The following is a 144,179-nucleotide window of genomic DNA, read 5'->3' on the forward strand; positions in this document are numbered from 1 at the left end:
TTGCTAATGCTCATTTTCATCCAAACACTAAAAGAAAATTTCAAGACAAACAAAATGCACTTTCATTCACAAAAAGGAAACTAAATCAAAACAAGGCCAAAGAAAGCAAAAGCCAAGTTTTCAAGAAGTTTTCTTCAAAAGCAAAAGCAAAAACAACCTTTCAAAAGTGCTCTAAATAAGACTGGAACTTTATGATCGAAGAATAGGCAACAAAACATTTTGCAAGTTAACAACACAAAATGGGTGAAAACTCAACAAAAGTGTGTTTCAAGATGCTCTTAACAATCAAAAAATAGCAAAAGAGCTTGGTGACAATGATCGCAAGATCAAGAAAGACAATTCTCAAAATCGTCACACAACAACTTTCAGAAAGCAGGAAAAGTAAATGGCCACAAAGATGCAGTTTTGACACGCAAACAAAAAGATCACCAAAACAAGGTTTGCCACAAATATTGAGACCAATATTTCTACCATGGAAGACCAGAACAACCAAGATTCCCAGAAAGAAATCTTGTGTGCTTAAACAAAAATGATGACTCTTGCAACAAAACAAAATAAGACCAACACTTTCCACAACCGAAGAGAGTTTGAAATCATGAACTTGCTGTAAAAATAAAGACTGACACAGAAAATTAATTATTCAGGAAAGACTCAGACTAGCAGACAGATCTCTAGAAACAAAAATATTTGAAAAATCTTGAAAAATTTAGGGTATACACAACTGTGTCAATACACAATTGCGTGTATATGGTATTCAATCCACAAAAACCTGCGTATACGTTAGTTCATATGGTGAAACTTGTGTACATATGCGACTGTAATCTAACCAAGATGCATATATAAAAGATCACAAGAAAAAATAAAAAAAAATGGTCTGAAGAAACTAATCAAACTTACAGTTCAAGTTCCTACAGGAACAGACTACTCAATCACAGCAAGTAAATAAACAGATGAGCCCTGATTGGCTTGAATAAACCCAAACTAGGAACAACAATACTGTTGTCCCCAGTGGAGTTGCCAATTCTGTTTAGGGACAAAGGTCCCCTAGGGTCTTGGGTCAATACCCTAGCAGAGTGGGGGTTATCTATAAATAAAAGCAAGCATTCCATACAGCCATGATACTAATATAAACAGACTACATGAAGAGAGGTGCACCTGGGGGTCCTTCGTTTGGGTAGATCCAGCTAGTGTCCAAACCCTCTCGGAGTTCCTTTCGATCCTTCAACCTGCAAGGCAATCAATTCAAGGAAGCATAGCAGTACATGGACCAAGCATCATAAGAAAATCAACTTCATAGCATATTAAAAGGTAGTTAGTTATACAATTGAAACAACCATTCATATGTGAATCATAACATTAATCTCATAAGCATGAAGAAGATTAATATCAGGAATAAGGCAAGTGTTTCTTTTATTATAGATAACTAAAATGCAATAATGAATGATTTCACCTGAGTCTTCCTTTCGCAGGCTTCAAGCGGAACCATCCTCTGGATTCGTCCAATCTCAAGCCTTCAACAAACTCCTTCCATGGCTCACTCAAGGATATCTCAAACAATGGAGAGACATCATAACTCAAGGAAACAAGGGTTTCCTGTAATGGGGGAAGTGCTGGAAGCACAAGGATCTTTAGACCTAATCAGGGATAATCTTAGCAGAGTGATTTTTCTCTCTATTCTCTCCTTCCTTAGGCCTGCGCATTGAAGCCTTTTTATACTTCTCCCAAAGTAGTTTTTTAGTTGGGAATTCATTGGGAACAGTTGGGCCACGGGCACTAATAGGTAATCAATAGGTAAAACCTATGATCTCTACCTGAAATTAAGGAGATTTAATTTTTTTAAGTGTTTTAAAACATATAAAGGGGTTGGGTATACACAAACCCACGTGCACACGCATTTAGCTCAAGGCAATGTCGTGTATAGGGAGTAAAACATTGTCTTTTAAGTATTTGGACCAAGTCTAGAAGGAGGGGTTGCCCTAGGCCATGAGTGTGGCATCACAAACATCAAAAGTGAGATTTGGAGCTATAACACGTACTCAATTTTCTTCCAAGATGAATATCAATAGAAACTACAATCACCAGGTCAGTAAATTCGATAATTGCAGGAACTTATTTAATGGTCAATGTTTCTCATGTTATAATTTTGGACACAAAGCTACTCAATGTTTTGCTTACAACACCATTATGATTAGAGAAGCACAAAATCAAAGGAATCTGAAAAGGTTCAAGAAAAGTTCCTATAATAACTTTTCTCTGCTTGAAAATGAAATAGAATGATCAATCTGTAACAACTTTGGCCATGAAGAATCTAGGAGAAAATTTTGGCAAATATCTCAAAAGGAGAAAACTCCATTGAATCCCAAAATATGGATAAAGAAAGAACCACAAACATAAAGATGTGGTATAGCCTTGTACGCAGAAGGACAAGAAAACTAGTGGTACATCGACAGTGGATGCTCAAAACACATGACAAGTGACAGAGAAAATCTACACTCATATAATGCCTTAGAAAAGGAAAAGAGTGTCTCATTTGGGAATGACACTCCTGCTGTCATAAAAGGTAAAGGCTTTGTTTTCTTGAAAGAAAAAGTTAAAAATGGAAATGTTATTTATGTTGATGGCTTAAAACATAACCTGTTGAGTGTGATTCAAATGTGTGATCAAGGAAATGAAGTAGTGTTTAGATCAAATGGATGTGTTGTTCGTGAGCTTGATATAGGAGAAACCATGATTAAAGGTACAAGAACTCCAAACAACCTATACATACTCAAGGGAGGACAAAAACAATGTTATCTAAGCAAAAATGATGAAAACTAGCTATGCAACAGAATATTGGGACATATAAGATTTTCTCAAAAAATAAAAGCATGCAAATTCCAAGCTGTTCAAGATCTTCCAGATATCAACATTCCTGAAAATACTATATGCAAATCATGTCAATTTAGTAAGAAAACCAGATCTCAATTCATCAAAAAGGAAGGATCAGCTAGTAAGCCCCTTGAACTTGTTCATACTAATTTATGTGGATCTTCAAGGAAAAAATCACCTCATGGAGAAGAATACTTTATATTGTTCATTGATGATTTTTCCAGAATGTGTTGGATAGGTCTTCTAAAGCATAAAGATAAAGCATTTGAAAAGTTCAAAGCCTTCAAAGATTTGGTTGAAAATGAATCATATCGCAAAATCAAATGCCTCAGATCTGATCAAGGAGGGGAATTTACCTCGGATGAATTCTTTGACTTCTGTGAACAACATGGAATAAAAAGGTAGTTCTCCACCACAAGGACTCCTCAGCAAAATGGAGTGGTACAAAGGATGAACAGAATTATTCAACAAATGGCTTGTGCTATGATAGATGAATCTGTAACTCCTGCAATCTTTTGAGGTGAAGCTGCATTCATTGCCGTCACTTTTCTCAACCAAGCAAATGTTTGGGTAAACAACACTCAAACTCCACATGAACTTTGGTATGGTAAAACTCCTACAGTAAAGTACTTCAAAGTTTTTGGAAGCAAATGTTACATCAAAAGGGCTGATGAAAAACTTGGTAAGTTTGAACCTAGAGTAGATGAAGGCATTCTTCTTAGCTACTCTTCCCGAAGTAAAGGGTATAAATGTTATAACAAAAGACTTGGGGAAATTATTGAAAGTATTGATGTTGTAGTTGATGAAACATGCAAAAATCCAAAACAGATAAAAACCAAAGATCATGACAATGAAGAAGACGAGGATCATTTTTCCCACATCAAATCACACTGATTCTGAAGAAGAAACCAATGAAGCACCAGAAGAAGAGATAACGATAGAAGAAAAGACCCCATCTAGATATGTTCAAAAAAATCATCCAGAAACTCAAATTTTGGGGGAAAAAGGGGCAGGTGTGCAGACAAGAAGAACTATTGCCGAAACCTCAAGCTATCTAGCATTAATATCTTACATTGAACCTCAAAATGCAAATGAAGCATGCAAAGATGAATGTTGGGTCAAGGCCATGAATGAAGAACTTGAGAAAATTGAAAAGAATAATACTTGGGAATTAGTTCCTAGACCTCATGATAAGAATATCACAGGAACTAAATGGATATTCAAAAACAAACTGAACAAAAATGGAGAAGTTATTAGAAATAAGGCCAGACTTGTTTGCAAAGGATATGCTCAACAAGAAGGTATAGATTTTGAAGAAACCTTTGCACCTGTTGCTAGACTTGAAGCCATAAGGATGTTTCTTGCTCTTTCTAGTTTTCAAAAATTCAAAGTATACCAAATGGATGTAAAATCTGCCTTTCTTAATGGAGACTTAGAAGAAGAAGTCTATATTGAACAACCAGAAGTATTCATTCTTGGAAATGATGTAAAACTTGTATGTAAACTCAGAAAAGCTCTCTATGGTCTAAAACAAGCTCCAAGAGCATGGTATTACCGTCTTGACAAATATCTCCACCAACAAGGTTTTTCAAAGGGGTCAGCAAATAGTAATCTATATACAAAGATAGACAGTGATAAATTGCTAATACAAGTGTCCATTCTATGTGATAATACAAGTGCCATCAGTATTTCAAAGAATCCAGTAATGCACTCCAAGACCAAGCACATACCCATTAAATATCATTTTCTACATGAACAAGTTCTTGAACAAAAGGTCAAATTGGAGTATGTTCCCTCCAAAGAACAAGTTGCTGATATATTCACTAAACCATTGCCCAGAGAGACATTTGAATATCTCAAAAAAAAGTTGGGAGTAGTTGTTGCATCGTCTTCTTGTTAAATCCTATCTTCTTCAGAGAAAGGTGATTATACGCGAGTTTCATGAAGCATAGTTGTGTATATACACTAGTTTTTGTGGGTACAGTCGCACATATGCTGGTTTGAGGAAAAGTAGTGGGCCAGTCTTAGGAGAAAGGGGTCTGATATGGTTCAGTGAATTATCTACTCTACTTGATGATGGTTACAGTCTGTTGATGACATGTGGAAATATTTTGGCTCTCATAAGTTGTTGATATATATCTAATTGATGATGATGCCTTGATATATGAAATAATCAGATCTGACAGTGAACATCTAACATAGGTTCAGGGGGAGCATATTCTTCTAATAATGCATATTGTTGGCATTATCTTAGAAGATCTCAGTGCAGATTTTGTTTCAAGTGGAACAGGTTCACGGGGAGAACATGGTTGCTGGTTTGGATGTTGATTAATAGATGCTGCTGATGATAGTTGCCGATGACTATCATGGTCTTGTTTAAGATATTTGGTCTTTGTTACATATGTCATGTATATTTTTTAATGTAACGGCCATGAAAAAGACCTAATTTGTAACCCCACTATGCATGGGATGGATGATGTAATGTTTCTTGTTTTTGACATGTATAAACAATTGATATATCCCCACCTGGTTGGGTGGATGAGTCAAATTTGGTATATCCCCACTTGGTTGGGAGATGGATGTATGTATGAGTCATTACTGATAGGAAGGTCATTTGTGATGCATGTATAGAGTCGTGTTCTTCTTTTAGAACATCCTTTTGCAGACTTTGTGTATGCTCAGGGGGAGCATGGACTTGAACAAGGGAGCTCAATCAGCACACTTCAGCATATCAAAAAATTCAACATACACTTAGGGGGAGCATGACCCTTTGCCCTTGATGTCAAAGGGGGAGAATGACTTGGTGTGGTTGTTGTTGCCATCAAGTCCAAAGGGGGAGGTTGTTGGCATTACGATGTATGTGTTGTACTTGATGGCAACCCACTTGTAGCAAAATAACTCACTTGTATATGGTAACTAGATGAATCTACAAAAGAGATATCAGATGTGATAGAATGCATGACAAGTAGTGTTTACAGATGTGATGAAACGCAGGGTAGCTTCAAGGAATTAGTTCAAAAGGCAACTCACTCGGATGAAATATCACAGTATACCAGGAAAACAACAAAGAATGATAGATCAGTCTTCACAGAATGAAGAAAGACAGGCATACGCAGGTTCACCATTGACCAAGCCGCGTATACATGCAGGTTGACAGAACAAAAGGAGAGTATAACGTACACATGCACTTTCATAGAAAGGAAAGCATGTATACCTTAGAAAACTAAGTTTTGGTCCGAAGTATTTGGTCCATGGTATTTTGATCCATGGTATTGGTCCATGGTATTTGATCTGAGGTATTGACCCCAGGTATTTGATCCAAGGTATTGGTCCTAAGTGGTTTTGATCCATGGTATTGAGAAAGGCCTAAAACTATAAAAGGAGGAGAAGGTCATTAGGCCATGGCACTCGAGCATTGAATATCTGATGAAGAGTGAGATCTAGTATGCAAGTTATTAGGTTATGGTGCATTGCTGGATCTGAACCAAGGAGGAACCTTAGCAGTTGACAAAAGATAAGATCTAATGATGGATCGAGATCTTAAGGTGTAAAGTGAACTATCATCATGTGTTTTTTCTCATGAATATCCTAGATCTGAATACTGACACATATATTATTCTGTAAATGATATGATCTGGGTATAACTGAAGTCTGGTATAGTTGCAGAATTATGAATTAATATTTACAAATGTATACGCTGGTTGGCTTTAAGGAAAGCGCGTATACACGCAGGTTCGGCACAAGAAAGTAGCGTATACCTTATATTCTATGTTTTAGTTTTTTTTGTTTGTTGTTGCAGTATTCTGGGTTCTGGCTTGGATTCTGGTTACTGTATTCTAGTGACAGCATTCTCAAAGATTAGATTGATGGGTTGTCAAAGTGATTGATTGACTTGGTTGTGGTTGGTTAATTAGGAGATTGGTTGATGCATATATATTTGATGATTGAATGATGTTGTTGATGGATCCAGTCTGAAAATTTATGAAACATGGTCCCTGGAAGAAAGGAGAACGTTGTAGCCTTCTGTAGGCTGGCACCTACGTACTAGTAAACAATCAGCTATACAAGAGCTAGGGGGTTGTAGCTCCCTTCTAGTAGAAGCTGGAGAACGAGAGAAGATTGTAGCCTTCTGCAGGTAGAAGACTGCATACTGGTATAAGGTTGCAGCAGTACAAAAATTGTAAACAAAATTTTCTTATTATTAAAAGAAGACAAAGACGGTTGTAGCAGGTGGTTTTCACCCACATTGGGTTTCCACCTTATATCTTGGTGTTTATGTGTGTTGCTTATGTGTGATGCTTTATTCTGCTTTTACTACAATGTCTAATGAATTTCTGATATACTAATTAAAGTTCACTACATGATAATTTGGGTAAATCAAAAGATCTCTGCATATACGCTAGTTTCATTAATTATAGTTGCGTATACATGCTAGTTCACTGAGCTAAAGTAGCGTATACAAATCAGTTTTGAAAATTAAATTATTGATATGATAATACTAATTGACCCCCCCTCTCAGTATTATTTCCAATAGTGTTGGGGGCCTGTTGGGCATGGAATTCCCCAAAGACATGTTTTCGGGCTCAAAGCCCAAGTTTTGACCTAATCTTGTTGTAAATATCCATGAATTGCGAGCATGGGCACGAAAGTATAATAGAGTCATAGGTTTTTCCACCCTAGTTTTGTAAGGTAATGTCGGTTTAATAGACCTACCCATGGTCTGCGGACCATGGGATTGTATAAATAGAGCGAGGATCTAAGTAGATAGAAGGGAGAGTGGAGAAGGGAGAGTCTAAGTAACTAAGTGAAGTGTCTCTTTGGGTCGTAGAGTAGGAGAAGGCTTTGTAGTTGACTGTGCAGAGGCCTAGTAGTCCGCAGCTAAGTGCGCGGACCCCTGTAGCTGAGTGTGTAGGGAGGAGTTGAGTCTGTAACCAAGGAAGGAATTAATAAAGAGAATTTTTATCATTATTCTGTGTATCTGTTCTTGGGTTAATGCATGTTTGATATAATTTCAAAATACATTGTTTATTTACTGTGTGCACCTGCATGAATGGTTTATGTTGTTAAGTATAACTTAAAGCACAAAATAATCAACTAACATTGGAATACTAGTAAGGTCTTGGGTAATAACATGGAAGCGCAGTATTTAGCCCCTATGTAGGGCTGCGTGAAGGCAATATATCAGGGTGCGAGGCAAGGGAAAGTGCGAAGCAACCTGTGCGCAGGGTCAAACCGTGGACCACTTGAACTCATAATACATCTCCATGGTGTAGAAACCTGGTTCTAGCACCCTCCCATACTATCTCGGGTGAGACCTCAGTCCACGCACAATGGACTGTTGCTGAAAGGGCCAGTAGTATCAGGATTAGTTTGGCTAACTTAACTCTGAACCTCGGTCAAGCCCCAATAAGCCAACATTTTCCAAGGTTTCTTTTACACCTAATCTAATGCATATTTAAGCAATTAACCATGTTTAGACACTTTGGTTAATATTCCTCTAATGTACCTATTTATTTCAACCAAGATTAATCTTAATGGTTGATTTATTATCTAACATATGCAACCTTTTTAACTTAGTTTAATCGTGATTAAGCAGTATGATTAAAATATACAATTTATTTCTATGTGGCATTTAAACAATTCGCGGACTTTTATTTGAAAAACTTATAAATTAACTTTAATGCATTTTATTCTTTTTTCTTTTTTTGGGTGGCATTTCAACTTGCTCACTTGCATACATTTTTCGTGGGGTTTTTTCATTCTATTTTTTCTTTTCTAATATACATTTTTTCTAATACCCTCTTTTCATCATTATATACATACATACATACATACATACATACATACATACATACATACATACATACATACATACATACATACATACATACATATATATATATATATATATATATATATATATATATACTATATATATATATACTATAAATCATTCGTAAAATACAATATTATTTAAGATTTCATCAACTAAAAGGAAATAGCCAATCATCAATTGAAACTATGAATCATAGCACCCTAACAGTGTCCACAAATCTTTCCCATCTATGTTTTATTTCTTAGAGTTAATCAAGATGATCATGGTATAGGTTGTCAAACCCTTTGCAATTGATTTTTGCGAAGCCCTACAAATATACACAATGCAAGTTGTCCAAGATTAAAACTGCATTGAAAATGATGGCTAGATCCAAGATTTATTTCTACTATCTTAGTCAATGTCAAAGGATCATTAGGTTCTTTGTAGTTGGCCTCATTTAGAACAAAAAGGACCCTCTTTTGAAGAGCCAATACTTCTCTACAAATGAATGCTTGCATATCTGAGTGGTTTGCGAGTGAATCATACTATGATTGGAGTATGAATCTAAGGGTATAGGCTACATACAGAATGTGTAATATGAGTGTTCAAAGCCCGCAACTGAAATTTTGAGTCACAATTTCAGTCTATAATCTAAGGTCACATGCCAAAGGAGGAAATTCTTTTGGATTTATTCTATAGGTGGTTGTGATTTGATTATGGAAGAGAGTATGAGATGCATGTGAGTTGTTGTGAGAACTATTGACCATTGAAGCAGTGAAGTGTCGATGCTCCATGTTTAGATATTAATCTCAATGTCTGCTAGGTGTTATGATATTTAATTCCATTTTCTGCTATATTTCATAGTCGGTTTTGATTCTCTTGAGTTTAGCTGAGTTTTGTTGATTTGTAGTTCAGTCTCACTACAATCATTTATTTTTTATGTCTCCAATGTAATTCTATATAATTGATTTTGAATATTGAGAAGAGTTGCTTTCTCCATTCTAGTTCTTTATTTCATTATCTTTCTATTTCCTCCTTTGCATTCTTTGTCATGGTATAAGAGCATGATGAGCATCAGTATTGCAGCAAGAATGCTACAACTCTTGGGGCTACCAAATTTACTTCATCAACTCGGGGTTCAAACAAACTTGGAGGTGACAGTGTTGTATACATAGAAAGATGGAATGGATCCACTCTTTGTGACCACTGAGCTGGTGACCACTAGGGTTTATCAAACCAACCTTCTATTTATTTAAAAGAAATTTGATTGCCAATTTAGAATGGAGAATTTTACCCTAATTGAGAGAATTGGAATACTATCTACTGTAATAATGAAACACTAAAATAGATGCCTAACACACTCAACTCATCCATCTATTTGTTAAGATACATTCTTTTAGAATAATTCTAATTTAACACATGTGAAATCCTAACTATCCTAAGCATGCAATCTGATATAATCAAACACTTAACTCCTATGCACAAGGATAAGCATAACAACCTTTTTCTTTTTGTCTTTTTTATGAAAACATGAATGCTAATCCTTATTGATTATATGGCAGGTGGGATAGGTGTAGAGAGAGATGGTTGTGATGGGTCAAGTGGCTTGGGAGACAAGAAGGGGTTTTCTCCTAGCTTTTGTGATGAATTTCTCACAAATCGGGCTCAAAACAGGCCACTATAGGTCGTCTTACAGGATGTCTATAGGATGTCCTAATTCACTTACAAGATCCCATGTTGTCCTACAAGAACAAGCCGAAAGCATAAGGAGAAATTTGGACAGTGGTATGGGGTTTAGGAAAGGTGAGTGATGAAAGGAATAAGGCAAGGAAGTGGTTAGGATTAACTTAGAACTCAAGCCAAAGTTGTCTGATGGTTGGATTTTCTCAACAAGCATGACAAGTTGTCCTTGTGAAATGATACCTTGGATTTTGAACTTAGTGGCCTTTAGCGATCATGGGTTGATATGGCTTGGCTGAAGCTGATATGAGGTCTTCTTGCACTATTGAAACTCCTACAATATACACATCATTGTGGCATTTATCCATAAATCATGTCAAAACAAGAAAGGTTTCCAACAACATAGGAAAGCAGAGTTTCATCATTTATTTACATAGTTAATACATGGAAATGCTTGAGGCATATTGTGAAAGAACCACGAAATATATTACAGAGCTTAAGATATCAGAAATGACACTTGCAACCTATCTTCTAAAACTAAAAGATGTTGGCCTAATTAGCAGAAAACCCTAAATTTCATAAGAAATCAGAATTTTGTCTTTTTGGGATGAATGGGAGTTTTCCCTCAAACCATGGTCCTTGAAGGGAGGAATGATGTAAGATTCCCCTGTTGTCAGCCTTTTTTTACATTTCTTTATCTCTGTAATGCTACTGCTAAAGCTATGCACAAATGGAAGCAAACTAATCAAATTCACCAATACTTGCAATGTAACAATGCCAAAATCAATTCAACAAGTAATCTATGAAATAACCTAGTCATACAAGTACAGTAAGAGGATCCTCTGCTACTAGGGTTAGGCCCTAACCCAAGAGCTTCAGCCCTCTGAGTCAACTCAGTTTTGGATCAAGGGAATGCTCATTTCATTTAACATATAAAAAAAATACATAACACTGCTTTGTCACAATCCTTTAACTCAAAAGTGTTTAGCTATCTTCCATAAAAAATGTGAATCCTAATGAGGCTCTAGGTCTCCTTATTTATATAATTGAAGTTTCCAACAACTTCCTTAAATCTAGGGAGGCTTGGCTCTCGATCTCAAGATAAACTGGTTCTTAACTATCACTGGCTAGGTTGCCAATGATACTCATGACTCGTCTGCCTGCAACTCCGAGCTGGTGTGATTAAGGGATCTTCGAATGAGTGAGGATTTAATGAGGAAGATTTGTCTCCTATAATTGCTCCTTCTTGTCTCATTTGAGTTCCTACACCTTAATTAGCCATGATTTTCCATAATTTTCTCCCAAAAACCTACAATCAATTCACATTAGACCACTAGACATAACATCTTACTTTTACTCATCTCATTAAGCAAAATATAATTAAAACATGTAAGGAATTATGAGAAGAGTTGATTTTAGTAAGCTTGGAGGTGTATTAAGGTCTATATATTTTACCCAATGATGAGCCTCATTATCACCCCCTACTAAAAGTGTTTCTTATCCTTTGAGCAACTCAATCTATGTCCATGCCCTTCATTTATCTGGTGGCTTCCCTCACATCCCATGCTTCTGTTGTCGTCTCTTCCTCCTGTGAATAAAATCCTTCCTTCTTCTTTATCTTTTCCCACTACTTTTTGTCTTCTTATTCTTTTCTTCCTTCCAACATTCCCAAAAGAAATGGTGGACTGGGAATCAAGCCAATCCAATTGAATTTGAGTCTTTGTAGCAACTTCTTATGCATTGGGGTTCTATTTAGTGCCTCGCTCATTCTATCAAGAGAATGATATTCTTTGATTTTTAGGCTGTAAGGAAAGGTGTTAGATATCCTTTGGCAGGTTTGTTGGCAGTCATGTCCTAGCAATTTGAACAAGTCTTCAAATTGTGTGACTGCATGTTCTCGTACAACAAGGTATCTTGGTGCAAGCTTGGGATCATTTGCAATGAGGTTGTGGATGCTGATGACAGCCATTGGCTTAGATTTTCTCTCTCTAATCATAAAGGGGTTTTGTCTCTTCTTTTTCCATTACCTTTTTCATATATGTAGTTCTTACCTCCTCATGATTCATCCATGATGCTAAGGCCATCAATTTCAAGTACCCTAGATTTGGATTTGGGTCCCACACATTTAAATTTGTCAAGGCCAAATTGTGTATGTAAAACTCATATATTTTTTCTCTATCTTCCAAGGTGCTTTGATCATAGAGATCAATGAATTATCTATAGCCTTGGAAGGGCATAGTTCATGTTTGTGCTAGGGTGTTTATATGGAATTGTAGCCATTTTTCCTTAAGATACAAGGCATAAGACTTTGCTAGCATCCTGCACAGGATTGCCTCCATAAACAAACTTGCCATAGTTTCCAATTGGTTTTACCTTTCTTGTAGTTGTCTCCTTATCCATGTGTTCTCAGCCTCTAACTGAGATTTCATCATTGCTTCTTTGTCCCCTATGATGCTCAGTTCTCTGCCCATATCCTATAATTTCTCCTCCATGTGGCCTACATCCTCTACTCCTTTCGATTTAGCAATCTGCATCCACCTGTGTGTCTTTTACCTTTCTTTTTCAAGTTAAAAGAATAGGGAAATGGAAAAATTATGTGGTATAACACTTCCTCCTTCAATGAACCTATAGTAGGAGCTGAGGTTTCGCTGTGGTCTAGGTTATTCCAGTTCTTGGCCTTCTTCCTTTGTTTCTTGTTTATTCATTCCTTCCTAGTCTATTTTTTGTGTTTCCTGTAGGTTTGACAGAGTTTCTTGTAGGGTAGCCTCTACTTCCTGTAGGTCTGACTGTGTCTAGGTAATGCTTCAGGAAGGCTAAGAGAAACCTATTCCTTTTATGAATTCTTGATGTTTTTTTTGCTCTCTTTGTATGGGAATCATTGTTTTATTTCCATATATGGATGATCATGTGGGGTGGTGTGTTGGTTGTCTAAGTACAAGCACCTCATTTTGGATCATTGGTCCCACTATTAGTCCATCATTCCACCTTACCTCGTAATCATCTCCCACTCCTTTCCTCCATAACTTAAGCATTTTTTGCTTTATTCCCTTTTTCTCTTGATTTGACTTTTGCCATGTGTGGAGTGGTCTAACTGTTTTCTTCTCGTCAACTAGCTGAAGGTGGCCAAGTTAATTGGCCACCTTTACTTATAAAATCAACTCTCACATAATACTATAATTTGATCATATTGTACTAATGAGAGAGCATGAGTAAGATGGCATACTGATAGGTAAGGTGCTTCGTTGATGAGGCATGCTAGAGAGTGGTGCCTTATTGTTGTGCTTTTCAATATGCATATATTTTTGTGCATTTTCCTATTTTGATGCTTGTTCCTTTTGATGTGCAGGTGCTGGACCTTGTTGCTGGTGATCTTCTTGTTGTTGTTGATCTCTAGAGGAGTTTCTTCATCCTTTGAGTCCTAGTTCTGAAAATGGATGAAAACTGTGTGGTTTTCTTTGTGGGATAGGCTGCTACAGGATTTCCTAGAGGATGTCTATAGGATGTCATGTAGCTACTTCTCCCTTAAACTTTCATAATTTTTTCAACTCTGAAGCATAAAAAATGCTAAAATGAGTGGAGAAGGGGTGGTATGGACTGGTAGGTGAGGGATGTTGCCTTTGCGTGTGGTTCCTCTTTTCCTCTTTTCTCTCTTTTCTATTTTTTATTTTTTTGTACTCTCTATATTTTTTTTAATTGATTTCTTTGATGGATGCAGGGGTGAAATGGTGATGAAAGGAATGGCTATGGTGTGGTGGATTAAATGGTTTTTTCATCCAGACATAGGCTTGTGTCATCACCTTGCTCTCAGACTTCCTTTCTTGTGATTTTCAAGGTCATTGTAATTCCTACAAAAAACTCCTATAGGCTTACAGGGAATCCTGTAGAAAAAACAGAGTTTGTGTGACATGAGATGGAGGGGTTTATAAATGGAAGACTAGGTGAATAGTGGAAGATATGAGATGGCTGGATTAAAACATTGCTCTTGGAGGTCCTTCTATCCTTCTCATGTTGTTCTTATCCTCCTCTTGCTGACCTGCAAAACAGAATTTCCATATTTTGTATATTTTTTCTCTTCTTATATATATATATATATATATATATATATATATATATATATATATATATCTATTAAACAAATAGTCTGCCTCCAAGGAGGTTTTCATCTTAGTTGCCTTCCCTGGGTGCCTGAAATAGGTTTACACCCAGATATATTTTTATTCTTTCCCTTTTTTTTAAAACACCCTTGGGCCACCTCAAGAGGTTTTCATCCCAACAATGGGAATCAAGTGCCTCATGGAGGTTTTCACCTAAGTCTCTTTATTTATTTATTTTTTTTCTTTAGGGACTTGGTGGGGTGGAAGCTGAGACTTTCTCTACCACCATCACTGTCTTACTGATTCTATTAATGAATTATTGCTTTGACAAGGGCTTCTTGTAGATCTTTAATCTATACCCATTGACAAGCAAAGGGACAGCCTCTTCATAAATGTTTCTTATCTGCACAACACCATTATCATGAAACTTTTCTATTATATAAGGTCCTAACCATCTAGTCCTTAACTTGCCTTTAAAATACTTGTACCAAGAATCATACAAAAAAGCCCAATCACCTTCTTAAAAGTATTTTTCTTTTATATTCTTGTCATGCCAGATTTTCCTCTAAAATTGAGTCACCTCTGTGTGCAGGAGGGCTTGCATCCTAAATTCATCTAACCCATTCAGTCAGAGTAATCTTTCTTTTTGTGCCCTGGTGATATCTAGATCTAGTTGTGCTGCCATTCTTAAGGTGTTTTATTCAAATTCAATGGACAACAGGGATTTCTTCCCATAGACCAGCTCATAAGGAGTGAACCCAATTGTGGTCTTCCATGTGGTATTATAGGCCCAAGTGACCTCAATGAATCTATCTGCCCAAGCCTTTCTGTTGCTGCTAATCACCTTGGTTAGAATGCCTTCCAATGCTCTATTGGTTACCTCCACTTGCCCATTAGTCTCTGGGTGGTAAGGAGTGGATTTTCTGTGCTGAATTAACATATTTTCAATCTTGTGAGATGTAAATTGACTGCCTTGATCAGTGACCAATTCTCTAGGGTACCCAAACTTATAAAACACATTTTCCATTAAGAATTCAGCCACTTTTTATTTTGTTGCTATTTTGATGGCTTTGGCTTCAGCTCATTTGGTTAAGTAGCCAGTGCACACAATGATGTACTACTTCTATTTGGATGGAGGGTCAATGGGCCCGATGAAATCCATGCCCCACTTGTCAAATGGATCAAAATTCACTTGAGGTTGAGGAGGCATCTCGTCCCCTGGGATATGTTTCCCCATCCTTTGGCATCGATCACACTAACTAGTATACCTCCTCACATCTTGGTGAAGAGTGCGCCAGTAATAACCAGCTTGTAGTACCTTGAACAATGTTCTTTTGGCTAAAAATTGACCTCCACAAGGCCCACCATGACAGGCCAGAAGGATGTCGAAGACTTCCTCCTCCCTGACACATCTTCTTAGAATTTGATCTGGACCTAGCTTGAAGAGATTTCTCCCAATCCAAGTGAATGGAGCACTCTTCCTTATGATCATGCTCTTTTCCCTAGAGGAAAAGTTTGGTGGAAATTGTGCAGACACGAAGTAATTTTCTATGTCACCAAACCATGGTGATAGAACTAAAATGGAAAATAAATGTTCATCTAGTAACTAATCATAAACAATTCCTTCCTCCCCTACAGGTAAAGTCAATCTTGATAAAAAATCTACAACAATATTCTCCTTGCTAGGCTTATCAATAATAGTTAAATCAAATTGTTGAAATAAAGGTAACCATCTAATAATCCGGCCATTTATAGCCGGTTTATTCATCAAGTATTTAATTGTAGTATGGTTAGTATGTACAAATGTTTGGTAACTAGTAATGTAATTCCTAGATTTATTCAGTGCATGCACAATAGCTAGGAGCTCTTGTTTAGTCATTGTGTAGTTCAGCTCGGGTTTTGATAGATTCTTACTGATGAAGTAAATGGCATAAGGTAGCTTGTCATCTATCTAGCCTAGAGCTGCTCCTATAGCTTTGTGAGAGGAATCAACATGTATATGAAAAGGAAGAGCCCAATTTGGGCCTTGGAGAATAGGTGCAACAATCAACTTATCCTTTAGGGTGTCCAAGGCTTCTTGACAACTTTCTAACCATAAAAATTCAGAGTCTTTGGCCAATAACCCAAATAAAGGAGAAGCTAACTTGTTGAAATATTTTATAAATCTCCTATATTATCCAACTAAACCTAAAACAAATTGGACATCCCTCTGTTTTTGCAGAGTCATAACCCTTTTGATGATGGCTATCTTATTTGGGTCTACCTCCAGTCCTTCCTGGGATATTGAGTGACCTACAATAGTCCCTACAGTCATTAGGAACTCACATTTTTCAGGACAAAGCGATAAGTTCATTTCAATGAATTTATTCAACACCTTACCCAAGTTAGAGAGAGCCTCCTGAAAATCACATCCATAAGGTGTAAAGTTATCCATATAAATTTCTACTACATCATGGGCTAGCTCGGCAAAGATACTCAGGATTTCCCTCTGGAAAGTGGTAGTGGCATTGCATAGACCAAAAGAAAGCACCCTATAAGAGAAATTACCCCAAGGACAGGTGAAGGTGGTTTTATCCTAGTCCTCTGGGATAATCTGGATTTGATTGTACCTATTGAACCCATCTAAGAAAGAGAAAAACTTTTTCCCTACCAGGCCATCTAACACTTGGTCAATTAAAGGTAGAAGGAAATGGTCATTCTTTGTTGCTTTGTTTAACTCTTTCTAATCAACACAAATCCTCCACTTTCCATTTTTCTTTGGAACTAGCACCAAAGGAGACACCCACTCACTGTCTGAGATAGGGTAAATGAATCCTACATCAAGCACCTTTTGCAATTCTTCTTTGACTATATCCTTGAGAGTTAGATTCATTCTCCTTTGGGGTTGTGGGACTAGTTTGAAACCTTATTTGATGTAAATTTGGTGAGTACACACCAAGGGGTGCAATCCCTTCGTTTCTTTGTAATTCCAAGCAAAGGCATCCAAATTCTCTCTTAGCATATTACATAACTCTTATTCTTGGTGTACAGAGAGAAGGGTTGATTTTCAGAGTTTTTGCAGGGCCAAATTCTATTTTCTTGACACGAGTATGATTTGAGTCAGCTAAGAATAGATCAATGTGATGGTTGTTCTTGGTTTCGTTCACTACTTCCTCTAGATGCATGGTGTTAGGAGTTGGATTTTGGAGGATGTGTTGAATTAAATCATCTTCATCAAGTTGTCCTCCTCCTATGGTAGTTTCTAGGGTGTAGAGTTGGGTGGAGTAGACTTCATATTCTTCCTCCTCTTCTAGCCATAAAGGTAAATCATGTTCTAAATATGGCTGAGCAGGATGGTACATGACCAACTTCTTGGATAGATGCCCATTTTTGATAGTCATGTTTCTAGCCCTGCAGCTGATGTAGGCATCGGCAGTGGCTAACCAAGGCCTCCCGGGTATGAGAGGATAACCATTAAAATTGGTCTTAGGATGGAGAGCTAAAAAGTCTGCAGGGTACTCCCAAGAGTCGGTGGAGACCATCACATCCTCAACAATCCCCTTAAGGGCTACTGTGGATCGGTCTGCAAGCTGCAAGACTGTCATGGTCTTTCTTAATCAACCTTGGAGATTCAGTTTGAGCATGATGTCCTTATTCATTACATTAATGGCAGCCCCAAGATCAATCAAGGTATGTGGGATAATGGTGTCATTGATGTGTACATCCACTACAGGGCTTCTAGGGTGTAAATACTTTGAGCAAATTACCTACCCCAATATTAAGTCAGAAAGTTGTCCAATGACATTAATAGTCGGGGTGTCTCCTTTTGCCTCCTTGGATGTTTGAAATAATTCTCTTTAATTAGTTTGTTGTAAATAGGTACATCCTTAATAGCTTGAAGAAGTGGGATTTTGACACATAGATTTTTCAATTCACCCAGAAGTTCATTCTCTTCTGGGGTATGCTGGATTGGATGAGTTAATCTTTCAGGAAAGGGTGGTGGATTCACTCTAGGCATACTTCCTCTCTTTCCTCCTCACTCTCCATAGGTGGAGATGGAGGTTGGTTATCCGAGAGAACTCTCCTAGACCTCAGGTTGATTTCCTGAATTTCCATAGCATAAGCAGGGTAGGATGTCTCTCCACTATAGACCTATTATGCCTATTTGTTGTTCGGGTTCAAATTTAGTTGCGTAGGCATCTAAGGTTGTTTAGGCGGAGAAGGGTGTAAGAGTTGTGGTTTAGTAGGAGATGAAGAGGCAATAAAGCTAGAGAATTGTTGTATAGGGGCCTCCACCCCTGGGGTGGTGCATTCCACTAAGGTTGTGGAGGAGTATATGCCTGAAATTGTTGGTTGGTCAGCTGGGAATGGTACTAAGGTGAAAATGACCAGGGAGAAGGTGTAGACCAGAAGGGATGAGCAGGGGGGGCCAAGAGGGAATGTATGTGTTTTGGTTAGGGTTGTAATATGCATAGGATGACCCTTGCATGCCCTTCTGGTATGGTCGAGGCCCATGAGGCCTCCTTTGATTTATGTAGCAAAGCTATTCAATCTCCCCTTCAGTTCCCCGATACACACCTTTTAGTCCAAGTAGAGAAGGCCACTTATATATGGAGTGGTTTTCTTCATAGACCGAGCAGATTTCTATAAGGTTTAATGGGCATTCATTCCTAGCGTACCTCCTTATGCATCTAGAATATGGCTAATGCTCTCTCTACTTCCTCCTACTTCCTCTTGATTTTCATTGTGTCCATCTGTATGGTAAGGGTTTGCAGAATTTCACTCTTAAAATCTTCCAACATGTTCCCAATTTCACTTTTTATGGCAGTGTTGGAAGAGGATGAGCTAGCCACTGTTTGACTAACCCTACCTTTTTTTCTAGCTACCCTAGAATGGTTCTTAAAGACAATCTTGATATCCTCATAGGGTAGTTCATAGATCTCCCCTCCTGATAGCAGGTTTAGGGTATCCAGGAGATCTTCCTTGATAACCATGAGTAGGACTAGATTAAGTGACTCCGGATCAAGTGTGCAACTAGCCCTTTTGTAGCAAAGATGGAATCTTTCCTCACAATCCTCGAAGGACTCATCATGCCCGGAGGCCATTCTAAAAAAAATCCTCTTTAGTGTCTTTGGACCTGCAGTAGCCCCTATACTTGTTGTTGAAATCTTGCTGCATTTGAGCCCAGGTAGTGATACTATCCCCAGGTAAACCCATGAACCAGCACAGAGCTGCATCCTTGAGAGTGGATGGGAATAGTTTCAACTTTTAATCATCAGTGGTGTAATCATAAGTTTCCTTATGAGAGAAAATTCAAACAAGAAATTATTTCAATCTTCTGAGGTCAGGCCATGGAAGTGATGAAGAGCAGAGGAGCTTATATTTTCATCTTGGCATCCCCATTGGTTTCTCTGATGGGAAAAGCACCCTGAATTCTTTCTTTATCTCCCCTTTCATTTCTATTTTCAGCCATTAGGTCAGTTGGAATGGGTTCTTCTTCTTCTTCCCCTGTAGTCTCTTCACAAATCTCTAGTTGTTCGCCTAAGGGGTCCTCTAATTCATAACCACCAAAGAAGAAGGAAGGTTTGTTGTTTGAAGTGGTGGGGGTATTTGTTAGAAATTTTCCTAAGTTATCCCTATTCCTACGATCCATGAAAGAAGCTTTTTTGTTTTGTTTTTTTTTCAATCTTTAAGACTAATTGCAGAATTGAAAAGAGAAACTGAATTGAAGCTAACAGTTGAATGAACTCACTTGTAGGGAAAGGAAAGAAAACCAAATTACAAGTACCTTTGCCAAAATGAAACTAATAGCAGAATGAAAGAGATAAGAAATGGAGGAAAGAAATAAAAAATCACATCTACTAAGACACCTCCCTGTCAATGGCGCCAAAAAGTGATGAGCACCAGTATTGTAGCAAGAATGATGCAACTCCTGGGGCTACCAAATTTACTTCATCAACTAGGGGTTTGTACAAACTTGGAGGTGACAGTGATGTATACACAAATAGATGGAATGGTTCCACTCTTTGTCACTGTTGAGCTAGTGATATACCACTAGGGTTTCTCAAACCAGCCTTCTATTGATTTAGAAGAAGTTCTATTACCAATTGAGAAAGGATAATTTTACCCTAATTGAGAGAATTGGAATACTATCTACTGCAGTAATGAAAGACTGGAATAGATGCCTAACGCACTCAAATCATCTAGCTATTTGTTAAGATACCTTGTTTCAGAAGAATTCTACTTTAACACATGTGAAATCCTAACTATCCTAAGCATGCAATCTGATCTAATCAATAACTTAACTGATGTGCACAAGAATAAGCATACCAACCTTTCTTCTTTGTCTTTTTTTTATGAAAACATGAATGCTAATCATTCTTGATTGTATGGCAGGTGGGATAGGTGTAGAGAGATATGACTGTGTTGGGTCAAATGGCTTGGGAGACAAGCAGGTGTCTTCTCCTATATTTTTTGATGCATTTCTCACAAATTGGGCGAAAAACAGGTCACTACAGGTCATCCTACAGGATGTCCTAATTCACCTACAGGATCCCCTGTTTTCCTATAAGAACAAGACCAAAGAATAAGGAGCAATTTGGACAGTGGTATGGGGCATAGGGAAGGTGAGTGATGGAAGGGATAAGGCAAGGAAATGGTTAGGATTCACTTTGAACTCAAACCAAAGTTGTTTGATGGTTGGATTTGCTCAACAAGCATGGCAAGTTGACCTTGTGAAATGATAACTCGAATTGTAAACTTAGTGACCTTTGGCGATCATGGGTTGGAATGGCTTGGCTAAAGATGATATGAGGTCTTCTTGCACTATTGAAACTCCTATAATATACACATCATTGTGGCATTTATCCATAAATCATATCAAAACAAGAAAGGTTTCCAACAACATAGGAAAGAAGAATTTCATCATTTATTTGCCTAGTTCATGCATGGAAATGCTTGAGGCCTATTATGAAAGCACCACGAAATCTATTACAGAGATTAAGATATCAAAAATGAAACTTGCAACCTATCTTCTAAAACTGAAAGATGCTGACCTAATTAGCAAAAAACCCTAAATTTCATAAGAAAAAAGAATTGTCTTTTTGGGCTGAATGAGAGTTTTTCCTCAAACCATGGTCCCTGAAGGGAGGAATGAGGTAAGATTCACGTGTTATCATCATTTTTTGATATTTCTTTATCTCTTTAATGCTATCGCTAAATCTATGCACAAATGGAAGAAAACTAATCAAATTCACCAATACTTGCAATGTAACAATGCCAAAATCAATTCAACAAGTAATCTATGAAATAACCTAGGCATACAAGTACAGTAAGAGGAACCTATGCTACTAGGGTTGGGCCCTAACCCAATAGCTTCAGCTCTCTGAGTCAACTCAATGTTGGATCAAGGGAATGCTCATTTTATTAACATATAAAAATAATACATAACAGTGTTTTGTCACAATCCTTTAACTCGAAATTGTTTAGCTATCTTCCATAAAAAGTATGAATCCTAATGAGGCTCTAGGCATCGTTATTTATACAATTGAAGTTGGCAACAAATTCCTTAAATCTAGGGAGGCTTGGCTTCCAATCTCAAGAAAAACTGGCTCTTAAATATCACTGGCTTGACTGCTAATGACCCTCATGACTCGACTTCCTGCAACTCCAAGCTGGTGTGATTTGAATGAGTGATTTTCGAATGAGTGAGAATTTAATGAGGAAGATCCATCTCCTATAATCTCTCCTTCTTGTCTCATTCAAGTTCTTGCAGCTTAATTATCCATGATTTGCCATTATTTTCTCCCAAAAAACTACAATAAATGCACATTAGACCACTAGACATAACATCTTACTTTTACTCATCTCATTAAGCAAAATATAATTAAAACATGTAAGGAATTAAGAGAAGAGTTGATTTTAATAAGCTTAGAGGTGTATTAAGGTCCATATATTTTACCCAATGATGAGCCTCATCAGAGCATGAAGTTGCATAAGACTCCAAGGAGAGTAGCATTTGAATCCTGTTGAAGCACTGTGGTGAAGTAAAATTGTAAGTGTGGAAACAAACAAATTACTCTAGCCCAATAATGGGTCTAGCCACAATAGATACATTCTATGGAAGATTTCCTCAAGTTAGAATCAATCAAGAGGGCCTACCTCTTGGTTGTTTATCTTAATTGATGATGTCCTTGCTTGCTTGCTCCAGCAATCTTTCGCTTCCTTCTTCAAGCTCTTGAAACAAGTAAACAACAACAACACAGAAACATAATAATAGACAAATTGAAATTCAACCTACTTAACAAGTCAAGAAACATTAAGCCATGAATAGTAATATTACAAAACATGTAGGAAATCAAGACATATTTGCATATATTAATGTCAAAGAGAGATTACAACCATTCGTCTTGATGTCGCAATCTTCGTCTGGCAAGACCAGGTTCCCACACACTTCTGCTAGCATTCCATGATGGCTTCAAACAACAATAGTTTAAAGGCTCTTCCCTATACACTTCACTCCAAGCCAAACACACTTCTCCCTCACACTACTAGATGGCTACAACTAGTAATAGCTTGCTTGTCAAATCAAAATAGTATACTCACACTCAGCAAACAATTTAATTATTACTAGCTTGTTCTTGGGAACAAGGGCGATTTATATAAGAAACATGGATGGGAGAGGGATCCTCTTCTCATGGGAGTAGGACTTACCCTTGAGGTAATTCCATAATTATAGGGGAAAGGAGCCCAAATTGTCATCATCAACCCCATCCGACCAAACCATTTACCAGGCTTCCGTTATGGAGCTTCTAGAGCTGGAAGTTCGGCTCTAATTTAAAAAAATTTCCACAACAGGACTTGTGCAACTGGAACATAGATCAGTTTCACCAATCAGCACGGGGAATAGTGCTTACCTCTACACATCAACATGGGGGAGACAAAGGTCATTAGCGTCGTCCTTGTAAACTGGGAAAAACAAAAGTTTCAAGGGAAATGGTGCAAGAGGGAAATGATCTACTCATGAAGAGGGACATAATGGGAGTTTCTTCATGAAGGAAAATCATGCGAGGTTCACTGTAGAGGTCCTCTAGGATCAAGGAATAGGGAGTACAGGGACAATGACAAAATTCTATGTAACATATGCCCCCTAAAGTGTGAAGGCTGAACCGTAGTGAGGGATGAAATGCTTTATAAATCAGTGCGGGGCACTACTCTATCATTGGAAACCCTGCAAACAAGTACATATACATATACATAAACTAAGATCTTTGTCAAATGATACATGAATCGTGGCATGGACACAGCCAACCAGAGAATGATCATGGAAATGAATCTAGGTATGGGCACAACCATCCGTCAAAGAGGATCATAATGAAACCAAGCTATGGTCGTAGCCATCCGATAATGAGAAGGATCACATATGATAACTCATGGTCTGATCACAGCCAGCCATCTGATAGAGACATGCATATCATCATAACCATGTCACATCACTTCACAACCTGGACTTTTTGTGATCTATCCATGGTCTTGAGGTCCAACACGACCCAATCAAAGTACAGATCCTAGCATGTGAATAGATGTGTTGACGTCGAACATGCCAGAAAGTCGCTTGATTACTAGTCAATGATGTAAACTATTATCGAGCGTAAGAGAAACCACCAATAATGATAATGGTCCTCAAGGTACTATCAACACAATTCATGGAATGTGAATACAGGAACTGAAGTCAAACACCCATGAAATCATTTGATCGAAAACCAATGATGCGAACTTGTCGTCGAGTGCAAAGAACTTGCCATTAGGGCATGCAAGCTCTAAGGTACTGGAAGGGAGTCTCTCAGTCAAATTCCTAGATAATGACTTGAAGTCGACTGAAAGCAACCATGTTGAAGGAGGGCCATAACGAATCCCACATCATTGACACGAGATGAGAGGATGCAAAATAATTTTGGATGATACAAAGAATCAAAGGTAAGTGTAATCACAGAAGGACAACTCTTGAACATATTGGTGACACAAATGGGAGTTTGGCAGCTTTTGGATCCATAGGATTGGTGGTCATGATGACGTGGCAAAGATCAAATGGAAGGCAAAAATGAACGGCCCAAACCCAGGAAGGTCAATGATACAAAGGAGGATATCCCAACTCGACACGAAGCAAAGAGTGTCATGTTCAAGAGTAAGCTGCCGAAACGACTCGATAGATTTCCAAATTTCCCCCCACCATTTCTGGCAAGTACCCCAATTATTTCTTAATCACAAACTTGAAGGGGATATCATATGCTTGCACTGTAAGTTCATCCTTCAGAAGAATCCAACCTAGCAAGTTTAACGAGACCTAGGAAGGAGAAGCTCATGTTCGTCATGATGATGAATCTGATGTTGTTTAATAGTTTAATGAGTCCAAAAAAGCTGTAACTCAGTATCTTTTTCATGTTTAGAGAGTTTGAAAAAGACACATAAAAGAAAACTCCACATGGTCCCTTTTCGTACATTTGCATCTATCAAGCCCAAAAAGGTAGAAAATGATACCTAAGAGAACCGCTTGACCATTTCAGTCAAGGAGTACCTTTTTCGTAAATGGTGCCTCCCAGCCCAAAAAAGGGGTAAAATTATACTGGGCACATGATGTTTCACATCCGTTAACGTGTTTGAAATGACAAGGGCTTGACCATCTTTTCATTTTTAAAGGATTGGAGAAGAGCTGAAAGTGGACCCCCCGTTTTTATTCTTTAACGAGTCAAAGAGGGAAAAAAAATACACAGCAATATTTTCATTTTTTACGAGTCAAAAAAGAGCTTAAAGGTGACTCGACCTAGAGGAATGAGTGGTATAAAGGGTAGCAACTAGTTTTGGCAATGGTGGAACTGCTCAAAACATGTAATGGTCAAGAGGCTAGCTAACAAAACCACTTATCACTGTAGTCCCTCAAGAAAGGAATAACAACCAAGTGAAAGCATATGATCGGCCAAAGAGATGGCAATGATGGAATGAAACAACCAAGGCTCATCTAGCAAGAATTAGCTAATAAAAATGACAATCACGAGATGTAAATCGGTTATGGGTTCAGTTTTACACAAGCTTGAACCATGGAGAACTCTGCTTGGATTCGGTTTCATGTTCACACAAGCTTGAAATGAAAACTATGCTTTCTATAAGTTTGCATGCCTCCAGCATAATGAATCAAACGAGGTACATTCCCCCCAAGCTTTAATTCAGTCAACTAGGTGGATGGAATGAAGGTTCACTTTCGAGATCTTGGAAAGACTCGACTGAGATTTTACAAGATCTTAATCAAATACTCGATTTTGGAAAAAGAAGGTGTTTCATTTTTTAACAAGGTTGACACATTAAAAGAACTATCCTTGAGACCCTTGTTTCATTTGTTAATGAGCTTGACACAAGACAAAGAACTATGCTCACACCCTTTGTTTCATTTCTTAACAAGGTTGACACAAGATGAGGAACTATCCTCACCTCTTATTTCATTCTTTAATGAGGTTGACACAAGCCCAAGAACTATCCTCATACATCTATTTCATTTTTTAACGAGGTTGATATAGGAAGAAACTGTCCTCAGGACCCTTGATTCATTTTTTAATGAGCTTGAAACAAAGACAAAGAACTATGCTCACACCCTTGCTTCATTTTTTAACGAGGTTAACACAAGAGAAAGAACTATCCTCATGCCTTGATTCATTTTTTAATGAGGTTGTCACAAGACAAGGAACCATCCTCACCTCTTGTTTCATTTTTTAATGAGGTTGACACAAGACCAGGAAATATCCTCATACATCTATTTCATTTTTAACGATGTTGATATAGGAAGAAATTGTCCTCAGAAGCTAATCATGGACCATATGAGAACATGGCCCCCAAGAGGTCCTCACTGGATGGGAGAAATATACTCTGGGAGGAATACATGTCAACTGGTACCATAGATATATTGGGTTCCAATTCCACCAGTACATAACGTACTATACAATCTATGTTATCATCAGCAGATGTGGAGACAGAACAAGTAGCCACATAATTCACCTGTGGCGGGGAAGTTAATTCTTGCAAAAAATATCCTATAGGGGATGATGGTTGTAAAGGAGGCACCTAGTGACCAATGAATGATAATTGATCAATAATAGTAATTCTCCCTTCGTGTGGAAAAAAAACTACACGGAAAAGTGAAGAAACAAGAGCTCCCATGACATAAACATGGTCGCATCCAAGGAGAAGATTGAAATCTAATGGACCTTGGACTACCATCATGTCTATATAGACAGTCTTTCCTCACAAAGTAATAGGAAACTTCGAAAGGATCCCTAAAGGTTGACTGGTTCCTCCGTTGAAAGCCAATAGACTCTGGGTGACAGGCACAAGCTGTGGGGAACCCAAAACTTTCCAAGTAGTAGAAGACATGATGCTAACATACGTGCCTTCATCTAATATAGTGCCAAGTACTACCATGTTATAGGCTTGTACTGTAATCTAGAAAGTCACATAAGATGGGAGGTGGAAATTAGTCAAGTGACTCCAATCAAAAGAGACAACAAAACTACTAGGTGGGGGTATCATATGATTTCCCTCATGCTATACAGGAATAGGAGAAGGACTCTCCTGAACAACCGAGACGAGAGGGTCACTCTTCAATTCATGAGAATCTGAGGAGACAAGAAGAACATGAGTAGTATGATCACCACTCTCTTTGGAAACAGTGTAAACAACTGAAGGTGGAGCCAAGTCGACACTCTTTTCAACTAATGGTTGGTCGAGAATAGACATAAGAGATTCATGCTCAGGAAGAGAAGGATGGGCAAGAGATGAATCCAAGTCAATCTCTTTATCAACTGGGCAAGGGTTAGAAGAAAGCCTCTGATAAACAATAGGACGTTGAGGTTGAGGAGCTGCAAGGTTTTCCAAAACTTTGGAAGCTTTATCCATAAGAGGAAAAAGGTGAAGAAGATCCTCTGCTTCACATAACCTACAAGGGAATCTAATATTTCCCTTCTTCTTATCATCATTAGTTGAAGGTGTATCATCAACATGATCTCCAGAGGTCAATGGGGATGGTTGATACAGATTTTGAGACCATACCTCTAAGACTCTAGGAATGCTAGGACAATCCTAAAGGAGATGGTCACCCTTACATAGCTTACAAGGGGATTTTACCTTCCGTGAAGGATCAAAAGGTTTGTCGACGGGGGGTGCATTTGGAGTAATAGCTGCATGGTTGGCCTCTCGCTTATTTGAATTCTTCTTCTTAGCCTCCTGGTTACTGGATTTCAAAATTTCACCAAGCGAAGTAGAAGAAGAGGCTGAAGAAATGGGGGAAGAAGGCGAGGGGTTAACCTTAGAATCATCGTGATGTGATTCGAATGAAGGATACGACGGGGAAGGAGTTGGGGTCACTTGAGACCACTGAAGTCGAAAATAACCAGACAGGTAAACCAATGGTTAACCTACGGAGGGACAACATTTCCATATAAGGAGCACCAGCATTTCCAAAACAAGGAAAAGGACCAGGATTCCCATCTGAGGGGAACCCTTGACTGGTAGACTCTAGAAATGTTGCCATTGGAAATGACCCTAGAGAACCACAAAGGAAGATAACTTTAACCAGGAATATTTCGTGGGTAGTTAATTTTAAGACACTGAAACAAAACTTTTCCTTTTCACATTTTAAGAGTCAAGAAAAGGATGAAAGGTGACTCTATCACTTTCGATTTGAAATGAGCTCGAAAGGAAAAGTACTCGGGTGATATTTTAAGTTTAATGAGTGAAAAATATCGAATTACTTCTCTGGATGATCTAGGTAAATAGGATTACCAGGCAATCGTGAACTGCAAAATACCTCCCGGTGAACCAAGAAGTACGAGCAGGAAATCTCCTCGAATGTTGTGTTCGGTGTATCACATTTGCAAGGCGGCTGACTTGGCTTCCTAAGGATAAAAGGATTGCAGCCTAGAAGGGTCTCCCGTTATATGCTTGATGGTATGGGGAGCACAAATCCATACGAGCACTGTCTAATGTCAAAGTGAACGACAACTACTACGTTTTAAGACATCAGAACACATCTCTAGCCTAGACCTCTAAATGTGAGTGTTAAGTTTCAATGCTTCCTTAGGTTAATTCAATAAATTTTAATGGTTGATCTTGAATTAGGTTTTAGTTAGAAGGCCCTACCATTGTCATCTAAAAACTCCTATATGCAACTATATGAGAAAAGAGATCTTTTCCTTCGATGAAAGTTAACACTAATTCAGAGATAGGGAACACAAAATCAATGCAACAATCAAAGAATGAAATATTTCTCTAATAATTCTCCTAAATGCACCTAATCTTCCTATAACAACATAAGAAGTTTCATTTCATTTCCATGCTTATGATGATGTGATTCTAGCTTCTTAATGACACTACTAATGCAATATTTTCACTCAAGTAAACTAGAATGATGTTCTTCTTTTCATAAAATGCAAAATGAATCTTTCAAATAAAGCAATTTAATGCAAATTTCACAATTCATCAATAAAATCCAAAGCATGATGAATGAAGCCAAAAATAACTTCTTCCCTAAATCGAACAAACCAAACACATAAATGCTCCAAACGAGAAACCAAGCAATGTAATCTATGCTTGGAAAGATAAAAGAGACACTCAAAATAAGAGAACAAATGAGACTTTCACTCATTCAATTGAAAAAAATCATCTTAGTCACTTCTGGGTGGAAGAAGAGAGTCTGAAGGTCAAGACACACTAGCACTGGAATGGGAGAAATTCTGATTTTTTCTTGCCCCTGAGACCAGAGCGACTTTTGGGCCAAAAGTAGCGTCGATCGACACGACTCACTAGTACTACAACTAGCATTGATGGCTGATCAATGTGACTTTTTGGCCAAAAATAGCACTGATCGAGGGATTCAAGAAAAAACAAAAAACAACTTCACACAGGGCCAGACTTAACACATTAGAGGGTGGGCTAAACCTAGCAAGCACACGAAGCAAGCTAAATGAAGCTTTCTAGTAAGGGAGAAGACGGTCCAAAAGGCTTACGGGGCCAAAACTAGAAGAGCAGAACACACTGGCCAAGATTGGGGTCAAGCCCTAATCTTCACTTACAGGCATCAGCACGACTGCCTAGTTGACAACAAGTGCCAGAGGCTGGTCGGCGCAACTGTTTCTCAACAACTCATGCTGGTTAGTGTGCTGGCCGAGGTAGCTAAGGAAAAATAAAAAAAATTCAACACAGGGAGCATATCTGCTACTATGAATTTTAGACTTAGGCCAGTAAGCAAAAGAAAAGAAACAAAACCAAAGGGAAAATGTGAAACTAGAAAAGTTCTCATGAAATCATGAAATCCAAGACAAACAAAAGGATGGGATCTCCCTAGTGGATTTGCCAATTGGTGGTGGTGGAATGGGTAAGTGTGAACACGAACGAATTCCTCTAGCCCGATAATGGGTCTAGCCACAATAGATACATTCTATGGAAGATTTCCTTAGGTTAGAATCGATCAAGAGGGTTTACCTCTTGGTCACTTATCTTGCTTGATGATGTCCTCGCTTGCTCACTCCAACAATGTTTCACTTCCTTCTTCAAGCTCTTGAAACAAGTAAACAACAACATCACACAAACATAATAATAGAAAACTGCAATTCAACCTACTTAACAAGTCAGGAAACATTAAGCCATGAATATGTAATATTACAAAACATGTAGGAAATCAATTGATAGTTGCATATATTAATATGAAAGAGAGATTACAACCATTCGTCTTGATGTCACAGTCTTCCTCTAACAAGACCAGGTTCCCACACACTTCTGCTAGCATTCCATGATGGCTTCAAACAACAATAGTTTAAAGGCTCTTCCATTTAGACTTCACTCCAAACCAAACACACTTCTCCCTCACACAACTAGATGGCTACAACTAGTAATAGCTTGCTTGTAAAATCAAAATAGTATACTCACACTTAACCAACACTCTAACTATGACTAGCTTGTGCTTGGGAAAAAGGGAGGTTTATATAGGAAACATGGATGGGAGAGGGATCCTCTTCTCATGGGAGAAGGACTTATTCCTTGAGGTAGTTCCATAATTATAGTGGAAAGGATCCCAAACTATCATCCTCGACACCATCCAGCCAAACCATTTACTGGGCTTCTGTACGTGATTTTCTAGAGCTAGAAGCTTCGAATTTAATTTAAAAAACTTTCCATAACAAGACCGGAATGACTGGAACACAGCTCAGTCGCATCGACAGCACATGGAATAGTGCTAACCTCTCCACATCGGTGCAGGGGAGACAAAGGTCATTAGCATCAGCCTTGTAAACTATGCAAAACAAAGTTTAAGGGGAAATGGTGCGAAAGGGAAATGATCTTCTCATAAAGAGGGACATAATGGGAGTTTCTTCATGAAGGCAAAGCATGCGAGGTTTAATGTAGAGGTCCTCCAGGATCAAGGAACGGGAGGTACAAGGACAGTGACAAAATGTTGTGTAACAAGCACAAAGATCGAGTCTGGCAAAAATTACGAGTTTTGGTATTTACGAATGAAGACCTTTTTGCAAGCCCAAGAATGTTGGGATTCCCTACCAAACGGTTATGTAGAGTCGACCCAAGAGCAATTAGCAAGAGAATGTCATTGAAAAACTAAGAAAGAAGAGCACAGAGCCAAGTGTTGAATACTAAACTCAGTCGATGACTCTATCTTCGACAAGAAAACTGACGCATCAATAACAAAAGAACTTTGGAATATTTTGAAAGTTGGACATTAGGGTAATGATACAGTGAAGACTATTAAATTATAGACATTGAGAGCTCAATTTGAAACCCTCAAAATGACTGACACTGAGAATATGGACCAGTTCATTACTAGAGCCATGGGAATAGTCAATCATATCAAACGCATTGGTGAAACCATTACAAATCATAAGATTGTTGAAAAAATCCTTCGCAGTCTGCCCAAGAAATATGACATGATTGTAACATCCATTTAGGAATCCAAAAATTTTACAACTTTCTTAGTAGAACACTTGACTGGATCATTGTTGGCACATGAAACAAGACTCAACTTGGCAGAAGATTCCATGGAACAAGCTTTCAAGGAACAACTCTTCCTTGGCAAAGGAAAAGGGAGAGGATATAGAGGGAGCAACAAGTGAGGTAGAGGTAGATCAGAACATCATCATGCAGGAGATTAGTCGAGACCTTCACAAAACCAAACACAGTGGAGAAAAACATGGAGAAAATCTAATGTCCAATGCTATTACTGCGAGAAATTTGGGCATTATGAAATGGCTGCATAACATCAAAAAATTTAATGGATTATATTTGCATATGGGATAATTTTCCATGACTTTTCAAAAACATGATTTGTCAATTTCCATTTTTTCTAAAAATGGTTCGCCCAAATTTTATAGCATAAAATTATTTTAGCTTAAAAAAAATACTATATACTATATAAAATCATTATAAATTTGAATATTTTTACAAAATATCATGAAATTTTTTACATTTTGCATATTAGGGATTAGTAAGATTCACCAAGGTTCCTAAAATTTAAGATAAATTTCTATACTTAAAATTTTCCATGATGCAGAAAGAAACAATCAGATCAACAAAGAGGCAATGTCTATCACTCCAACAATGAAGGAGAATCATTTGAAACAATGTTTCTTTCCTTCCACCTTTCTGAAGATAGTCACAGTGAGGAACTTTGATTGCTGGACAGTGGCTGCAACAATCATATGACAGGTAACAAAAATCTACTTTCTTGCATTGATTCTTCCATAGCATCTGAAATTACTCTTGGAGATTGTTCTCGTATTAAAGCTGAAGGGAAATGCATTATCCATATTCTTACTAAACGGAATCAATAGAAACGCATACCTCATGTTTATTATGTTCCACATCTAAAGCATAACCTCATTAGTGTAGGTCAATTTATGGAACATGGTTATGATGTAATATTTAAAGGGAACACATGTTATAACTACGACAACCTCCCAATAGAAGATTGATAGAAAAAGTTGAAAAAACCAAGAATAGGATGTTTCCATTGACTCTAAGAAGTCGAAAACTCTCACAATATTTTTCCCACAATGTGTCAAGAATAGATGAGTCTCAGCTATGGAATTCTAGGTATGGACATATCCCATTAAAGAGTCTAAGTCTTCCTTAGAAAAATTCAATAGTAATTGGTCTCCCTGTTATGAATGAAAAAGATTGTAATTGTGAAATTTTTGTTCTATCCAAGCATAAAAGAGATAGCTTTCCCACATCTTCCTCTAGAGAAAAAGAGCCTTTAGAGCTAGTCCATACAGATATATGTGGCTTAATGCAGACACATTCCATTGGTGATAATCTTAGTTTTTTTACCTTCACTGATGATTATAGCAAGAAGATGTGGGTTTATTTTCTCAAAAATAAATCTCATACTTTCTCAAGATTGAAGGAGTTCAAAGCAGAAGCTGGAAAACAGAGTGGAAAGCCTTAAAAAGTCCTCGGGTTAGATAGAGGAGGAGAATACACCTCCAATGATTTCAATTCTTTTTTTCAACAATAAGGAACCATCATGGAGAACACAACAAGATATACTCCACAAAATAATGGAGTAGAAAAAATGAAAAACTAGACAATCATGAATATTTCCATATTTATGTTGCATGAGAAGAAGTTATCTAATGATTATTAGGTTGAAGCACTTTTGATAGTAGTATACGTTCTCAAAAAATATCCAACAGCTAGTCTCCAAGATGTAGTACCTCAATAAGTATGGGATGGTAAGAAGGTGAATGTATACCACTTTAGAATTTTTGGATTAGTAGCCTTTGCACATGTTCCTGAGTAGCTAAGAATGAAGCTCAGTGATAGGAGTGAAAGATGTATTTTCGTAGGCTATAGTGAGAAGTCAAAGTCCTATAGACTTTACAATCCAGTTACCAAGAAGATTTTTTTAAGAAGAGATGTTAATTGTTTTGAAATTAAATCATGGTCTGATCATATTGATGAAGCTCTAAATCAACCTATTTATCCACCATAGCTACTAAGATTGTAGGTTCAAGAAGAGTCATGCCACTCTGAAAATGGTACCTCTTCGAGCAATGAATCCACCAGTTATTCAACATCATCAAAAGACAACTAGAAAACAAAAAGCATTAGAGAAATATATGAGCAAGAGAATGAGTTTCAAACTTTCATCAGTAGAATGTGTTTGCCTTTCTTTCATCTCAAACAACCCATTTTGAAGAAGCAATTAAAGAAAAACATTGGTTTAATGAAATGAACTAAGAAATTATTGCCATAGAGAAGAACCAGACTTGGGAGTTAGTTGATCTCCCAAGAGACAAAACCAAAATTGGTGTAAAATGAGTATATAATTCCAAGCTACATGAAAAAGGAGATATTGAGAAACATAAGACAATGATGGTTGCCAAAGGATTCTCACAACAATTTTGTGTTGACTATGGTGAAACCTCTGCTCTAGTAGCAAGGTTAATCACTTTCAGAACCATTTTATCCACAACAACTCAACATAAATGGAAATTCTATCAAATTGATATAAATTTTTCTTTCTTAAATGGTATACTGCAAGAATAAGTTTATATAGAGAAGCCTCCTAGTTTTTAAGTTCCAGTACAAGAGCGTAAGGTATACAGATTGAAGAAATATTTGTATGGTTTGAACAAGCTCCAAGAGCTTGGTAAAATGACATCAAAACCTATCTCATCAAAATTGGTTTTGCAGAAGCATCCATGAGCCAACGTTGTATACCAAAACTCATGAAGGTAAAATTATCGTTATATGTCTTTACATTGATGATCTTCTTTATACAATAAATCTGACGTTAGAAGACATCAAAGAAGAAATGAAAATAGAGTTTGATATGACTGGTCTAGGGGTCATGAAATACTTCTTAGGCATTCAAATTCAACAATATTCTAATGGAATTTTTGTTGGTGAACAAAAATATGCCACTAACATCCTCCAAAATTTCAGAATGACCTTTTGCAAACTAGCTAATACACCAATTACTCAAGGCACTAACTTGAGAATACAAGATGTAGCACCACCAATTGATTCCACATTTTATAAAAGTCTAGTTAGTAGTTTGTTATATGTCACTGCAACTAGACCTCATCCTATTTGCAACTAGTTTTGTCTCCAAGTTTATGCATTCACCCAAGATTTCTCATTGGAAGGTTGCAAAAAGGATCTTAAGATATATTGCAGGGACCCTAGACTATGGTTTTCTCTACACACATTCTGAAGATAATTCACTTCCAAGTTATAGAGACAACAATTATGTAGGAAGTTTAGATTATCAAAATATCACCTCAAGGTATGTTTTTCATCCTGGAACTAATATAATTTCATGGGAATCCAAGAAACAACCAATCGTTTCAATATATTTAGCATAGGGAGAATATGTAACTTCCACTTCGACAGCTTGTCAAGCAATGTGGCTCGAAAAACTATTGGTATATATTTCAAATGTTCAGAAGGATCAAACTACGATTTAATGTGATACCACTTTTCCAATTTATTTATCAAAATATTGTGTTTTTCACAAAAAAAGCAAGCAAATTGACACACTTTTTCATTTCATTTATGATCTTGTCAATAATGGAGACATATTACTTACTTTTTGTGGTTCAAAAGATCAACTTGCAGATATTTTCACAAAAGTAGAGATTAGGAGGGGTTATTGAGATATTAATCTCATGGTCTTCTAGGTGTCATGATATTTAATTCCATTGTTTGATAGGTGTCATAGTCATTTATGATTCTCTTGAGTTTAATTGAGTTTAGTTGAGTTGTAGTTTAGTTTCACTGAAGTCATTTGTTGTTGATGTCTCCAATGAGATTCTATTTAACTGATTTTGAATATTGAGCAGAGTTGTTCACTCCATTCTAGTTTTGAAGTTCATTCTCTATCTATTTTTGCCTTTGCATTCTTTGTCACTCCAAGATTAGATTTGTAACAATTGTGAAGCCACAGTGCAAAGGATAAGAATTCCAATTCACTAATATTTGTTGAGTTTGATTATGGAGATGACATGCAGCCTCAATTGTGCACCATGCAAATGAAAACTAGTCAAAATGCTCACATACCACCACTAGTCGAAGAAACATGTGTTGGTTCAAGCTTTGGGATTCAATATTGGAAAGAATGTCTTTCTTCTTTGGCCCACACTAGCAATCCTTCAGTGTCGAAAACAGAAAACTATTCATATACTAATCTTACACACTTTATGCTAATCTATTTATTTGCAGAGAGGGATTAGCAATCATGGCACTATATCTTCCTAGCCCTCCCTAGAGGGAGTTAAGAGAGAGAAAGCTCTGAAACCAAAAATGAAATTTGATGAACACACATATTGCACAAGATACACACAAAAAAATCTTATATTTCATTTTGAAAGAAAAATACATCCACATATATAGTGCTTATGAGATCCAACAAATTCCGAACTAGAATATTGTTTAGAGAATATCTCAACAACCTAATCTAACTAACAAACCCAATCTACCAAATTGAATTCTAAGTCTCTATTATTGTCGTATCTTTAAATTAATTTAAATTAAATTTAGATCTTTGATCCAATTCTATACATGTTTATCAGGTTTTCTTATTGTTGTATCTTTTATTTAATTTATTTTAGATTTATCTTTGGCATTTTCTAGTAATTGAGTTTGCACTCCCACATTGTACTAGTATTGGATGTATCCTTCAGTCTATTGTTATTCATTGGATATTAATAAAATTATCATAGAAAATAAAATGTTATGTGAGTTGTCTTTTTTTGGTTAATGAATAAAAAATACTTGTTTATTCTGTCGGCATATGTATTGGATTGAGGAGTATTTAGTTGGACATTAATAAAATTATTTGGTATTAGCTATACTGAAGCTAAACATCAACAACTGTGTGAGTTGTCTTTCTTTTGGTTTATGATTAAATAACATTTATTTAATTTCTTAGCACATGCATTACATTTAACACTTGTTTAATTTATTCGCACATGTATTGGATTGAGGAGTATTTGGTTGAACATTAATAAAATTATCTTATCTTATTAGCGAAAGGCTTTTCTATATCGACCCTAGGTGGAAGTACCGACAAAGACTTTAAATTTAAAATGTATTTTTTCATTTATAAATGGCATATATTAAATTTTCAACAACATCAGTGGAGGGGAGCACGGAGCATTCCATTAGTAAATTGAAAGTGAGAAAATTTGTGAGCTGTTGGGTGTTAAGGTCAATGCCAAAGATATTTTAGTGAGCTCTCACATCTCCACCGATCAGTCATTTAGACTTCCTCTTCATTTCAATAGCCTCACATGTGTGTCCTACCATTTGAAACAAATTACAATCATCAAGTTTTTCCATGGAGCCCACGAATCGATCCAGACCGCACACTACCTTCAAGCACGAGAGGGCTTATGGGAAAATAACCCTTGATTTTTCCCTTTGTAGGTAATAAATGTAGGTTTCTTCCAATTTGTGACAACTATTGTTAAAAATAGCACTGCATCTATTAAATTCTATCAAGAATCGATCTGCAAACCTTGGGCATCCAGAGGATTGATTTTATAAGTCCATAACACCTCTCGTGCTTCATGGTGTCGATAATGCATGGAAGGGCTCTTCCCATAGGTCCACAACTTCTATGAGAAGATATATCTTCTTATTATATATATCTTAGGTGGACTCTGTACTAGGTGGGAGACCCTCCATGGTGTGTAAGGGAAACTCTACTAGATCTATTCAGTCATCTAAGTGAAGGAGCAGTTTGATTTTCTCAACATTGTGCTCAGAGGAAAATGACAAGATTTCAAAGCCACACCAGACATCATTAAGATAGTGTAAGAGGTAGATTATGAAAATCAATGTAGATATTTTTTATGCCGCACCAACTTGTCTGTCGTTTCATGCTTGTGGATTCAATTCATGGTCCTTCGGTGTATTAATCTCAAGAAACGATGTATCAATTGAAGAAACAGTGGTCCTTTGGTGTATAAACTGAAGCAAATATGTATCTTCTATAATATTAGTAGGTGGCTCATTCTCACCTGTTATCACTCCAATATTTCTCTAGAGTTTTAGAGAAATAAATGATTATGGGTAACCACAAACTAACTTTAGAGATTAGGATCTAGCCTTCCTAATTCTTAGAGATGGCTCTCTCTTTTTTATTTAACTTTGTTTAGTTATTTGATTTTAGGCTAGTTATTATTGTGCTTGGGTTTTGATTTAGATTTGGTGGTGGGATTACTTACCTAGATGAAAAGAGGGGTGTCTTTTACCATTGGGCTATGGGGTCAAATGTCATAGAAATAGTACTGGATCAAGTTCTAAAAATAGTGTCTAAAGGGCAAGATAGCATAGTTACTTCAAATCTCAAGGGTGGATGGTGAAGTGGTTTTCAATCAGATCCAAAGAGAAATTAAGGGTTCCTTAGGCCAGATTATGAATAAAGTGAAAGAGGTCAATCGAGATGGGAGATCAATTAAGGATTCTCAGATTTGGATATCAGAAGAAAACATGTAAATGATTAATTGTTGAAAATGGAGTGTACTTAAACAAATTCTGAGATAAGATTCCAGTTAATTCATTCAACTTTAGATAAAATTTAAGTTTGTGAAAAACATAAGAAAATAAAAGATTGACAAAGAAAATACTTCATTGTAATAGCTCTACACATGAATCCTGTAATGCAATCTCTTTATTACTTGCTCCAGTCTGCTGACTTGAAAAATTGTACATTAACCCTTAGGTTTATGATCAAAATAACTTTACAAATGTATATCAATCCACACTCAATACTTCTAATTATGAAGTATTTATACAAAAATAATTTATAAAATATCCCAAACTATCTTGGGAACTAATCTAGGAGAAAGAAAAATCTTCATGCAAGAGGATAGAGATAGCTATTGAACTGTTATTTGTTGTCCCTGTTTATTAGGCTGTGTTGTCTTTAATCTTTGATATTTTACCTTTTAATCTCTACCTTTCCTGTTTGGTGTTCACGCTGGATGTTCTATTTACTCTGATATTTCCACTTATACACTTTCATCTGATACACTTTGACCTGGCTAACCTGTCATTAGCCTTTTTTGTTAATTTTAGGTATGTTCTATGCTAGAGCAATTTATTTCAATTTCATTTCCACATTAGTAATCACATCAGCATAAAGTAAACTGCATATAGAACATAAATATAAATCATAGAAGACATACCAAGACAAGAGGACATAATATGTGGTGCTATCCAGGGACAAACCCCACAATGTGGGGAAACCCTTGATCAATTCTTCTTTTATGTTCTTCAAAGTTCAGCAAAGAAAGTGAGAGAGATAGTACATTTACAATAGAAGTCAATCACTTTGACTTTTGATATCGGCATGAGATCAGTTGAAGACATATTGCTTCAACTGATTCTCTAAGGTGACTCATTCACCTATCATAGTGTTGCATCTCGTCTATTTGTTGCATGTTACATGTGACACCTTGTTGTACTGTCACTTGTGTTGAACCTTGATGACTGAGGTGCTCTCATCTTCATGCTCCTCATCATGCTGCGTCTTCCATGGACTTATTCATCTTCAAGCTGCCCATGCTCATGATCTCATTCATCATTATGTTACCCATTCTTGTATCATCATGTATCATTATGCTTCCCATGCTCATATCATAATGTTGCTTATTATGCTACCCATGATCTCATACATCATGTTTCCTTCCTTTGAAGACAGATGCTCCAGCTATTTCGACAGTTCCTGGTAGTTCCAGCTTTTCCGGCAGTTCCATCTTTTCTAGCAGTTCCAACATTTCTGGATTTTCCAACTTTTCCTGCTTTTCCAACTTTTCCGGTAGTTTCAGCTTTTTCGTCTTTTCTGGCAGTTCTAGCTTTTCCGATATTTTTAGTATTTCCAATTTTTCTGGCTTTTCCAACAATTCCGTATTTTCTGGCAATTCCAGATTTTCCGGCAATTCCAACTTTTCTGGTAGTTCCGAATTTTCCAGCTTTTCTGGCTTTTCCGGTAGTTCCGGCTTTTCCGGTAGTTCCGTCTTTTCCTTAGGATCTCTCCTCCTACTAAAACCCAAAGAAAAGTAGAGAGAGGAAGAGATCCAAGTGTGTTTAGAAATGACTTGAAGTCCTCTTATATTTATACTAAAACATAGAGGTTGAATAGACATGACTGTTGGGCTTCTGAGCCTACATAAGTTGCTGGCTGACTTAAAAATTTGTCCATAACGTAAATAAATTCATAGCTTCATAAATACTTATTGGAATTGGATGATCTTTAGATCAATCCTACTCCTCTCAATGAGAGGGATCTAATAAAAATATCAACTGCCATAAATAATATGACCCACATGGAGATTAGCCCTAGCTACCAATTGTAACACTCCCTCTCAACTAGGGAGAACTCCATTCGTTGATCCATATGTCAAAATGTACTATCTCTACCATCAGTGCCCCGCACTGCTCTGCTTAGCTCTGCCCAACTCTGCTTAGCTCTGCTAGCTCTACTCAGCTCTACTGGCTCTGCTCAGCTTTGCTAGCTCTGTCTACTTTGTTGGCTCTACTCTACTCTACTCTTCTCAGCTCTGCTAGCTCTGCTCAGCTCTGTTGTTTCTACTCTGCTTTGCTGGCTCTGCTCAGCTCTACTGACTCTGCCCAGCTCTGTTGGCTTTGCTCTGCTCTGTTGAACCATGAAGAAGAAGAAATGATTGAGAATGTGTCATACCATTCTCTACTGACTCGAAGTCAATCTCAGAGTGTGTACCACTTGTCCTAGACCAGTCCTCAACTGACCCGAAGTTAGTGTCATTGTAGGTACAACTCCTACCACTAGTCCCAAACCAGTACTCTACTGACTTGAAGTCAGTCTCAGAGTATGTAGCACTGGTCCCAAACCAGTCCTCAACTGACTCGAAATCAGTGTCATCACAGGTACAACTCCCACCACTGGTCCCAGACCAGTATCATTGGTCCTAGATCAATGAAGGTCATCCTAGCATAGGGAGTACAGTAGATACAATGATGCATCCATCGGTACTACTATGGTCCCTATCCTCATTTCCCTGCTCATTGATCAGATGAGAGGTGCTTCCCATGAGTCCCAGACTACATGGGTAGGATGCCTCGATAGGAGAACTAATCAATCCTGTCCCACAAGAGAGCAAATCATCTTGTCCATAGGAGAGTGAATCATCCTGTCCATAGGAGAGCGAATCATCTTGTTCCACAATCACCATGGAGAACACATCTTCCAGGCCTCGCAAGAGAACTAATCATCCTGCTACATAGTCATCATGGAGAACACATCATCCAGACCTCACAGGAGAACTAATCATCCTGCTACATAGTCGTCATGGAGAACACATCATCCAGTCCTCATAGGAGAACTAATCATCCTGCTACATAGTCATCATGGAGAACACATCATCCAGACCTCACAAGAGAACTAATCATCCCACTACAAAGTCATCATGGAGAACACATCATCCAAACCTCACAGGAGAACTAATCATCTTGCTACATAAGAGAGTGAATCCTCTTGTTTACAGGAGAGCAAATCATCTTGTCCAGTGCACACCACCAGGGGAGGGTGAGTCATCCTGTGGTCATATTTTGCTCCAGTAAGAATCACAAGCCCCCAGAGCCCCTAGAGCTCAATGTATACAACATGCAAGACCCTTTTACAAGGGTCTCTTGACAACTCCAAGTCATTCGGGAAAATCACAAATTTGATCTTTCCCAGGGGCTTTGACAAAGTGTAGCGACCTGTACATCATCTCAATGCGATGGAGCCTCCTTGCTCATTGACTTACCATATCCCAGATAAGGTAGTATATGATGTATATCTGCTGGAGCAATCATTGAATACGGGATTCCTCAATAATCAAATCCCACCTCTGGTTGTCACAGAGAATCACAGTGGTATTCATCATGTGTACTCACTGAAGAGTTTCCACAACCATGCAACTTCATACAAGGTCATACTCGTAGTTATGTATCCGATCTCGGCGGTACTTATAACAACCAATTTCTGCTTCCTGCTCATCCATGATATTGAAGCAGAATCCAAAGAGAAATAGCACTGAGAAGTGTTCTAGTGATCCTCCACACTACCTACCTAGTCAGCATTCAAATAATCATGCATTTTTCATATTTTTAGCAGTGTATCTCAATCCATGATAGATTGTGCCCTGAAGATATCTTAGAGGATTCTTGGCACCAATCCAGTGAGGCTCAACCAAATATGAGATCATCGTGTTAACTGCAAAACTGCAAAACATATGTCCAGAGTTCACCAAGAATATCTACGTGATTGAGTTTATAAAACTTAAAGGCATTTCACAAATCTGGTCCGACATCACTACCATATAACTTCTGAAAGTTAATATCCTCGAGGTAGTCATAGGCTTGCAATTTATCATTCCACATTCGAAATCCAACTCCCTCTTACTTCTGCAAATGAGAAGGTCTGCACCTGTCAGAAATAGGTTGTCCTTATGAGGTGCCAGTATGAGAGGTCTATTATCCACAACCTTCGGGTAATGGTTTGGATCGGTTTCACTCATAGTGAATCTCAGCTTCATCAAACAGCTATCAATCCTCTCATACTATGGCCGGGGTGTTTTGCTTCAAGCCATAGAGGGCTTTCTTCCACCTGTATACATGAGATTCCTGTTCATGAATCTCAAACTCCACAGGTTGTTCCAAACCTGTGGACCTACTACATGAGGGGAATGGTCCCCTTGTAAGATTTTCCTTTGGTACGTCTCAAACATGTACCTTCATGCTCTTTTTGAATTCAGGCATCCCGATCACCATCTGACTCACAGACCTTCGGTGTTAAGTCAATGGACATGGTCCCCAATGGACTTGATACAACCCTAAACTCTAAAACATCTTTGAAAAATCTATTTTCAAACACTTACCTTTCCATAGATGAGTGTCACCCTGAAACCTTAAACTTCCATTTCTGAGATGGACACCAGGTTTTTCTTATGATCAGGTACATAAAAGAGATTCGAGGGTTCCTTACTTTCTTTGAAGAGCCGACCATTTCCTTGATGACCTGCATTACTATTCATTCCTTTGATCATTGAAGATGTCCCTGGAATGATTGTTTTCTTCATCAACATGTGTCTTTGCTCTTTGCATGATGGCCGAACTTATTGCAACCAAGGCATCTGCTTTTCCTTCCACCCTTAGATCTAAACTTCCCAATGAAGTGATCTTCTGTTGTGCCATTCTGATAATATTCTTTGCTTCCACTTCACCCTTAGCGAACTTAGAAGAGAGATGTGGAACTAATTGATCCTTTTGTCTTGTCACTATTGTCTTTGGTGATTTCTCTTTCACTCTTGCTTTGGCATTGTCTTCACCTCAGCTCTGATACCATGTTAAATTTAGGTATGTTCTATGCTAGAGAAATTTATTTCAATTTCTTTTCCACCTTAGCAATCACATCAAAATAAAGTAAACTGCAGATAGAACATAAATATAAATTGTAGAAGACAAGCCAAGACAAGAGGACACAAGATGTGGCACTAGCCAGGGACAAACCCCACAATGTGGGTAAACCCTTGATCAATTCTTCTTTTATGTTCTTCAAAGTTCAGTAGAGAAAGTGAGAGAGATAGTACATTTACAATAGAAGTCAATCACTTTGACTTTTGATATCATCATGAGATCAGTTGAAGACATATTGCTTCAACTAATTCTCTAAGGTGACTCGTTCACCTATCATAGTGCTGCATCTCGTCTATTTGCTGCACATTACCGTGTGACACCTTGCTGTACTGTCACATGTGTTGAACCTTGATAACTGAGCTGCTCTCATCTTCATGCTGCTCATCATGCTGCATCTTCCATGGTCTTATTCATCATCAAGCTGCCCATGCTCATATCATAATGCATCATTATGCGGCCCATGCTCATATCATCATGTTGCTTATTATGCTACCCATGATCTCATACGTCATGCTACCCATACTCATATCATCATGCATCATTATGCTGCCCATGCTCATACCATCATGCTGCTTATTATGTTGCCCATGATCTCATACATCATGTTGCCTTCCTTCGGAGACAGATGCTCCAGCTGTTTCAACAGTTCCCAGTAATTCTGGCTTTTCCAGAAGCTCCAGCTTTTCTGGTAGTTCCTACAGTTCCGATGTTTCAAGATTTTTTGGATTTTCTAGCTTTTCTAGATTTTCCAGTATTTCCAGCTTTTCTAGTGTTTCCATATTTTCTGGCAGTTCTGGATTTTCTGGCTTTTCCAGCAGTTCCGAATTTTCTGGTATTTCCGGCTTTTCTGGCATTTCTGGCTTTTTCGGCAGTTCCACCGTTTCCGGCTTTTTCGGCAATTCCAGCTTTTCCGACTTTTCCTGCAGTTCCAACTTTTCCAGCTTTTTCGGCTTTTCCTTAGGATCTCTCCTCCTAATAAAACCCAAAGACAGGTAGAGAGAGGAAGAGATCCAAGTGTGTGTAGAAATGACTTGAAGTCCTCTTCTATTTATACTAAAACGTAGAGGTTGAATAGACATGACTCTTGGGCTTCTGAGCCTACATAAGTTGCTCGCCGACTTAACAATTTGTCCATAACATAAATAAATTCATAACTTCATAAATACTTATCGGAATCGGATGATCTTTAGATTGATCCTACACCTCTCAATGAGAGGTATCCAATAAAAATATCAACTACCATAAATAATATGACCCACATGGTGTTTGGCCCTAGTTGCCAGTTTTAACATTTTTACTCTTACTGTACATTTTTACCTTTTGACTTTCTAGAGTAAGTCATTTAATTTCTCCCATGTTTCGGCATCTCGTAATTGGATATTGATCATCTTCCTTAAAATCTCATTTTCCTCTGTATACTTGGTAAAAGTAGGCTTATTCACAAAAAGGTGTTTTACCTCATGCTGGAGGTAAAAAAAATTCTCAAAAGTTTGGTACAAGACCTTCCTAGTAGGTATGCCCTTCATGGATGAAGTATTTACTTAATCTCTGGCTACTTCTCTGAATTTTCTATTGTAGTCCTCCTGTGTCATCAACTTATCATTTATACCAAGGGTTTCAGTAAACCCTTTCGCCTCAAAATTTCGAATTTAACCATGAATATGTCAATGGCCAGTTGCATGGTTTGGCACTTATCTTCCAGGTTTAACATTAAATTCCTCTTGGTGAGGACCCTTTTTACTTCCAAAATTGTGCCTGTTCTGTCAGGTATCTCTAATTCTTACAACTCATAGCTGTTTTTGGATTTGAGGAAGTGAATGATCCTTGTAGCTTCCTCCGCCATGTCTCCAAGTTCTGCTTTTACTCTCTGTATGGCTTCTGTATCCTATTTTATTAAGTCAATTTTCTCAAAAATTACTTGGATGGATGGCCAAATATCATTGACAGAGTCAATGATATTGGCCCACAATTGTTCTTTAGCTTGACATGCAAGGGGTTCCTTCAATGTCAGTTCCTTATCCATGCTTTTTATTCTTTCGTTCATCCTGGTTGCTTTCTGTAGTTTTTCTTCATGAATGATTTGGGCAAGCTTGTAGTCAATTTCCAGGCTGGTCACCTTCTCCTTGATCTTGTTCATTTGAGTGGTCTAAATGAACTGTCTTCCATTGCCTTGACTAATCTGCTTGCCTCATCACCTGATGACCCTGTTGTTGTAGAGCTTGTTGATGTAGACAGTGTAGAAGTTGGCAGTGTTGTAGCCATTGGAGCTGTAGGACCTAAGGATGCTGCCAAAGTGGAAGGTACTGCAGTAGTTACTGTTGGGATAATAGTGGCAGGGGAAATCTCAAGACTATCTTGTTTTACCTATATCAAGCTATCCAATTCCTTCTCCATCTCCTTTAATTGATCATTCAATTGAAGTACCAGGTCCATCATCTCCTCATGATTTGTTTGGCTCTCCAGGACCTCTTTTGTTTGTGGCTGTTCCGAATGAGGCAGATTTAGTTATTTCTTGAGAACTTTTATATCCTCATTCTTATTCTTGATCAACTTTTCAGTAGCTTTAATTTCATTAGGATCATGGCCCAGCTCAATAACCAAGTCCTCCAATGGCTTGATCCTATTGTCTTTGGCTTGTAAGGAGGCCTTTTCCAATTTATACTGGGTTGTGATATTCTCCAGTGAACCCTATAGCCTATGTGTGTAGCCATGGAATTTCCTGTGAGGGTGGAGTAAATAATTTCTCCATCATGCTTGTAGAATTCTATCTGGTCAATGGGATGAACATCCCTGGCCAATACCTCAAAATCGGTTTTTCTATAATCAACAGAGGTCTTTCACTGCTAGATAGTTGGCTGCATGAATGAGACCTGCATCTTTCGTGCTTTGATGTCAAAAGCTAACATCAACCTACTTTAGTTCGTTGTTGTATGCTTGAAGTATTGGGCATATGTCTCAGTCTTTAACTTCTCATTCCTCATCTTTATCTCCTTGTACATGTCTTTAATGTCTCTTTCTTTATCAGCTGGCCTAGTAAAGGAGGAAACCTTAACACTTAGCTATATCTCAATAATTTGAGTGTTGGAGGTTGATGGTTGTTGTGTCTCTCCTGAAGCAGCTATGTCTTTTCTTCTTTTCCCCATTATTTCAGTGTTAGTGATTTCCATTGATTCAATGTTCTCTTCCTGTTCAAACACAGGATTCAGCATGGGCCTTTTCTGAGTTCAAAATACTCATCTGTAGTCTCCATGGTAGAACTGGAACCCTCCTCCTTGTTTCTCTTTGGATTCCTCTCCTCATTGGTTGGGGTTTGTAAGTCAGGAGGATTATCCATTGGTTCCCCTAGTTCTAGAACCTGCAGGAAAGAACTCTGGTCAATTTGCTTTTCAACATCAATGAGTGTGTTCTCTACATCCACTATTGTGTTATCCATGTCAATTAATGTATTTTCCAACCATTCTGATTGGTTGGAAAACTGCTTAATATCAGGTCTTGTATGGTGGATGAAAGGTCCCAATTTGACCTTGATTCTCAATTTGTTTATGACCCCATGAGGGTCATACTACCACATGACGCTCTTCTTGAATTTCATGTCCTGCAATATTTTGTAAACCTCAGGTCCAGCTTCTCTTTTATTACATATGAAGGGGGCCAATTGGTTCTTCATTTTAAATTAGGTCTTCTTCCTAGCTGCTAGGAAGTTGACCTCATTTGAATTAATGATTTGCCTAAAATACTCAAGTGTAAATATCCTCATGGGGAGGTATTTGGGCAGTTTATAAGGGACAAGTTGACATCCATAAACTTCATTTCAGTGTGGTTCTAGTACAGATACCAGTCTCCCACCTTGTTGTTCTTAGCCAACTGTAACACCCTTTTTATTTCTTGGTTGATTCTAGGCTGAAGGGTATTGGTCAGCATGTTCATGACTAGATGGACAAATGATTCGATGAAGTCATTATATGTGAATGCAATGGAGTATTTTTGGATCAAGGGTGTCCAATAAATAAATGATCTCTATTTTCCCTTGGTATCCAACTTTTGGATGCTAATAGGAAATTTATCTGCTTGATAATACAAAAACATGTGAAATAACACTGAAGACTATTTGAAAACTCTTTCAGTTGGCAGTCTGGGAAACTGTTCATGCATCTTGTCTGCAATGAACTGAGCATAGTTGTATGTGATAGAAAGAGGCTTTCCTGGGGTGAAGATGGAGAGAAAGGCCATGATAACCTCATCCACATGCTCATCTGAGGTATATCCTAGAATGCAAGAGAGCATGGTAATTATCTGTTTGCCTCTCTCTGAAAAAATGGCGGCAGCATAAGGTGGACTATCAATGGGAGTATGGTGGTCTTCTATGATAAAGGTCTGGAAAATTTGTCATATTTTAGCTAGCTCTAATTTTACATAAAGGTCTAGCTTGTCACCCATAGACAATGGGGTTTCATTTGGGTTGGGTTGGGTTGGACCTACAACATTTGGTTGATGGATTCTGCAGTGATGGTGAATAACAGATGCTGGTTAGGGGCAACAATAGCCCTTTGGCTAAGGATATAGCAAGCATGACAGAAATGTATGATATTAGGTAATGGGTGCACTTCTGGGAATAAATACTTGGGTAAATTGGATTCCCAAAGGTAGATGTCATCATTTTGGTTTAGGAATCTATCCTTACTCCAACAGTGGAGCTTCAGGAGGTAGGCCGGTGAAGCAATATCTTTTATTTGCAAATCCCTATCTGCTAATGACAAATGGTCGATGTCTAGGTGAGGGGTTGACAGGGTTCTCACGTCCAGAGAGGTCTAGGAAACCATATTTAGAAATAGAGGTATGAATTAGGCTTGTGGTTGCCGAAGAAGTAAGGTTTGAAAGCTCTGGTTCAATGAGAGGGTAATTATAGCTTTCAAAAGAGGGTTTTTCGGTATACAGGTAAATTACTCTTCAATTAGGCAAATGTATTAATTAATTTCAATTAATTAATCTTTAAACTGGAGTGCACATTTTCAAATTTAAAGAGTCATTCTGGTTTTCCCAAGAATACTTGGAATTTGGTGGTATGGGCTGCAAACTAGTTTCAATGGTGACTGCAGAGGGTACGGTTGCTTCAACTGTGAACTGGATTCTTGAATTGAGTGTCCGGAGCTTCTTCAAGCGGCAAACAGTGGTCAATTTTGGTTACAGAGGTTCAGGGTGTCGCAGAATGGCTTGAGCGGCATTCACAGTGAAAACGAGCAAAAAGGGTGAAATGGGGATTCTCCGGCCTTTTAATCAACAACGGTTACATTTTGGCACGGAATTTACAAATGAAAAGTGGACAATTTTGGTCTTGGTGGGGAGGAAGTTTTTAGGGCCATCCACCTCTTTTGGAGGGTAGGCAGTATTTCCTTGTGAGCACGCGATCTAGCCTAGTGTTGCCACGTAGCGGAACAGTGCTCCAACAAAACTGCAAATCTTGTGTGCTCTCAAGTTGGTAACGGTTGGATAGTGATCATGCGTGATATAGATGCGCACCGTCCGATTTGGGGGTGGGAGATCGAATAGTAGTCATGTGGTGAAGTTGCATGAAGGGAATCAAGACTGGGATTTGTGGGGCTCGGGGGGTTAATTACAAATAATTGTAATTAATTAATAAATAAAGTCAAGATTAAATATAAGCACAAGTTTAATGGAGTGGGACTAGGGGTTATTGTGGCAGGGTTTCTTAACCACACCAAGGGTTGGTGGGTTAAATGGGTTTATCAGGGAAATATGATTTTAGTGAGTTAATTAAATAATGTGGGGGGAACAAAAAATTAGGATTAGGGGTTTTTATGGGTTTTGAAGGGAAATAGGGAAATTAATAATGGAGGAAGGTAATATTTGAAATGGGAAAAGGGTTTCACACTAGGGAAAAGGGGTTTTGGGTAAAGGGGTGAGTTTTGGAAAGTAACTTACTAGGGAAATGTGTGAAACCAAGGGGTAAGGGTCAAAATGAGGGGAAAAAAGGTATTTAATAAGGAATGAGGGGATAATGGGGAAATTAGTAAGTATGTATGTGGGGGCGAAATGAAATGAGGGGAAGTTAATCAAACAATATTGTGAACATCTTTTCGCTCTCATAAATGCTCCTACACATGAAACATAGGATTAAGCATGATATATGTGCTTTTGACTGAGCAACCTTGTACATTTGCAACCTTTCTTCTACCTACCCTTTATTTATCCTAACATTTTTTATTCACTTTATTGGGTGCATTTGAGCTTGCAGACCCTTTATTTCATTTTCTTTTGACAAGAAAACTATCTAATTCTAACCTTATAACTTCCAACGGCTCAGATTAAACTGATGAGCACATTTTTATTTCTCTACCTAACTATTGATCTGCTAAACAATTTGTCTAGATCTTTATTCTCTATCTATAAACATAAAATTTAAAACATGAATGAGTCAAGATTAAGTTGTTTGACCATCATAGATTGTGGTATTTCTAACAAGTTGCGCACAACCTTATTTTGCATAGTAAAGTAAAAATTAGTGACATTTGAATTTGCATATTTTCATGATCTGTTTTATTTCTTTTCTAGGGTTCATATTTTTCACTTTTTTATCTTTTTCTGTTTCTTTTTGTCCTTTGATTATTCTTTTAGGACATACCCTATTTACATTTTTTTATTTTTAATATGAAAAACATTTTGCAAAAAGCAAAAGTATGTACAATATTACAAGACTAACCATAACCAATTCAAAATTATGAATCCAATTATTATAGGACCCTAACATCACCCAACACCTCAGTCTCCCCCATCCCCTATGGTAATTCTTGTCCCAAAAGACTAATTCAGGTGAATGTTGGTGGCCACCCACCTATACCACTTGGACCCCAACCATTATCTCTGTTGGGCATGGAATCCCCCCCACAACATGTTTTGGGGCTCAAAGCCCAAGTTTTGGTCAAATCTATTGTAAAACTCCGCGAATTGCGGGTGCAGAGCACGAAGTATAGGTTGAGTCATAGGGTTGTCCGCCCTAAGTTTTTTAATGTCATGTCAGCCTACCCATGGTCCACGGACCATGGGTTTGTATAAATAGAGAAAGGTTCTAAGTTGTAAAGATAGCTAACTAGCAAATTAGAGATAGATGAATACGAATGGTTTGAGCATAGAGTAAGAGTCTAAGTGTATTGGGTCATAGTAGTAGGAAGAGGCTCTGTAGCTGAGTCCGTAGAGGCCTAGTAGTGTCCGTAGCTAAGCACACGGACCCTTGCAGCTGAGTGTGCAAGGTGGTGTTGAGTCTGTAACCTTGAACAAAGAATAATAAACAGAAGTTCATTCCAATTTCTGTGCATCTGCTTGTATATTGCATTCTATACATTTATACTGTTTTGTTTATCGCATGCACTTATATGATTGTTGGATATACTGTTAATTATCACTAGAATTACACATATAAGTTAAGTAATCGGGAAATAACAGGTTAATAGTGAGGAACTTGGGTAATAACACGGATCACGCCCCGAGTAGCATTGCGCGAAGGCAACATCACAGGTTGAAAGGGACTACTAGACGCGCGTAGATACGTGCACGCAGGGTCAAACCATAGACCGCCAGAGCTCATCAGACATCCCCAGGGTGCAGAAACCTAGTTCTAGCACCCTCCCATACTACTTCGGGTGAGACCTCATTCTGCGGTCCATGGACTGTTGCTGAAAGGGCCAGTAGTACTGGGATTTGTTTGGCTAAATCACCTTTGAACCTGGATCAGGCCCCTACAAGCCAACAAATGGTTCTATTGCTGGGACCAGGATCTGCATAAGGGATGTCTGATGTCATGCCATTGGAATCCAACAAGGAAAGAAATTGGAGGGTGGTTGGACAAGAAGATTCACGAGTTAATGACATAGGAAAACAGAAATCCACGAGTACCTAAGGAATAGTGGTTGGAGCGCTACTTGTATATGGAAATCCATGAAAATTTCTTTTCATCCTTTCCTTCTGAGTTGTATGAGTGGATCGCGAAGCTACCAGACAGTCAGGGAAGGTGTAGGCTTGACAAACCAATCATGTGGACTCCCGAAGTAGTGCGCAGACTAGAAGCGTCAAGAGATAAGATCGCGTGAGATGTGGACCATTGGCTCGACTGAATTATAGGAGGATTTATCACTGAGTTCACGGTAGACACAACCATCAACTACAGTGAGGCGGAGCGACGTTTCCTCAAGGGACCGCGAGGTAAGTATATTAAATCTTTGAACACTTGGATTAAGATGTTATTGTGTGAAAAACAGGTTATGCAAATAAATCAATGTTTGGGACTACCCAAAGAGGGAAGATCTATAGGAGCGGAAGTAGTGAATAATTAGAATCCAGTCCCTTAATTTCCCCCTCGTAGGAAAGTGAGGAAGAGCTCGCTAATGTTTCTCTGAGAAGTGCAGTCAGTCTAATAAGGTAGCGAAATCTGCACTTACCACCTCCACCTACACCACTACCCATCTCATGCTTCTCATCTCCATCTCCACCCACCCCACCAATGCCACCACCACAGTTCAGTATGGCGAGTGCGATCAAACTACCATATTCAGAGGAGTAGGGAATGAAGATCCAGACCAATTCTAGTTCATGGCAAGGGTGGTATGGGAAGCACAAGGCATCGTGGATGACAATATCAAGAAGGCTACGCTGGTGAGCGCGTTGCAGGATCACACACTAACATGGTAAATCAAGAATTCTAATGACCATCTGAACATAGGAATCACCAAAATCTAGATCGCACTGAATAGGGAATTTAGCATGCCAAAGTCGGAAACACAATCAATCAGCGAGTTTAAAGAGATCGCGATGCGCCTAGGCAAGACCCCCTGGGATTTGGACCAAAGGCTGAAGGGTATGATTCATGAAGCCAACATGACTTTGATGGATGGAGAACACTGCGCATGGTTTGTAGTGTCACTAAGACTGCACTTAATGACGACGTTGTCACAGCAAAAGCTTTCCACCCAGGCCGAAGCTTTGGAGATGGAAATGAGATTTCATGAGACCCCTATACAAGACCCTAGTCTGGGAGTCCAACAAATACACGCGCAACTTCAAAATATGTGTCTGGAGATGCAGAGTTTGAAATAGGACAAGACACCTTGGCCAGAGGTGCGCGAGGAGGTATGCTGCATAAAATGCAAAGGCCAGGGGCATGACAAGGACCACTGTCCAGTGTTCGCAAATTACTTGGTAGGAAGAGGGTTGATGCCGTTAAGACCTAAGGCATAGGCAGGACCAAGCGCAGCACCTGCATTATGGTGCGCAATCTGTCAGATAGAAGGAAACCTTACAAATAATTGTCATCTATTGCAGAAGTATACGCAGACGTCCCAACAATTGTTTTGTAATTTCTGCAGGCTGGTAGGCCATGAGGAACGCACCTGCAGAAGCTACGAACTAATGATGGATCAAACTTCTACCTACAGGGTGCAGAATGAAACATAAGCCCTCGAACCAAATGTAGCAATGGCGCGCGCTGGATTTTAGGGGCACGGTCGAGGTCGAGGTGGAATGGGACTAGGAAGGGGTCGTAGACAACTAATTTGCTACGATTGTGGGGGGTCAGGGCACTATGCCCGCGATTGTACAAACCCGACAATGACATCATGTTTATACTGTACTCAGTTTGATCATGAGGCAGAAGACTTCCCTACATTGATAGGGAGACTGCACAAAAAAGGGGTACTTCAATCCCCTCCTACTCAGAACTTGCAGATGATGAGGTCTGAGCCGCGAGAAGAAGACCCGAATGTAAACATGATGCTCAGGAGCGGTATGACCACTGGTGATGATAAATGGAAGTAGTCAGAAGAAATTGAGTTAGTTCACAAGGCTCCTACAAAGGAACTCGAATTTGATTTAGAATGTGCGAAGGAGAGATTCATGGAAGCTAAGAAGAGCTTCATGGAGGCCTCCACTTCAGGTAGTAAGGATCAACTAGAACCAGGGATGGATCCTTCAATGTTTCCTACCTTTCTAGAGACATGCATGAAACTACTACACGATAGTAAGGCAGTAAAAGGACTATAGGAACTTATCACTAGGTGTGTGGGGTCAGGAGAACCACATGTGGTCCGGAAACTTGGAAGGCATGCGTTACGCACATGAAGGAAAACGAGGTTGACTATGCAAATCAATGAGTATGAAATGGATAAGGTAATCCTCGATCTCGGATCGGACGTGAAGGTACTATAAAAAAAAACATGAAAATGCATGGGCAGACCCACGCTACAATGGTCTCCTATTTAGTTATGAATGGAGAACCAACAGAAGATCTTGCCCATGGGAAGATTGCAAAGGGCAACAGTAGATATTGAAGGTGTGAACGCGCAGGCAGATTTTGAAGTGATAGAGATTATCGATGATAGTAATTCCTCTCCTATGCTACTAGGAATAAACTAGGCCACCGATATGAATGGAGTCATAAATCTGAAGAAGCGCAAAATGGTCTTTGAAAAAAAGTCACTACGTATAGTCATACCGCCAGATCCAGCCGAAGGAGTGAGGTACATTGAATCGGTGCGTGACGATGATAGTGATGATGATCTCAATTGTATTTACAAGATAACTGTGTGAGAAGAGGATTGGGTGAATCTGACTGCAGATAGAAGGATTTCATGGGAGCGCGAAAGCTCCTGCACTTTAGATTCAGACAAAGATATAGAGTGATGGCAGAATTGGTTCCACGAAGTAACAACGCTTAAATGCAACATGATGGTTAGATCACTACGCTGCGTGACAATAGATGCAAGGGATCTGCCTACATATGATGGGTTGACAGCAGTGGATGAATTCCTGAACAAATTTGAAAGTGTAGTACCAGAACAGCAGCGGTTTGATGCTCTGAAGTGGGCACTGCACGTAATGCCCGCACGATGGTGGGGTACGCATCAAGGAATTTTTGAGGATTGGCACGGATGCAGAATAATGTTGTGCCTACAATTTGGGAAACCACAAATATGACTAGTAGACAAATATGACGGATGAGATGATCCATGAACACACCTCACGAAATGGACCAAGGTCTGCAGGGAAGAGCCACAACCTGAATGGGTACATTTATTCTATCATACAATGTATTCTATCATACAATGGATGTCAAACCCATGAATTGGTATATTGAGATGGAGCTCCGCCATGGTACAAGTAAATGGGATGTGTTGCAAAAGGGATTTCTATTAACATTCACATTTGAAGATCGTTGGTCAAATACTGTTGACGATGCGCTACAGGAAGTAAAAGCAGTTATCTTCAAAATAGCCCAGGAGCCAATGGAAGTACTTCAGCCAGAATGGGCGACACAGTTAAGCTGCGTGTTAGAGTGTTACAACGTAAATGTTGAGGAGGATGATGAGGACCCACGAAATATTAACATTTCAGAAACGGAAGGTTGTCGTGAGATTCACAGACCATCACTTGAAGACCCCGACATCACCACGCCACTAAAGACAATGCAGGTCAACATTGGAATCGAGGTGGAGCCGAAGTACACAATGCTTGGGGACTATTGGGATGATGCCACGGTGGATAAGGTCGCTAAGTTACTCCAGGAATACCAAGACTTGTTCCCGACCAAAATTACAAACTTAAAAGGGATCGTTGGCGACTTAGGGATGATGAAGATCACCCTCAAACCCGATGTGAAGCTAGTTAAGAAGCAACCTTACTGCTTGAATCCAAAGTATAAAGAAAAGGTCTATGATGAATTAGCCAAAATAATCTTAGCTGTAATTATTGAACCAGTGGAAGAATCCGACTGGGTGAGTCCTATGGTAGTACAGGAGAAAAAATAAAAGGGCGAGATAAGAATATGCGTGGACCTCAGAAAGTTGAACGACGCCTATGTACACAATCCATTCCCAACAGCATTCATAGATGAAGTACTGGAGAATGTTGGTGGTCAAGAAGCATACTCATTCACGGATGGGTTCTCGGGGTACCATCAGATCAAGATCATGCCGGAAGATAGGAGCAAGACAACCTTCGCAATAGATTGGGGCTTCTTTCAATACACCGTTATGTCGTTTCGACTGAAGAATGTGCCAGCTATATTTTCGCACATCATTGTCGCTGCGTTCAAAGAATACATCCACAAGTTCTTGGAGGTCTATCTGGATGATTGGATTGTATTTGTATTAGTTAAGCACCATGTAGGAATCTTATGGTTGATGCTGGATACTTACCGCCAACACCAGATTGTGCTGAACCTTAAGAAGTGCACATTCCTCGTTCCCTTTGGAAACCTACTAGGACATGTGGTCTGCAAACAAGGAGTGATGGTGGACCCTGTGAAGATTGTCATTATTCTAAATTTGGAAGCACCGTGAAATGTTAAAGAACTACGCGCTACTTTGGGACACATTGGATATTATAGGAAGTTCATCAAAAGTTATGCCCAAATAACAGCGTCGATGGAAAAACTATTGAAAAAGGATGTTACATATTGCTAGAATGATGATTACATGAAGAGTTTGGATGTCCTGAAGGGGAAACTGGCCTCTACTCCAATCCTGGTCTTCCCAAAATGGGATGTGAAATTTCATATACATGTTGATGTGTCGTGTATTGTGTTGGAAGCCGTACTCACATAGGAGGGCACGGAGGGCGTTGATCACCCGATTGCATTTGCAAGTCAGAGATTGTCCAAAGCAGAAAAGAACTATTCTACCACTGAGCGTGAGGGGTTGGTAATGGTGTACGTGCTCCAAAAATACCAACACTATTTACTCGGAGGATATTTCAAGATGTATACCGACCATTCCGCATTGAAATATCTGGTGAAAAAACCTGTGTTGGGGGGGCGCATATCCAGATGGCTCTTATTGTTACAAGAATATGATTTTGAGGTCATAGTCAAGCTGGGATGCCTAAACGCAGCATCAGATCACTTGTCACGAATTGAGATGGGCGAGGAACCAACGAATTTGCAGGAGGAACTACCTGATGCACAACTCTTTGCAATGTGTGTCGCAAACGGACACTTCGAAGATATAATCCATTTTCTAACAATAGGGACTATGCTAAAGGAATAATCAGTCCAACAAAAGAAGGAATTGGTGGTGCACATGACGGACTTTTCTGTCATCGTGAGGCACCTCTACAAAATGGGCAATGATGAGATATTGCGAAGATACATACCTAAATTTGAATGAGGCTAGATCCTTGCCAAAGCACATTGGGGCGATGCAGGTGGACACTATACAGGACGCGCGACCACACAGAAGATTCTTCATGTAGGGTTATGGTGGCCAACCCTGCACCAAGATTCGAAAGCACACTGTAAGGCCTGCGATATATGCCAAAGGACTAGAAAACCATCACGAATGGATGAGATGACATTAAATCCACAAATGACACTGCTGCCGTTTGAAAAATGGGCAATCAACTTTGTGGGACCAATCAAACCTCAAAGATAGGCGTGCGCTACATCATCACCGCAACAGAGTACCTAACATGATGGGCATAAGTGCAACCGTTCAAGGACTGCATGGCCGCTATGGCTATGAAGTTTTTGTTCAAAAATGTGTTGACACAATTTGGTTGTCCGAAAATCTTAATGAGTGGTCACAGAACACATTTCCTGAATGAAACCATCAACGCACTCACAGAAGAGTTCCAGGTGTATCATTAGAAAAGCACACCGTACCACCCACAAGCTAATTGGACAGTATAGGCATTCAACAAAGTATTGGAGACTGCGTTGACCAAAGTATGTAACGCATAGTGAAACAATTGGGAATTGCACATACTTGTCGTATTATGGGATTACTAGACAACGTGCAACAAATTGACAGGACAGACACCTTTCTGGTTAGTCTATGGCACAAAAGCTGTCATGTTGATGGAATACATTGTACCTAATCTGCGAATAGTAGCGCTCACAGGCCTGAAGGAACGCAAAGCCCTAGAAGAAAGGCTCGCGCAATTAGAAGAACTCAAGGAAGAATGGTTTATGGCTGGATTTCATCAGCAGGTACAAAAGCAGCGTGAAAAGGCCTCACACAACCACCATATCAAGTTGTGCACCTTCAAAGTAAACAACTTAGTGCTGTTGTATGACAGTAAGCTTGGAAATTTTTGGGAAAATTCAAAATGAACTGGCTAGGACCATACGTATTTAAGGAGGTCACAGATGGAGGCACGGTCCATCTATTCAAACTAAATGGAGAACCCTTCCCAGGCAAAGTAAACGGCAGTCGCTTGAAGCCCTACATGGGTCGGCCAGCTATCTGACTAACTGGCCGAAGCATAGTCTTCGTGACCCAAGGAGCCAGAAAAGGGTGCAGACTATAAACACACGTAGCAGATGTCGATACCAAGGTAAGGACACAATTCAGACATAGATGATTTAGAAACAAAAATGCAGCAGATACAGCAGGCCGCATCTCAGTGAGCTGCCAACATTCAAGCCGTTTGGGACTAGTTGGAGGGACTCTGTGACAAGATCGTCACGCCAACAGAGTGACTCGAGGGAGAGTCACGATGTTTGTGTTTGGGGCCTTTTGGGCATGGAATCTCCCTAACAACATGTTTTTGGGCTCAAAGCCCAAGTTTTGGTCAGATGTATTATAAAACTCCGCGAATTGCAGGCGCTGAGCATGAAGTATAGGTTGAGTCATAGGGTTGTTCGCCCTAAGTTTTCTAATGTCATGTCATCCTACCCATGGTCCACGGACCATGGGATTGTATAAATAGAGCGAGGTGCTAAGTTGTAAAGATAGCTAACTAGCGAATTAGAGATAGATGAATACAAATAGTTCGAGCATAGAGTAAGAGTCTAAGTGTATTGGGTCGTAGTAGTAGGAAGAGGCTTTGTAGTTGAGTGCACAGAGACTTAGTAGAGTCCGCAGCTGAGTGCGTGGACCCCTGGAGCCGAGTGCGCAGGGCGGGGTCGAGTCTGTAACCTTGAATTAAGAATAATAAAGAGAAGTTGATTCCAATTTCTATGCATCTGCTTGTATATTTCATTCTATACATTTGTAATGTTTTGTTTATCACGCACACTTATATGATTGTTGGATATACTGTTAATTATCACTAGACTTACACAGATAAGTTAAGTAATCAGGTAATAACAAGTTAATAGTGAGGAACTTGGGTAATAACACAGATCGCGCCCCAAGTAGGGCTGCGTGCAAGCAACATCACAGGTTGCGAGGGACCACTAGACGCGCATAGCAACGTGCGCGCAGGGTCAAACCGCGGACTGCCATAGCTCATCAGAATTCCCTAGGGTGCAGAAACCTTGTTATAGCACCCTCCCATACTACTTCGGGTGAGACCTCAGTCCGCGCTCTGCGAACTATTGCCGAAAGGGCCAGTAGTACCGGGATTTGTTTGGCTAGATCACCTTTGAACCTGGGTCAAACCCCTACAAGCCAACAATTTCTTTTCAGTTTCGTTAATTGTATCCCAACTTACTATTTTTTGCAAATTTTCAGGTCCTAAACTTATAGAGCCATTTCGAGGGACTAAAAGACGTTTTTAGGGAAAATGGAGAGACCATAAAAGTCCTAATTCAATTTACTAGTGTTTTTTTGGCCTCCTCTTTGAGAATTTGGAAAAGATGTATTATGATAGCCAAATGGAGATCATATGCCAAAGTTACAACCTCGGGAAGTTGATGTACCAATTTACTCAAACAGGGCCCACAATTTTAGCGCTTCATCTCCTAGAGCTAGGTTTTTGGATGTTTACGGCTTTCCATTGTTTCTCAATAATAAATACGTCTTTGAGCCTCATTGTAACATAGTTCAAAGACATGTAGCTACCACATTTCTGTATGTAATCATATTTAAGTTCTTTGATATTAATGAAATGAAGTTTTATTTCTATTGCATCTCTGTGTATATGGGTATTTTTGTATTTTGTTGTGTTCCTTCATAAGTCTGGATCAGTGGTATTAGAGCGGTCTACTCTTTCTCTATTTTTCTTTGCATGTCCCCAACAAGGCCAAGGTAAAAGGAGTTAGGACTCAATCTAGTTGAACCTTTGCAAGACCAGCCTGACAAAACCTGACGACCTCCCATGGTAGAAGAAAAGAAAGACAAGGGAGTAGGAGATCCTTTCAAAATATTGCTTGAGGAAGCCCTCGAGCAACAGAGGAATGAAATGATCGATAAATTATCCCAGATCCTTCGACAGCTAACAACAGGTGATGCATCTTCATTCAACAACCACTCTAGAGGCGTCACTCCTTTTAAGGTACAAGTTAACTTTGATATTCCCATGTGTTTGAGGGTCAGATAGATGCAAACGCCATAGATAAATGGTTAAATCTATTGGAAGGATATTTTTTAGTTCATGACTTTTCCAATCAGGAAAATATTAGTTTTGAACTTCTCAAATCTGCCCCACATGCCAAGGACTAGTGGGAAACTTACTATGAACAAAAGGAAGAGAGGGAATCTTCACTGTTTTCAGCCGCACCCACTTGGAATTATTTTTGAGACGCCATCAAGGAACAATATTACCTTTTCAGGAGCTATGAAGATAAATACATAAAGTGGACCATGCTACGGTAGGGAAGGGAACAAGATGTGTCGAAGTTTACAAATGTTTTCCATACCATTCACATGAAGCTAGGTATCAATGATTATGAGCAGCATTTGTTACCCAAGTACAACGGTTGTCTACACAAGTACATCCAGGATGAGATGGAGTTCCTGGATGTCTCCTTGCTCGGCACGGTGTACCGATATGTTGTCAAAATTGAGTAGAAGTTTAAACAGAATAAGTGAAACTTTGGATCTGTGAATCTAAAGCAAGGAAAAGGTTCCCTCAAACCACAAAGAAAAGGATAATCCAAGACGTGGCAACCCAAGAAAACTGGTCGAAGCCGCAAGAAAAGAATAACACCACAAAAACAATGAAGGACACGTGAAAATGGTGTGAGTTCCATAAGAGCTCCACTCACAACACAAGTGAGTGTCAGGCCAAATAGACACTGGTGGCCGAGCTTAAGGCTTCTGAATAAGATGCATGTTCTGACTCTAAGTCAGAGACTAACAAGGGGAATGACAAAGGGAAGAAAATAATTGACATGGAGCCCAATGCCACCATGGCCACCACTAAGATCTAGAAAAATGAGCTTGAAGATCCAGAGGAGGTGGAATGCCTCTTCCACTGACAAATGTGGGTGAAGGGTTCTTTGTTGCAGTTCAATGTCGACATCAGTAGCCAAAAGAACCTCATTTCAGCATAGGTTATAAAGCGGCTGGGCCTACCGACTACAACACCTCCACAGTCGTACACCATCGAGTGGCTTAACCAAGGACGAGATCTCTACTTTAGCCATTAGTGCCACCTTCCCTACAACATCATGCCCTTCACGAATGAGGTACTGTGAGATGTTTCTCCTCTCGATGTTTGTGATGTATTATTAGGACAACCATTCTTGTGGAAGCGACATGTTGTATATGATTATAGACCTCACTGTGTGATTATTACTTTGGGCGATAAGTTGTACAGGATACGACAGGTAGCCCTGCCTACCACCATCTCTTTGATCACTGCAAAGATATGCAGTAAGATCATTTCTCAAACCCTGATTATTTTTTTTCTTATGATTGTCCCTTAGGGGAAGAAGAAGGTTATGGCCATGACTTCCAAACAGGGCTCCTTCACACAACAACAATAGATGGAAAAGGTCATGGAGGAGTACAAGGACCTTTTCTCCTCACCTACAGGGGTACCTCTACACTTTCAGGTCAATCACTCCATCGATCTGACCCCAGGTGTGCATTTTCCCAATGGACCAATCTATCGACACTCTATTCTGGAAAATGATGAGACTAAGAGGGAGATTCATGTGTTTTTGCAGAAAGGGAACATCTGACCAAGATCATCACCCTGCAGGAGCCCGATTATATTTGGTACATAAGAAGGACGAGACCTAGAGATTATGTATTGACTATCGAGCATTGAACAAGATCACTATCCAGAATAAGTACCCAATCCCAGGGATTGATGACCTTCTGGATCAGTTCAAGGGGACCAAATATATTAGCAAGATTGACTTGAAGTCCAATTATCACTAGGTGCCTATCGAACCCTCTTATGTGTGGAATATTGCCTTCAAATCCAAGGAGAGTCTTTTCGAATGGTTGGTCATGCCTTTTAGGTTGACGAATGCCCCCACAATCTTTATGAGATTGATGGACGACATCTTGTGACCCTTCACCAATGCATTCGTGGTGGTGTATTTAGATGACATCTTGATCTTCAGCCAAAGTTGGGAAGAGAACCTCCACCATATTCGACATGTCCTTCAAACCTTGCGACAACACAAGTTGTGTGCTAATTTGGAGAAATGCTCTTTTGGCATGACCCAAGTTCAATATGTGGGGTGCATCATTGATCAGAAAGGTGTGCATGTGGATCCAACCAAGATACAAGTCATTCAAGATTGGCCAACCCTAACCACTCTAACAGAGATCCATAGCTTTCTAGGTCTTGCTAGTTGCTATGGCACATTCGTGTTGGGGTTCTCTCATATCACTTAGCCTTTAAGCCAAGTCACCAAGGGCAGAGTGAAAGCAATATTCTTTTGCTTTGAATCCCAACAGAAGGTGTTTTCCTAGTTGAAGCATCACCTCTGCTCTTCATTAGTGCTCACATTACCAGACCTAGAACAACCATTTAAGATCGAGACAGATCCTCTTAACTATGCTATTGGTGCAATTCTTACTCAACAGTGGCATCCAATGGCATATCACAGTGAGACACTTTCAGACACAGCCTGAAAGTATCCCACCTATGAAAAAGAAATGTATTCCATTGTGCAGGCCTATCAACAATGGAAGCATTACATTCTAGAGAAGGAAATGGTCATCCACACAAACCATTGACCCCTGCATTTCATATAAACACAAGGGAAGTTGCAAAATGATCACCATAAGAAATGGTCCACATGCCTACAACAATTCCATTTGAACATTAAGTACAAGAAGGGAAGCACCAACAATGTTGCAGACTTCCTCAGCCAACCACCAGTCATGGCACTGACCATTGTGCTCGACTCTTGTGGGCACAAGACTGAGGTTAGATGCATCTTTACAAGAGTGATCCAGAATTCAGCAGAACATAACAAACACTCCTGGAAGGTAAGAAAGTTCCAAATTTTCACCTTCAGGATGCACTATTATGCCACCTGGGACACATATTTGTTCCTTTAAGCAAGTGTGCCAAGATGATTTGGGAGGCGCACTATAGTTGGGTTGCTAGACATTTTAGGGTAAATAAAACATTGGGAGTGCTGCAGAAATATTTTTATTGGCCAAACCTACGATAGGATGTTGGGAAGTACATCAGATCCTGCACTGCTTGAACTATTACCAAACCGACCATCAAGAATCAAGGCTTATATACTCCTCTCCCTAATCCTAGTTGAACTTGGGAATCCATCTCCATGGATTACATGTCGGGCCTTCCTTCTACTAAGCATGGCAACGAATTCATTTTCGTGGTCGTCGACAAATTCTCTAAGATGTCCATTATGGTGGCCTGCAAGAAGAGTATCACAACATAAGTCATTGCTAAGATCCTCTTTGAATGAGTGTGGATACATTTTGGGATCCCACAATCCATTATCTCTGGTCAGGACAGTAGGTTCCTAAGTATAGTTTGGTCAAGTCTCTGGTCGATGTTGGATACCAAACTCACTAAGTCCATGGATTTTCACCACCAAACTGATGGCCAAACAGAGTTCATCAACAAGATGATCATACACATTTTGCGTATGTACAACTCGAATCATCCACAGACATGGGATGAAAGCCTCCCTTATGTCTAGCACAACTACAACAAAGCTCTTCATAGCTCAACTGGCCACAACCCCTTTCAAGTCGGGTTGGGATTCCAACAACTATGTCCCACTAATATGGCCATACCAATTGCAACTACTCAGGCATATTTGGCTCATGTCCAGTCTGGAGATGAAATGGATAACGATTTCATTGAACACATTCAGTACATTGACCAACAGGTCCATAACATATTGGATAGAGTCAATCCTAAGTACAAGTAGTGTCATGATCAACATCAGGTGCCATGCAAGTTTCAGGTGGGTGACAAAGTTTGATTACATTTGCAGAAGGAGCGCCTTATTGGGCCCCACTGCAAGCTTTGTTCGCTCCAATATGGGCCTTACACCATCACTAAGGCTGTAGGGTAGAATTCTTTTGAGCTCATCATTCTACCATTCATTGTCCTGCACCCAGTGTTCAATGTAGACCGCCTTTGACCATGCTTTCCACCATTACTGGACACATCAGACAATTCAGAACAACTCACACCAACAAAGTTAAACTCAAACTACATGGAACATGTCACAACTGATCAGATCATGGACACTCACACCAAAAGAAATCATCAACAGAAGATCCAACTGTATAGGGTTATCAAATCTAACCAACTCTTGCACCAAGGCAAGTGGCTCACTAGGGACCAAGTTGAGCAGAAGTTTCCCCATCTGATGAAGGCGCTCAATGCAATGGATACCATTACTTCCTAAGGAGGGAGGACTGATCCAGATGGATATTGGTGGCCACCCACCTATTCCACTTGGACCCCCACCATTGTTTCTTATGAGTTTCCTTAATTGTAGCCCAAATTACTATTTTTGGCAGTCTTTCGGGTCATAAACTTTCGGAGCCATTTTGAGGGACTAAAAGACGTTTTTAAGGAAAACAGAGAGACCAGAAAATTTCTAAATAGGCATGCTTTTTTTTTTGGCATTCTCATTTAGATCTTTGAAACAAAGTATTATGATAGCCAAACGGAGATTGTATGCCAAAGTTACGACCCTGAGAAGTTGATGTACAAATTTACCCAAACATGACCCACAATTTTGGCACTTTATCTCCTAGGGTTAGGTTTTTGGATATTCAAGGTTTTCCATTGTTTCTCAATAATAAATAAGTCTTTGAGCCTCATTGTAACACAATTCAGAGGCATGTAGCCGCCACATCTCTTCTCAGAGATAAGATACCATCAACCAAACTAATTCTTTTTTATTTTTGTATGTAAACATATTTCAATTCTTTGATATTAATGAAATAAACTTTTATTTCTGCTACATCTTTGTGTATATGAGTATTTTTGTATTTTGTTACATTCTTGCATAAATCTAGATCAAATACCTAACTACAATTCTCACACCCTCGATAACATGGTTTTTAGCCTTACCTGCAAAACCCTTTTCATCTTCAGAAACGTTGGACCCTTCAGTGACCTTGTCCTTGGCATATTTAATCCCATGTGATGCCCATTTCCCCATGATTTCCCTCCTTCCTTGGACTTTGAGTCGAATGCACAAAAAAACCATATCTGCACTGTCGAATGCACAAAAAACCATATCTAACTGGTATGTTATAATCTGCTTGAAATAAAGTAAAAAATCTAATTAATTGTAATGGAGAATCCATTAACTAATTTAGGAAGGAAAGGGCACAAATGATAGCTTATTATCCTTTAATTCTTATATTCATTTTGTATAGTTCTTCCTTTAGTTGCTGACATTACACATATATGTAACTGTAGTTCGCTGTCAGTTTAATGGAAATCCAGTTTCTGGGCATATCCACTGGACGAGTTTAATGGTGAACCAACTTTTGGGCGTGTCCACTGGATGATTTTAATGGTGAACCAAATTTTGGGTGTCTCCACTAAATGTGAAACAAATGAAATGTCAACTCATTTATCTGATTTCATGGATAGAATTTTGTTTATTCCCATAAACATACGAGGGTCTACATATTCTAAAGAAATAAAGGTTGTTAACTTTTGCACATATGTTAATTTAATTTGGCTTCTATCTTTAATTTTACTATAGATTTCAATGATAATTTTAAACGGTATTCGTATCGTAGTTTCAATTCTTCCAATTTGTTGATTCAATGGCCTGTACGATTGATTTTTGATTGTTAGGCAAGGGGAAATTTGGTCTCGAAGGTATACAAAGCCCTAGAGAGAAAAACAATTGTAATGAAGTATCCAAAAAATGGTTTACTAGATAGAGTATTAAACGAAGAATAAAATATTTCGGAAACAATTATCCATGTGATTTCATCATTTCTCTACTTTTCGCTGAAATGAAACTACAACCAAGACAATGTTATTCGCTATACATTTTCCTACAATGTTATTTGTTATACGTTTTCTTACAGGGTGTCCTAAAGCTGTGAAGCAGTCGAGAGTGAGAATAAAATTTAACTTATATTCTAGAAATAATTTTGGCTATTCCAGTCACAAGATCGACAAATCCGCAAGATAAATCACATAACTTTTGTGGAAATGAATTGATGCAGGTTGAGTATGATTCATTAATAAAAAAAGGAATAGATAAATACATACCAACTTCGGATGATTACAAATGAACGTTGTTGACTAGATTCATAACTACATATTCCACCCAATTGTCAATTGAAGTCTTCTATATCACTGTAAAATTTTGGTTATTTTAATATCACAAGGCAAGAGTTTACCTATCCAAATTGTAATTTTTACCAATTATTCTTCTTGAAATTCAAACAAATTTATAAAAGTATTTAGTTAAAAGAATTTCCAAAAATTAAAACAATTAAACTAAAACTATAAGGAAAAAATAATAATAAATATAAATAAATACTTTTGGTCTGAAGAACAATTTATTTATTTTTTGTCAGTCAATAAGCTTTCATTATATTATTAGAAAAAGACTGAGTACAAAAATCATCTCCAGAGGCCCATTTTTCTCATGCAGAGTAGACTTGTGGAACATAAGGCCTAGAGGAAGATAGGAAGAACCCGTGCTAGCAGTTATTTCTAGGTGGCCTATTAGCCATAACATACATCTCCAAAAAAGATAAAAACTCCAAATAGTAGACATCCTCATTAGGGGGGCAGATTAGGCAAGAACACGAGGGGCAATGATGAGGCCAAAATGCTTATGCATGTGGAAATCGATATGCTCCACCCTCGCCTCTAAGGTGCAAAGGTGGTCATTTGTGTGTCGGCGTTGTTTCCAGAGACTTTCCACCATGTTGAGGATCTCGTTCTAGATGTGTTAAATTTCATTTATGTAGGCGACTAATTCGTTATGGTCCTCATAGTGCTGGTCCCTAAGGGTGTCAATGTTTAGCTGTATATTTTGCAATTGCCCTGCAATTGAGTCCAAAGTGGTGGGAGCTTCGACTTGGCCCAGTGAACGGGCAAGAGATAGCGCCACTCTCTCTTACGTGTCCTGATTGACCAAATGGTTAGAGGGCAAATGAATTCCCTCACAATGTTGTTGCTACCCTTCATGGCGAGGAGCGACTCCCCCGCCTCGGATGACCCTCCTAGTGCAGCATAGTGACCAGAAGAAACCAAGTGGGGGTGACTGAGGCCGCGAAGTAGGTGGAACCAAGGTGAGAGGCGATGAGAAACTTCTCCGGAAGGATTCCAACAATGTACCTGTCTTCATCGATGATAGAGATCGCAAAGTAGCTGGAGGAGCATGAACATGTGAGCACAACACTGGCCTTGCCACCCCCCCCCGAGTGCCTGATGGAACCAATTTGTTGTTCTCTCCCACTCCAAAGTCTGACCATGAACAGAGAGGAGAACCATGCAACCAGAGACCCCCTGAGGCCTGGCAAAGGAGGTCATCCTTGGCCTTTGATATTGACTGCAGAAGCTCAACGTACCAAACCAGAATACCCAACGTGGATTGCAACCACGAGGCCTCCGTCGTGGTACCTAGATCCCAAGGGAACTCCCTGACTAAACACTCTCCACATCGCAGACTAAGGTAGAACCTACATTCCCCCTCCGCCCAGAGCCATAGCCATTGCTAGGTAGACCCCCGCTCAGACCCACAATTCTCAAGAGTCTCCCTCCTCATCACCCAACACACCAGAATGAAGTTATTCACTCATCGTAACATGCATATAACCTTGCCACAAGTGTGTAGTTTGCCAACTTACATAGCCTTAATTATGGCGGTAGCCATGTCAAAAACATTAAGGGGCATGTGGAGGCCAAGTGGGCTCTATACACCACACTGTTGCCAGACGTAGCACAGAATCCTCACCCCCTTTAGGGAAGGTTTGAAGAATAATTTGCATAATTTGGAAATATGATTTTTCTTAGATTTCAACAATAAATATTAATATTACATATTAATATATATTTTTCTTACGTTTTTATTTTATTTCATTTCCAAATACAAATATAAATGTATATGTGCTTGACCGTATGGAGAATTCAAGTAGCAAAAGAATTCAGGTGCTTGAAGTGCACCATAGAAGAGGGAAACCTAAACCTATATGTCAAATTTAGAATAAATAATAATGATTTTTAATTTTATATTAAATTTTTGAAGACGATCTGAAAATGATCATGAAAAAATTTAAATAGATTTAATTTTAATTTATTTTATATTGTTCGGCGAGTTCTATAAAAATTGAAATAGATTTATTTCTTTACTAAAAGCTTTGTTATTTAGAAAATTAAAGTTTATTTACAATCATCACTTTCATGAAATTTTTATAATTTTTGACTTGTCACAAAGATTTGGTTGATATGAAAATCAACCATAGTTAGGCATGCTCAACCATGGTCCACCATCGCATTGTGATAAGGATTGTTTGAAAATGGAAATCAACCATGGTCAACCATGTTTATCTTAGCTTTTATAATATTTATTTTAGGGTTTATATACCTCGAGTTAATAATTTTTATCCCTTGGGTTTATGATATCAATCCCTTGGGTTTATTAATCTAAGGGTTCATATTCCTAGGGTTTAATATTATTCAATTAGGCTTATAGACCCTTGGGTTTTTAGTAATAATCCCTAGGGTTTATTATTCCTTTACATTTATTATATCAATAATGGTCAACCATGTTTTATAAATTCAATCATAGTCAACCATGGTCAACCATATTTATAGATTCAATAATGGTCAATTATGGTTAATCATGGCCATCCATTATCCAACATCGCATTGTCACAAAGATTGTCTCAATATGAAAATCAATCATTGTATCAACCATTGTCCAACATCCCATTTTGAAAAAACATTGCTGCAATATGATAATCGTGGTCAACCATGGCCAATCATGGTTAACCATGTTCAACCATGTTTAATAAAATCAAACATAGTCATCCATGGTCAATCATCATCAACCATAGTCGAATGATGCATTGTGACAAAGATTGTCTTGATACGAAAATCAACGATGGTCAACCATGGTCCAATGTCGTGTTGTTACAATGATTTTCTCAATATGAAAATCATTCATGGTCAACCATGTTTATTTTAGTATTTATAATATTTATCTTAAGGTTTATAATATTTTCCCCCTCAGTTTAATATTATTCCCTTGGGTTCATAATCCCTTGTGGTTTTAGTATTAATCCCTTGGGTTTCTTATTCCATTGGGTTTATAATATCAATCATGGTCAACTATGTTTTATAAATTCAATTATGTTCAACCTTGGTCCATTGTATTGTGACGAATATTGTCTCAATATGATAATCAATCATGGTCAACCATGGTCCAATGTCACATTGTGACAAATTTTCTCTCGATTTGAAAATCAATCATAGTTAAGCATGCTCAACCATGGTCTAACATCACATTGTGACAAGGATTGTCTCAATATAAAAATCAACCATGGTCAACCATGTTTATTTTGGTGTTTATAATATTTATCTTAGGTTTTATATACCTTGGGTTTATAATATTAGTCCCTTGGGTTTAATATTATTCAACCATGGTCAACAATGTTTTATAAAATCAATTGTGGTCAACCATGGTCCAACGTCACATTGTGACAAAAATTGTCTCAATATGAAAATCAATCATTGTCTCAACCATGGTCCAACATCACATTATGACAAAGATTGTCTCAGAATGATAACCATGGACCATGGTCAACCATCATTAAACATGGTCAATCGTGGTCAATCTTGGTCAACCATGGTCGTCCATGTTTTATAAAATCAAACATGGTCATCCATGGTCAACCATGGTAAAACATCACATTGTCACAAAGATTCTATTGATATCAAAATCAACCATGGTTAAGCATGCTCAACCATGGTACGACATTTCATTGTGAGAAGGATTGTCTCAATATGAAAATCAACCATGTTTATTTTAGTGTTTATAATATTTATCTTAGGGTTTATATACCTTAGGTTTATAATATTAGTCCCTTGGGGTTTTAGTATTAATCCCTTGGGTTTATTATTCCCATGGGTTTATAATATCAATCCTTTAGGTTTATTATTCACTTGGTGTTATCGAGAAAAGTGTCTATTTAAAACTGCTCTATCCCACTAAGGTGTGACAGCTACCTTAGAAACAAACAGAGAAAACTACTTTTGTATTCTTCTTTATGAACTATAAACAAAGAGGAATAGGATGAACCAACCTGTGTCTTGCGCTAGTCCTTTGATCCAATCTCTCTCCTCTTTGACAGCTTCCAGCTACCTGCTCCCTTACTTGCCCAGCTTCACCAAGTACCTGTAAGATCACAGAAGAAGGAAACTATACAAAGACATGGGTTTATACTCATAAATAACTTAGGATCAGATTTAAGTTAACCATACAAATGTAACAAGCATCAATGAAACACAAGCATGGAGAAGAAACTCAAATAGTTTTATTGATATATAAGAAGATCCAGGAGGAGTTACAACTGATGATTCCTGACCCAGCATCAACCTCCCAGCAAAGAAGTCCCTTCTTCACCCTCAACAAAGCATAGATCACCCAATTCTCTGATATGTATCTCAAAACCAACAGCAATTCCTTACAATGTGCAACATTCCAGCCTCTGGATCTCTGGGATGAGGGATCCATATATAGATGTATGCAAGGAGGATGAGTCAGCTCATGATTTGATTAGTGGCTTCTCTCTGTCAGTTCTTGCTTCCACTTGGAGACTGAAAGCCTCTTACTCATCCTTGGTCGAATTCAGTGAGGCAAGTGTCATTGGAGAAGATTCTGGAAGCTTCCATTGTCTCTCCACCTCGCGGAATGACACTGCCATTTGTCATTTCCCGCTCAACGCACCCTGGTAGTGCATTTAGGTGCGTTGCAACGCACCTAGCTAGTGGACTTAGGTGCTATGCAACGCACTTGGCTAGTGGAGCAGCTGAAATGATCCTGATTTGACTTATTCTGAGTAGTTTCTGGTGGAGAACTTCTGGGAGAAGCTGTAATTTGTTGACCTTGTTCCTTTAGGAGTTAGAACAACACTTTTAGGGACTTAGGAGCCCTTGGTTTATGGACTTTTCATGCTTAGAGCTGTAAGTCACAAAAATGTCTATAACAGTTGCCCCCTAAAGTATGAGGCCGTTTATCGGGTGAAATGCTTTATTAGGAGGATCCGAAGTTCTTTCATTGCTGGGAGGAGACCTGTAATAAGATACAATACAATACATTATCTTCATACTGTTTTCATGATCTAGCTGAGGCGGGCATTCCCATGCTCAGTTTTATAAATTCATTTTCATGTACATAGGACAGACAATCGTCTGATGGTAGACTGATGATTTTGATAGAGCCATCATCCTTTTGGTAGGATGATTATCTGTGCTGCAATGCTGTACATTTCAATGTCTTTATTTTCCTAAATATATATCGCAGCCCGGATGGATGAAACTAGATCCGGGGTCTTCAATCTCGTCCGATCTTCACTCGAAGTACAAGTCGATCCATGTGAGAAATGTTTTGAAGTCGAACATGGAAAGACATCGCTTGATTACCAGTCAATGATGTAAACTGTTAACAAGCACGAGAGGAATCACCGATAATGATAATGAACCTCAAGGTACTGCAGTACAATTCACGTGGTGTGAATAAAGGACTTGGCATCGAACACCACGCAAAATATTTCGGTCGAAGGTCATTGATGTAAACCTGTCGCCGGAAGTGAGAAACTTGCCATTGAGGCATTCAAGCTTCAAAGTACTGAATGGGGTGTTCCTAGATCAACTTCTTGGATAATGAGCTGATGTCGACAAGAAGTGATCCGTCATAGGAGGGCCTTAATGAATCCCACATCAATGACACGGAATGGAGCAAATGATTTTAATGGAGGTGAAAATGATCTGATGATATATGGTTCAGGGTGGCGGTCATGAAAGAGTGGAGTATAATGTATGGTAGTGGGCGGGACACAGGTGGCCTTTCTGGATGACTTCTCTTGAACATGTCGGCGACACTTATGTGATGGATTGGTAGCATTAACCCCAAATGTGGATGGTATGGCGAGACCATGGCGATGTGACCAGTGAATGAAACAACCCAACCCGACTTGGGCACGGAGCGTGTTAGGGTCCCACCCTAACCCCCTTATTTATGTCATGGGATCATGTCATAGTCAAGAGTCAATAAAGCCCATATTAATAATTGTAAGTGGTTAACCCGCAGTTAATGTCGGGACCACAGTTAGTTGCAAATGGGCGGTAGTATTAGTTAGAGTCAATAAAGCCCATATTAATAATTGTAAGTGGTTAACCCGCAGTTAATGACGGGACCACAGTTAGTTGCAAATGGGCGGTAGTATTAGATAGATATTGCATGTATGAGTCATATATAAAGGATAGAGACTCCCTGCGAGGAGTATTGTGTCTTGTTTTGTAATCGAGCTCTGCTCTATTGGAGGTTGCCCCCTCGAAGAGGCCTGTGAACATTTCTCTCTGGATAATAAAATCATTGCTATTCTGTGCTCTGGGTATATTTTCTTCGCATATTTTGTGTTCTCGGTATCTTTTCTTCGCTATTTCTATGTCTGGGTCTCGCTTTGCAGGTTAAGAAGCATAACAAGTGGTATCAGAGCACTTTCCAGGGCTCGGTGGGATCTCCAAATTTTAGCAAAATTTTTTTTAGGCTAGAGACGTGTTCCGGCGTCTTTAAACCACGGGATCTGTCGTTAAGCGCATAAACCTGTGGATTTGGGGAGGCATGCACGCAGGAAATACAAGAGGTGGTCACGTCTGTTGGACTCCCTTGTAACCCCTGTGGGTACCCCTTCGAGTAGTAGCGCATTAGACAGAACCACGCACGGAGTGTCTTCCACGTACCCTCTGGGTATATAGGAAGCCCCCTAGCTCCCTTGAAACCTCGCCATAGATAAAACTTCGGCCGTCTTGTTGCTACAGTACACCGAGAACAGCACTCGGAGAGATTACTCGCCCGTACGATAGGGTAGTCGGGTTGTACGGCTAAGGGTACGGTCGATCCTCCTTAGTTAGAGCCCTGAAACATTGGGCCGAGTACTACTGTCAGACCCTTATGTATATTGCGATCTGTAGCACCTGACACTCCCCAAGACTATAGTTCCCTTTTCTATTGGGGGATCACACATCATCTATTCCAGTTCAGGAGCGGCAGTTGTTCCACCATTCAGATCTCTTAGATCCACCAGATCGGATATTTCAGATCAGCAGCAGCAGTGTTCCACCATTCAGATATCTCAGATCCATCAGATCGGAGTAGTTGCGAAGGGTTCCTGTACCTGCATATGATTTTCGCAGGACTTTTGGTGGCATTGACATTTTGAGGATTTGGTGACTGCAGTATTGATCAGAAAGGAGTAAAACTCCGTTAGGACGACGAGCTGAGCAAGGTGGTACCATTCAATTCTTAGTAAAAAAATTTCGGCGGTCCCAAATTTTCGTCAGCCGGGTGTATGGTAGAAACTCGCGCTCAAGCAATGGCCGCTGAAAGGATGGACAAACTAGAAGAAGAGGTGCACCTCATCAACTCTACGATGGCACAGATCCAAACTCATCTTAAAGGATTAGAGGGCCTCATAACGGACAAGGGCAAGATGCCAGCCCACGAGGAGGAGTATAAGGGCCATGAAGACCCTGAGGGGGAATCTAGCCACTCTCCTCACATATGGCACACCCACCCACCACCCAATCAGAGACCTCCCAAGTTGGATATGCATAAATTTGACGGGTCTCACACGTCAGCATGGCTAGCACAAATGGAGCAGTATTTTCAATTGAATCATATCGTAGATGAGGGGTCTAAGCTTATGGTGGGCACCATGTACTTGGATAGTGAACGATGGGAATGGAAGGAATGGTATCAGCGATGCAATGGACAATTTCAGAATTGGGGCCAATTTACCAAAGCTCTACGAAATCGCTTTGAACAGGAAGACTCTTTCTTGGGGCGTCTGACTAAGCTCCGACAGACGGGTACAGTGGATGAATATATTACCGCTTTTGAAGCCTTAGCCTTCCGCACTAAGGCTCTCACAGATGAATTCTACATGGAATGCTTTATCAGCGGTCTTAAAGAAGCCATCAAAGCTCAGGTTATACTCCACCACCCCCCCACATGGAACGAGGCTTGCCAGGTAGCCCGTAAGGTGGAACGGGCATTAACAGCTCAATCCAGCCGCCTCAACTTTTCCGCTAAAGGTCGTCCCTCACAGGCTCCCAATATGACCCAAACACTTAAGATTCAAAAGGTGTCACCTGCAGAAATGGCCGAAAGAAGGAAGCAAGGACTATGTTACTACTGTGATGAAAAATACTCCCCGGGTCATAAATGCAAAGAGCACAAGTTTTTTCAAATCGATGCCACTGAATACAGCTCCACCGAGGAAGATCCACCACTTGAGGAACCAGAGGCAACCGAAGAAGATAACCAACAGGAGATGGTATCTGATGAACCAATGATTTCGCTGCATGCATTAGCTGGAATCTCTTCACCTCAAACTCTTAAAATCAGGGGTTTTCTTAAACATCGGCCAGTAATAGTTTTGATTGATAGTGGAAGTACCCATAATTTCATCCACCAAAAGATCGCTGAAGTAGCGCATTGTTATGTACGAGCAGTTTCTAACTTCCAAGTCCAGATTGCAGATGGAGGCACAATGAAATGTGAAGGTCGCTGTGAAAATGTCAAAATTCAAATGGGGGATTATCAATTGAAAACCCACATGTTTGCAATACACATGGGGGGCTGCGACATTGTCCTAGGGGCGGAATGGCTCCGCACTCTTGGGCCAATCACAATGGATTTCCAGGAGTTATATATGAGTTTTAAGCAGAACGACTACACACATACCCTCCGTGGGCTACAAGCAGGAGCCCCTTCTATCATAAGCTCGCATCGTATGGAAAAATTGTTAAAAAAGGGCCATCATGGAGTAGTAGCTCAATTTAATGCCATCCAGGTAGTAGATACCATGTCTGCGCCAATTCATCCTGAGATGCAACAAATTTTGAATAAACATCGGACGGTCTTTGACAAACCTCATGAACTTCCACCTTCGCGAGGGGAACATGATCATAGCATCACATTGGTCCCAGGGGCCCAACCCCCAAATGTACGGCCATACAGACATCCGTTCACCCAAAAGAATGAAATAGAAAAAATCATCAAGGAATTGTTGGAAGCAGGTGTCATTCGTCCTAGTATTAGTCCTTACTCATCTCCAGTCGTCATGGTCCTCAAGAAAGATGGGGAGTGGCGGATGTGTCCAGACTTCAGGGCCCTCAATAAGTTAACAGCCAAAGATAAATTTCCCATCCCAGTGGTTGACGATTTGCTGGACGAACTCAATGGGGCTCAATTCTTCACTAAATTGGATCTTCGCTCAGGCTACCACCAAATTCGCATGAAGGAAGTGGACATTCCCAAGACAGCTTTCAGAACTCATGAAGGCCATTATGAGTTCTTGGTCATGCCATTTGGTCTCTGTAATGCCCCCTCCACTTTTCAGAGCCTTATGAATCACCTCCTCAAACCATATCTTAGAAAATTTGTCCTGGTCTTCTTCGATGACATCCTCATCTATAGTGGCACTTGGGCGACACATCTTAAGCATGTAGATATCCTCTTGCAACTGCTCCGCAAGCATAAATTATTTGTCAAAATGTCTAAGTGTGCGTTTGGCAGGGAAGAAGTTGAGTATTTAGGCCACATTGTGGGCCGTGAAGGTGTCAAGGTTGATCCCAAAAAGATTCAGGCAATGCAAGAATGGCCTCAACCTAAGACCTTGAAAAGCTTGAGAGGATTTTTGGGTCTCACAGGCTATTATCGTAAATTTGTCCACAACTATGGCCGCATAGCAAAGCCCCTGACGCAACTTCTCAAGAAAAATTCTTTCTTCTGGAACGACGAGGCACAACAGGCATTTACTGCTCTCAAAACCGCTATGTGTTCCACTCCGGTCTTAGCACTACCGGACTTCACCAAAACATTTGTCATCAAATCTGATGCTTCGGGAACAGGTATTGGAGCAGTATTAATGCAGGAAGGGCAACCATTGGCCTTCACCAGCCAACAACTAAGTGGGAAGAACTTGGGCCAATCTACCTATGAGAAGGAAATGATGGCCATCTTACATGCAGTGGAGACCTGGCGACCTTACTTGTTGGGGCGATGTTTCCAAATCCGCACAGATCATCACAGTCTCAAATATTTTTTGGAGCAACGCCTATCTTCCCCCCAACAAAATAAATGGTTAGCCAAAATGTTGGGTTATGATTATGAGATCATTTACAAGAAAGGGAAAGACAACAAGGTAGCAGATGCATTGTCACGCCAATTTGAGGAGGAAAGTACTCTGCTCGCAATATCCCTCCCCATTCCAGACTGGATTGAAGAGGCTCGTAGGGAATGGTTTTCGCATCTTGAGCTCTCCCAACTCATTTCTCAATTACAGGCAGATCCTAATTCCAGCAAGGGCTACTCGTGGCAGAATGATATTCTTCGCTACAAGGACAGAGTCGTCATATCACCAACCTCCACCCTCAAAAGTCGCATTTTGGCAGAATTGCACTCCTCCCCCATTGCAGGACATTCGAGCTTTCAGAAGACATACGCTCGCACCAGACGATCATTTTTTTGGACTGGCATGAAACAGGACATCCTTACTTTTGTAGCAGAATGTGACGTCTGTCAACGCCACAAGGGGGAAACAGTCAACACTCCAGGCACATTACAACCATTGCCCATTCCGGCATCAATTTGGATGGAGGTCTCCATGGATTTCATTACAGGTCTTCCAAAGTCGGGGAACAAATCAGTCATCATGGTGGTCGTAGACCGACTATCGAAGTATGCTCATTTCTGCGCTCTACCCCAACCATTCACACCTACTTTGGTTGCTCAAACTTTCATGGATCAAATCTTCAAATTGCACGGCATGCCCACTTCGATTGTGTCCGACCGTGACCCAATCTTCACCAGTAATTTTTGGCAGGAGCTCTTCAGAATACAAGGCACTCAACTCAAACTCAGTACCTCATATCATCCACAAACAGATGGTCAAACCGAAGCAGTCAACAAATGTCTAGAAACCTACCTTAGGTGTTTCACTTCAGAAAAACAACACCTTTGGGCACAGTGGCTACCTCTGGCGGAATGGTGGTACAACACCAACTATCATGCCACCACCAAAATGACTCCCTATGAAGCAGTCTATGGACAACTTCCGTCGTCCCCTACTTCTTACCTAACGGGGTGCTCCAAAGTACAAGCAGTGGATCAACTCTTACAACACCGTGCAACCATGTTGGCACACTTGCGCGAGAATCTTCATCAAGCTCAGAACCGTATGAAGCAACAGGCTGACCAACATCGCTCAGAGCGCCAATTTCAAGAAGGGGATCAGGTCTTCTTGAAGCTGCAACCATATAAGCAGACCTCACTCAAAGACAAGGGCTGTCAAAAGCTCTCTCCAAAATTCTACGGACCATATCAAGTACTTCAGCGCATTAGAGAAGTGGCTTACAAGCTGGCTTTGCCACCTACAGCAAAAATCCATCCAGTTTTCCATGTATCGTGCCTCAAGAAAGTGATTGGGAACAATTGCCGAATTCAAACCAGTCTACCCGAATTGGATGAAGAAGGATCAATATGGCTTCAACCTGAACAGGTTCTAGACACACGAGACAAGCACCTGCGTGGCCGCGTGATTAAGGAGGTCCTAGTCAAATGGAAAGACACCTCGCCGGAAGATGCAACTTGGGAACCAACTGCTATTCTTCAGCAGTTTCCGCAGCTTCAGCCTTGAGGACAAGGCTAGTCTTAAGGGGGAGGGCATGTTAGGGTCCCACCCTAACCCCCTTATTTATGTCATGGGATCATGTCATAGTCAAGAGTCAATAAAGCCCATATTAATAATTGTAAGTGGTTAACCCGCAGTTAATGTCGGGACCACAGTTAGTTGCAAATGGGCGGTAGTATTAGTTAGAGTCAATAAAGCCCATATTAATAATTGTAAGTGGTTAACCCGCAGTTAATGACGGGACCACAGTTAGTTGCAAATGGGCGGTAGTATTAGATAGATATTGCATGTATGAGTCATATATAAAGGATAGAGACTCCCTGCGAGGAGTATTGTGTCTTGTTTTGTAATCGAGCTCTGCTCTATTGGAGGTTGCCCCCTCAAAGAGGCCTGTGAACATTTCTCTCTGGATAATAAAATCATTGCTATTCTGTGCTCTGGGTATATTTTCTTCGCATATTTTGTGTTCTCGGTATCTTTTCTTCGCTATTTCTATGTCTGGGTCTCACTTTGCAGGTTAAGAAGCATAACAGAGCAGAAGTGTCATGTTCAAGAGCGACTTGCTACCAATAAAGATTCTTTGAGTTTTCTTCCCAATTTTTCCCCAGTCATTGCTGACCAGTACCTCTTTATTTTTGTCAAGCTTGAGGAGGATAACATATGCTTGTTCTATAATTTGCCCTTCGGGCAAACCCATCGCTATGTTTTAACGAGCCTAGTGATAGTGAAACTCGTTCTCGTCTAAAGACAAGTTTGTCGCTATTAATCTTTTTAACGAGTTTAACGACAAAGATAACTCGGTCCTTTTCATTTTTAGAGAGTCTGAAAAGGTACGAAAAGGTAACTCCAAAATTCCTTTTTCGTCATCTAATCCCTTAAGTCCGAAAAAGTATAAAACAATACAGAAAGGATGAATTTTCGATCGCTTTAATGAGCCGAACAAAACAAGCGCTCGATATTTTTGTGCAATAATCCCTCAAGTCCAAAAAGATTAAAATCTAGAGGAGGGATAGCACTTCCCGTCGCTTTAACGAGCCGGAAGGCCAAAACTCGGCAATCTTTTCATGTTTTATGAGTCAGAAAAGAGCTTAAAGAAGACTCGTCTTTTGAGGAACGAGTGATAAAATGGGTAGCAGCCTCAAAAACCTTCTGAGCTCCTGCTACCTTCAAAAGTTCAGCTTCATGATTTCGGGAATGAATAATCTTCGGACTCCCGGCAGACTCACCAAAATGTTATCACAAAATCAAGCACTGAAAGGCTGCTGATCAGGTAGACTCTGTGTAACTGTTTCAGACCAATCTTTTGACTAAGGCTTAGCCTCCTTAGCCTGAGAGGGCTCTCTCAAAAAGTTATTGATTTTGACTATTGATAAGATGGCTAACTCTTGTAAAGTGAATTTAACAAACAAGCTGGCTGGACAGACATTACAAAGACTTCCATTGGGCTTATGGAGTTAATCATACTTCAGTAAACTATAACACTGCTCATGCATAGAAGTCAGGGCATGTGATGTTTAAATACTCAAAACAACATCTCATAGAAAACCTCAGTTTACAAATACACACAGGAAATCAAAGCAACATAAGTGAATTCTGAGTGATTGTGTATTTATACAACTGTAAAAACATTAAGGATAAAGCAAAACCACATATCTTGAGCATTGAAACACTGTATGAATCCTGAGAAGAAAAGCAGCAAATTGTATTACTGAAACTGAGTTTTTACACAAGCCAAAATAATACTCTGTTTTCTCAAATATCCAACCCTCATTACATAGATCTTTCAGCTATATATAGAAGCATTATTCTAACTACTTCGAGCTTCCTTCTCCAGCATGAGGGGAGCTCGATGACTGCCACTAATGACACCTATTTACTATTGAACTGACTCATAAATACAATAAGAACTAACTGTAGTGTTTAAGAGTCCTAAACTAACTATAACTCTAACTCTATCTTCCACGCATGATGACTTCTCTTTGTTCTTTGACACCTGGTTTCCTTTTCGTTTGGCTGAGATGGCTGAGTTGAGTAGTTAATGCTCCATGTTGGCTTTGGATGTTGAAGGCTTTAACTGCTCAGCGTTGTTAGGGAATATCCCTTGCTTCTCAGTTCTGGTCCCCCATCACTTCGAATATGAAACAGCATGTCCTTTTAGTCCCTTTAACAACCCAAAAATATAGAACACCACCATGTTTCCTGATGAGTTGGATGCTCCATCAATAGCCAAGTGTGCAAGCCAAAATTCCATGTATGCAATTCATTCAATACCCTATGACCGGTAATAAAGTAGCTTTATAACCGAGAATTTTTAAACCTGAGTTAAACATTTCACCTTTTTGAAGGCACACCTGTCTTGATCAGAATGGCTGGGATATCTTCATTTGATCTTTTACATATCCTTTAGGTGTTCTCTTTCCAAAATTTCCGCTCAAAATGCAAACTGGCTTGTTTTACGTTAAAATCCACACCTTCAGCAGTTTTGTAGCGTGCTACGAAACTGCTGTTTTATTTGAAACAACTTTCTTTTCTGCAGTGATTATTTGAGGAAAGGATCTCAGAGGTTCTTGGAGTATGCGGAAAGTCGCAATTTCAGTAAAAACTCGGCCTGGAGTAAGCTCTATATGCATCAGTACACATGAGCCAAATGACATAACAGAAACTGCAAGCGGTGATAACCACAGCCAAATAATATAACAGAAACTGCAAGCGGTGATAACCACAGCAGAAAAATGGTTATAGCAGCATAATACATGAGCCCCCTTATCCAAATGCTTTCTTTACCACGAGCAGCATCACCCTGAATCCATTCTATAACCACTTTAAATTCCCTTAACTTGAAGTTTCAAAAAGAAAAACCTCTGTCGCCAGTGTCAAATGTTTTGATGTTCCACACCAAACATACATATATGCCACATGCATGCGGGTTTTCTTGGCATCTACTGATCCTCATTAATTTTCTTCAACTCCTTTGGCTATTTGAAATAATATCTATTTCCCTTGGAAATGAAAATGGGATTCTCTTGCGCTCTGCCATAAACAAAAATAGCATTCTCCTTGTCATCTATAACCTGGCTGTAATAACTTATGAGTTCATTGCGAGCTGTGGCAAGCTTTGTAATAAAATGTAGCATGTATTTCTCCTTTGATTATACAAAAATATCAGAATGCCACGTCTTTGTGTGCTGTCAACCTTTGTCCATGTGTGAAGACAAAAGTTCTTCCAAGCTGCCTGACACATTTTGGACTGTAGTAAATGTGTTCACTTTATGACAAAAGTTTAAAGTTGCATTCGAATACATGTTTCCTCCACCTGTATTAACTTTTCTGAAGACTGATAATTTTTAAGGATCCCTTGAAGATATTCCCTTTTCAACATTTCCACTTGCAGTTCAAAACTAGTGACTGAGATTGGATTATTTAGCTTCAGCTGCTACGAAACTGCTGTTCTGGCTGAAAAATATGTCTTGGGACAGAGCTCATAATTTCTCACAGAAAACGTATTTGGAAAAACTGAAGGAGGTTTTTGTGAACCAATCCGTGCTTAACAAAAACCTCTCTTGTTTTTTGAAACACCTTCCCTACTGCCCAGAATCTATCTTTGAAAAGCAGGTGTAAAACAGGAGATGAAAAACTGCACCTACAGCAGTTTCGTAGCGCAACTTTGGTCATTAATTTCTCTCAGATCGTAATGGATTTGAAGAAACTGAAGGAGGTTTTTCTAGTTCAGTCTGTTAGGAATAAAAACCCCTTTCCATTTCCCAAAATAGGTTTTCAGTTGCTTTAGAGACCTCCTGGAAGTTGACTAGTAAACGCAGAAAGCAGAGTTTTTTATGCTGAAACAGGCTGCTACAGGGGTTTCGCAGCGCGCTGCGAAACTACAAAAACACAGCTTAGGATCAAAATCTAACTTTCTTGTGTCTTTCCTTTTACTGCAATGACTTTTCCATTTGACATGAAATTGTTCAACATTGAATATTTAGACCCCATTCTTCAAGGTAAGTATCAAAAGGTAATTTGTCCAAAATTAGGACTTAGCCTTACTTCTATCATCTTTATGCAGCTGTGATGATGTTTCCTCAGCTCTAGGGCTAAATTCCTTGCTTAATTGAGGAGCTTCCTCGCTTGAACTTGATGAAGGTTTCTGATCTCTGCTCACCATGGGCTTGTTTGCTCAAACTAAGAATTGTATCAAATGTATATTGCATGAACACGACCAAGATCAACATGAATATGTCTAGGATCAGTTAACCTTTACCTTACCCTTTTTCTTTGAGAATTTTGTCAGTGATAACAGTGGCTCCACTTGGGATAGTGTGCCCTTGTGGTACACTAAGAACCTGCAGTTCCAGTGCCTTATCCTCTTATGATGAACACAAATTTATTTGACAAATATCTTCTTTAAGTTCCTTGGGCCTTCACCTCGGGCTTGAACTTGATGATCACTGTGGGAAAAAGAAATCTACCACTACTGAAAAAAAAAATGCTCAGTCAACCTTGAGCTTATTTGCACTTACCTACCTACCTACCCTATCAGCTGCAAGCTCCACTTGTAGCTCAGGCAACATGATATTTCCAATACAGCCAATCAATTGTCTTATCTGATATTGGAGGCTCTTGACTACATCCGACCTCAGAATAACCATGGTAGTGAGATGACCAAATCAACTCATAATATACTTGATCTTCATAATACAAATGAAAATGAAAGACCGGAGTGCAAAGCTTGTCCATATATTCACTTATAGGGTCAAAGAATACATGGTTATGTTGATGATCATCATAACACTCTACAACTTTAGACCACTGATTCTTAACCACACAAGATTCTTTTGATATGCTATCGAACTACTTTTCTGAATGCTGCCTACAAACAATGTAATTTTCCTCTTTCTTATGATCATTTATTGCTGTAAGCTGCTGAGAAGTTTGACATAAAAAAACAACCTCTTCCTCTGCCTGAGGGTCATCAAAGCTATCTTCCAGTACTTCTTGGTGTTTGCAATCATTTTTATCTTCATTATGATTCGAAGACTGAGAGGTCTGCTGCATCTCTACATTCATATCTAAGGATAAAACATGGTTTTCACAAGTAAACCCCTGCTGCTCTTCATGCTGCGTTTCATGGAATGTTATACCTTCTCCTTGGTGCTGGAATGCATTGTTATGAAGAGCCTCTAAAATTTCTTCATCCATAAATTCATCATCATCATAACAATCCTCCAAGTACTGAATAAGATTTAAAGAATGCCTACAACAATCTTTAAGTAGTAATAAGGAAGGATAACCTTCTTTATACATTTCACAGAATTCATCATGAAAACTAGCAAGCGAATATATTGAACCATTTTCCAGACTTTTATACCAAGACCATGCTTTTCCTTCTAAAGTGGTCATAAACATCTTCATGAGACAATCTTCAGGGAAATGAACCTTAAGACTGCGTACATGCATATGAAACCTAACCAAATGAAGAGCAACATTGTCTTTCTTTTCATCTTTGAATATTGGAAGATCCTCTAACCAATCAACCTTTGGCATAGGATTTGGAAAACCAGGGATATGAGACCGATTCATAGGAGCATACCTGGCATTCATTCTTGCAGTGGAATTCATCTTAAAACTTCATCAAGCTACTGATCTTCTAGCAGTGGAGTCACCTTCCAATTTCTTATTCGATGTGTGGAGTCGCCAAGGTAGTTTTGCAGCCTCAAAAACCTTCTGAGCTCCTGCTACCTTCAAAAGTTCAGCTTCATGATTTCGGGAATGAATAATCTTCGGACTCCCGGCAGACGCACCAAAATGTTATCACAAAATCAAGCACTGAAAGACTGCTGATCAGGTAGACTCTGTGTAATTGTTTCAGACCAATCTTTTGACTAAGGCTTAGCCTCCTTAGCCTGAGAGGGCTCTCTCAAAAAGTTATTGATTTTGACTATTGATAAGATGGCTAACTCTTGTAAAGTGAATTTAACAAACAAGCTGGCTGGACAGACATTACAAAGACTTCCATTGGGCTTATGGAGTTAATCATACTTCAGTAAACTATAACACTGCTCATGCATAGAAGTCAGGGCATGTGATGTTTAAATACTCAAAACAACATCTCATAGAAAACCTCAGTTTACAAATACACACAGGAAATCAGAGCAGCATAAGTGAATTCTGAGTGATTGTGTATTTATACAACTGTAAAAACATTAAGGATAAAGCAAAACCACATATCTTGAGCATTGAAACACTGTATGAATCCTGAGAAGAAAAGCAGCAAATTGTATTACTGAAACTGAGTTTTTACACAAGCCAAAATAATACTCTGTTTTCTCAAATATCCAACCCTCATTACATAGATCTTTCAGCTATATATAGAAGCATTATTCTAACTACTTTGAGCTTCCTCCTCCAGCATGAGGGGAGCTCGATGACTGCCACTAATGACACCTATTTACTATTGAACTGACTCATAAATACAATAAGAACTAACTGTAGTGTTTAAGAGTCCTAAACTAACTATAACTCTAACTCTATCTTCCACGCATGATGACTTCTCTTTGTTCTTTGACACCTGGTTTCCTTTTCGTTTGGCTGAGATGGCCGAGTTGAGTAGTTAATGCTCCATGTTGGCTTTGGATGTTGAAGGCTTTAACTGCTCAGCGTTGTTAGGGAATATCCCTTGCTTCTCGGTTCTGGTCCCCCATCACTTCGAATATGAAACAGCATGTCCTTTTAGTCCCTTTAACAACCCAAAAATATAGAACACCACCATGTTTCCTGATGAGTTGGATGCTCCATCAATAGCCAAGTGTGCAAGCCAAAATTCCATGTATGCAATTCATTCAATACCCTATGACCGGTAATAAAGTAGCTTTATAACCGAGAATTTTTAAACCTGAGTTAAACATTTCACCTTTTTGAAGGCACACCTGTCTTGATCAGAATGGCTAGGATATCTTCATTTGATCTTTTACATATCCTTTAGGTGTTCTCTTTCCAAAATTTCCGCTCAAAATGCAAACTAGCTTGTTCTGCGTTAAAATCCACACCTTCAGCAGTTTCGTAGCGCGCTACGAAACTGCTGTTTTATTTGAAACAGCTTTCTTTTCTGCAGTGATTATTTGAGGAAAGGATCTCAGAGGTTCTTGGAGTATGCGGAAAGTCGCAATTTCAGTAAAAACTCGGCCTGGAGTAAGCTCTATATGCATCAGTACACATGAGCCAAATGACATAACAGAAACTGCAAGCGGTGATAACCACAGCCAAATAATATAACAGAAACTGCAAGCGGTGATAACCACAGCAGAAAAATGGTTATAGCAGCATAATACATGAGCCCCCTTATCCAAATGCTTTCTTTACCACGAGCAGCATCACCCTGAATCCATTCTATAACCACTTTAAATTCCCTTAACTTGAAGTTTCAAAAAGAAAAACCTCTGTCGCCAGTGTCAAATGTTTTGATGTTCCACACCAAACATACATATATGCCACATGCATGCGGGTTTTCTTGGCATCTACTGATCCTCATTAATTTTCTTCAACTCCTTTGGCTATTTTAAATAATATCTATTGCCCTTGGAAATGAAAATGGGATTCTCTTGCGCTCTGCCATAAACAAAAATAGCATTCTCCTTGTCATCTATAACCTGGCTGTAATAACTTATGAGTTCATTGCGAGCTGTGGCAAGCTTTGTAATAAAATGTAACATGTATTTCTCCTTTGATTATACAAAAATATCAGAATGCCACGTCTTTGTGTGCTGTCAACCTTTGTCCATGTGTGAAGACAAAAGTTCTTCCAAGCTGCCTGACACATTTTGGACTGTAGTAAATGTGTTCACTTTATGACAAAAGTTTAAAGTTGCATTCGAATACAGGTTTCCTCCACCTGTATTAACTTTGTTGAAGACTGATAATTTTGAAGGATCCCTTGAAGATATTCCCTTTTCAACATTTCCACTTGCAGTTCAAAACTAGTGACTGAGATTGGATTATTTAGCTTCAGCTGCTACGAAACTGATGTTCTAGCTGAAAAATATGTCTTGGGACAGAGCTCATAATTTCTCACAGAAAACGTATTTGGAAAAATTGAAGGAGGTTTTTGTGAACCAATCTGTGCTTAACAAAAACCTCTCTTTGGTTTTTGAAACACCTTCCCTACCGCCCAGAATCTATCTTTGAAAAGCAGGTGTAAAACAGGAGATGAAAAACTGCACCTACAGCAGTTTCGTAGCGCAACTTTGGTCATTAATTTCTCTCAGATCGTAATGGATTTGAAGAAACTGAAGGAGGTTTTTCTAGTTCAGTCTGTTAGGAATAAAAACCTCTTTCCATTTCCCAAAATAGGTTTTCAGTTGCTTTAGAGACCTCCTGGAAGTTGACTAGTAAACGCAGAAAGCAGAGTTTTTTATGCTGAAACAGGCTGCTACAGGGGTTTCGCAGCGCGCTGCAAAACTACAATAACACAGCTTAGGATCAAAATCTAACTTTCTTGTGTCTTTCCTTTTACTGCAATGACTTTTCCATTTGACATGAAATTGTTCAACATTGAATATTTAGACCCCATTCTTCAAGGTAAGTATCAAAAGGTAATTTGTCCAAAATTAGGACTTAGCCTTACTTCTATCATCTTTATGCAGCTGTGATGATGTTTCCTCAGCTCTAGGGCTAAATTCCTTGCTTAATTGAGGAGCTGCCTCGCTTGAACTTGATGAAGGTTTCTGATCTCTGCTCACCATGGGCTTGTTTGCTCAAACTAAGAATTGTATCAAATGTATATTGCATGAACACGACCAAGATCAACATGAATATGTCTAGGATCAATTAACCTTTACCTTACCCTTTTTCTTTGAGAATTTTGTCAGTGATAACAGAAGAAGCAGATGTCTACTTTACATTTGTTAATGACAAATGCAGTTTGATTGCTACTTATAAGTTTATGAAATAAACAACAAGAGAAACACAAACAAACTAATTAGACACGTTCCCCAGTGGAGCCGCCGTTTTGTTATCGGGAGAAGTGTCTATTTAGAACTGCTCTATCCCACTAAGGTGTGACAGCTACCTTAGAAACAAACAGAGAAAACTACTTTTGTATTCTTCTTTATGAACTATAAACAAAGAGGAATAGGATGAACCAACCTGTGTCTTGCGCTAGTCCTTTGATCCAATCTCTCTCCTCTTTGACAGCTTCCAGCTACCTGCTCCCTTACTTGCCCAGCTTCACCAAGTACCTGTAAGATCACAGAAGAAGGAAACTATACAAAGACATGGGTTTATACTCATAAATAACTTAGGATCAGATTTAAGTTAACCATACAAATGTAACAAGCATCAATGAAACACAAGCATGGAGAAGAAACTCAAATAGTTTTATTGATATACAAGAAGATCCAGGAGGAGTTACAATTGATGATTCCTGACCCAGCATCAACCTCCCAGCAAAGAAGTCCCTTCTTCACCCCCAACAAAGCATAGATCACCCAATTCTCTGATATGTATCTCAAAACCAACAGCAATTCCTTACAATGTGCAACATTCCAGCCTCTGGATCTCTGGGATGAGGGATCCATATATAGATGTATGCAAGGAGGATGAGTTAGCTCATGATTTGATTAGTGGCTTCTCTCTGTCAGTTCTTGCTTCCACTTGGAGACTGAAAGCCTCTTACTCATCCTTGGTTGAATTCAGTGAGGCAAGTGTCATTGGAGAAGATTCTGGAAGCTTCCATTGTCTCTCCACCTCGCGGAATGACACTGCCATTTGTCATTTCCCACTCAACGCACCCTGGTAGTGCATTTAGGTGCGTTGCAACGCACCTAGCTAGTAGACTTAGGTGCTATGCAACACACTTGGCTAGTGGAGCAGCTGAAATGATCCTGATTTGACTTATTCTGAGCAGTTTCTGGTGGAGAACTTCTGGGAGAAGCTGTAATTTGTTGACCTTGTTCTTTTAGGAGTTAGAACAACACTTTTAGGGACTTAGGAGCCCTCGGTTTATGGACATTTCATGCTTAGCACTGTAAGGCACAAAAATGTCTATAACACTTGGGTTTATATTCAATCATGTTCAACCATGGTCAATTATATCCAATCTTTGTCAACCATGGTCGAAAGTCACATTGTGACAATGCTTTTCTCAATATGAAAATCAACCATGGTCAACAATGGTCCAACCTCACATTATGAGAAATATTGTCTTGATATGAAAATCAATCATTGTCTCAACCATGGTTCAATGTCACATTATGACAAAGATTGTCTCAATATGATAATCATGGTCAATCATGGCCAAGCTTAGTCAACCATGGTCAACCTATGGTGTTTTATAAAATCAAACATGGTCATCCATGGCCAATCATCGTCAACCATGGTTGAACATCACATTGTTGCAAAGATTCTGTTGATATGAAAATCAACCATGGTTAAGCATGCTCAACCATGGTCCAATGTCGCATTGTGACAAAGATTGCCTCAATATGAAAATAAACCATGGTCAACCATGTTTATTTTAGTGTTTATAGTATTTATCTTAGAGTTTATATACCTTGGGTTTATATTATTAATACCTTGGATTTAATATTATTCCCTTGGGTTCATAATCCCTTGGGCTTTTGGTATTAATCTCTTAGGTTTATTTTTTCCCTTGGGTTTATTATTCCCTTGGGTTTATTATTACGAATTATTATCATTATTATTATTTAAATTTTTTGTTATTTTAGTTATTATTATTGAAGATTTTAGTTATTTTATTTTAAAAATATTTTGTTCTTTAATTTTTATTTGATATTTTCATTAAAATAATAATAATAATAACATAATTAAAATTAATGTAATTTAATATCAAAATTTAATATATTCTAAAACCTCCTATGTCATGGAATTAGTGTGATGATGGTATTCAAACTATTGTAAAAATAAGATTTGGACTTACACCAAACCAAATTGAAAGTTTTCTTTAATGATTTCTGGTTGGATTGTAGATATTTCTCTAGTTGGTGGTAATAAAGACATAATAGGACATTCATATCCACTAATCCACTTACCAAAACAAAAATACACTTTTAATTCGTGAAACTTTACAATTATTAATTATTAATATTTATTTATAAATATTGGATTATGACGAAAGGTAAGTATAAATTTACTTTCATGAATTCATATGGTGTAAATTGATTTATTTTTTATACATTTTTAATTATTATATATCTTATTCATGAAATAATTTTGAAGTGGGAGAAATGAATAGTCACTAGATAAATCTATAATTTCTTTGAAAATATAAAATGAATAGCCACTTCCTTTTATATATACACCTTTTAGAAAATAAGATAATAATCGAAGTATTAAGTTATTTATCAATTTGACAACGTTTAGAAAATAGATAATCCTCAGAATATTGAGTTATTCCTAAATTTGACATGATATCAAAGTTAAACATCTTCCAATAGCACAACCTTTGGTGTTTCACTCATGCTATGTTATGCCATGCAAATCTCTTGGTTTTGAATTACCATTCATTGGGTTTATAATATAGTCCATTAGGTTTATAACATAAATTCCTTGGGTTTATTAATCACATTTTGACAAATATTGTTTCAGTATGAAAATCAATCATGGTCATCCATGGTCCAATGTCGCATTGTGACAAGGATTGTCTCGATATGAAATAAACCATGCTCAATGATGGTCAACCATGTTTATTTTAGGGTTTATATATATCCCTTCGGTTTATTAATCTAAGGATTCATATTCCTAGGGTACAATATTATTCATAGTGTTTATAATATTAATCTTAGGGTTTAATATAAATCCCTTTAGTTTATAATCATGGTCAACCATGTTCAACCATCGTCAACCATGGTCAATCATGGTCAACCATGGCCAAGCATCGTATTGTGACAAATATTGTCTTAATATGAAAATCAATCATGGTCAACCATGTTCGAATGTTGCATTGTGACCAAGATTGTTTAACAATATGAAAATCAACCATGGTCAATAATCATGGTCACATTGTGATGTACATTGTGTCATGGTCCAACGTCACATTATGAAAACCATGGTCATCCATCGTCAACTATGCTCAACCATGGTGCAACATTGCATTGTGACAAATATTATCTCAATATGAAAATCAACCATGATCAACCATGGTCCAATGTTGTATTGTGATAAATATTGTCTCAATATGAAAATCAATCATGGTCAACCATGGTCCAATGTCTCAATGTGACAAAGATTGTGTCAATATGAAAACCAACCATGGTCAATGATGGTGAACCATGTTTATTTTAGGGTTTATAATATTTATAATATGAAAATCAACAATGTTCAACCATCGTCAACTATGGTCATTCATGGTCAACCATGATCAAGAATGGTCAATATGAAAATCAATATGGTTAATCATGGTCAACTATGGTCAATCATGGTCAATATGAAAATCAACCATGGTCAAATATGATCAACCATGGTTCAATATCACATTGTGACAAGTATTGTCTCAATGTAAAAATAAACCATGGTCAACCATCATCAACGATGGTCAAGCATGGTTAAACATTGTCAACCATGGTCAACCATGGTCCAGCGTCACATTGTGACAAAGATTGTATTAATTTGAAAATCAACCATTTTCAACCATTGTCAATCATCGCCAATGATCATTAATAACCATGGTCACATTATGACAAAGATTGTCTGATTGTTCAACGTCACATCGTGTCAACCATGGTCAACAATGGTTCAACATCACATTGTGACAAAGATTCTCAATACTAAAATCAACCATGGTCCAATGTTGCATTATGCCAAATATTCTCTCAATATGAAAATAAATCATGGTCAACCATGGTCCAACGTCACATTATGACAAATATTGTCTCACTATGAAAATCAACCATGCTCAAACATGCTCAACCATCATCCAACATCGCATTGTCAAAATGATTGTCTCAATATGAAAATCAACCATAGTTAACCATGCTCAACCATGGTCAACCATAATATCAATCCCTAGGGTTTATAATATCAATCCCTTGGGGTTATTAGTCGAAGGGTTCATATTCTTAGGGTATAATATTATTCATAGGGTTTAATATAAATCCCTTAGGTTTATAATCATGGTCAACCATGTTCAACCATCATCAACCATCGTCAATCATGGTCAACTATGGTCCAAAATCACATTGTGACAAAGATTGACTCAATATGAAAAACAACCATGGTCAACCATGTTCAATCTTGGTCAACCATGGCCAAACATCGCATTGTGACAAAGATTGTCTTAATATGAAAATCAATCATGTTCAACCATAGTCTAACATCACATTCTGACAAAGATTGTTTCATAATATGAAAATAAACCATGGTCAATCATGATCAACCATGGTCAATAATCATGATCACATTGTGATGAAGATTGTCTCTTGGTTCAATGTCACATTATCACAACCATGGTCATCCATTGTAAACTATGGTCAAACATGGTCCAACATCACATTGTGACAAATACTATCTCAATATGAAAATCAACCATGGATAGCCATGGTTATTATGACAAATATTGTCTCAATATGAAAATCAATCATAGTCCAACATCGCATTGTGACAAATATTGTGTCAATATGAAAATAAACCATGGTCAACAATGTTTATTTTAGGGTTTATAATATTTATAATATGAAAATGAGTAATGTTCAACAATTGTCAACCATGGTCATTCGTGGTCAACCATGGTTATATGTCACATTGTGACAAAGATTGTCTCAATATGAAAATCAATCATGGTCAAGCATGGTTAATCATGGTCAACGATGGTCAATCATGGTCAATATGAAAATCAACCATGGTCAATTATTGTCAACCATGGTTAAATGTCACATTTTGAGAAATATTGTCTGAATATGAAAATCAATCATGGTCAAGCATGGTCAATCATGGTCAATATGAAAATCAACAATGGTCAATTATGGTCAACCATGGTTAAATGTTGCATTGTGAAAAACATTGTCTCAATATGAAAATCATTCATGGTCAACCATGGTCAATCATGGTAAATATGAAAATCAACCATGGTCAAATATGGTCAATCATGGTTCAACGTCACATTGTGACAATTATTGTCTAAATGTAAAATTCAACCATTGTCTACCATCATCAACAATGTTCAAGCATGGTTAATCATTGTCAACCATGGTCAACTATGGTCCAGCGTCACATTTTGACAAATATTGTCTCAATTTGGAAATCAACCATGGTCAACCATGGTCAACCATTGTCAATCATGGTCAATTATCATTAATAACTATGGTCACATTATGACAAATATTGTATGATTTTTCAACGTCACATTGTGTCAACTGATGAGGATCATCAATAGGTATATCATAAGGGTCACAATGCCATCCTCTAGCTTATTAAATTATCTTTTTTCTCACATTTATTTACAAATTTTGTTATATTATGCTTAATGTGAGGAGTAAAAGATGTGCTTCTATGTCATTTGGCCTAATGTGTGTTAAATGCAATAATTGGAGAAATTTTGAGATAATTTGAGTGCAAGATCTCGGAGTAAACAATAAAGAGATATTCTAGGAGGTTTTCCACCTTCTTAACTCCTCAAATCGGCAAAATGTCACCACTCTATTGCTCATCAACTCAAGGTCATTAGAAGCCAAGAAGGCCGAGATCATTTGCAGCCAATCTAGTGCAGTCCAAGGGAGATCTAGATCCACCCATTATTGAGCTAGGGAGATAAACATCCCTATTTTATAGGGAGTTTTTGGTAGCTACTGTTTTGTATAAATAAACATGCTAAGGAACTCATTAGGATTCAAACTTTTATTGTAGCTAAGAGACCATTGAGTTGAAGCACTTATGACTATTATTTTCATGATGTATTTAACATTTTTGGAATGATAATGAGAAGTTTTATTTTGATCCATCGCCGAGTTAGTCCATAGGGCTGAATCTCTTGGGTTTGGGCCCAATCCTAGCAGCCTAGATCCCTCTCATGTACTTATATTTCTTTTAGCTTAGAATGTTTATTAGTTGATGTAGTTCAGTAGAGTTTATTTATATTTCTTCTAGCTTAGAATGTTGATTAATTGCTGAAGTTCAGTAGATTATAGTCCCTCAAAACGTGTGTGAGTGTGATCCCTATCTCATCTCTCTCATGGGAGCATGATTAGAGGACCCCACCATCACAACCCAAAAACAGTATGTGATTTCCTGTTTATAATTTCTTGGAAATTTTTACAATTGGCATCTTTCTTCACATATTATTGTTGTAGCTTAGAAGGTAGGTCATTGCATAGATCAATTTCTTAGCATTAGTTGGATAATTTATAAATTCAATTCATCTTTTCCACCCTTAATTTTAACATTTTGCAAATGAAAATAGGAACAAGTGCATGTGATGTTGTAGGGTTGTTGGATTTGCAAGCAATGAATCAATTCACCACCTCCATATAGGACTTCTCCACCCTCTTTTGATGCATGCCATACCATGTTCTTGACCTTTGTTTTTGGTCATCGTGAACAGCTTTCTTAGCCAAAATCTAGCCTTCCTAAAGTGTTGGGCTTGGCTAGGGGTGTTGGTCACCTTCCTTACATTCCCCACAACCGTCATTTAACTTTTCATAACATCATCACATCATCCTTATCCTCCATTCCATCTTAGCCAACATCCTCTAACATTTCAGGACTTCTTGTAGCACTATAGGAATCCTGTAGCACAACTATAGCAGTTTGTTTTGATCCTGTTTGGCCTACAATGATAGCATAGCTTAGTTTAGGAGTAGGTTGGCCCCTCAGCTTGGATTCCATCACCAGAAGTACCACCTAGGCCATTTCATTCATTCCTTTTTCTTTCCTGCAAGAGTGAATAACATTATTTCTTTCATTCTGAATCCAACAATTAGGACCTTACTTAATCTGCAAGTGTGAATTAGTTAAATAATGCATGCATTCTTGAGTTGTGAATTAGTAGAATGATCTTCTATTTTTAAGCAAACCTGATAAATAGATGATTGATTGAAAATTAGAGTAGTTTTTTTCTACAGCTTAGCATAATTCTTGTGTTCTTTCATAGCATTTACAGGTTGACAGCATTTACATGTTAGAGTTGAAAAGCATTTACTTTCTCTACACTAGGACTAGCTTTTACATTCTAATTTTTGTAGTTAATCTCCCTTAAGCTCAGTAGATGAATGGTCTTGTAGCCCTAATGATCAAGTGACCTAGTTGAGGGTGGCATGAGTATAATTCATCTACTGTGTATATAGCAATGTCACCTCAAATTTTGTATGAAACCCCGGGTTGATAATTAAAGTTGAAGAGCTTCTGGAAGTTGCAGCACTCTTGGTGCAATACCAGGGCTCACCACTTTTTGGCATTGTTGCCGGGGAGGTGTCTAGGTAGATGTTATTTCTGCTTTTCTTTCTATTATGCATTCATTTTTTAAAAAATCACACACACACACACACACACACACATATATATATATATTTCATGCCTTGTAGGAGTACACACATTCTAGGAAAATTCTTACCAAATACCCCCACATCACCAAACAGTCAAACTTCACTCTTCTTTGGTGACTTTCAACTTCCCTCTCTGACTAGAGGGGAGTTAAAAGACACCTTAGGTGAACAACCTGAGATCTTTGAAGAACCTATTGGGGAAGAAGAAGAAGAACCCATTCCACATACCCACACCATGGCTGAAAATAGGAATGAGGAGGTTTTCCCCATTAGAGAAGGATATTAGGATGAAGAATATAATCCCTTCTGCCCTTCGTCACTTCCATGCCTTGACTTCTAAGGACCTTGATACTCTCATGTTTAAGTTTGTTTTTGTCTGTAGGACTTATGACTATACCTCTAATCATGAGAAGCTGAATTTGTTCCCATCCACCCTTAAGGATTCATCCTTGTGTTGGTTCATGGTATACCTGGGGATAGCATCACTACTTGGGCTCAATTGTAACAATCCTTTAACAACAAGTGTAGGGACTATTGTAGGTCCAAAAACACCAAAGATGAAATCTTTAGAATGACTCTTGGACCTGAAGAATCCCTGGAAGACTATGAGGAAAGATTCCAACTTAGCTATAGGAGGGTCAGATGCACCCTTGATCCTAAATCACTCAAGTTAGTCCTTCTCAGAGGAATCTGGGAGGACATACTAGAAACCCTCAACATGTTGTTTGGAAGAAAACTATCAACTACCCTATGAAAATGTTAAGACAATATTCAAAAACCATTCTAGGGATGCTAGGAAGAACGATAGGGCTAGTCAAGCTTTGGTCAGTTCCTCTCCCTCCACTACATCCATTAAGAATGAAATTGGGAACATGTTGGAGGACTTTCAAATTGAAATTCCTCATACCTTTGATATGAAAATAGGCACCATGCAGATCAAGAGGATACAAGAGGAAGAAGAGAGGGCCTTAGCTATATTTTTCCCTAAATGCACTAGAGGGCACCCCAAAAAGGAAAGTCCATTAAATGTTATAGAGGTATGCTCAGTTTGTGAGGAAACCCATGCCACAGATAAGTGTCCTTCTTTTCCTGGATTGAAAGTTGTATACCAATGAGTAGAAGGAGGGGCTAAACAACTTTGTTTCATTAATCAAAGGATTCCTCAAGGTCCTTGGCCATACCAGCAAGGCATGTAAGGTGCATCCTACTCTTATTACCATCCCAACCAAAATGCACCCCTGCCACCTTGGTAACCTTCCATTCATCCATCATGCTCCAAACCTTCTCCTTGGCCTTGTGCACCTCAATATCCTCCCCAACCTGTCAATCAAACAATTCAACCATATGCTTCTACAAATCTTCACTGGAATAACCCATCACAAAGGCGGATTCCTCAAATCAACCAATCCCTTGCATTACTACCTGCACCTCCATCTCAACCACAACTCATTCATCCTACTCCACCCAAGCAACCTAAAATTCGTTCTCAACCTAATCCAAACCCGAAAAACAAGCAAGTACAACAGGTCTATAGTGGAGAGACATATTACCCTTCTTATTCTATGGAGATTCAATAAATCAACCTCGGGTTTGGAAGAGTGCTCCTATATAACCAACCTCTATATCCACCTGAGGAGCTTGAAGAGGAAAAGGAAGAGAGTAACCTTCAAGTAAATCCACCTCCTTTTCTTAAGAGATTGATCCATCGTAACCAACACACCCGAGAAGAGCCTGAACTTATGGGAGAATTAAAGAAATTGTGTGTCAAAGTTCCACTCCTCCAAGCTATCAAGGATGTTCCCATATATAGTAATATTATAAAAGAGAAATGCTTCAAAAATCCTGGGAGGAGAAAGAAAGATACCCCTACCATCAATTTTATTGGTCAATTATCTGATCTAATGTTGGGGAGAGTGATTTTCCCAAAATATATAGATCCTGGAAGTCTTGTGGTAGATTTTCACATTGATGGCATCATTATCCCTCACATCCTGAATGATCTTGGGGCTGCCATCAATGTGATGACTAAAGAAACAATGCTCAAGCTAAACCACCAAGGAGCCTTGAGAAAGACCACCACAGTGCTGCAACTTGTAGATAGGTCCACAGTGACTCCTGAGGGATTTGTTGAGGATGTAATGGTCTCTATCAACTCCTGGGAGTATCCTACTGACTTCCTAGCTTTCTAGCCCAAGACCAAATTCAATGGTTATCCTCTCATCCTTGGAAGACCATGGCTAGCGACTACTAATTCTTACATAAGTTGTAGAGTTGGGAACATGACCATTAAGAATGGGTATTTGTCTTAACATTTGGTACTATACCCTTTTGCTCAGCCATCCATTGAGCATGACTTACCCCTATGGTTGGAAGAGGAGGAGGAAGATGAAGCGTATCATAAAACATCACATCCAATATGTACCTAGATGTTGTTATAGGAAGGAGGAAACCTGATGAAGATGACCTCATTGACCAAATTATCCACAACCAACACCCCAACACCATGCCTCTTGATGAGCTTGTGAAGGAATCTAAGGGTAATCCTTGGACTGAGTTATGCCTAGTGGACCCAAGTCCTACACATGTCAAAATGGTAGAATTTTTTCCATCTAGAACCTTGAAGATTGATGAGCACTAGTATTGCAGCAAGAATGCTGCAAATCCTGGGGCTACCAACTTTACTTTATCAACCCGAGGTTCGTATAAAATTTGAGGTGAAAGTGTTGTATACAAAAGTAGATATAATTGGTCCGCTCTTTATCACTACTAAGTTGGTGATAGAACACTTATGGTTTCTCAAACCAGCCTTTTATTGATTCACAAGAAGCTTGATTACCAATGAGAAAACAAGGAAAATTTACACTAAATGAAATCTTGTCTACTGTAGTAGGAAAAGGCTGAAATCAAATTCTTAAACACACCATTCATCTAACTAACTTCTAAGATTATTTTCTTCAAAAGAATGCTAAGTTAACATGTGTGTGATCCTATTGTCCTAGGCATGCAATTTAAAACATCCAAACATTCTACTATTGTGCATGTAAATGAACTCAATAACTCATTTTCCTTTTTGTCTTTTTTGTGTGAAATTGTGGATGCTAACTTCTCTTGGTGATGTGGCAGGTGGATTATGGATGATGGTGAATGGGCAGATGGTTTGGGAGGCAAGTAGGGATCTTCTCCTATATTCCAACTGTTTTTTCCACCATTCATCCTCAAAACAGGCCACTACAGGTCAACCTATGGAATGTCCTAATGCCTCCTCCAGGATGTCCTAATGATCCTATAAGATCCCTTGTATTCCTTCAGGATCTGGCCGAGAGAAAGAGGAGGAATTTGGAAGGTGGTGTAAGGCTTAGGGAAGGTGAATGGTGGGATAAATGAGGCAAGGGAGTAGCTAGGACTCCTTCAGAGCTCAAAACAAAGTTTGTGAGATGGTTGGATTTGCTCAACAAGCTTGGAGGAATGTTCTTAAGGAATGATGAATTTGGTGAGGGACTTAATGTAAAAAGTGATAACCAAGTATGGATGAGGTTAGGATGGGATTTATGGTCATGAAATCTCTCTAAACTCCTGCACTTCATCAATCACTAACATTTATCCATAAATCATGTCAAACAAGAGAGATTCTCAATCAACTAAGAAAATTGTTTTTCATTATCTAGTTGCCTATTTCATGCACGGGAAAACTTGCAGTATAATGTGAAACCCTTAGGAGGTCCGATGCAAGGCTGAAGATATCAAAAATGACATTTAAATCCTCTTCTTGAGAACTAGTAAAATGTTGGCCTAAATAACAAAAAAACCCAAATTCCATGAGAAATCAGAATTCTTCCTTTTTAGGGCTGCATAGGAGTTCTTTCCTCAAACCATAGTTCCTGAAGGGAGCAGTGAGGCCAAAGCTAACTACTATCATATTTTTTATATTCCTTTATATTCCTAAGCTAATGTTGAAGCAATGCACAAATGGAAGCAAACTAATTAAATCCACAACTAGTTGCAACGAAATAATGCTAACAACAATTCAACCATTAATCTATGAAATCAATTAGTCATACAAATACAAGAAGAGGAGCCTTTGATGCTAGGATTAGGCCCTAACCCAAGAGCTTCAGCCCTTTGAGTCAACTCAGTGCTGGATCAAGGAAATTCTCATTCTCATTATCATATCAGAAAATTACATAACAATGTCTTCCACAAGTCTTGAACTCGAAAAATGCTTAGTGCTTTTACATCAAAAATTTGAATCCTAATGAGGCTCTAGGCCTCCTTATTTATACAACTGAAGTCTCCAACAAATTACTTAAATTGAGGGAGGCTTGGCTCCCAAACTCAAGATGAACTGGCTCTTTAATTGTCATTGGCTCGACTTCCTTTTGATCTTCAAGATTCGACTACTTGCAACTCCAAGCTAGTGTGATTTGATGGAGGAATATTCGAATGAGTGAGCAGTAAATGAGGAGGATCTATCTCCTACAATCTCTCCTCCTTGCCTCATTCTATTTTTTTCCCATAATTAGCCAAAATTGCCATGATTTTCTCTCAAAAACTTGCAATCAATGCACATTAGTCCACTAGGCATAACATCTCACTTTTACTCATCTCACTAAGCAAAATATAATCAAAATATGTAAGGAATTATGAGAATAGTTGATTTAAATAAGCTTTGGGGTGTATATAGGTCCATATAGTTACCAAATGATGAGGCTTATCATCAGCCCCCTACTGAAAGTGTTTCTCATCCTCTGAGAAGCTCAATCTATATCCATGTCCTTCATTGCTCTAGTGGCTTCCCTGACATCCCATGCTTCCTCTATAGTTTCTTCTTCCTGTGAATGGAATCATGCATTCCTCTCTATCTCCTCCCACTACTTTCTTTCTTCCTCTTCCTTCCTTCCTTCCAAAATTCCTAAGAGCAGTGGTGAACTAAGTCTCAAGCCAATCCAATTGACTTTGAGACTTTGGAGAGCTTGCTTGTACATGCATTTTCTGTTTAGTGCCTCTCTCATTCTCTGAGGAGAATGGTACTCTTTGATTTTTAGGTTGTAGGGAAAAGTGTTCCATCTCCTTTAGCAAGCTTGCATGTTGTCATCCCCTAACAACCTGAACATGTCTTCAAAGTGTGTGACTGCTTGCTCTTGGGCAGCAAGGTACCTAGGTGAAAGCTTAGGGTCATTTGCAATCAGGTTGTGGGTGATGATGACAACCATTGGATTTGATTACTCAGCTCTTATCATGAGGGGTTTTATCTATTCTATTGCCATTACTCTCTTCATTTCTGAATCTCTTGCTTCCTCATGATTTGTCCATGATTCCAAGGCCATCAATTGCAAATCCCCTAGTTTTGAATTTGGGTCCCACACATTCAGATCTATCAAGGCATTTTAGGTCTATCCTCCAAGGTTATTTGATCACAAAGATCAATGAATTTTCTATAGTCCTAGAAGGGCATAGTGCCTCTCTGTGCTAAAGTCTTAATTTGGAAATGTAGCCACTGTTCCTTAAGATACAATGCATAAGACTTTGTTAGCATCCTACACTGGATTGCCTCTAAAGATAAACTAGCCATGGATGCCAATTGACTTTCTATCTCTTGTAACTATCCCCTTAGCCATGCATTCTCTGATTGCAACTGAGCTTTCATCATTACCTCTCTGTCCCTTATACTACTCAGTTCTCTGCCCATCTCCTTTACTTTCTCCTCCATGTGGCCTATATCCTCCACTCCTTTAGATTTGGTAATTTGCATCCACCTATGTGTTCTTGCCCTTTCTTTTTTAGGCTCAAAGAATAAGGGGATGAAATTTTTTTGTGGAATGAACTGACCCCCTTCAATGAACCTATAGTAAGAGTCAAGGTTGGGTTGAGGACTAGGTTCCCTCAGTTTTGGATCTTCCTTCTGTGTTTCTTGCTGAATGATCCCTTGATCCATTTTCTGAGTTTCTTATAGGTTTAGTAGAGTTTCCTATAGGATGGCCTATGCTTCCTGTAAGTCCTTTTGTGTCTCTTGTAGGAGACCTTTTCCTTTGGATGGGGTAGACCTAGTGATAGGCCTCCTAATATAAGTGATGGGAGATTTGGGAGAGGATTGTCCTAATGATCCTTCTCCTTGATTTTTCACAGGAGGAGCTATCTTTTTCTTGCTACTTTAGTGAGTCTTCAATGACAATAGAAACTTTTGTGGGTGTTTGAGGTTTTCCTTGCCTGATCCTTGTACTTTTTCTTGTCATAAAGTATAATGGTCTTTGTCTTTGCCTCTTCCCTTTTTACTTGATAGGTGTACTTAGGGCAGTAAAGGTAGTTTCTACCTCTTTCTCAACAGTTCTAGAGATACCCTTGGTGATTTCTCCCCTTCTTTGCTTTGAATTGTATACCTTTGTTCTTCCTTGCCTTTTTCTTCCTCTTTTCCATTCTCATTCTCATCCTTACCTTTCTCTTCTTCTTCTCCCTCCAGTTCCTCACTTTTTTCATCAATTTCTTCTTTTCCATCTTCTTCTATCTCTTCATCACTTTCCTCCTCCTTTTCTTCCTCTTCTTCCTCCTATGTTTCCTCTTCATCCCTTGCACTAGTAGTGGGGCTTTTCTCATATTCAAGAGTTTTTATTTCTCCCTCTACCTCCATGTCTCTGAAATTTGTCCATGTAATAGGGAGTCTTAGGTTTTGGATGGCATCTTCTAGGATAAGTTTGATTAACCCATGATAGGATAGTTGTTGATGTTTTCTTTCCTGCACCTTGATGCTCATATCTATCACTGATCGAAGAAGAAATTAGGGTATGCTTAGTTTGTTTTGAGGAGGTGTGTCTGCTCCAAACCTCAGTTCTTGGAGAAGCCTGAAATGGTATCCATATACCACACTGTATCTTCCTTCACATGATATATACTTAATGAGGTGGTAGCTAATTTCATTCCAAGGGTATGGCAGGCTTTCTCTTCTGACCCCATTTTTGTCTTCCATTTCCTCCTCTCCTTCCAAAAATAATTTCTTCTTTGCAAGTTGGTTGTTACCCTTATCTTCCTTTCTCCAAGGCAACCCTAAAGGAAGTGTGGTGATTCTGCCTATGACTTAAGGGCTGATTTCTATTGATAGGCCTTTCACCACAGTAGTAGCCTAGGTCCTAATTAGTGGTATGTGGGAGAGATAAAAGTCTATGGCCACCTCATCATCGTATCCCCTCATTTTTTCAAAGAAACCCATCCAATTGTGCCTTGTGAAGATCTCTACTATAGGAGGGTGCTGATGAATTCTCACTGTGTTTGTGGGTTCCCTCTTATTAAATCCCCCTGTCATTTTTCTCTGATGAATGTGGAGGCTTGTATAGGTATAATTCCAAATTCTAATGGGTGAGGTATTTTAAATGACAACTCTATATATAATTCCCTTAGTATGAAATTTTCTTAATCAAATGGACGGTTTTTTATATACTTTTAACTTGGAAAATGTGGGAAGGTATAGCTCTTGCCTCCTTGTTACTGGCTGATGAAGTCAACCTTTGGTATTTCCTTTCTAAAATTCCCACTTCCAATCTTGTAGATGATTTCTCTCTATCTTGTAGGTTCTCCTGTACGATCCTATAGGTTTTCCTATAAGATCTTGTAGGTGCTCCTGCACTAAAAAACTACTCACTATCTTTCCTGTAGACACTGCTTCAAGAGCTGAGAGTAACCCTGCTTCGATGTATCCTCAAGATTGTGAATTCCTCCTATACATGGTAATCCGTGTTTTATTTCCTCATATGGGTTATTTGTGTGGGATGGTGTGCTGGTGACCGAAGTATGAGCACCCACTTTTGGACCATTGTTCCCATTGCCACTTCATAATTCCACCTTACCTCGTAATCATCTCCCACTTTGGTCATCCGTAGCTTAACCATTTTTGGCCTCATCTCCTCCTTCTCCTGATTTGACTGCTACCATGTGTGTAGTGAACTAATTGTATTCTCCTCATTAACTAACCAAAGGTGGTCAAGTTAACTGGCCACCTTTGCTTATAAAACCAACTCTTTCAAAAATCTACATTTTTTTATCATATTATGCTAACGAGAGAGCTTAAGCGATATGACATAACTATGGTAAGATGCCTTGATGTTTCTTGTTCGAGAATGATGGCCTCCTTTGATGTTTTTTTCTTTGATGTGCAGGTACTAGAGGGTGGTGATGATGATTTTGTTGTTGTTGCTGAGCTATAGAGGAGTTTCCTTAACATTGGGATCTCCATGTTGAAGATGACTGCAACCTGTGGAATTTTGTTTTGTGGGATAGGCTGCTACAGGATTTCCTACAAGAAACCTACAGGATGTCCTATAGCTACCTCTCCCCTAAATTTGTATTCATTCCTTCACTTCTAGAGCATGAGGTTTTTTATCATGGGTAGAGAAGGGGTCTAGTGATTGGTAGGTGAGAGGTATAGCCTTTAGGTACTGTCCCCTTATCCTTTGTTCTTATCCTCTTTTATTTGTTTTTTTTTTAAAACTGTAATCTTTTTTAAACTGACTTATTGGATGAATGCAGGGGTAATCATGGTGATGAGAGGCATGGTGATGAGGTGGTGAGGTAAATATTTTATTTTTTTGACACCATCAGGTCATCCCCTTGCTCTAGGGTCAATTACCTTGGGATTCCCAAGCCACTGTAATTCTTATAGGATCATCTTGTAGGTTTTCAGGGAAACCTGTAGGTTTACAAGGAATCCCGTAGAAAACACAGAACTTGTGCAAACTGAGCTAGATCAGGTCATAAATAGAGGGAATGATGGGATGATGAAGAATATGGAATGGAGGAATGCAAACCTAAATTGTATAGGTCCTTCTACTACTTTCTTACTGCTCTGGTCCTCCTCCTCTTGACCTGCAAAAAACATTTTCAAAGTTTTTCTTTTTCTCTTTTTTATATATTTTTTTGTTTTTTTGTTTTTTTTAAAACAACTAGTCTACCCTCAAGAGGTTTTCATCCTAGATTATTGCTCTAGGTGCCTAAAAATAGGTTTTCACCCAGAGGTATTTTTATCTCTTTTTCTCTTTTTTCCGACACCATTGGGCTGCCTCAAGAGGTTTTCAATCCAACAGTGGGACTCAGGTGCCTCATGGAGGTTTTCACCTGAGTCTCTTTATTTTTCCTTTTTTCTCCTTTTTTTTTTTTCCCTTTTTCTATTTTTTTCAGTGACTTGATGGGGTAGAAGTTGAGACTTTCTCCACTACCATCACTATCTTACTGATGCCATTAATGAATTCTTTCATTGACAAGGGCTTCTTTTAGACCTTCAATCTATGCCCATTGACAAGTAAAGGAATAGTCTCTGCATCAATGGTTCTCATCTACACTGAACCATTATCTTGACATTTCTCTATGACATAAGGCCCTAACCATCTAGTCCTTAACTTGCCTTTAAAATCCTTGTATCTGAAATCATACAAAAAAACCCAATCACCTTCTTGAAACTGTTTGTCCTTTATGTTCTTGTCATGCCAGTTCTTCCTTTGAACTTGAGTCACCTCTGTGTGTAGGAGGGCCTGAATTCTAAACTCATCTAACTCATTCTACTAGAGAAATCTCTCTTGTTGTTCCCTGGTGAGATACATATCTAGTTGCACTGCCATTCTTAAGGTGTTGTATTCAAATTCATTGGACAGAAAGGCCTTCTTCCCATAGACCAACTCATAAGGAGTGAATCCAGTGCTAGTCTTCCAGGTGGTATTGTAGGCCCAAGTGGCCTCAACTAATCTATTTGCCCAGTCCTTTCTATTGTTGCTAATCACTTTGGTCAGAATTCCCTCCAGCGCTCTATTGGTCACCTCCACTTGTCCATTAGCTTATGGGTGGTAGGGAGTGGATGTTTTATGCTTGATCTTGTGCTACATTAACAAATTTTCAATCATGTGATATGTAAACTAGTTTCGTTGATCCGTGACCAGTTCTCTACGGTACCCAAACTTATAAAACACATTTCCCTTAAGAACTCAACCACTTTCTCCTATGTTGCTGCTTTGATGGCCTTGGCTTTAGCCCACTTGGTTAAATAGTCAGTGCACACAATGATGTACTGCTTTTGCCTGGATAGAGGGTCAATGGGTCTAATGAAACTCATGCCCCACTTGTCAAATGGCTTGAAAGTCACTTGAGGTTGTAGAGGCATTTCATCCCTTGGGGTAGGTTTCCCCATCCGTTGGCACTAATCACACTAACTAGTATACCTCCTCACATCTTGGGGAAGATTGGGCCAGTAATAACTAGCTTGTAGCACCTTGAATGTTGTCCTCTTGGCTACAAAGTGACCTCCACAAGACCCATCATGATAGGTAAGAAGGATGTCAAAGACTTCCTCCTCCTTGAAACATCTTCTCAAAATTTGATTTGGGCCTAGTTTGAAGAGGTTGCCCCCAACCTAAGTGAATGGGGCACTCTTCCTCACAATTTTTCTTTTCTCTTTGGAGGACAAGTTCAGTGGAAACTATGCAGACACCAAGTAATTTTCTATGTCAGAAAACCATGTAGAGAAAACTAAAATGGCGAATAAGGGTTCAATCGACAACTAATCATCAACCATTCCTTCCTCCCCTGTAGGCAAAGTTAATCTGGATAAAAATTTTGCAACAACATTCTCCTCACCAGTCTTATCAATAATAGTTAGATCAAACTGTTGTAATAAAAGTAACCATCTAATAATCTAGGCACTCACATCAGGTTTGTTCTTCAAATATTTAATTGTAGCATGGTCAGTATGTAAAAATGTTTGGTAACCTATAATGTAACGCCTAAATTTGTTCAATGAATCCACAACCGCTAGGAGCTCCTTCTCAGTCACTGTATATTTTAGTTCAGACTTTGACAGATTCTTACTGATAAAGTAAATGGCATAAGGTAACTTGGCATCCTTCTAGCCTAGACCTGCTCTATGGCTTTGTGAGAGGCATCAACATGTATATGGAAAGGAAGGGCCCAATTTGGGCTTTGGAGAATAGGTGCAGTGGTCAACTTGTCCTTTAGGGTGTCCAAGGCCTCTTTATAGCTTTCTGACCATAAATGTTCAGAGTCTTTGGCCAATAACCCAAACAAAGGAGAAGCTAACTTGCTAAAGTCTTTTATAAATCTCCTATAGTATCCAACTAAACCTAGAAAACTTCTGACATCCCTCTATTTTTGTGGAGGTGGGACCCTTTAGATGATGGATATCTTATTTGTGTCCACCTGCAGACCTTTCTGGGATATTGAATGACCTATAGCAGTCCCTGCAGTCATCAAGAACTCACATTTCTCAGGACTAAGGGACATGTTCATTTCAATGCATTTGTTCAGTACCTTACCCAAGTTGGACAGAGCCTCCTTGAAATCACGCCCATAGGGTGTAAAATCATCCATATAATTTTCTACTGCATCATGGACTAGCTCAGCAAATATACTTAAGACTGCCCTCTGGAAAGTGGAAGTGGCATTGCATAGGCAAAAAGGAAGGACCCTATAAGCGAAAGTACCCCAAGGATATGTGAAGGTGGTTTTATCCTCGTCTTCTGGGCTAATTTGGATTTAACTGTACCCACTGTACCCATCTAGGAAAGGGAGAAACATTTCCCTGCCAGGCCATCTAGCACTTGGTCAATGAAAGGTAGAGGGGAATCGTCCTTCTTTGTTGCTTTGTGTAACTCTCTTTAATCGACACAAATCCTACACTTCCCATTTTTCTTTGGAACCAACGCCAAAGCAAAAAATCACTCACTATCCTAAATAGGATAAATGTATCCTGCATCCAGTAGCTTTTGCAGTTCTTCTTTGACTATATCCTTGAGAGATGGATTCATTCTCCTTTGGGGTTGTCAGACTAGTTTGCAACCTTCTTTGATATAAATGTGGTGATTACAAACCAAGGGGTGCACTCCCTTCATTTCCTTGTAACTCCAAGCAAAGGCATCCAGATGTTCCCTTAGCATGTTGCCCAACTCTTCTTCTTGGTGTACAAAAAGAGAGGGGTTGATTTTTAAAGTTCTTTCAAGGCCAAATTCTATGGTTTTGACACAGGTAGGGTTTGAATCAACTAAGCATAGATCAATTTAATTGTTTCTCTTGGTTTCCTTTACTACTTCCTCTAAGGATAAGGTGTTGGGAGTTGGACTTTGGAGTATGTGTTTAATTAAATCATCCTCATTCGATTGTCCTCCTCCCATGGCTATTTCTAAGGTATAGAGTTGGGTTGAGTAGACTTCATCTTCTTCTTCCTCTTCTAGCCATAAAGGTAAGTCATGTTCTAGAGATGGCTGGGCAAGAGGTTACAAGACTAATTTTTTGGGGAAATGCCCATTTTTTATAGTCATATTTCCAGCCCTGCAGCTGATGTAGGCATCGACAGTGGCTAACCAAGGCCTCCCAAGTATAAGAGGATAACCAATAAGCTTGGTCTTAGGCTAGAGAACTAGGAAGTCTGTAGGGTAATCCCAAGAGTCAATGTATACCATCACATCCTGAACCATCCCCTCAGGGGTTACTGTGGAACAATCTGCAAGTTACAAGACTATTGTGGTATTTCTTAATGAACCCTGGAGATTGAGCTTGAGCATGGTGTCCTTAGTAATTACATTAATGGTAGCCCTAAGATCGATCAAAGTGTGTGGGACAATGGTGCCATTAATTTTCACATCTACTACAGGACTTCTAGGGTCCCAATACTTTGGGAAAATTACCTACCACAGCATAAAGTCGGACAGTTGTCCAATGACATTATGGTAGGGGTGTCCCCTTTTCACCTCACTAGATGTTTGAAACACTTATATTTAATAAAAATTTTGTAAATAGATACATCCTTGATGGCTTGGAGAAGTGGAATTTTGACACATAGATTTTTCAATTCACCCAGAAGTTCATTCTCTTCTGAGGTAGGCTCGATTGGATGAGTTAATATCTCAGGAAAGGGTAGTGGATTCACTCTAGGCATGTTTTCCTCTCTTTCCTCCTCACTCTCCCTATGTGGAGGTGGAGGTTAGTTGTTAAGAGTACTCTCCCAAATCTTAGGTTGATTTCCTGAATCTCCACAGCATAAGTAGGATAGGATGTCTCTCCATTATACCCTTACTATGCATGTCTATTGTTTGGGTTCTGATTTGGATGGGTAGGCATATGAGGTTGTTTAGGTGGAGCATGGTGTAAAATATGTGGTTGAGTAGGAGGTGAATGAAATAAAGTTGGAGCATTGTTGTATGGGGGCCTCCACCCCTGGGTGGTGCATTCCACTAAGGTTGTGGCAAAGTATATGGCTGAAATGGCTGGCTGGTCAACTTGGAATGGTACTGAGGTGAAAAAGACCAAGGAGGAGGTGTAAACTAGGAGGGATGAGAAGGGGGCCCCCAAGAGGGAATGGATGTGTTCTGGTTAGGGTTGTAATATGCATGGGATTACCCTTGCATGCCCTTCTAGTATGGCTGAGGCCCATGAGGTCTCCTTTGATTTATTTAGCAGAGCTGTTCAATCACCCCTTCAGTTCCCCCATACACAACTTTTAGTCCAGGTAGAGAAGGGCACTTGTCTATGGAGTGGCTTTCTTCACAGGCCAAGTAGATTTCAATTAGATTTAATGGACATTCCTTCCCAAGGTTCCTCCTTGTGCATCTAGGGAAGAAAATGGTTACTGATCTTTCTGCTTCCTCTTGCTTTCTCTTGATGTGCATGGTGTTCATATGTAGGGCAAGGGTTTTCAGCATTTCACCCTTGAAATCTTATAGCATATTTCCAATTTCACCTTTGATGGATGTGTTGGAAGAGGATGGGATGGCCAGTGGTTGACTACCCCTATCCTTTTTCCTAGCTGCCCTAGAATGATTCCTAAATACAGTCATGATATCTTCATAGGGTAGCTAGTAGATGTCCCCTCCTGTTAGCAAGTTTAGGGTATCCATAAGATATTCCCTTACCCCTCAGAGTAGGACTAGCTTCAGTCACTTGAGATCAAGTGTGCACCTGGCCCTTTTGTAGCTAAGCTAGAATCTTTATTCATAATCCTCTAGGGATTCATCATGCCCTAATCTCATCCTAAATATTTCTTTTTTAGTGTCTTTGGACCTGCAGTAGTCTCGATACTTATTGTTGAAGGCTTGCTTCATCTGAGCCAAGGTTGTGATGTTATCCACAAGTAAACCCATGAACTAGCACAGAGATGCATCCTTGAGAGTGGATGGGTATAGTTTCAACTTCTGCTCATCAATGGTGTAATCATAAGTTCTACATATGACAACAAACTCAAACAAGAACGTGTTTGGATCTTCTGAGGTCAGGCCATGGAAATGAGGAAGAGCAGAGGGGCTTATGTTCCTCATCTTGGTATCCCCATTAGTTTTTCTGATGGGAAAAGAACCCTCAATTATTTCTCTATCTCCTCTATCATTTCTATTTTCAGCCATTAGGTTAGTTGGAATGGGTTCTCCTTCTTCTTCTCCCCTTGTAGCCTCTTCAAATATCTCTGATTGTTTACCTAAGGGGTCCTCCAATTCATAGCTACCGAAGAAGAGGGAAGGTTGGTTGTTTGAAGTGGTGGGGGTATTTGGGAGAAATTTTCCTAAGTTGTCCCTATTTCTAAGAGGCATGAAAGAAGTGTTTTTGCTTAGTTTTGTATTTTTTTTCAAGCTTTGAGACTAATTGAAAAATTGAAATCACAAACTGAATGAAATCTCACTTGCATAATGGAAAAGTAAGAAAACTAACTTACAATTATTTTTGCATAAATGAAGCTAATAGGAGAATGTCGGAGACAATAAATGGAATAAAGAAAGAATAAATCACATCTTACTCAGACACCTCCCCAAAGAAGCTTGATTACCAATGAGAAAAAAAGGGGAATTTACATTAAATGAAATCGTGTCTACTATAGTAAGGAAAAGGCAGAAATCAAATGCTTAAACACACCATTCATCTAACTAACTGCTAAGAGGCTTTGCTTCAAAAGAATGCTAAGTTCACATGTGTTTGAAACATCCAAACATTCTATTGTTGTGCATGTAAATGAACTCAATAACTCTTTTTCCTTTTTGTCTTTTTTTGTGTGAAAGTGTGGATGCTAACTTCTTTTGGTGGTGTGGCAGGTGGATTAGGGATGATGGTGAATGGTCATATGGCTTGGGAGGAAAGTAGGGATCTTCTCCTATATTCCTAGGTGTTGTTTCCACCATTCGACCTCAAAACAGGCCACTACAGGTCGACCTATAGGATGTCCTAATTCCTCTTACAAGATGTCCTAATGCTCCTACAGGATCCCCTATATTCCTACGGGATCCGGCCGAGAGCAAGAGGAGGGATTTGGAAGGTGGTGTAAGGCTTAGGGAAGGTGAATGGTGGGATAAATGAGGCAAGTGAGTAGCTAGGACTCCTTCAGAGCTCAAAAAGCAGAGTTTGTGATATGGTTGGATTTGCTCAACAAACTTGGAGGAATGTTCTTAAGGAATGATGAATTTGGTGAGGGACTTAGTGGAAAACGTGATAACCAATGATGTATGAGGTTAGGATGGGGTTTCTGGTCATGAAATCTCTTTGTACTACTGAAACTCCTGCACTGCATCAATCACTAACATTTATCCATAAATCATGTCAAGCAAGAGAGATTCTCAATCAACTAAGAAAACAAATATTCATTATCTAATTGCCTATTTCATGCATGGGAGAACTTGTAGAATAATGTGAAACCTTTAGGAGTTCTGATCAAGGTTGAAAACACTAGAAATGACATTTAAACCCTATTCTTGAGAACTAGTAAAATGCTGGCCTAAATAACAAAAAACCCTAAATTACATGAGAAATCAAAATTCCGTCTTTTTGGGGATGCATAGGAGTTCTTTCCTCAAACCATAGTCCGTTAAGGGAGGAGTGAGGAAAAATCTACCTACTATCATCTTTTTGACATTCCTTTATCTTCCTAAGCTAATGCTAAAGCAATGCACAAATGGAAGCAAACTAATTAAATCCACAACTGCTTGCAATGAAATAATGCTAACAACAATTCAACCATTAATCTATGAAATCAACTAAGAATAGAAATACAAGAAGAGAATTCTTTTCTGCTAGGGTTGGGCCCTAACCCAAGAGCTTCAGCCCTCTGAGTCAACTCAGTGTTGGATCAAGGAAATGCTCATTCTCATTATCATATCAGAAAATTACATAACAATGTCTTCCACAAGTCTTGAACTCGAAAAATGCTTAGTTCTTTTACATCAAAAATTTGAATCCTAATGAGGCTCTAGGCCTCCTTATTTATACAACTGAAGTCTCCAACTATTTCCTTAAATCTAGGGATGCTTGGCTTCCAAAATCAAGATGAACTAGCTCATTAATTGTCACTGGCTCGATTGCCTTTTGATCTTTAAGACTCGACTACTTGCAACTCCGAGCTAATGTGATTTGATGGAGGAATATTTGAATGAGCGAGGAGTAAATGAGAAGGATCTATCTCCTACAATCTCTCCTCCTTGCTCATTTGTGTTTTTTCCCTTCATTAGCCAAAATTACCATGATTTGCTCTCAAAAACTTGCAATCAATGCACATTAGTCCACTAGGCATAACATCTCACTTTTATTCATCTCATTAAGCAAAATATAATCAAAATATATAAGGAATTATGAAAAGAGTTGATTTAAATAGGATTGGGGTGTATATATGTCCATATAGTTACCTAATGATGAGGCTCATTAAATATTAACCCCTCTCTCAACCAACCAAGAAGAGAAGTTGCACAAATTGTTGGGAGCGGACTTATATGAATTTTCTTGGAGCACCTATAAATAAATGAAAGGGGTACATCCTTCGGCATGTACTCATCACATCTACATCAAGGAGGGATGCAAAACTATGTGCCAACCCCAGAGGAGAACGAACCCAACCCTCAAACACATAATAAAGTAAGAGTTAAAAAAATTGTTGGGTGTAGGGTTCATATACCCCATCTTAGATAGTGAGTGGGTGTCCCCTCTAGATTTGGTCCCAAAGAAAAATGGGGAGTGGAGGATCTATGCAGATTAAAGAGAGCTCAAAAAATCCACTAAGAAATACCATTTCCCTTTACTTTTCATTCATCAAGTTTTAGTTAGTCTTGCAGGGAAGAAGTTCTTCTCTTTCCTGGATGGATACAGTGGTTATAATCAAATCCAGATCTACCCAGAGGACCAAGACAAAACTACATTCACTTGTCCTTGGGGTACCTTGGCTTATAGGGTCATTCCTTTCAGATTATTTAATGCCCCTGCCACTTTTCAAAGGGAAGTTTTAAGCATCTTTGCTGATCTGGTCCATGACTCTGTAGAGATCTACATGGATGATTTCACTCCCTATGGGTGTGACTTCCTGGACGCTCTCTCTAACCTAGGGAAAGTCTTGAGGAAGTTCATTGAAATGAACCTCTCACTTAGTCCTGAGAAGTGTGAATTGTTGATGAATGCAAGGACTATCCTTGGCCATTCAATATATCAGGAAGGAATACAAGTGGACCCAAACAAAATTTCCATCATAAAAAGGGTCCCTACTCCTCAAAATAAGAGGGATGTTAGGAGCTTCTTGGGCTTAGCTAGATATTATAAGAGGTTTATCAAAGACTTCATAAAAGTAGCCTCACCATTGTTTGGATTTTTGGCTAAGGACTCAGAATTCTTATGGTTAGATAGTTGACAAGAGGCCCTAGAGGTCTTGAAAGACAAATTAATCACTGCACCCATACTTAGATGTCCAGATTGAGTTCTTCCCTTTCATATCCATGTTGAAGCACATGAAAAAGTTGTAGGAGCATCTTTAGGCTAGATAGATGATAAGTTACCTTACGACATTTACTTCATTAGAAAAAAATATGTCTAAGGTTGAATTGAATTGCTGTGTAGCTGAGAAAGAACTCCTAGTTTTTGTAAACTCTTTGAGCAAGTTCAGACACTACATCACGGGATACCAAAACTTTGTGCATACTGACCATGTAGCTATCAAGTACTTAATGAACAACCCTGATGTGAATGCTAGAATTATTAGATGGTTGGTACTATTACAACAGTTTGATTTAACTATCATTGATAAGTCAGATAAAGAAAATGTAGTTTCATATTTTTTCTCTAGATTTGCATTCCCTATAGGTGAGGAAGGGATGGTTGATGACCAACTTCTAGATGAGCACTTATTTTCTATCTTAGTTCTCTCTGCATGGTTTGTTGACATAACCAACTACCCAGTTGCTACAAAATTCCCTCCAAATTTGTCATCCAAGGAGAAGAGCATAATTTTAAGGAAGAGTTTTCCTTTCACTTGGATTGAGGAAATATTTTCAAGCTGGGAATAGATCAAATATCAAGGATATGTGTCAGGGAAGAGGAATTCTTTGAAATCCTCTCAGTCTGTCATGATGGGCCCTGTGGAGGTCACTTTGTTGCCAAGAGGATAGCTTTGAAGGCTCTACAAGATGGCTACTACTGGCCCACTCTCTACCAAGATGCAAGAAGATACACAAATTGATGTGATCAGTGGCAAAGGATGGGAGAACCTACCCCCAAGGATGAAATTCCCTTACAACCTCAGGTGGACTTGGAGCCATTTGACAAGTGGGGCATGGATTTCATTGATCCACCATCAGGGTAGAAAAAGTACATCATTGTGTGCACTGATTATTTTACAAAGTGGGTTGACAAAAAAGATGCTAAGGTAGAAACAAAGGATAAATTGGTTGATTTCTTAAGGGAGAATGTGTCCTACAAATTTTGGTACCCAAGAGAGATAGTAGCCGATCAAGGAGCTCAATTCACACCACATATGATCGAGAATATGTTAAGGTAACATCATTCACAAAAAATCTACTACATATCAACCTCATGCCAATGGAAAAGTAGAGGTCACAAACAAGGAATTATAAGGCATCCTCACCAAGGTTGTGAGCATAAGTAGAAAGTATTGGAAAGATAGGTTAGTGGAGGCCACTTGGACCTATAACACAACTTGGAAAACAACTACTAGTTTTACCCCTTATGATTTGGTCTATGGAAAGAAGGCTCTACTCTCTATTGAGTTTGAGTACAATACTTTGATAATGGCAGCCCAATTGGATTTAGATGGCACCAAAGAACAGTAGGATAGGTTGCTCCATTTAAATGGCTTCGATGAATTTAGAATGAAGACCGTCCGACACATCGAAGTTATCCAATTGCAGAGGAAGGTCTAGCATGATAGGAATATGAAGGAAAAAGTCTTTCAAGAAGGGGATTGGGCATTGCTATATGACTCTAGGCTCAAGGAATTTAAAGGAGAATTGATGAAAATATGGCTAGGCCCATACCTGATAGAGAAATTCCATGACAATGGAGTTGTTCAAATTAGGACCATTGATGAGGAAGGGATTCCCTTTTTTGTCAATGGCTACAGATTGAAGGTATACAGAAAGCCTATGTCCAAGGAAGAATTCATCATCATCATTAGCAGAGAGGTGAATGTTGTTGGAAGTGTCATATCTTCCAAGTCCTACCATTCCTAGATACTATTTTTGTTTGTGAGAAAAAAAGAAGAAAAAAACAACAAAATTCCTGGATGAAAACCTTTATGAGGCTTCTGAGGCTAACTATTAGGTTGAAAACCTCCGTGAGGTAGCCCAGGAGTAAAAAAAAAAACAAAAAAGGAAAAAGAAAAAATGAAAGATCCCTAGCTAAAAACCTCCCTTGAGGTGCTCAAGGTAGGCATACAGGTTGAAAACCTCTCCTGAGGAAGCCTCTTTGGCCCTTCAAAAAAAAAAATGAAAAAACAATGGGAAATTTCATGACATGGAGCCACAACATGTTTATTAATCATTTTTGTCATTTTGCAAGTTTTGAGGACACTAGCGAATTTCAGGGGTATAGGGCTAGAATCCTTAATTTTCCATCCACTCCATATCCTCCATTAAACCCATGTCCTCACCACTCTCCACCATCCTAGTGGCTTAAAAATCAAATTTCAGACCCTCTCTAGATTGCTATAGGATCCTGTAGCATTATAGGAAGTTCCTGAAAATATACAGCAAGGGTATCTGAATGATAAAATCACCAAGAATGACCTTTCCAAAGTTAAATGAGGTCCTCACACCTTGATCCACCACTCATCCATCCTTCATGCATCCATGTTCACAAAAAATTCAATATCTTTCAAAACTAACCCAAAACTTTGTCTCATCCTGAAAATTTCTTGAAAAAAACATAGAGTACATTCCCTCCATTTCCAAAAGCCTACACTACTCAATCGGGGCCCTAACATCATCCTCCAAGACCTCTACATGCTTTCTCATCACTCCCTTGAATTTAAAAGACCTTGGAACAAAAGAAAAGGGCTGCTACATGATTCTCCTATAGTAGCTTGTGCAACCATTACAGAAAAGCGAGAAGCGTAATTTTTTCCTTCCCATCAAGTTGATGGGATGATACCATCTCATGAGGAACTTTTCCACTTCAAGTAGTACTCTGTAGAAACAACAGAAACACCTAGGATTTCGATAAAGGACCTGCACACATAGAAACAACAACAGTCAAACACATAGGAGAAAAGGAAATATATGCAATAGAAAAAATGACAGCAAGACAACTCCCTAGGTAACAGTACAAAGGTCCAACACTTCAACATGCATTGATCAAACATGAGGTAGGCATAGGTATGGAAACCTATTAGCTCCTCCCTATGTGTAAAATAACGAAAATTTTATGAATGTCGAGGTAAGGTATTTTTTATAAGCTAGAAGTGGCTAGTTAACTTGGCCACCCTTGGTCAGTGAAAAAAAGTTATTTATGAGTCGTCATGCAATGTGGTAGTGTCACATTAGTCAATATTAGATAACAAGGTGCGGTTGTTTCTTATGAGGGAATGATCACTCCAAGAGGGACAACATCCAAAAGAGGAAAACTCGCAACTCTGCCAAGTCATCACAATGCTCCGAGTCCTAGCCAAAAATAGCATATAACGTATTGAGGCTCAAATTCTCTTGCATTTATGCTCATTTAAAAAATAGTTAAGGTAAGGACGAGCCTAGGAAGCCATCGAGGAGAGTCGAACCCTACTCTGTCATTTCTATAGGAGGCAGCTACAGGAAGCTACATGAAGCCCAAAAAATTTCTACAGGAAGCCTCCAAGGGTGAAAGAACACTGTCAAGAGTCAGTTTTGTCTCCAATTATCCTTATCCTAGATGATGTGGTGAAAAGTAAGGGGCCGCTCTCATACATCTGTCCATAATTTACATGCTGGTGCACCCTGAATTCTACAAGTAATATCAGCCATATTGTGAATTAAAAGAATTTTTTTGGCTATAGATTAGAGGGAATATACATAATGGTCATCAACTAGAGATTCCAACCCTCTATTCCCATTGAATTACACATGAAAGCTATTATAGGAAGTAACCCTCCTACACTTAGCTGAAAACAGAGGAAAATATTGGAAGGGGGTTCAATAGAAGGGAGCCTAGAGACACTAAAATACCTCACCTTCACCCTCCTATATTAAACATTTTTAGAAGGCATCAGTGGTTAGGATTCTTTGAGCTACTAAAAGGATATGATTATGAAATTACCTATGAATTTTCCATGACCCTAAACTCTTAGACAAGAGTCAGTGCCGCCACTATGGTAAGGGGATTAGCCATTTCCATTAGTCTTGATCTAATTAGCAGGGTGACAATCCTTCCCCTAGGGATCCAGTGGAAGAGAGAAGACAAGAGTAATAGTGCCATTGCCAAAAGGAACTTCATCACTGCTGATGAGAAACCTATTCAAGACAAAAATGGAGTTAGAAAGGAAATCCTACCCTATCCCTAGTTTAAGGTGGCCTACCATATCCTCAAATTCATCTCCTGTGAAGGAGGACTAAGTCTAGTCTTTGGATACCATTTCAGATTGCTCCATGAACTAAGGTTTGAAGTATAATTTCCCCTAGCCCAAAGACTCAGTGTACCTTATTTCCTCTTACAGTCCATCAAGGACATGAGCCAAAAGGTGAGAGAGGGGAAGCACCAACACCTAGGCCACCATGGCCTCATCAAATTGATAGTGGAAGATGTTTTGAATAAACTAAGGATCCCTATCCTCTGGTCCAAATTCAGGGATATGGACAGAGAAGCCTTCATTGACACTCAAACCCTCACACCAGGTGAGACCCCGACCTCTAGTGTTGGAGGAAGAGAAGGGAAAGAAGAGGAAGAAGAGGTAGAGAAAACAAAGGAAGAAACAAAGAAAGGGGAAGAACCCGAGCAAGAAGAAGAAGTAGAGAAAGAACAAGATGAAGAAGAAGAGGAGGACCAATAGGAAGAACCAAGCCTTGATAAAACCATTGCATCAAGAAAAGAAGAGGTATCCCCAGGGAAAACAATTTTGTGTCTAGGGCCCATTGAAAAAGAAGTAGCTTCCACCTTAGCTACCTTGAGCACACAAATAAAACCTAAAAATAAAAGGCAAAGGAAAACTCCCCTCTACTTCAAAACAAGGAAAAGCACCATGATTAAACAAGGGAGGCCTCAAACTCCCACAAAGGCCCCTATTACAATTGAGGAATCCCCAAGTAAAAAAGAGGAGCTAGGACCCACTGAAAGGAAAGTTGAGGAGGTCACCTCTCCTGTAGCCATATCAAAGACTCCCATAGCATATGTAAGGAGGCCTACCACTAGATTAACCTCCTCTAAACAACCCAAGGCACCTACCACACTCCAACAAAAATGAAAAGGGAAGCTACAGAAAAAATAGAGCATGCTACAGGAAAGAAATAGCATGTTACAGGAAGAACAAAAAATGCTCTAGGAAGAGCAGAAGGAGAAACAGGAAGGGAAAAAGGAAACCCAATAGTTACAAAAGGGGGCAGCTTCCGTTGATTTCCCAGAGCTACAGGAGCTTATTCCACAGCCTAGTTTGAGCTCCTATTATAAGCTCATTGAAGGAGGCTGATTGATCCCACAAAAAATTGTAGTCCCACTTGTCTTTGAACTTGAAGCAGAAAGAGGAAGGACCCACAAATGGATGCATATTTCTAAATCCAAGAAGGTGGAATATGTGGGCCTCATGGAAGATAAGGCGCTAGAAATGGGAAAGTAGTAAAGTGAGTTAAGAGAAAAGAATTCCACAATGAGAGAATAGTTGCAAGCAGAAAATAGATGGTTTAGGAAGAAATTGCAAGAGAAGGAAACCAAATTGGCCACAATGGAAATCATCTCCATGGAGGCATTGTAGTGCAAAATTCCATCCAAGTCTTATGCACTCTTCTTCAAAGAATAGTGGATGCAGTTGCAAATCAAGACATTATCACAACATGGGTCCATGCCATTTTAGGATTACAACAAGTTCATTGAGTTACGTGACCCAAGTAGCATTGAAGACAAAGTCAAATTAGTTGAGTTCTACTTGCACAAACCCATCTTAACTAATATGAATGTTTGGGATCCCAATCCAAAGTTGGGATACCTACATCTAATGACCCTTGCATCTTGGATGACTCATGAGGAGGCCAGAGCTGAGGATGTGAAGAAAGTAATGGAAAAGGAAGAAAAAGAACCCCTCTATATGAGGGCAGAGAAGATAATTCCCATGGCTATAATCAATACTCACAACATCATCTCGAATGATGCTAAGCTAGCACCTAGATACATTTCCACTCAAGAGAAGGCCATCTCCCATTTTTAGGACACTCCCAGGTTGTTAGGGACAGAGATCCAACAAGCATGTTAGAGAAGATGGAATACTTGTTGGCTTGTTGGGGCCTGACCTACGTTTGGAGTTAATAAGCCAAACAAATCTCTGTACTACTGGCCCTTTCGGCAACAGTCTGCGGAGCATGAATTGAGGTCTCACCTGAAGTAGTATGGGCGGGTGCTGGAACCAAGTTTTTTCACCCTTGAGATGTCTAAGAGGTTGAATTGGTCCAATTGTTAGTCCCTTCATGCACTTCCCTACTCTGATATACTTACCTTCGCACAACCCTAACTAGGGGCTGTGGGGCTTTCACGCTACTGGAGTAGTGCCTTGCGCTATTTCCCTAAGTCACACCTGAGATCTTACTTATTTTCATACACCAATTAGTTGTCTTTGTGTAAATAGATGCCTTATGTTATATTTGTTTATACAACACATTCATATGAGTTCGCGCAACAAATAAACATTACATGTGCAATTTATACCCAATAATACATTAAATAGGAAAAGATACATAGAAATATGATAACACTTCTCCTTATTAATGCTTCCAATGGTTGCAGACTTGACCTGCCCTCCACACTCAGCTACAGGGGTTTGCGCACTTAGCTGCGAACTACTAGGCCTCTGTGCACTCACCGACCCAAAGACACACTTTACACTGTGACTCAATCTCTTAGACTCATCATGCTTCTATTCTATTTTTCCTCTTCGATATCTTCTACACTTAGAGCCTCACTCTATTTATACAATCCCATGGTCCAGAGACCATGGGTAAGTCTATCAAGTCGACATTACATTACAAAAACAAGGGTGAACAACCCTGTGACTCTATTATGACTTCGCACTCTGCGCCCACAAATCGCGGAGTATTTACACAGGACTTGGTCAAAACTTGGGCTTTAAGTCCCAAAACATGCCTTGGGGGAATTCCATGCTCAACAGGCCCTCAACACAAACATCGTGACTCGCCCTCGAGTCACTCTGTCAGTGCGGAGATCTTCGCGCAGAGTCCCTCCAACTCTGCTCGAACTGCTGCAAGGTTGGCAGCGCACTGTGCAACTACCTGCTGAATCTCCTGTACGTGTTGTTCTAAGACCGTGGTGTCAGAACTACTTCCCTACATCTATTTGTGCATCCCCTGCATTTGTAAGAGCTTGCCTTCAATTATCACTGTGATGGTGAAGGCCTCATCAATCCGAGGCTGAATGCACGTCTTCAGGACTACTTCTTTGTGTCATGCTACATCCACCTGTTCTTTTAGTGCTTTTGCCTATTGCATCCATGAAAGCCTTTGGGTGAGGGCCACTATCTGTATGGTCCCTTTGACACTTTCATACTACTACTGGAGTTCACACGCCTCTGTCTCAAAGTGCTGGATTTTGGGGTCCTCCTACAGATTCGTGAAGACCTCAAATGACTCCTCCAACATTTTGGTGCAGTCCCTTACTGCACTACCAATCACATCCAACCCTGATGTAATAGTACTGACAAGCTGTTCTCTTACTTCTGGAGGGGTGGACGACTGTGCCTTCAACTACAGCTCTTCTATCTGAAGGTTCAGTTGCAGTTGAACCTTGGTCATTTCTTCCCTCACCTCGCACACCCCTGCTGCTAGTCTATGGATGTGCACCTTTGCTGGTGCATCTGCTAAGATGGCCAGCTCAGGGACCGCCTGATAGGATTCTTCTAGTACATGTGCCATCTACCTGTTCTGTGCCAGCACTTTATCACACTGCAAGCTCAACTGCTCCATGTTGATCTTTTTCTTGCTTTGTACTTGCAGCGCGTGGCTCTCCCTAGCCCAAGTTTTGCAGTATTCCCATCCTACAGAACATATAGCATCTCCCGCAGGAGTGCAACCATGTTGACCCCAATACCCTTTAGTGCACTAATCGTAGGCCTGTTAGCCTCATTGGTTGTCACCAGTGCCCCTTCGAGTAGCACTATTGTATTTTTCATCCGAGCACATAGCATCTGCTCTGTTGCAGTTGTCACTACTATGAGGCTGGTCGAAAGGGTACTAGCCTGAGGAGTGCACACCTGCAACTCCTGTAGCTATGCTCTGAGGCCCTCCAACACAATCTAGTTCTCTTGCACAAAATTCTGGAGGGCCTCGGAGGTGACGTCACGCACCGTTTCACCGATGTCGTGCAGATCACCCTTAGTAAGGGTGATTGAGTCAATAGGAAACTTTGATGCCTTGACCTTCTTGCTCAGCATTGTTTGCTCGCTTAGGCACTGGCACTTCATTTGTGTCAATGCGTTTTTGTTTCCACACTACCCTCCTCTTCCTCTACTTCCTACCCATGTGAAGGTGACTTTTGGCCTTTGCGCACCTTCTTGGCTACCTCCTATGTGGCTGCTGCTGCTGCAACCCTTTTCTACTTTACTGCTATCTATACAGCGACCCACACCTCCTACGATTTTGCTGCTATTGCCTTTTACCTTCTCTTCTCTACCAACTGTGCCATGCACAATTTGGCCTCCTCTTTCTTCTTCTGCACTACAGACTTCTCCATTGCCGCAATGTCTAGGGCACACCACTCCGGCAGCCATGTCTCGATTACGTCAAAGATTATGTCATCCGCAACTACAAAGGGTAGCTCTCTCCATTTCTTGGTCGGGTCCTTGTACACTCTGATATAAATACTGTGGAGGTCCACCTTAAATTTTGCAAAGCTTTGCAGGCTGTTGTAGATAGTGGGTGATAATGCGGCTTGCAGTTAATCCCCATTCTGATGTTCATTTCCATGAACACCCAGAATATCTTACTGTCGTGAAACCGGGTTGCATCCTTCATGGCCCAGAGCGAAGCGTACTTCACGGCCTCCAACAAATCCCTGTCAATTATGGGGAACTGACTTCCCTCCGGCAATTCCCTTGCCATGAGCACTATGGACAGTAGAAGCCATGCATAGTGGAATTTTTTGCCTTGTTCCTAAGCCTCGCAACAATTTTCTAGGAACTCCTTGCAGAGGAACTTGGACTAGTTAAACTGGACCTCGTCCATGCACTGCTCAGCAAATGCTACCACCAGCGTGGGTACCTTATTCGTGCAACACTTGTGCATAACTTTACTTGCTAGTATTTGGGTTGCCACTTTTACTTCTTTGTTGTTGATGTTGGATATGGCATAGCCCCTTTTCTTCTTCTCTAGTTTATATTTCTTCTTCATGGCCTCCGCGATGTCCAAGTCACTGCTCTTCCCCTTCGAAATATATGTGGGGTCCTCACCTTTGTATGGGAGTTGGTTAATGCAGTGAATTAAGTGGTTCATCATGGCGATAGGCTCCTCTAGCCACAAACACCCACCATGCACTAGGTAGAGCAGCTACTTGATGACGAAAATTGTTATTAGGGTGTGGTGGAAATGTGGCACCCAAAGCAGGTTTAGAAACCCTTCATTTTCCACTCCGCGTGACCACTTTCATGGATCTAATTCGGTAACGCATGCCGCGATGTTCTGCTTAGGCTTCATGAGTTGCACGATCTCTAGGTGAGGGAACTTCTCGCTGTCAACGAGATCCCAATCTTAAAATTTCAAGCTAGGCACCTGTCCCAGGTGCGTTCCCTCAAAAATGATGTCATCTGGGAGGAGTAGGGTCTAGAGAGAGCTCTTGATCTCATCGAGATCCTTGCACACTTTTGCCTTCCCCTTCCATGGGGGGATATAGGTGGGCAGATTTGTTGGAGGGTGCACAGGCTCAGTTTCTTCCTCCATGCCTTCGTCCTCATCTTCTTCGATGATAAGGTCCTCCAGGTCTTCCTCCTCCTTATTGGTTTCCACATTAATAGCTTTCCCTTTCTCCTCCATCGTTAGCCTGATGTGTAGTGGTTTTTGCGGGGACACACATACGAGAACCATTGCCTATTTGTCTTTCTTTGGCCTCGGCGTGCATGGTGATTTAGGGATTTCCACCACAATCCCGGTGCCTTCAGGGGCATCCCCCACAGTTAGGGCCTGCATGGCCTCTTTGGCGGTCATCTCTGCAATTTCCATAACTTCCTCAGATGTTTCCATCATGTTCGACGAGAAATATTTCACTCGCGTAATCAGGGGCTCAATCAATGCTCTACACAGGTCAAACAGGGCTCTACTTAGAATATGCAGGGTATACAACAACTCAATTCGCAAATGACCAAGTGTTGTTTGCTGGGCATCCCTTTGTAATTTATAGCACCTTTTGATTTTGAATTTGAATTTGATCATTCCCCCCAAATCCAGTTCATTAATGCTCCCTTGGCGACAAATTTTCCCAAACCTTGCCCATAAAGCGCATCTTAAATGACTTCCACCCGCTCCATTTGGCCTCAAGTCGAGCATCACATCATGAATAGTGACTCCAATGGTGACTTTCCAGCCAACCCATGTGGTAGCGCAACCCCTCTTGCACAGTCGCGGACCTTGTGACTCTTTGCTTCTGCGAGCAGCTCCAACATCGCGCAGCTCCCGGGCAAAGTAGTTTATAGTCATGTGCCTCCTTTCAACTACCAGGAGCGCTAAGACTATGCTTCCCTTGGTTATTTAGGTGGCCGCAGCACCTGTATAGGGTTTCATCCGGTCATCTATCACTTTTCCTGGAACATACCCACATTTTATCGTTACTAGCTACGTCACGCATCTTATCATCTGCAACGCGCCACCATGGTTGATCCATTTAGTAATATGTGGTCCAATCCAAGGCATCAGGCTGATCAATTCGCGGTGATACTCCCTAAATTTTTCAACATGATCGTGTGCACCCTGCTTTATCATCCTGGTCTCTTTATCGAGAAAATCCTTCTTGATCCCGTCCTCCAGCTTCTTGGCTTCCGCTTCCATCAGAGCGTTTTTATCCCTTAATTGCGCCCTTTCTTTCCCAAGTTCTTGGAGCCTAAAATTACCCTATCAGATTTCCTCGTCAAGCACCTAGTGTTCTACTTCGTTCAGCTGCGCTACCCCTTCTTCCAAGGTTCCGCAAACTGTCGTATCTACCAGTGCTGCCGTGCATGGACTAGGCATTTTATGCCCTATAGGGATTACAGTGTTCACTCCATACTCCAGCCTTGGGTGTGCCTATGACATCAATTTCTTGCACGTGGTCCTATAAGCCCATAGAACTGCTGGTATGTGTAGGTCCCAATCAATCCGCTATACATCGTGTATCTAGTTCAGCACTTTGCATACTTCGTTAAAGGCTATTGCATGGATAACCTTTTGTTCACTTGGTCTTTCCATTCTCCATGGTTCCAACCAGAGATGTTGTTTGCGCCATTGCCTCGCCCTCCCATGCTTGCTGACCATGTCTCCTAACATGAAGACTGTGTGCATCCACGTAAGTTTCGTACCATATTCCTATATCCATCTGGATAGGTGGGCACACAAGACATTTCATCCAGCAATCTTATCTATTAATCGCATCTGACACCTCCCAAACAGCATGCACATTATCCTCCTGCATTTGCGCCAGTCCTTAAAGCTTCTTTGGTGCGTACCCCACCACCTCATGAGCACAGCACGCAGTACCCATTTCAAAGATTCGAAACATTTTTGTTTTGGCACCTCTCTTTCAAATCTATTCAAGAAGTCATCCACCTCTCTTAACCCATCATACGTAGGCAAATCCCTTACCTCTATTGATAAGTAGCGCAACGATCTTGTCATCATGTTACAGTTCAGCGTGGTTACCTCGTGTAACCGGTTCTGCAATCACTCTATCTCCTCATCAGAATCCGATGTGTAGGAGCTTTCGCACTCCCATGATATTTTTCCATCTATGGTTGGGTTTACCCAGTCTTTCTCTCATGCGGTTATCTTGTAGATGTAGTCCAAGTCATCGTCACCTTCGTAGTCACGCACTAGCTCTATGTAGCGTGATCCTTCTGCAGGGTCCAAGTTACAACTACGCATAGAGACTTTTTCTCAAAAATCATCTTGCGCTTCTTTAGATTTATCACCCCATTCATGTCAATGGCCCAATCTATTCCTAATAGTGCAAGATAGGGATTGCTAGCATCAACAATCTCTATTACTTAGAAGTTTGCTAGCACACTTGCTCCTTCGATATCCACTGTGATTCCCTACAATCTCTGCATAGGTAGGATCCTTTGCTAGTTCACCATCCACAATTGGATAGGAGACTATTGCAGTGTAGGCCTTCCCATGTGCTCCCATGTCTACTTCGGCAGGACGTTCGCATCTGATCCTAGGTCCAGAATTACTTGGTCCATCTCATATTCTCAAATCTATGCGACCAATCTCATTTCCCTTCCCGTTCATGTCGTGTGCATTCCAAGCTTCTAGACTATCTGCGGTTCTCCTGGCATGGTCCTAACACATCTATTTATGAGTTCCTGCAGCCCTTTTACAACCTTTTTGTCGCGCAACATCTTCATGCATGTTTCCAGAAACGTTGTGAACATCGATGGTCCATTTCCAGCTCCGGTCTATCTTTACTTCTTGAAGTGGAGGTATCATCGAAGCTCTTCTTGGCTTCCATGAAGTTTTCCTTAGAGCACTCCAAATCAAACTCTAGTTTCTTTGTTGGAGCCTTGCGAACCCAAGTGCTCTCTTCAGGCTGCTTGCCTTTGTCCTCCCCTATCGTGATTCCACTTTGGAGCATAATATTAACATTAGGGTCTCCCTCGCGTGACTCAGACCTCATCATTTGCAGGTTCTAAGTTGGGGGAGGTTGGAGTGCTCCTTTATCACGTAGCCATGCTATTAGTGTGGGACAATCCTCCATCTCATGATCAAACAATATACAATACAAGCATGATTGTTGCATTGGATTTGTACAACGCGGGCATAATGTCTTGGCCCTCCACAATTGTAACATATCAGCTGTCTAGGACCTCATCCAAGCACTCCTCCATCTCGACCTCATCCACGCCCCTGAAATCTGATTTGTGCCATCCCTGAATTTTGGTCGAGGACCCGCGTTTCAGCCTGAACTTTGTAGGTAGGAGTCCAATCCATCATCAGTTCATAACTTCTATAGGTGCACTCATCATGTCCCATTGATCTACAAAAATTATAGAACAACTAATGTGAATTCTGCGTGTACTTCTATAATAAATGGGAGTTATCTGTAGCATGCTTTCCTCCTATCTGATAAATATTGCACCATAATGTAGGCACCATGCTTGATCCTGCTTGTGCCTCCGGTCTCAATGTCATTGGTCCTCCTCCCGCGAGGTAATTCGCGAACACAGGGCAGTGGTCCTTGTCATTTCCTTGACCCTTGCACTTTATGCACCATACCTCGTCACGCACTTCTGGGTGAGCTGTCCTAGCTTGCTTCAAACTCTGCATCTCAAGGCACAAATTTTTCAACTGTGCATGAATCTGTTGAACTCCCAGGTTGGGATCCTATATCGGTGTCTCGTGCAATCTCATTGCGACCTCCAAGGCCTTGGCCTGAGTTTTTATTCTCTGTTGTGACAACGTGTTCCTTAGGTGTGACGTTAATGATGCTAAAAACCATTCACGGTGTTTTCTATCCGTCAACGTCATGTTAGCTTCGCGAATTGTGCACTTCAGTCTCTAATCCAACTCCCAAGGGGTCTTGCCTGGTAGCATTGTGATTTCCTTGAACCCAATGATTAACTACGCCTCTGATTTCGGCCTGCTAAATTCTTTGTTTAGCATAGTTTGAATATCCATGATCCCTGCATTCGGATTGTCATTGGAATGCTTAATGTACTAGGTTAGCGTGTGATCTTGTAGAGTGCTGACCAACATTGCTTTCTTTATATTGTCATTGGTAAGTCCCTGCACTTCCCATACAGCTTTTACCACGAACCAAAACTGGTCTGGATCTTCACTCCCTGCTCCCTTGAACATTGGCAACTTTATCATGCTCGCCATATAGACTTGCGGTGGTGGTGGAGGTGGTATGGGCGAAGATGGGGGTGAAGGCGGTGAAACCGACAATGGTGTGGGTGGGGGTGGTATGCACAGAATCCTCTACCTTATCAAATTGATATCACTTCTTAGTGAGACCTTTGCGAGCTCTTCCTTATCCCCTCGCAGAGGTGAAATCAAGGGGTTAGCTTCCAGTTCCACACTACGTTCATTTCTGTAGATTCTCCCACTTCGCCCAGCCCCAAACATCAATTTAATTGCATAACCCGTTTTTCACATAGTAGCATTTTAATCCAAGTGTTCAAAGATTTAGAATACTTACCTCATGGTCCTTTGAGGAAGCATCGTTCTGCCTCGCTATAGCTGACTAAAGTATCTACCGCGAACCTAGTGATGAATCCTCCTATAATTCGATCGAGCCAGTGATCAACAACACATGCGATCTTATCCTCCGATGCTTCCAATCTGCGCACCAATTCTGGAGTCCACACAATAGGTCTATCGAGCTTGCACCTTCCTTGGCTATCTACTAGCTTCTTCATCCACTCGTATAGCTCAGTAGGGAAAGATGCAAAGAAAATTTCGTGGATCTTTTTGTATAAGTAGCAGTCTAACCACTCTTCTTTTGATAGTCATGGATTCCTGTTCTCCTACGTCGCGAATTCGTGAATCTTCCTATCCAACCAATCTTCAATTCCTTTCTTTGTTGGATTCCTGTGATATGACATTAGACATCTCTATGCAGGTCCCCATCCTAGCAACGAAACCATTTATTAGCTTGTTGGAGCCTGATCGAGGTTTAGAGTTAATTAGCTAAACAAATCCCTGTCCTACTGGCCCTTTCGGCAACATTCTACAGAGCGCGGACTGAGGTCTCCCGTGAAGTAGTATGCAAGGGTGCTGGAACTAGGTTTCCACACCCTTGAGATGTCTTTGAGGTTGAATTGGTCGAACTGTTTGTCCCTTCGTGCAAGTTACTTCGTGCACTCCCCTGCTCTGATATACTTACCTTCGCGCAACCCTAACCAGGGGTTGTGGGGCTTCCACACTACTTGAGCAGCGCTCTGCGCTATTTCCCTAAGTCATGCTTGAGATCTTACTTATATTCCTACACCAGTTAGTTATCTTCGTGTAAATGGATGCCTTACGTTATATTTATTTATACAACACATCCATATGAGTTTGGGCAGAAAATAAACAGTACACGTGGAATTTATACCCAATAATACATTAAACATGAAAAGATACACAGAAATATGATAACGCTTCTCTTTGTTAATGCTTCCAATGGTTACAGACTCGGCCTGCCCTGCGCACTCAGCTATAGGGGTCCGCACACTCAGCTGCGGACTACTAGGCCTCTGCGCACTCAGCTGCAGAGCCTTCTCCTACTCTAAAACCCAAAGACATACTTTACACTTCGACTCAATCTCTTAGACTCATCATGCTTCTATTCTATTTTTCCTCTTTGCTATCTTCTACACTTAGAGCCTCACTCTATTGAAACAATCCCATGGTCCGCAAACCATGGGTAGGTCTATCAAACCGACATTACATTACAAAAACAAGGGTGGACAACCATGTGACTCTTTTATGACTTCGCGCTCTGCATCCACAAATCGCAGAGTCTTTACAAAGGACTTGGTCAAAACTTGGGATTTAAGCCCCAAAACATGCCTTGGGGGGATTCCACGCCCAACAATACTTTGACACAAAATCTCCAAATTAGGGAGTATCACTCTCCTAAAATTTTGAGGAATGCATTGGAAAGAACACCCTTGTACAAAAGGGCCATGCAAAGATTAAAGATCAGCTAGATTGGACTCAAGCTCAATCCACCTTTGATGTTGGGTTTACAAGAAGGAAGGAATGAAGAATAGGAAAGGAAGTAGTGGACAGACATAGAGAAGGATGTAAGATTTTATCATGAGGAGGGAACACCACTTGTAGAACTTTGGGATGTGAGAGAGGCCACTAGGTCCATGAAATAAATGGACATGGATGATTGAGTTGGTCAAAGGATGAGAAGCAGTTTCAATAAGGGGGTGATGATGAGGCTCATCAATAGGTATATCATAAGGGTCACAATTCCATCCTCCATCTTATTAAATTTTCTCACATTTATCTACAAATTTTGTTATATTATGCTTAGTGTGAGGAGTAAAAGTTGTGTTTCTATGTCACGTGGCCTAATGTGTGTTAAATGCAAGAATTGGAGTAATTTTGAGATAACTTTAGCATAGGAGCTCGAAGTAAACAACAAAGAGACATTCTAGGAGGTTTTCCACCTCCTTAACTCCTCAAATCAGCAAAATATCACCACTATCTCTCATCAACTCAAGGTCATTGGTAGCCAAGAAAGTCGAGATCATTGGCAACCAATCTAGTGTAGTCCAAGGGAGATATAAATCCACATATTCTAAAGTTAGGGAGACAAACATCCTTATTTTCTAGGGAGATGTTGGTAGATACCCTTTTCTATAAATTAACATGCTAAGGAACTCATTAGGATTTGAAGTTTTATTGTAGCTAAGAGACCATTGATCTGAAGCACTTGTGACTGTTATTTTGATGATGTATTTGATATTACTGGAATGATAATGAGAAGTTTTATTTTGATACATTACTAAGTTATTTCAAAGGGATGAATCTCTTAGGTTTGGGCCCAACCTTATAATCTTAGTCACCTCTTGTGTAGCTATATTTATTTTAGCTTATAATGTTGATTAGTTGTTGCAGTTCAATAGAGTTTATTTATATTTCTTTTAGCTTAGAATGTTGATTAATTGCTAAAGTTTAGTAGAGTATAATCCCTCAAAAAGTTTGTGACTGTGATCCCTATCTCATCTCTCTCATGAGATCATTATTAGAGGACCCCACCATAACAGCCCAAAAACAGTGTGTGAACTCCTGTTTATAATTTCTTGGAAAGTTTTACATTTGGTATCTTTCTTCACATATGATTGTTGTAGCTTAGAAGGTAGTTCATTGCATAGATCAAGTTCTTAGCATTAGTTAGATAGTTTCTAAATTTAATTCATATTTTCGACCCTTAATTTTAACATTTTACAAATAAAAAGAGGAACAAGTGCATGTGATGTTGCAGGGTTGTTGAATCTGCAGGCAATGAATCAATTTACCACCTCTATCTAAGACTTCTCCACACTCTTTTGACACATGCCAAACCATGTTCTTGATCTTTGTTTTTGGTCACCATGAGTGACTTCCTTAGCCAAAATCTAGCCTTCCTAAAGTGTTGGGCTTGGCTAGGGGTGTTGGTCACCTTCCCTACGTTCCCCACAACCTTCATTCAGTTTTCCATCACTTTGTCCCATCATCATTACCCTCCAAACACTCTCAACCAACTTCTTTTAGCATTTCAGGACTTCCTGTAGCAACTTATTGTTGCACACCTGTAGCAGTATGTTTTCACCTACAGTGATAACATATCTTAGTTTAGGATTAGGTTGACCCCTCAGCTTGGATTCCATGACCAGAAGTACCGCCTAGGCCATTTACTTCATTCCTTTTTCTTTCCTGCAAGAGTGAATAGCATTAATTCTTTCATTTCGAATTTGTCAATTAGGACCTTACGTGATCTATAAGTGCGAATTAGTTAAATAATGCATGCATTCTTGAGTTGTGAATTGGTAGGATGATATTTTGTTTTCAAGCAAACCTGATAACTAGATGATTAATAGAAAATTAGATTAGTTTCTTTTCTGCATCTTAGCATAATTCTTGTGTTCTTTCATAGCGTTTACAAGTTGACAGAATTTACAAGTTAGAGTTGAAAAACATTTACTTTCTCTGCACTAGGACTTGTTTTTACATTCTGCTTTCAATAGTTAAATTATTTGCTTTAAGCTCAATATAGGAATGATATTGGAGCCTTAATGATCAAGTGACCTAGTTGAGGGTGGCATGAGCAGAATTCATCTACTATGTATATCACATTGTCACCTCTAAGTTTGTACGAAACCTCGGGTTGATAATTAAGGTTGAAGAGCCTTAGGATGTTACAACACTCTTGGTGCAATACGAGGGCTCACCATGAACCATGGTCAACCATGATCCAACATTTCATTGTGACAAATACTCTCAATATTAGAATCAACCATGGTCACTAATGGTCCAACATCACATTATGGAAAATATTTTCTCAATAGGAAAATCAATCATGGTGAATCATGGTCCATCACATTTTGACAAAGATTGTCTCACTATGAAAATCAACCATGGTCAATCATGGTCAACCATGGTCAACCATGGTTAACCATTGTCCAACATCGCATTATGACAACGATTGTCTCAATATGAAAATCAACCATGGTCAACCATGGTCAACCATGATATCAATAATATTAATCCCTAGTGTTTACAATCAATCCCTTGGGTTAATTAATCTAAAGGTTCATATCCCTAGGATATAATATTATTGATAGGTTTATATTATTAATCCTTGGGTTTAATATAAACCCTTTGGGTTTATTATATAAATTCCTTGGGTTTATAATATCAATCATAGGGTTTATATTCCTAGGGTTTAATATTAAGTTTAGGATTTACAATATTAATATGTTAGGTTTATTAATTTTAGGGTTTATATTCTTAGGGTTTAATATTCATCCTAAGGTTTAATTTTATTCCCTTGGGTTTTTAATACTAATCCCTTGGGTTCACATTATGACAAATTTTATCTCAATATGAAAATCAACCACGGTCAACCATGGTCCAACATCGTATTATGACAAATATTGTCTCAAGATGAAAATCAATCATGATCAACCATGGTCCAACGTCACATTGTGTCAATATGAAAATCAATCATGGTCAATGATGATCAACCATGCTTATTTTAAGGTATATTATTTATCTTATGGTTTATATATCTAGGGTTTATAATATTAAATCCTTCGGTTTAATCTTATTCCCTTGGGTTTTTAGTATTAATCCTTTATGTTTATTAATCTTAGGGTTTATATATCTTGGTTTTATTATATTAATTCCTTGGGTTTAATTTTATTCCTTTAGGTTTATAATCAATTGGGTTTAATACTAAAAACCAAAGGAATTATAAACCCTAGTTAATAATGTTAGACCCTAGGAATTATTATTGATTAAAAACCCTATGAATAATATTATACCCTCGAAATATGAACCCTTAAATTAATAAACCCAAGGGATTGATATTATAAATCCAAGGGAATTTAATATACCCAAGGGGTTAATACTAAAACCCCAAGGGATTAAAAACCTAAGGGAATAATATTAACCCAAGAGATTAATACTAAAAACCCTAGAGTTTATATTCCCTTGGGTTTTTAGTATTAATCCCTTAGGCTTATTATTCCCTTGGGTATAATATTATTGATAGGGTTTATAAGACTAGGGGACTAATACTATAAATCCAAGGGATTGATATTATAAACCCAATGGAATAATACTAAAAACCCAAACGTATATAAACCCTAGGGTTTTAGTATTAATCTCTTGGGCTTATTATCCCTTGGATTAATATTATTACCCTCGATTGATAATCCCTTGGGGTTTTAGTATTAACTCGGGTTTATTATTCTCTTTGGTTTATAATATCAATTCCTTGGGTTTATTAATCTAAGGGTTGATATTCCTAGTGTATAATATTATTCATAGGGTTTGTAATTAATATTAATCCCTAGCGTTTATAATTCTTTGGGTTTTTAGTATTAATCCCTTTGGTTAATATTATTGCTTTGGGTTTATAATCCCTTGTGGTTTTAGTATTAAACCCTAGGAATATGGACCCTTACATTTATAAACCCAAGGGTTAATACTAAAACCCCAAGGTATTATAAACCCAAGGGACTAATATTATAAATGTAAGGTATATAAATCATTGGATGACCATGATTTATATTGAAACTAAAGGATTACTATTATAAACCTATGAATAATATTGTACCCTAGCAATATGAATCCTTAAATTAATATACCCAATGGATTGATATTATAAACTCAAGGGGTTAATACTAAAATCCCAAACGATTATAAACCCTATGGTTTTTAGTATTAATTCCTTGGGTTTATTATTTCATTTGGTTTATAATATCAATCTCTAAGATTTATTAATCTAAGGGTTCATATTCCTAGGCTTCATATATATATTACATAATTTAAAATCAAATTATAATTAAATATTACATTTAATATTAAATAATTATTATTATAAAGAAATAATTTTTATTAATTATAATGATAATAATAATATTTTTAAGAAGAATATTTTCGGTAGAATTTACATAGGAGAAAATTTTGTCAACGCATTTCGAACCAACTAGTGTGGTTCATCATGAGGACCAGATAAAGATGCAGATCATGGCACATGCTTAAATAGAGGGTGATGTAGAGATCAAAAGATCATATAACGACTAGTTTATGAAAATTAATATTTTAATAATGATTATTAAGATCAAATAATATTTCTATAACGACTAATATAATGACTAGTTTAAGAATATATATTATATATATAAAGAAAAATCAACAAACATAAACATTAATAAGAAACAAACAATCCAATCAACCAAAGATAGGAAAAAAAGTCTATATATATATATATATAAAGAGGAGTCAAGATCTTATAACAAAAAAAAGAATTAAATGAGACTAAAATTAAAACAAAACAATCAAAAGGGAGAGAATTTTTTTTTAAAGGTGAGAAAACAGATTAAAATAATATCAACATTAAATGCAAATACCTACATAGAAACAAAAAATTCATAAATAGAAACGTCAAACTCTAAAAAATAAAATAATTCGCAAACAAAAACAAACTAGGAGGACAGGACACGACCGAGCTTTTGCTAATATTCCCACCACCATCTCTATTAAATTATTGGGCCTTTTTCGCTTTCCAATGCCTCCCTGAATTTAAGATGATGGAAATGACTAATCTTGGCAATGACATGGGCTTCCTTAATGAAAATGTGATGCCTAGATTTTTTTGCATGCTCTTCCAAAGCAGAGGAGTAGCTTTTGTCATGCTTGATGTGAGTTGCATGCTCACGAATCCTTTGATTAATCGAGTGACCAGTCTCACCAATGTAGGGAGTCCCACAAGAGAAAATGATAACATAAACACCTTTCATATTTTTGGGGTCCACATGGTCTTTAACTGATCTTAGGGAGCTTTGGATGGTATTTATAGACCTAAAGGTTGAAGCAACCTTATGCTTCTTTAGTATCCTCACAATCTTGTCCATAGTTCCTTTGATAAAAGGGAGATGAACCCGAGAAAAACGATCTTTGGTTTCTTTCTTAGCTTTAGGACCTTTTTCAACTTTGAGGAAAGCCTTAGTACACTAGTTCTCCTCATATGGTTATCATGAGAGACCCATAAAGCTCTAGTAGCTAAAGTATTGAGAACACCAAGCTTTTGAGCAGGGAAATGATGAGAATTAGCATGAAGATATTGCTATATGTGAGTTTTCTTCAGAAAGACTCTATAAGAAAAAGATCCATTTTCATTCAAAGAGAACGTAAGTAAGAGCAGACTATTATTACTTTCAAATTCCATAGTGAACTTTATGGAATTAGAATATTTTTTTGTATTATTATGTCAATGGTAACATACAAATTTAGCTATATCACTCCTATTAATATTTTTAATGTGGTTGTGCTAATTTATAGAAATTAAACATCTAGCCTAAACTTTTTTTTTTTATTTATGTATGAAAAACACTTGTTTAATTTAATTTGTTTTTGTTAGTACATGTATTAAACTGAGTATTAAAAAGCTCTTGTATAATTTGTTGGTACATGTATTAGATTGAGTTGTTTCGTTGTGCACTCCGGCACTCCGGAACATATTGCCAGTGTCTCAATCAGACAACTGTTAAACTAATCAATGGCAGCAATAATAAGCTAACTGCAGAATGGACATTAAATAAAAAATGGTATTAACGGTATATAATATAGTTAAAACTGGCTTATAATCAGGCTGGAGAGAATTAAATTGAAGTGCCATGATGACATCCACATGGAGGAAGGATTTCAAAAAGTGCCCTTTCAACCCTTGGGAAGTCCACCCATTTTTAAAACATGAATTTTGTTATATTGTTTACGCCTACCTACGTTAGATTGAGCTGTCAACAACTGCATTTCTTGGAACTAATTCCACCACAATAACATAAATAATACAACTTCGTGTCTAAACAAATCTTTAAGGCCACAAAGCAACACTGTAATTTCGCATCCCAAAAACAACGAGTTGTTTTTAAGTGTGAATTTTGGATTTTTTTGGTGTTAGAATTTGGTCAAAATTTTTGAGGTGAAATTTTGATTTGCGTTATTTAGACTAGTCTTTTTATTGTATATGGATTCATCACATGAAATTTTTTTAATACACTTTGATTGTGGACAAAATTACTTATCAATTTTATAATTTCAATAAATTGTTGTAAAATTTAAAAAAAATTAAACTTCCAAAAATTCTTGCTACAAACAATTCTTATATAAAATCATATATTACCCCCATATAAATTTTCCATTAACACCCTCCACCAAGACCAACGATGGAACCCACCCGAGGGGTCTTAGACCGCTGAGTTTCAATACTATGTTAGTTGAATTCATGAGATCTGAGATTCATAATCTAACTAGCTTGTAAAGGTGTGAATGGTGAAGGTACAAAATAACTTTAAAGTTATAAAAATCTAAACTTCTTCCAAAGTCGAAAGTTGTCCAGAAAATTTAATGACCGTACTTAACTAAAACTCGGTAATTCCCATGCTTATAAAAACTCGGTGGGGAGCAGCTTTGCAGCTATATCCCTTGTTTGGAAAATAAGGGAATTTATATTTATGTTTGTTTTTTCCAAGTTGTCAAGGAGATTTAAGGGAATGAGCTGTGAATATTGACATTTAAGGGAATGAGCTGTGAATTTACGATTATATATTTTATTGGCGTTCATGGATGGTTTACAACTACACATTTTGTAAATTTACGATGGACAAAAGTCCATGTGAAATTTTATTTTGGTCGGAAATATGATTTAAAATATTAAAATTGGTATATATGTAAAATGAACATAAATAAAATATATAATAATATTTATTTTATACTAATAAAATAATTATATAAATTAAGTAGTTAGTAAATGTTATGAAATTTTAATTTACAATAAACATCAAAAATTTTATTTTATTATATATATTAAAATCATAAAAATTAACTAAAATATAATTTTATTTAAAATTAATATTAATATTAAATGTATAATAAGATTTTTAACCATAGAAATTTATTTGGCATTATGATAGTATTTTTTACTGTGTAATAGGTTTTGTTGCAATATCATGAGTCAATATCATTCTTATCAATACCACAGACTTAACTTGCTCGTATGACATTTTTTTCAATTAAAAAAATTAATTAAAATGAAAAAAAATAACTAATAACTTTAATTAATTAAGGATTATATTATTGCCCTATTTATTAATAATAAAAATATAGAGAGAGACACACTTGAAAATGGCAATAATATAATCCTTAATATAATAAAGAGAGTATAATAAATATATATAAAAAATTGGAGTTATTTCTAAATAAAATAATTATTATATATATAATTGGCGTTATCTATAATAGAATGATTATTCTCTAGAATAACATTGATAAACTATAATATTTGTTGTAATGGTTTCATCTCCTAAAAAAATTTGATTTCGTTCCTCCTCGGGAAAAAAAAATATAAATCAATATAATAGATGTATATTAACATTAATATATTAATGTATCTAGATTAATTAAAAATTTCAATAATACTCACTAGTGAAGCAAATAGTCATGCATATAAACTTTAGAGTTGGCGTTCTATCCAAATATGTTTCCATAGAACGGGTATATGACACCAATAAATATGGCAAGTCAATCGATATATAATAAACATGGCATGTCAATCTGTATATAACGTAGGATATATTAAAAAGAAAGCTTTCATGTATCATTAGGATTTATCTCACTTTAATATCATTATGAGTAATTAAAATTTAAAATATTTTAGGGATATTTTAAAAATTATATATTATAATAATTAAAAATATTTTTAATTTTCATGTATTTTTTTTATATTTTAAGTAATTTTGATAAAAATTATAACCTATCTAATTAGACCCAAACCATGTTCTATATAAATTAACAAATAAAAAACCAGTTACAAAAAGTTAAAATTAATAATATAAAAAATTATATAACAATTTATAAGAAAGAAATAATAATAATATAACCTTTTCTCCCCTTTTACTCACAGATTATATACAAGAAAATATGAAAATTACTCCCAATAACAATGGAGTTGAAGTAGCGAAAGGCATATTTAAAGATGTCACAGATGGGCATCTTTGTCCAAATCTATTAAATTTCAACATGCTAAAGGATCGACCTTTTGGCCTTTATGAAAAAAATTATAAAGAAAGTGGAGACAAGCTATAACATTGTTGCATTCTACACAGCTTTGTTAAAGCTATGGCCTTTTAGAGTTGCAATGTAAAAAGTTTCTAACACTTTTTTACAATATTGATATATTGTTAAATTTTTAAAATAATTATTAATTATAATAAAATAAAAATGATTTAAGTAAATTGGTTCGATAATATTCTGAATAATTATTATAAATTACATCAGTGATATTTTTAAATAATTATTGAGATTAATATCAGAGTTGCATCAATATCAAATTTATATTATATTTATATTATATTTTAAGAATTAAAATTTAAGATAATAATTTAATTTTATATTTTTATTGTTTATTTATAAAAAACAATATTATTTATTTAATAATTAATATTATTGTTTTAGTAAAAATTATAATTATAAAAATTTACCTTTTTTTTTATTATAAAGATTATTGATATGATTTTGCTACAATATAATGGGCTAATAATATGGCTTATCATTATTATGTGCTCAAACATGTTCATATGATTTTTTTTAATTAATTATTTTAACTAAAAAAGAAAAAAAGGGAATAACTACTTTGGAAATAAATTTTAGCTTTTGATTTGTGAATACTACTATGAATCTTCTAGAGTATTGTGTGGAGATTAGATCCCTACCATCCACTTAATAATTATTAATAATTAAATTAAAATGATAGAATCTATATTCCAACATAAACATGCCTATAAATGTAATTATTGAGATAATAGTTCAATATGAAGAATATAAATGAGATCTTAAAATATATAATTATCTTTTAACATGTTATTATAATGAAAAATGTTTCAAATTTTAGGGAGTGAAGGTTTACACTTTGATATGTTACAACCATGAAAATGAAGAAATGATACATTTAATTACAGAATATTTGAATTGATTTAAACAATGATATAACATAAAACTAATCAAGTACATTGATTTTAGTGATATTTTTAAAAAATAACTTAAAGTAATCATTGAACTACAATGATTTCAACCCGTAGGTATTAGATACTTTTATGGATTTTACTAGAACATTTATATTAGAGATGACATAATGAAAAAATCGACTTAGGGCAATTGATTTCTTTGATTTCAATAATGAGATGATGGAATATAATATGATGCAATGTTTTAGTGATGGTATAATGAAAAATTATTTATAATAATCAAGTAGTTGTATTACTTTTGAGCATAATATAACAAATAGTAATATTGTGTATTGGTTTTTTTTCCCGTGCCGAAAAGAAATCTATATGTTCATCTATAATTGAAAACAAAATATATTTTGTATATATACACTAAAAACGTGTGCAATAAACAAGGATCTTACTAGATATTTTTGTGGCAAAAATTCTCATTAGATATGCTTAAAAGCATTTAAAAAATGGCCAAATGCCATGAAAAGGAGCAAGAACTAGATACCAATAAGTAAAAATAATATACAAAGGGGAAGAGTCAAGTAATGGAGACACTTGTCTTCCCCTTATTTCCTTTCTTTTTTTGGACCAGGAGCTAATCTCCAGCTTTGTGATCTAGTAGAACCAAAGCCAAATCACTGAAAAAAAGACTCGGAAGGATGCTCTTTGTCCAAATCTGAGCTTTCTAATATGTGGACATGTTTTGTGCCCACTATGTCATCCTCTTTGTATACCAATTTATCTAATGATCTAACGGATCCTAAAGACAATATGGTATAGAGCCCTTTAAATAAGTGTGTCAGTTCCTAACTATGTCGCGATCTTCCCATCCATTTTATCATTTGATCGATCTTGTTAGGTTGCCTTGTTTTCTTCGCCTGCGTTGCATGAAGGGGGAAGCTCAGTAAAATTCAATCCTTTGGCCTATTTATCTATCCTTTTTTCTTTTTCGGGGTCTTTTTAGCCAATGGACATTTGTTTTGCAAGTGACCTATTTGAAAACATACTGAACATCAGAATGTCATATTTTCATAATATAAAACTTGGGACCACTGGAAGTATTCATGCTTCAGTGTTATGTGGTCTTCTAGCCCCTTACTAAGTTCTATCTCCACACAAATTTAGGCAAAGGTGAAAAGGCCATTCTCTCTTTTCTCCAGATCCATTTTTTTATATTTACGGAATGCATTTCCTCTGTCTTCAAGAACTTTTTGATGTCAAAAAGGAAGAGGGGTTTTTGGAAGCCTTGCCCAAATGTGCATGGTTTTGACCATCATATATGTGGCATCAAAAACGGGGAACCATGGAGTGATAGATAACCCATCTCTACCCTAAAACCATGGTCCTTGATTCTGAACATAATCCAGGTCCTTTTGAATTTCAAATTGGACTATGAGGAATCCTTTAAAACATAGAAAAATGTCACACTTTGGTGTCCAAGAGGTGAACACCCACTGAAATAATGCATCAGGTTTAGGCTAGTAGCCATTGAATCTACAAATAATGGCCTTAGACTAAAGAGTAGAAAAAAGGGAAGATACCTTTGACTTTTTGATCTCCATGGATGGAGCTTGCTCCATTTTGTCCACTATGTAGGGTCCTAGAATATTTTGGCTCAGATTTGTAGGTTCATTGGCCTTCCCTTGTACTATTGTGAACTTCCCTTGTATTTCTTCCTTGAATGATGCAGAAACTCCTTTTGAAACCTTGGTACCATGAGTGCCACCACACAGCCTTGAATTTAGTATAATGGTTGAGTTTCTTGTTATGTTGTAGTCTTTGAGTTAAAATGTGTATAGAAAATATTTCCTCCATATTGTAGACATTGTAATGTAGAGGTTATATAAAATTTAACTTCAATGACCTACCTAATAAAGGAGATAGAGTCTTAACATCTAGAAGGCATGTGTCTTCTCACTAATATCTTTTATAAAAATATGAAAAATATTTTCTTGGTCTTGCTTGTGTGAGTGACAATAATCTCATAGCAAGGAAGATGGAGAAGAACTATTTTTCCTAAGTCCACCTAAGCAACCATGAAGGGCATATCCGCCCCCACCTTAATTTTCCATGAGTCAACTCAAACAAAAAATAGTGAATTTATAAGAACAAGGACGAGGAAAATTACCCATTTTATATTCAATCTTCTTTTCGTATATTGTAGGCTCACCCATCTACCAAAATCAATAAACAAAAAAATCAGTGCAGAGAAGAAAATGTAATTGGGTACCAACCCAAAAAGGCATACCTAGCCATCCGACAATATTTTTTCTCCCTTATCGGTCAAACGGACAACACAACAAATAATAGGTCTCTCCACCAAAGTTAGAGGTGTCAATGGAAGCCTCTCTGCACACAGGAGAAGGTCTAGATGGGCGGAGCCCTTGAGCATAGAAATGGTGGAAGGAAATCAGCAAACCAAAAAACCATATACGCCATCTAAACTTTCCTAGTAGCAATAAACTTCTAAGAACATGTATCATATCTTGCATTGATTTTTGTGACAATATAGTGAAAAAGTATTCAATACTTGTATTGAAGTAACATTACCAAGAAAATTGATCTTATACATTCATTTTAACACCCATATAGTGAAAAATATCAAAAGAAGTTATTTTAATGATAACAATAATGTAAAACAATTTCAAATTGCACATCATAAGTTGATTTTTTTTAGGCGTGATTTATTTAATATTATTTGTACATTAAAATCATTATTAAATACTATTATTATATTATTATTATTATAACTAGAGGAATTGATAACTAGGTCAGTCTCATATTCACGTGACATGGGGCCAACTTTGGCTGCTACCACTATACCTATGGGGCCTATGACCTGTCCTCCTCTCCATAGACTGGAATAATCTAGGAGATTTGAACCTTGGATCTTTTTGTTTACACAATACTTCATATCACGGAGATCACCAATTAAAATGCACTGGGAAGACAAACCATTATAATATTAAGATATATAAAATATTAAAATATATAGAATTTATTAATATATATATATATATATATATATATATATATATATATATATATATATATAAGTAAAATGTAAATAAAATTGAGGAACATATAAGCTTATAAAAGGAAACTATTAAATTTTGTTGTAAGCAAGGAAACTATTAAAATTAGAAAGAGAAAAACATAGAATATGATCTCATTCCAATATTATATATCTTGAGTTAAAGTTTGAATGGTATTCCATATCTCATTTAATCCATATGATGAGTCCCTCTTTTGATATCAATTTCGCCAATAACATTTTTCATTTTGACTTAAGAACCTTATCATTTCTACTAAAAACCTTATTATCTATTCCAAATACATATATATTTAGGTATGTTTTCAAACCTTGACATTTTTTTTGTTTGTTTCTAAATGAATAAATAAAGGCATTGAATAAGTAATGTCTGTGCGTGGTTAACATAAGATCGTAGTATACATATGTATGTGTGTGTGCTTGTGTATATGTGTGAGAGACCACGCACAAGATCGTAGTATACATATGTATGTGTGTGTGCTTGTGTATATGTGTGAGAGATTTAAATAAAAGATTTGAGCTACACAATCAAGTTAAAAGCATCTTGACTACAGGGTTGCATAAAATCTCACATGACTTAGTTTATTAACAGGATGTTCTTGGTAAATCGTTTTGATAAATTCAAGTTTAAAGCATCTTGACTACAGGGTTGCATAAAATCTCACATGACTTAGTTATATTAACAGGATGTTCTTGGGAAATCGTTTTGATAAATTCATGTTATACTGCTAGTTTTATCCAGATTGAAGCCTATTGGTGAATCATCTCATACAACTCCACGACAAGGCTCTGTTTGAAATCTTATTAATCGGGAATATGGATTTTGGATGGAACCTATAGATGAACAAATCTAGGTGGTATATCAACAAGATTTTAATGACCATATTGACTGTAGGAACGCAGAATTGGTTGGAGTCAGTTATCTGATTTTCCAAATGCCATCCCTGTGGTATTTTGCTTATAATATTATTTTGCTTATAATATTTTGGAAATGGTTGCAGTCGGATGGTTTATTAAGAAATTTAGTTACATGATAACCTTAATTGTATGCATAAACAGTTGTGGCTTCAAGACAACTCATTAATTGGATTGCAAGAGTCTCGGGTGGTTATCCTATTTCATAGCAATACCTGGAACAAGATGAAGACTATTCATGGGAAGTTGCTCACCTGATGATGGATAGAATATTGGAAGATCCCGACAACAAACAAACGACCTTGGACCAGTCACAGTTAAAGATGCTTATTCTAAAACATTCATAGGATATGTGTGTTAGATGAGCCAAGAATGGCTGAGTTTGGGATTTTAGAAGTTAAACGAGCTATTCATATTTCGTGAGCGATAGGTGTAAGAATAGAATAGAAGGATGATTCATGACTCTACCAATTTACCATGTTTATGTTTTAGACAGTTAGCGAGGATAAGTCGAACTATGTCTTGGTTATTTTTGGTTTTGTAATGCGTCAGAGTGCAAACACATCTTTGTTATCATCATTCTGATTTCTAAAGCTAATTCATGTTGTGCTTGGGTGATTGGTAGGGTTTTGTATCTCAATTTTCATTGTGCTTTGGTATGCTCTATTAATTCATTTTGATTATGCTGAATTGTATTAAGTAGTTAGTAATTCAAGGCACTGATTGAGCCTTGAGTTGAGCCCACTCAAGGCACGTTTAAGTGCCAACTCTTTTGTGTTGTTTTGATTGGCTAAGTTGAGTTTGTCTTATTTGCCAAGTCAGATTGTTTGTTTACATAGTAGTTTGTTTTGTGTGTGAGATAGCTTGTCGTACATGCTTTGGATAGTTTGTTGAATTCACATTGTTGTCTCATTTATGTGTGACCAACCTAATAAGTTGTACGAGAAAAAACATATATTTTTCTTTAGTATTTAAATTATGCTTCTCGTCTTATGTGTGATCGCATGAAATGTGGACATCGTGTTGAATATTTCTTGGTTTAGTATATGTGTTAGTTGATTTATTTGTTTTTAAGAGGTTTGGTGGTGTTTTATTTTAGAGAAGTCAATATATTAAGTTCTACGGAATTGGAAACTATAACATCTGTGTAATGCTTTCATAACCTAAAGTTTATTTTGAAATTATCCTCTTTAAAAATAGTTAGGTAATTAAAAATATTAGGTCTAAGGTAAAAAAAAGTAAGACCTTTTCGAATGAAACAACTAGCCTCTATGCATTTAGAGTAAATCATTTAATAAGCAGAGATTCTTGGCATATGTGTATGTTGCATTGAACCCTAACAAGTTTACTAACCAAGTTGAAAATTAAAGGATAGTGTAAAACCTACAATATCAAACATCAATAAAAACATTCATCATTTTGGCATCATTGTCGGGGAGACGTTCATGGAGTGAGGACATTTTCCATAAATAATCCAAAGGATATTAGGGATAGAAGTGACCAAAGGAATTGCTCCTTTTTAGTAACCTAGGTACCCTTCTCCTTTGTATTATATCATGATCAATGCATTTAGAACACCATAGGTTGGAAAAAGAAAATGTATCTTAAAATACAAACATGTGGTACAGTGGGGACCACCCCCGATAAGGTGTTGGCAAGTTCAAAAGGATTTCTATAAAGTTATATTTCTGATAGGTCAACCATTAGGGGGAGGAGAAACGTAAAAAAGGGAAGAAACCCCTTTTGAAGAGGAATTTGAGGGTTCGGCGGTATCTAATAAGATTCAAACTTCCAAACCTACACAAGAAAAGAAAGTGGGGGATAAAGAAGTTAATGAGCCTAAACAACAAAAACTAGTCACTTTTGAATGTCTCATTCAAGATCACGATGCTGTAGTAAAAATGAGAAATATTCCTATTTCTTCCCTTCCAAAATTTCATGGCCTATCTAAAGAGGATCCTGACACCTTTTTTTTTTTAGTTTGATGTGCTTTAGCAAAGTTGCCATTATTCCACATATGCCCAAAAATTAAAACATTTTCCTACCACATTAAAAGATGTGGCTCTTCGATGTTTTATGAGGTTTGGGGGGGACATTCTCCAATATTGGTAAGATATGAAAAATAAATTTTTAAGTACCGAGATTATTGCAAAGTTAGAGATATTAAGGAAGAATTTTTTAAAATATTTGAGTTTGAAGACAAAATTCTAGAAGACTATGTGCAGAGATTCCAATATACTTTACAAAGAAATAAACAAAGCTCCTTGGATCCTAAAACTTTACATATCATTTTTTCTTAAGGGAATACGAGAGGATTGTTTAGAGACCTTGAATTTAATGGATTCAGTGGATGTTTCTCAATTATCATATAAGGAAGTTTGTGAGTTATGTAGACAATATTCTAGAGGAAGTGCAAAATATGGAAAAAAATATGGGGGTATTTTATAACGAGTCAGTAAATCAGGAGGGATAGGGATGACTAAGGTAGAACTAGGAAATCTCCTAGGAAATTTCAAGGTTGACATTTTGAGTACACTTAGTTCACAATTGGACACCCTATAGGCTAAAAGAAGAAAATAAGAAGTTGAACTAGCCTTGGCCATATTTTGTTCTAAATGTTGGAAAAAGCACCCGCTCAGAGAATTTCCTTTGAATAATGTAGAGGTGTGTGGAATTTGTGAATAAAATAATTCCACTCAAGAATTCCATTCTTTTCCTAGGCTTCAGGAAATGTTTCGAGAGGCAGATGGAGGGACTGAGCATATTTTCTTTGCAACCCAAAAGAGGCCTTGGCCTCCTTGAACATCTGCACCTCCTTATTCTTCCCAACATTTCACTTTTCCTTTTAGATGGTATCCCCTTATGTCATGGCTACAATGGCCTCCTCAGATGCAAGGGAAAGGGTTGACCCCAAGATGGAGGGGACCTTCATCATTTGGGAATATGATGCCTCCTCAACCACAAAAACTCCAATTTCCTTCTAATAAATCAACTCAAACTCAACAGAGATTGTGGTTTCCTACCCAACCTATTATGAATCCAAATAATAAGACTGTTTAACCCACCTATAACACTGAATTGTCACCTTCTCCTACCTATCCTCTTTCAGTTATGGATTGTAAAGACATTCATTTGCACTCTAGGAAATTTATCCAAAATCAAATTGCTCCCATTATCCAAGAACAAGATAACGAGGATGAATCCCCCGAACCAGCATTACCTGCTTCTCAGGAATCACCGCCTAAAAGGGGGTCTAAATCCATTCCTTACTCAGAAAGGCTATCTCTTGAAAAACCCCTTGTTCAACTTGAATTTAACTTTTTAAGATAATTAAAGAATGTTCATGTAAAGGTTCCATTATTTCAAGCAATTAAGTAAGTTCCTATTTATGCAAAGGTTGTATGAGATATTTTCTTAAGGAAGCCTGAAAGAAAGTAAAAGGATCCTAAAATAGTGCATGTAGTTGAGAAATTGGTTGATCTAATGTTGGGTAAGTTCATCACAACAAAATATGGTGATCTAGGGACTCCTTTTGTCACCATATACATAAATAATACCCATATATATAGTACCTTGATAGATATAGGGGCATCCATTAATGTGATGACCAAAGAAACCCTGGATAAACTAGAGATACCCAACCTTCAACTTCCATTGTTCTCCAAATGGATGATAGATCTAATGTAATACCACAATGGGTATTGGAGGATGTTGTTGTTTCAATAGATTCATGGGAATGCCCAATCGATTTCATGATCCTTCAGCCCAAGACAAAACTGGGAGACTACCCATTAATTCTTGGGAGGCCTTGGTTAGACACAACATATTCTTAAATAAATTGTAGTCCTAGGGACATGACTATCTCCCACAGAAATTCTACTAAGAAACTTTCCATTTACCCCCCAACA

This window comes from Pinus tabuliformis, chromosome Q (assembly GCF_031772625.1).
Source record: "Pinus tabuliformis cultivar Carrire ecotype Pingquan chromosome Q, CPIR1, whole genome shotgun sequence".
Taxonomy (NCBI): domain Eukaryota; kingdom Viridiplantae; phylum Streptophyta; class Pinopsida; order Pinales; family Pinaceae; genus Pinus; species Pinus tabuliformis.